Here is a 134,392-nt window from a genome sequence, read left to right as displayed (position 1 = left end):
ATAGTCCATGTCAAGGTTATTTGCAATCTTCCAGTCTGATAAGGTAATTGGAAGTTGATACTCATATCATGATATGACTGCCTTTATCATAATTATATTGTGTTTTTTTTGATATTCTAAAAGCAATTGACTAATTATGAGCAAATGAAGGGTACATTGACCTTGGGTTGTAGATCCAGTCTGTTAAAATGACTAAGATGATAAGTAGTAGATAAGCAATTAAATCTTTAGTTAATTATAGCCATTTTGTATAAATGCTGTAAAACTGTATACAATAAGATGTGCTTTATATTGTATATCTGTTTCGATATATTTGCACATATATCTTTCAACAGCTAAATTTAACTAATGTAGTGTCCCAAATCCAAACTAATGTTTGCAGTAGGAAGCATAATACTGTATGTTTGTCTCAGTGGGACTTTTGTCTCACAGATAATAATGATAAGAGAGTCTAGTTTGAGTACTGATTAACAGAGTAGGATAAGGTTGCCCATGGCCAAATTAGATTGTAGTCACTTGAAGAGGAATGACTCATCTTGGACAGCTTTCATTCACCTTTTATAATATTCATCCTGTGAAATATGATCCGTGTTTTTTGTTATTACATTACAACCCCGATTCCAAAAAAGTTGGGACAAAGTACAAATTATAAATAAAAATGGAATGCAATGATGTGGAAGTTTCAAAATTCCATATTTATTCAGAATAGAACATAGATGACATATCAAATGTTGAAACTGAGAAAATGTATCATTTAAAGAGAAAAATTAGGTGATTTTTAAATTTCATGACAACACCACATCTCAAAGTTGGGACAAGGCCATGTTTACCACTGTGAGACATCCCCTTTTCTCTTTACAACAGTCTGTAAACGTCTGGGGACTGAGGAGACAAGTTGCTCAAGTTTAGGGATAGGAATGTTAACCCATTCTTGTCTAATGTAGGATTCTAGTTGCTCAACTGTCTTAGGTCTTTTTTGTCGTATCTTCCGTTTTATGATGCGCCAAATGTTTTCTATGGGTGAAAGATCTGGACTGCAGGCTGGCCAGTTCAGTACCCGGACCCTCCTTCTACGCAGCCATGATGCTGTAATTGATGCAGTATGTGGTTTGGCATTGTCATGTTGGAAAATGCAAGGTCTTCCCTGAAGGAGACGTCGTCTGGATGGGAGCATATGTTGCTCTAGAACCTGGATATACCTTTCAGCATTGATGGTGTCTTTCTAGATGTGTAAGCTGCCCATGCCACACGCACTAATGCAACCCCATACCATCAGAGATGCAGGCTTCTGAACTGAGCGCTGATAACAACTTGGGTCGTCCTTCTCCTCTTTAGTCCAAATGACACGGCGTCCCTGATTTCCATAAAGAACTTCAAATTTTGCTTCGTCTGACCACAGAACAGTTTTCCACTTTGCCACAGTCCATTTTAAATGAGCCTTGGCCCAGAGAAGACGTCTGCGCTTCTGGATCATGTTTAGATACGGCTTCTTCTTTGAACTATAGAGTTTTAGCTGGTGAATGTGTTCACAGATAATGTTCTCCGGAATGTTCCTGAGCCCATTTTTGTGATTTCCAATACAGAAGCATGCCTGTATGTGATGCAGTGCCATCTAAGGGCCCGAAGATCACGGGCACCCAGTATGTTTTTCCGGCCTTGACCCTTGCGCACAGAGATTCTTCCAGATTCTCTGAATCTTTTGATGATATTATGCACTGTAGATGATATGTTCAAACTCTTTGCAATTTTACACTGTCGAACTCCTTTCTGATATTGCTCCACTATTTGTCGGCGCAGAATTTAGGGGATTGGTGATCTTCTTCCCATCTTTACTTTTGAGAGCCGCTGCCACTCCAGATGCTCTTTTTATACCAGTCATGTTAATGACCTATTGCCAGTTGACCTAATGAGTTGCAATTTGGTCTCCAGCTGTTCCTTTTTTGTACCTTTAACTTTTCCAGCCTCTTATTGCCCCTGTCCCAACTTTTTTGAGATGTGTTGCTGTCATGAAATTTCAAATGAGCCAATATTTGGCATGACATTTCAAAATGTCTCACTTTCGACATTTGATATGTTGTCTATGTTCTATTGTGAACGCAATATCAGTTTTTGAGATTTGTAAATGATTGCATTCCGTTTTTATTTACAATTTGTACTTTGTCCCAACTTTTTTGGAATCGGGGTTGTACATGCCTTACGTACATAGGGCTTTAAAATGAATTAATAAATCTTTGCACAAACTTTACAGTAGTAATCTGAAAAGGGTGCTAAAACATGCCAAAGGACAAGAGCTGTGCAAGTGTTACCAGACTGGTGAGCAATCCAATCCCTAGATCTAAAATAAAGTAGTCTAAAAAAAGAGTTTTTTTTTTTTTTTTTTTTAAATAAACTCTGCAAATGCTATGTTGTCCCAGTTACACTTGCTGTGTATTGTAAAACACACGCTAAAGGGCCAAAAGTATGTGGACACCCAATCATCACACCCTTATGTGCCCATTCCAAAACCATAGGCATTAACAGTGAGTTGGTCCCCCTGTTGCTGCTGTAACAGTCTCCACTTTTCTGGGAAGACTTTCCATTAGATTTTGGAGAGTGGTTGTTGGGGTTTGTGCTCATTCAGCCACAAACCCATTCATGAGGTCGGGCATTGATATCGAGTGAGAAGGCCTAGTGCATAGCCAGCATTCCAGTTCCACTTTAAACATGTCCCAGTGGGGTTGAGGTCAGGGCTCTGGCTACTCAGGTTCTTCCACATCAACCTTGGCAAACTATGGTATTTTTTTTAAGGACCTCGATTTACGCACAAGCACATTGCCATGATGAAACAGGTTTAGGGCCTTTAATTCCAGTGAAGGGAAATCCTAATACATACGAAGACATTCTACACAATTTTATTTGTTCGTACAAAGCTGTCAGAACACCTCTCACCTAAGCTTGTGGGGTGGGTTGTCAGGTCTCTACAAAATGCCCAGCATGACTACAGCTCAAAAAATACCCTAAGCCTTGAATCCAGCCTAAAATATTCTGCCAGAGGAAAAGATGGACAGATTGGTCTTCCTTTCCTGCCCCCCCCCTTTTTTTTCCATATTTTTCCCCACTTCTATGTGGGGTCAAGGTGGATAGGTTGAGCTGATGAGGCTGAGGGCCTTGCTAAGTGGTGGGAGCTTGAACCCCTGACCCTCCAGTCAGTAACCCAGAGCCTTAACATTGTACATGAAATCTGACAACCCTGCTTGCATCATGAAACTAACATAAATATTATTTAAATTAATCTGAGTTTGCTGTATTCATTTTTATGAAAAACTATATTTCTGTACAAACAATAGAAATTATTTTATTTAGAGAGGGCTGCTGCCCATATAGCCCATGAAGACTACATCCTTGGTTTCCAGTTTTTCTAGTGCATAGTGATAAGGCTCACAATAATAAATAAATAAACTACTTTCCAGTTTGGGATTTTGCGATATTACATAACAACCATTTCTCAAATGATACAAATAAATTATATTTATTTATATGACCCTATAGTTAGTGAATGCAGCAAATTGGCCCAAAAAGAATACAAGAGAAGGCATAATAACATAGCCCGTATTGTCCACTGGAAGCTTTGCAGAAAATCTGGATTAGAAAGGTGTGAGAAATGGTATGAACATAAACCAGAAGGAGTGACAGAAAATGAAGAGGTGAAGTTGTGGGATTTCAGTGTGCAATGTGACAATGTAATAGAGGCAAGGAGGCGTCATCTGATCATTTACAAAAAAAAAAGATAAAATTGGCATGCCCGAGTGACAGCAGGGTGGCTGCTAAAGAGCATGAAAAGATAGAGAAGTACCAAGACTTGGGGGGGGGGAAGGTAGTGCTGCTTTGGAGTAGGTGGAAATAGTTCCAATTGTTGTTGGTGCCTTTGGCGCGGTGACAAAGAAATTTTAATCACTGGTTGGAAAAGTTGGAAATAGAGATTAGAATGGATTTGCTGCAGAAGACGGCACTCTTGGAGACAGCCAGAATTTTGAGAAAAATATTGGAAATGTGAAGGTAGAAGATTTGAGAGGAACCTTTTGGTCATTTGGTATGACTCGCTTTCTTTCAAGAAAAACAGCACAACACCTGCTTGTAAATCATGGAAATAATGAACAAAAACAAATACAGTCACCTCCAAATGTTTTGGAATAACAAGGCCAATTTATTTTTGTCTTTGCCATATGCTCAAAACAAGGTTTGAGATCAAAACATGAATGAGACGGTGGATCAGAATTTCAGCTTATGGCTTAAAACATGGCACCTTTTGTTTGATCCCACCCATTTTTGAAGTGATCAAAAATACTGGCACATATGACTAACGAACATTTCTTATTGCTCAGCTGTGCTCTGTTTTATTGTTTAAACCAGGGGTCTTTAATCCCTTTTTAATCTGCTAAGGGCTATTGTGGCTACAGGCTTTCATGATGGCCAAATTGAAGTTATCTACTTAAAAGTTGATTGGAGTTGACGGTGAACTGAGTTCACTTGTTTATTCAAGATAAGATTGAAGAAACCTGTTTTAAACAATTAATTGCTCTGAATGTTTGAGCCCTGGGTTTTGCCTGCGAATACCGCATTTGTTGTTAAAAAGGATAAACCAACATGAAAACCAGAGAGCTGTCTGTGAGAGAAAAGCAAGCCATTTTGAAGCTGAAAAAAAGGAAAAATCAATCGAAGCCATTGCACAAGCATTGGTCATAGCCAATACAACAACTGTTTGTGTGTGTGTGACACAGAGAGAATGTGTGTGTGTTACTGTTCCAAGTAACTCCTGTGCCAATGTTTTACAGGACACTGGAATACCTATGAACGTGTCCATCAAGCTGCAACTTAACCTGTTAATGAAGCAGGTATCAGGAATAACGTAAGTATAATATCACTGTGTTCCTGGATGTATTTAATTTGTCTCTGTTTTTGGATGCATTTATTTCAAAATGTGGTGGGGTTTTTTCTGAGGTAAACTACGCTTTTGCTCCTTTGTAGACAAACAGGTAAAATCGCTGAAGTAGTGATGCCCTTGATTTGGTTTGGCGAGGTATGTGTTATGTTTCTGATTATCAAGATAATGAATTTGGATGTTTTGAATGCCACTTCTATTGTGTATGTGTGTGAATAAGTGAATAACATTTGACTCTCTCGCACCTGTCAAGGGGTGGGATATATTAGGCAGCAGGAGAACAGTCAGTTATTGAAGTTGATGTGTTGGAAGCAGGAAAAATGGGCAAGCATAAGGATCTAAGTGACTTTGGGTGGCACAGTGGTGTAGTGGGTTAAGATGGGTTAAATGCAGAGGAGGAGTTTCACTGTGTGCTTAAGTCTGTGCTTGAGTGTACGTGTGACACAAAGGTTTCTTGACCTGGCTCGACAAGGGCCAAATTGCGATGGCTGGATGACCGGGCTTGAGCATCTCCAAAATGGCACATCTTCTGGGGTGTTCCCAGTATGCAGTGGTTAGTATCTACCAAAAGTGAAGACCAAGGGAGGACAACTGGTAACTGGTGACAGAACCAACTGTAGCACAAACTGCTGAAAAAGTTAATGCTGGCTAAAACAGAAAGGTGTCAGCATTAACTTTTTCAGCAGTTTTAGCTACAGTAGCTCTTGTATGGGATTGGACCATATGGGATTGGACCTTCATGCCCCATGTGAATCAATTTGCCTTCGACACCCATGACCCTGTCGCTGGTTCACCTGATCGTAAAAGTTATGGCTGATCTGTGTGTGCGTGAGTGCATGTGTGTGCGCATATGTATATGTGTGTGATGATGTATCAAGAAAATCAAACCCATAGTTTTTTTTATTTTCAGACCCAGGAGATAATGAGTCCATCTTAGTGAAGCACTTTTTGACTCTTTATTTCCAATAATGAGACTTCTCTGGGGGAAAAAATGTTGAAATGAAGACCTTATCTGCTTATGTAATGCAGCCTTATCTCTTTCAGAGTGGCTACATTGATGGCCCTGTCCTCAACATGTTTCGTATGAACCTTGTAATTTTACCTATGGTAATGGAGTATATGCAGTACATCTTCATTGCACTTGGAGTGGGATGTATCATAGGAGCAGTGGCTCTGCAGCTTAGTAAGAAGGTATGTCTCCATGACAAATTATACATACAATCACAGACATTTTTATTATACAACTTCATACTTGTGCCTGACCGTTTTTTTTTTTGGGGGGGGGGGGGGGGGGGGCATGTCGTCTTTCAAATAGAAATGTATTAAAATATTGCAAACAAAAATAATCAAACAGGCCTAAATATAAACAATAAATAAATAAAATTTTGCTGTTCAGAAATGAACAATTACATTTGAACTCTGGACATAGTAGCACACTTTATAGGCCTATATACATAACTATACATCTGGAAACGTGCATATTTACTGGTTGTTTCTTCAAGATGTAGATTACTTAATTCGAAAGAACACATTTAATCCAGGGCGGCATGGTGGTGTAGTGGTTAGCACTGTCGCCTCACAGAAAGAAGGTCCTGGGTTCGAGCCAAGCGGCTGGCGAGGGCCTTTCTGCGTGGAGTTTGCATGTTCTCCCCGTGTCCCCCACAATCCAAAGACATGCAGGTTAGGTTAATTGGTGAGACTAAATCGACCGTAAATGTGAATGTGAACAGCCCTATGATGACCTGGCGACTTGTCCAGGGTGTACCTCGCCTCTCGCCCATAGTCAGCTGGGATAGGCTCCAGCTTGCCTGCGACCCTGTAGAATAGGACAAGTGGCTACAGATAATGGATGGACGGACATTTAATCCATCTTCATCACTCAAATATAGCATTTATGCCATGCTAATATAACTATGAAATATACTGGGATACATTTATTTGTTTTTTTTTTTTTATATATAGAAACGGTACAAAAACTCTGAACACCATCTGTTTGACACACCATCGCTACCCAATTCTGCTTGTCAGGTTATTTGTGGCATTTCAAACCAGGGCTTTGAACCGGAATTTTTTTCCTATTGGTTCGTTCCGAACAGAAACGGAATTTTAACGTTTCCGGTTTTGGGTTCCACCATTAAATAGACGTTCCCGAACCGGTTAGAACAAAAAAATTTCGTTCCCGGAACGGTTAATTACGTTCCCTGTCAGCTGTTTAACAAATGGCTATAAAATTATGTCTCTGTCTCATCCAGCTTAAGCCAAATGTAGGCTAATTCTATTACAACCTTCATTAAATAAGACAAGAAATAATTCAAAACAATTATTATTTCAAATGTTGGTGATTTGGATTCTCAGTATGTCTTCCCAGCTACACAAACAGAAAAAGTGCCAAAAATGAAAGATAATTCGTTTAGTGTGTTACCAAAGGCTAGTCAGGCCCTATAGAGGGCTACCGCATGACGTCACCGCGCCGCGAGATTTTGTTAGGCGCCATATTGGAAGACCAAGTACACATCTATACAAGTACATACATACATAAAACAAACTACACCTGAAATGTAGCCAGGGCCGGTTCTGCCCTAATCTGGACCCGGGTGCAACATCGCGCACCCCCCCCCCCCCCCCCCCCCCCCCCCCCCCCAAAAAAAAAACCCACCAGTCTAAATCAGGACAACCATCACATAACTATAACTATAAACATTTTATATCAACTATTTTAACTAAATGGTCTATAATAAATAAGCCTGCAGGCAGCCACGGCGGGCTGCCTCAGAAAAGTAACCATTCAATGACAACTGAAAGCCTGCAGCCACGGCGGGCTGCCTCAGAAAAGTAACCATTTGTCCTATCTTAAAACTCGTTTTGCATTTTCTGCCTCCTTTTTTGTATTTTCGACCCTCCGTTTATTTTCTTTCCTTTCCTGAAAACCCAATTTGTGTCCAGACATTTTGTTCTGCTACCAACGAACTAACTCGTCAGGTCTCGTCTCTCGAGCCCGCGATGATTCCCGTGGGAGGGGCAACAATTGATACATTTTTACAAACAGCCAATAGGGAGGTTGCATCGTTCAGACTCTTCTTTGCTCAGACACTCAGTAATTCACCTAGTATTCACTAGCAGTCCACCCTCCCGCTCTCTCCATTCAATCAGCGAACGTCACACAGGAAGTGAACCCCAGCGGGTCATAGAAACTTCCGCAGGAGAAGAATGACTATTTGTAGGCTACAGAAACTTTGAGGAACGAAATAAAAACCGGTATTAACCGGTTACCATTATTTTTAATAAGCGTTTCTGTTCCGGAACATAAAAAATAATAAAGTTTCTGGTTTCGTTTCTGTTCCATGTGAAATAGAAAAAGTTCCCGGTTTTCGTTTTCGTTCCTTGAACCGGTTCAAAGCCCTGTTTCAAACACAAGTAGATATCAGTCGAGTTGTTGTGTTCTCTGGTGGATAAACACGTCAATGACAACACTCCATAACATGGTTAAAGGATCCACTTCCCTCTCCCGGTTTCATTTTTAATTGTCATTTATCGGCTGTTTTAAATGCTGATACTAATTTATTAGCTCATATCAGCTGATTAATATCGACAGGGCCGTTGACAGCTTTGGCTGGGCCCGGGACAAAATAATCTGAGTGGGCCCCCCCCACCACCACCACCACACACACACACACGCACGCGTGCACGCACATCGCCACACAGCAACCACCCACACCCAACCCCTCTTTTCACAGTCTCCATTCACTCCAACCCTTAAATAACAGGTATTCCAAGCCCATTAAAACAGTCAACCATTTTATTTCAACATTTCAACATATTTACAGTTTGAACATTTCCTTAGTCTGTAACTATTCAGGTGCGAAATGCAATGCGCCGGACTTTTGCTGTGGCAAAGTCGTCAATAAGGTCATTGAAGTCCAGCTTCTTTGCAAGTTCGCGCTCTATAGAGAGCATAGCCAGCCCATTGAGCCTCTCCTGTGACATGTTTGAGCGCAGGTAGTTGATAAACCAAAATGATTGTTTACGGGATGGAACTGGGCCTCAATGAGAACGGAGTTATGGCTTTCCCAAAATCTGAACATAGAAGCATCACCACTAGTCACACACGGACTGGCCATTGGGAGTAGCGGGAGTGGTGGGCCGGTGGTTCAGCGTGGGCGGAGAAAAAAAAAAAAAACAGTTGCGCGCTGGCCTTTAATATGATAAGCAATGTTAACAGTTTACTGTTAACATTGCTTATCATATTAAAGGCCAGTGCGCAACTGTAATAAGCAATGTTAACAGTTTCTTAAAGAAACTGTTAACATTGCTTATCATATTAAAGGCCAGCGCGCAACTGTTTTTTTTTTTTTTTTCTCCGCCGGCCCACCGGGAAAACTCCCGCTACTCCCGATGGCCAGTCCGTGTGTGCCACTAGTGATGTGTACAGTGAGTTTTTCAGTGTATTTTTTTGTCTTGTTTTTCATAAACGTCCTTTCCGTACTCGATTTAGAATGTTACAAAAAACATTGACACCCTCCCAACCACGTAACATTAGCCTATCTGACCTGGGGGCTGACACGTTTATTACGGATAAACCGAAAGGATTACAACGTTCCCTGGATATAGAACTGGACCGAGAAGATTTCAAAATCTTAACGTGTAAGCAACAACAATAAAACAGAGGTTGTTTTATTCATTTAGGGCTTATTAGGTTACTTTCATTAATTGCGCTTTTCATACAGGCCTATCATTTTTCACTTGAGCAAGGGAATTGTTTGAAGAGTATCCAGTCTAAGCGAAAGTTTAATGTTTTGCAACAGACTAACCTCAAAACACCCCATTTATAGCCCATTCGTTACATTAAACTCTATCTAGCTGGCAATTTCACATGCCGTCGTATCTACACGGGATGATTTCCAACAAAATAAGGTTTAATTAACAAGAGGCAGCGTTCCACGGGCTTTCAGCTAACCGGAGTCCAGCTCAGCGCAGCTCAGCAAGCGTGCCTAAAACATTTGGATATGATTGCGGGCCAATGTGCTATTCTTTGCTTCATTGAGATATATGCAACACAGTGTTATTAAACCGATATGTTTATGAAATAATTCAATGCCCTGTGCATTTCAGTGTTCACTCAGTGTACCCTGCTATCCCCTACTTTATAATTATGAATGGCGCGTCACGCGTGCTGGGGTTACATTACGGGGCTGGAAAAAAGTTATCTGTGTCTTACCTGGCTCAGCTGCCCCACTGCCTTCACCACCTGCTGCATCATCAAATCAAATCAAGTTTATTTGTATAGCGCTTTTAACAATAAACATTGTAGCAAAGCAGCTTTACAGAATTTGAACGACTTAAAACATGAGCTAATTTTATCCCTAATCTATCCCCATCATCTGAATCTTTTCTAAAATATCTATGCAGTGAGCCCCTGAGGCTCTTGGCTTCTTAATCTCTTTTTCTCTTTTCTTTTCTTTGCTCCTGACTTGTGCATGTTGGCAAACGGGCTCGCGCACGCTTATTGTCGAAGCGTTATGATGGAATAGTGCCGTGTTATTTGGCGCCTTAATCAAAGACCAAACCATTTCTGCATTAGGGGTGGTAGGTGGGTTCTTGAATCTATTTTCGAAGACAATAAAGGCAAAAGAACCAGAAATCATTAATTGAATGCAAATATAGCACATTTTTCTCCCCCAAATCAACACATTTTGAAATGAAACAGAATGATTAATGGCATCTTCATGAGGGACCAGTTCTGGGCCCCCCTCATGCCTGGGCCCGGGACAAAATACCCGGTTGTCCCCCCCCTGTCGACGGCCCTGAATATCGACACACTGATTTCAGTCAGGCCCTACTTCATACTGTGGGTTTGTATTTACATCTAAAAAAAAAAATGCATGTTTTCAAATAGGGTCTGTCAGTCCACAATACTGTTTTAGTCATGGCCTTTGGACATAAGCATTCATGGCATTCCTATGTTAGTTTGCATTTCACAGATTGACTGCGTCACTATACTATTAACTTTTATTTTATACCTAACTTGCCATAATCTGGATGGACATAGCTCTGGGAGTGTTTTGCAATTACAGATACAAATTTCACTCATTTTGAAATGAGACCCTCTACATAATGTGTTTTGTAGATGGACAAGAAACGAAGGTCATTTGGAGTCACAGAAGACAAGGGGGTTAGCCTTAATGCAACATCTTTTTATTCATAAGCTTACTAGTGAATCGTGTGTGTGTTTTTGTTTGTTTGTTTTTTGCCACAAATATTACTATAAACTGAGTCTCTTTTGATTACAAGCTATTTTGGCACTGAAAATTTTTGTGATTGTTTCTTCTCCAACCCCAAATCAGAAAAAGTTGGGACAGTATGTTGAAATTTGAAAATAACTGTCTTCAGTTTTAAATAATCTTCCACCTGTATTGCACTCAAAACAATACAACAGTACATTGTTTTACCTCATGAATTTTATGTTGTGGGGTGTCCCCCCCAAAAAAAAATTAAACTCTTATTTAAGTTGTGATTCTTGCAGTGCATTAAAAAAAAAAAAAGCTAGGACTGTAAAACATTTATCACTTTGAAATGTTGCTATTACTTCTCACAACACTTAAAAGATGTTTAGGGGACTGAAGACACCAAGTAATGAAGCGTTTCAGATGTTATTTTGTCCCATTCTTCCTGCAAACAGGTCTTCAGGTGTGCAAGACTACAGGGTTGTCGTCATTTTTCCTTTCGAAATTTCGCCACACATTCTCTGTTGCAGACAGAAGGGACAGGCACCCTCTTCTTCTGCAGCCATGCCTTTGTAATGTGTGAAAAATGTGGTTTTGTATTGTCTTTGTTGAAATATCCCTGGCAAAGATGTCTTGAAGGCAGCATGTGTTGCTCCAGAATCTCAGCGTACTTTTCTCTATTAATGCTGCCAAGGACACTGACACAACCCCATACCATGACAGACCCTGGCTTTTGAACAGCTATAGATGAATGATGTTTCTTGATTCAATGCCATCTGAGGGATCTGAGATCATGGATGTTAAACTTAGGCTTGCACCCTTGCTCTTTACCCACTGAAATTCCTCAAAATCTCTCAAATTGTTTAATGATGTACATCGTAGAGGGTGAAATATCCAAATCTCTTCCTATCTTTCTTTGAGGAACATTGTTTTTCAAACATACTTCAATAATTTTCTCATGCATTTGTTGACAAACTGGAGATCCTTGGCCCTCCTCAAAGACTAGGCCTTTTCTGGAGACTGGTTTTGTACCAAATCATGATTAGTCACCTGTTTCAAATCACATAATTGTTTAATCATTTTACCTCATTAGTAGCTCTAAATTACCCCCCATCCCAACTTTTTTGGAACCTGTTACAGACCTGAAATTAACAGGTGTGCCTTGTCAGAAGTTTCTCGTCTCGTCGTCTTCCGCTTATCCAGGGCCGGGTCGCGGAGGCAGCAGTCTGAACATGGAAGCCCAAACTTCCCTTTCCCCAGACACCTCAGCCAGCTCCTCGGGAAGAACACCGAGGCGTTCCCAGGCTAGCCGAGAGACATAGTCCCTCCAGCGTGTCCTGGGTCTTCCCCGGGGCCTCCTCCTGGGGGGACATGCCTGGAACACCTCCCCAGGGAGGCGTCCAGGAGGCATCCGAAAGAGATGCCCGAGCCACCTCGGCTGATTCCTCTCGATGTGGAGGAGCAGCGGCTCTACTCCGAGCTCCTCCCGAGTGACTGTACTTCTCACCCTATCTCTAAGGGAGCGCCCAGCCACCCTGCGAAGGAAACTCATTTTGGCCGCTTGTATCCGTGATCTTGTTCTTTTGGTCATTACCCAAAGCTCATGACCATAGGTGAGAGTCGGAATGTAGATCGACCGGTAAATCGAAAGCTTTGCCTTTTGGCTCAGCTCCTTCTTCACCACGATGGCCCGGTAAAGCGACCACATCACTGCGGAGGCCACACCGATCCGCCTGTCGATCTCATGCTCTATCCTTCCCTCACTCGTGAACAAGATCCCAAGATACTTAAACTCCTCCACTTGAGGCAGGACTTCTCCACCAACCTGAAGAGGGCAAGCCACCCTTTTCTGGTCGAGAACCATGGCCTCAGACTTGGAGGTGCTGATTCTCATCCCAGCCGCTTCTCACTCAACTGCAAACCGCCCCAGTGCATGCCTGAAGGTCCTGGTTTGCAGAAGCCAACAGGACAACATCATCTGCAAAAAGCAGAGATGAAATCCTGTGGTTCCCAAACAGGATTCCTTCCGGCCCCTGGCTGCACCTAGAAATTCTGTCCATAAAAATTATGAACAGAACCGGTGACAAAGGGCAGCCCTGCCAGAGTCCAACATACACTGGGAACAGGTCTGACTTACTGCCGGCAATGCGAACCAGACTCCTGCTCCGTTCGTACAGGGACCGGACAACCCTTGGCAAAGAGCCCCGAACCCCATACTCCCGAAGCACCCCCCACAGAATACCATGAGGGACACGGTCGAATGCCTTCTCCAGATCCACAAAGCACATGTGGACTAGTTGGGCAAACTCCCATGAACCCTCGAGCACCCTATGAAGGGTATAGAGCTGGTCCAATGTTCCGCGACCAGGACGAAAACCGCATTGTTCCTCCTGGATCCGAGGTTCGACTATCAGCCGAATTCTCCTCTCCAGTACCCTGGAGTAAACCTTCCCTGGGAGGCTGAGAAGTGTGATTCCCCTATAATTGGAGCACACTCTCCGGTCCCCTTTCTTAAAAAGAGGGACCACCACCCCAGTCTGCCACTCCAGAGGCACTGTCCCCAACCGCCATGCGATGTTGCAGAGGCATGTCAGCCAAGACAGCCCCACAACATCCAGAGAATTGAGATACTCGGGGCGGATCTCATCCACCCCCGGTGCCTTCGGCTAACCACCTCAGTGACTTCGGCTTGGGTAATGGACAAGTCCGCCCCTGAGTCATCAGCCTCCACTTCCTCAATGGAAGACGTGACTGTGGGATTGAGGAGTTCCTCGAAGTATTCCTTCGACCGCCCGACAATGTCCCCAGTCGAGGTCAACAGCTCCCCACCCGCACTGTAAACAGTGTTGGCAGAGTACTGCTTCCCCCTCCTGAGGCGCCGGACGGTTTGCCAGAATTTCTTCGAGGCTGACCGATAGTCCTCCTCCATGGCCTCACCGAACTCCTCCCAGTTCCGAGTTTTTGCCTCTGCAACTGCCCGAGCTGCGGCACGCCTGGTCTGCCAATACCTGTCAGCTGCCTCAGGAGTCCCGGAGGCCAACATGGCCCAATAGGACTCCTTCTTCAGCTTGACGGCATCCCTTACTTTCGGTGTCCACCACCGGGTTCGGGGATTGCTGCCACGACAGGCACTAGAGATCTTGCGGCCACAGCTCCGAACAGCCGCGTCTACAATAGAGGTAGAGAACATGGTCTACTCAGACTCGATGTCCCCCGCCTCCCTCAGAAGCTGGGAGAAGCTCTCCCGGAGGTGGGAGTTAAAGACCTCCCCAACAGAGTGCTCGGCCAGACGTTCCCAGCAGACCCTCACCATACATTTGGGCCTGCCAGGTCTGTCTGGCTTCCTCCTCCGCCAGCGGATCCAGCTCACCACTAGGTGGTGATCAGTTGACAGCTCAGCCCCTCTCTTCACCCAAGTGTCCAAGACATAGGGCTGGAGATCTGATGAAACGACAACAAAGTCGATCATCAACCTCCGACCTAAGGTGTCCTGGTGCCACGTGCACTTATGGACACCCCTATGCTCGAACATGGTGTTCGTTATGGACAAACTGTGACTAGCACAGAAGTCCAATAACAAAACCCCACTCGGGTTCAAATCGGGGAGGCCGGTTCTCCCAATCACGCCCCTCCAGGTGTCACGGTCATCGCCCACGTGAGCGTTGAAGTCCCCCAGTAGAACAATGGAGTCCCCAGTCTGAGCACCTCTCAGTACCTCTCCCAGGGACTCCAAGAAGGACGAATACTCTATACTGCTATTCGGCCCGTAGGCACAAACAGCAGCAAGAGCCCTCTCCCCAATCCGAAGGCGCAGAGAGGCGACCCTCTCGTTCACTGGGGTAAACTCCAACACATGGCGGCTGAGCTGGGGAGCTATAAGCAAGCCCACACCAGCCCGCCGCCGTTCACCATGGGCGACTCCAGAGAAGTGGAGAGTCCAGCCCCTCTCAAGGAGCTGGGTTCCGGAGCCCAAGCTGTGCGTGGAGGTGAGCCCGACTATCTCTCGCCAGTACCTCTCAACCTCCTGCACAAGCTCAGGCTCTTTCCCCCCCAGCGAAGTGACATTCCATGTCCCAACAGCTAGCCGCTGTGTCCAGGGATCGGGTCGTCAAGGCCCCTGCCTTCGACTGCCGCCCAATCCACACTGCACCAGCCCCTTACGGCTACCTCTGTGGGTGGTGAACCCACAGGAGATCGGGCCCACGTCACCACTTCGGGCTGAGCCTGGCCGGGCCTCGTGGGCAAAGGCCCGGCCACCAAGCGCTCGCATACGAGCCCCAACCCCAGGCCTGGCTCCAGGGTGGGGCCCCAGCTGCGCCATACCGGGCGACGTCACGGTCCTTGATTGATTATTCTTCATAAGGGGTTTTGGTGAACTGCTCTTGGTCTGGCCTGTCACCTAGGACCTGTCTGCCTTGGGAGACCCTAACAGGGGCGTAATGCCCCCAACAACATAGCTCCTAGGATCATTCAAGCACACAAACCCCTCTACCACAATAAGGTGGCAGTTCTAGGAGGGGCTTGTCAGAAGTTAATTAGTGGAATTGCTAGCTTTCTTAATGCATTTGAAACAATTAAACAGTAAATGATAAATAATAAAAATACAGTTAATAGCCCTATTTGACAACTGCACTAATCCATATTATATCAAGAATCACTCAACTAAGTAAACAGTACATTAGTTTAAGATATGAAGTGTCTTTTAATTCATAAAAAGAAATGGAAAACTCATTGAATTAGAAGGGGTGTCCAAACTTTTGTCTGGTACTGTATATTAAGAAATGGAATTAAACTAATCAAACAAAACATGAAATATCTTGGGTTCATACCTTCTGCAGTGAAATACAAGTTGAAGTAAATTTAGAAATCACTGCTTTTTTGTCCATCCATACTGTCCCAACTTTTCCTGATTTGGAGTTGTAGTTCAATAATATGCAAATTAATGACCAGATCAAGTAACTCTCCTGTTTGGCACTGCACATTCCATAATGACCTGCATGCTTTCATTCTTTGGTTGTATACACTTTGTGGAAGAATCTTACATCTCCTGTATTAAAATCTAATTCAACAAACGGCTTAACAAAAGTGAAATGCACTCTATCTATAATCAAATATCATATTTCATACGGAGTTGGAGTCAAGATCGGAGCCTCCAAAGTACAGACTTTGACCAAGACTACATGTCCCCAAGAACAAACATAAGACCCAGAGCAATTGACATTTTTTAAACTTTGAAATGGATAGGAAACATTCATGTCCACCACTGTGGTTCAGGGCACTTTAACTACAGCTGTATGAACCCAAGATAACCAACTGAGGTGGTGGGAATCATCTGGAGACCTTTTTGTCTGAAGATGTGGACATTTGCCAAGACCTCTCAGCAAAGTCATAAAGCGATTGTATTATGCAGTACTTGCAATAAATATTCCTGGCATCTTTACTTTTGTCTGGAACCAGCATGTCAAGTTGTCAGGTTGGAGCTGGACAAGGAACCTAGATTAAACCACAGTCACCTCAAATGCATGGTTGCAAATAAACAATGCCCAAATGGACCATTTGGTTATTCTACAGGAAGCTGATTAAAAAAAAAAAAAAAACCTCAGTATTTTGAGGGGGCTACTTTTAAGGTATTATATTGTAATATCCTAGCAATTTAATAATGTTAGCTGAGTGCACATATGCTATTTTGTTTCACTCTTCTGAATATGTAACACTGTTGCAATGATGTTATGTCCAACTCATTTAGCCAAAAAATTCTTAATTTGTGAATTCTCTCTCTGGTGGCATGGAGACTTCTTGTATTAAGAGGTTATCTACTTAAGAGAGCTAAAAAGAGCTGCAAACTTCTCTGAGACAAACTAAGACCCAGATGCAGACTAAGACTGGTTATTCATGTTCAAACCAAGGTTGTGTTCATGTAGTCTCAAGGCTGGGATATCAAGACTCCAACTCTGGTTTAACAGGAATGATGAATGAAGTCTGTTTATTCTTTTAGGGGAGCAGTACAGACACAAATCATGACCCAGCTCACAACGAAAAGTATAATGTAAAAGATCCAGGTGGGTTTTGTCCTCTTTAAAGTCTGTCTCTTCTTCTCAAGCTGTTGAAAAGCCTTAAGAGTACACAACAAAGAGAAAACATCCATGCTTTCTCTTTTTTTGCTATTTGACTTTTATACCCCTTCATTCTTTCTCATCTCTCCAACTGATGTTACTTACAGAAGTTCACAGTAGAAGCTGACAATCCTGATGAAGTATCATGACATTACCAACATGGCTAACTGTCCAGCTGTTTACCACTGTATATTGGCGTTATTTAATTTTATGTCCTCAAAGTGCAAAATTTCAGTTTTAATTTAAATGGGTATTTATATCCATATTGGGAAAATGGTGTAGGAATTGCAGCACTTTTTATATGCAGCAGAAGACCTCAGCTTACGTTGCTGCCCGCCAAGAACAAACAAGAATCTGAGGCTATTGCGGGCCCAGACTCACTGTGGACAGTTGAAAAATGGAAAAAGGACCAGGTGATTTCCCCCCCCCCCAAAAAAAAAAAAAAAAGAAAAGAAAAAAATTCAGCTGTCCAATTTGGGTGGGCCTGTGCCAGTGATGGCCTCAGATTCCTGTTCTTGTAAGGTATGGAATCCAGTGTGGTCTTCTGTTGTTGTAGCCCATCCACCTCAAGGTTTGATGGTTGTGCATTCTTAGATGTTTTTTCTGCTCCCCACAGTTGTAAAAAGTTACTATATCCTTCCAGAAATACCAATCTGCCCGTTTTCCTCTGATCTCTCTTATCACATTGAAAGCCAACATCCCATGTTTCTGAACCTTTTATAGACATAACTCTGACTTGTATCAAATGCAGCAGGTAATAGGTGTGGAATGCAGGTAGTTGCAATGCTACAGGTCTTGTATGAATTCTAGTTAGTGTGAAAAGGTTGGGTAGTAGGTACTACAAGCAATTACAAGTTTACATGAGCAGAATAACACAAGGTAGCAAGCTATGGTTGGCCTGCAGCCCTTGAGTTTGGCACCTGCATTATAGCTGTACCTAAAGAGGCACAATAATCAGTGTACATTTGTGGGGCACCATATTAGGCACTGCAGTTATAGCCAGTTGTGAAATGACTAACAGTTATCAGTTATGTTGTCCATCTTTCACAAACCATTTAGTGATGATGAGCATTTGATTATGTTCGGTCTATGAAAAGTCGGTAAACTCAAACTGCAAAACATGTCATTTAATTAGGGAAACATACTGTAATGAGTGCGATTGCATACTGTCTTGGTTTACTTTAGTCTCATCCCTTTTATTTTTATGTTCACAGATAAAAATTAGGATTTTCCAGGTCTGTGCTGATGTGAAACCAAGATCTTTGGACAATGAAAAAAGTCCATTGGTGCAGAACAAGTACTGTAGTGCTTCCTCTGCGTTCACAGCACTGACTTTTTCTTCAATTCTAAGACTCGCAGGAAACTGATGGTGGTGGTTGTATTTGGGTGACCTGGCAAAAGCACAACTTAACCGTGGACTTATAAAAATTCTAATTTGTTTCTAACTTGGTGTTTTTCTTCAATTTCCATGGTTGGCTAAATCTGTGTTGGGTGTTTTACGAACTGTTTATTTGATGGGATGCAGTCTTTTTTGTGATAGGATTATCTCTGGGTAGGATTTAAACTGGCTAGAATGCAACTGTCATTTTGTCAGTTTTTAGCTATCCAGGTCCGCAAATGGTTGCAGGTTTTTTGGATGCATTTTATAGATTCTTCTAACACTTCAGAAGTTATATATAGCATTTCATTTTGAAGTGGACTTACAAAAGAGCTCTGTTTTTATATTTACTGAACGCACAAATGTGTTTCCTCTACTGAAAGATGTATAATAAAATGTTTCTTAAACAATAAAAATGTTTTCATAAAAAAATGAAATCATATTTGCCACAAAACTGTAACGTCTTCATTTTCTTGAAACATTTTGTTTCTTGGTTACTCTTAGTGGTTTATACCAATATTGGAGTTCTCGTTTGCCAAACCAAATCAAAGGATGAAATAATATGTACCATGAATACAGTTTGGATAGGACACCAGTTCATCACAGGCATATAATTAAAATTTCAAAATTCATATTCAAATACTTCTAAAATCCACAGCTTCCCTGTCAGGGAGAAAAAATAGTGCAACGCCTTGTCTCACTTTAGTTCTTGTACTGGTTAATTTGAGAATGACTTTCAAATTAAGTTGCCTAAACCCTTTTTTCATTTACAAATCACAAAACTCTGTTGCACTGGTTTTAATTTGCAAATTACAAGCCCATGTTGGATTTTTTTTTTTTCTGATTTTCCTGTCGGATTTCCTTATGTCATATATAAATTGTCTGTGAAATTAACAGATTAGTTACGGTCATGATTATCTATCTCAGGACAGATAAGTAAAAGAACATCTCAAAATGTTTATTTAGTACAAAGGCGACAAAGTACATTAAGGCGAATAGGCATCTGAATATAACACAGCCTATGTATAGTTTTTGCAGTTATCACTCTGAAATCAAACTAAAAGTCCAGTATATACTGTGTGTGTGTATATATATATATATATATATATATATATATATATATATATATATATGTGTGTGTATATATATATATATATATATATAATATACACACGAGTGTTGTATTCAGAAATATGGCACTTGTATTTTTCATATGAACTACAGCTCCGACATATTTTTCAATATCTTCACTCGTGCAGATATCAATGAATTGTTTTGATAAATTTGGGTCCTTTTTGTTTGTGAATGTGTCTATATAATAAAAAGAAAATCACATGTTGGCCTGAAGATATGAAGTTTATCTTCTTGTGTTGAAAAACTCACATTTTTCATACAAAATGCATCATGGATCTGTGAGACATATATTTAAATAATATTGGCTGGCTTTTTTCGTGGTATATCAGATATATTCCATTCAGCTAGCATGATATTGAACTCGTCTTCGACTCATTCAATATCATGCTAGCTGAATGGAATATATCTGATATACCATGAAAAAAGTCATTATTATTATTATATATACACACACTTTCTTTATATCAGCATTCTTGAAGGCCAACGCTAGCTTAACTCGTCTTTGACTCATTGGATATCATGCTAGCTGAATGGAATATATCTGATATACCACAAAAAAGCCATTATTATTATTATTCATTCTTTGTATCAGCATTCTCGAAGGCCAACGCTAGCTTAGCCGCGACTCGGTGCTGTTCGCGCAGCAGTCCAGTTACCTTCCAGCCGGTTTAACATTCAACAGTAGCGTTAGCAAATGCCAACACTAGTGCAGTTAAACCAATGCTATCCAGAGCTAGTAGCACAGGCTAACAACCAAGAAACTAAGATTTCTGTCTCCAGACCCTTCTTCCATGCACACTCGCCACGGTATTTTTCACTCGTACTTAAGTATTCATTTCCTTGTGTAATTTACTTAGTTACTTTTTAAAGCAACATCAACAACTGCACACAACGGAGCTACCTGGCAGCCAAAATTTTCTCAAAATCTTCCACTTTTAACAAAGCAAACCTCACGGCCATATTTGTTTACAAATATATATAAAATTCCCCACTTGCTCCCATGTAAGCACTAGGGTTGGACAAGTCAGTGCATGCTTAGTGCTGGTTCCAAGCCTGGAAAGATTCGGGAGGGTTGTGTCAGGAATGGCATCTGGTATAAAATTTATGCCAAATCAAATATACGGATCATAAATCGGATTTCCATACCGGATCTGTTGAGGCCCAGGTTACCAACGACCAGCACCAGGACTGTGGGCCAGCAGGGTGCAAGTGAAAACTATGTTACTGCTTAAGGAGAAGGGGAAGACATGTCCAGAGGCAGCAGGAGAGAAGGAACGGTAGGAGTTAGAGGTGAGAGTTGGAACTTTGAATGTTGGCACTATTACTGGTAAAGGGCAAGCGCTGGTGGATATGATGGAGAGAATGAAGGTGGATATACTGTGTTGGTGATTATACTACATGTTGAAAATTAACATGAAAGGAACTGAAGTGGTGAGGTGGTGATTGGTAGGTATGGTGTCGAGGAGAGGATTGTGGAAGGACAGATGGTAGTGGATTTTGCAAAAAAGATGGAATTGTCTCTGGTGAATGCATATTTCGAGAAGAGGGAGAAACACAAGATGACAAAAGATTGGAAGAAGGTGCACACAGGTGGACTATATCCTATGCAAGAGGTCCAATTTGAAAGATACTGGAAACTGCAAGGTGGTGGCAGGGGAGAACATAGCAAGGCAGCATTGGATGGTGGTCTGTAGGATGACATTGGAGACTAAGAAGAAGGAGGTTGTGAAGGCTGAGCCAAGGATTAAATGGTGGAAGTTGAAGAAAGAAGACTGTAGGGTGGAGTTCAACAAGCACTGAGTGATAGAGAAGAGTTACCAGATGACTGTGCATCTACTGCAGAAGTGGTGGGGGAGACAACCAGAATGGTACTTGATGTTTCATCTGGACAGAGGAAAGAAGACAAGGAGACTTCATGGTGGAATGAGGAAGTACAGGAAAGTATATGGAGGAAGAGTTTGGCAATGAAGAAGTGGGATAGTCAGAGATATGAAGAAAGTAGACAGGAGTAAAAAGAGATGTGGTGGAAGGTGAAGAGAGAGGTGGCAAAGGACAAGGTATACTAGTGCATCTAAAAAAATTAGAATACCATGAAAAAGTTCCTTTTTTCATAATTTAATTCAAAAAGGAAAACTTTCATATTTTCTATATTCATTACATGTAAAGTGAAATATTTAAAGTCTTTTTTGTTTTAATTTTGATGATTATGGCTTATAGCTCATGAAAATCAGAAATCCAGTATCTCAAATTATTAGAATATTCCCTAAGATCAATCAAAAAAAGGATTTACAATACAGAAATGTCCAACTTCTGAAAAGTATATTCATTTATACACTCAATACTTGGTTGGGGCTCCTTTACCATGAATTACTGTATCAATGCGGTGTGGCATGGAGGTGATTAGTCTGTGGCACTGCTGAGGTGTTACTGAAGCCTAGGTTGCTTTGATAGTGGCCTTCAGCATATCTGTATTTTTGGGTCGGGTGTTTATCATCTTCCTCTTGACAATACCCCATAGATTCTCTATGGGGTTCAGGTCAGGCAAGTTGGCTGGCCAGTCAAACACAGTAAAATCATGGTCAGCAAACCATTTGGTAGTAGTTTTGGCACTGTGGGTAGGTGCTAAGTCCTGCTGGAAAAGGAAATCAGCATCTCCAAAAAGCTCGTCAGCAGATGGAAGCATGAAGTGCTCTAAAATCTCCTGGTAGATGGCTGTGTTGACTTTGGACTTGATAAAATATAGTGGACCAACACCAGCAGATGGCATGGCACCCCAAATCATCACAGACTGTGGAAACTTCACACTGGGCTTCAAACACCATGGATTCTGTGCCTCTCCACTTTTCCTCCAGACTCTAGAACCGTAATTTCCAAATTAAATGCAAAATGTACTTTCATCTGAAAAGAGGACTTTGGACAGTCCATTTCTTTCTCTCCTTAGCCCAGATAAGACACTTCTGACATTGTCTCTGGCTCAGGAGTAGCTTGATATTAGGAATGCGAAAGTTGTATCCCCTTTCTTGAAGATGTCTGTTCGTGATGGGTCTTGATACACTGACACCAGCCTCAGTCCACTCCTTGTGAAGCTCTCCCAAGTTCTTGAATCAACTTTTCTTGACAATCCTCTCAAGACTGCGGCCATCCCTGTTGCTTGTGCACCTTTTCCAGCCACCCTTTTCAGCAATGACCTCCTTGTGGAGGGCATCAGTGGTCATCTTCTGGACAACAGTCAAGTCAGCAGTCTTCCCCATGATTGTGGTTGTGTGTACTGAACTAGACCGAGAGATACACTGTGTTCATACTGTTTTACTCAAACTCGAAATGAAATATTCTAATATTTTGAGATGGTTTTTTTTAATGTTTTTGTACTGTATGCCATACTGATTAAAATTAAAATAGAAAAATGCTTGAAACATTTTAGTTTGTGTAATGAGTCTATAATATCTAACATTTTCACTTTCTTAAATAACTGATGGAAAATATTGAACTTTTTCACAATATTCTAATTTTTTGAGATGCACTAGTATACTGAGTTGTATGAGAGGTTGGCCTCTAAGGAAGGAGAAAAGTACCGGTTGAACAGACAGTGGGACCAAGCTGGGAAGGATGTGCAGCAGGTTAGGATGGTGATGAATAAAGATGGAAATGTATTGACAAGTGGGGAGAGTGTGTTGGGAAAATGGAAGGAGTACTTTGAGGGACTGAAGAATGAAGAAAATGTGACAGAGAAAATTGGTGGTGTGGGGATTGTGAATCAGAATTTAGGGATTGTGAATCAGGAAGTGCAGTGGATTAGCAAGGATAAACTGAGGACAGCTGTGAAGAAGATGAAAAATGGAAAGGCTGGTCCTGATGATGTACTTATGGAGGCATGGAAATGTTTGGGAGAGGTGGTAGTAGAGTTTTTAATGAGATTGTTTAACACAGTCTTGGAAAGTGAGAGGATGCCTGAGGAGTGGAGAAGCAGTGTACTGGTAGCGATTTTCAAGAATAAGGGTGACGTGCAGAGCTGTGGTAACTACAGAGGGGTAAAGTTGATCAGCCACACCATGAAGCTATGGGAAAGAGTAGTAGAATCTCGGTTAAGGAGGGAGGTGGTGATTAGCCAGCAGCAGTATAGTTTCATGCCAGGAATGAGCACTATAGACGCAATGTTTGCTTTGAGAATGTTGGTGGAAAAGTATAGTGAAGGTCAGGCGTTGCATTACGTCTTTGTGAACTTAGAGAAAGCATATGACAGGGTGCCAAGAAAGGAGGTGTGGTATTGTGTGAGGAAGTCAGGAGTGGCAGAGAAGTATGTAAGAGTGGTGCAGGATATGTAGGAGGGCAGTGTGATATTGGTGAGGTAGGAGTGATCGATGGGTTCAAGGTGGAGGTGGGATTACATCAAAGATCAGCTCTGAGCCCTTTCTTGTTTGTAAAAGTGATGGATCAGTTGATGGACAAGATCAGGCAGGAGTCTCTGTGGACTATGATGTTCACAGATGACATTGTGATCTGTAATGAGAGTAGGGAGCATGTTGAGGAGAGCCTGGAGAGATGTAGGTATGTACTGGAGAGAAGAGGAATGAAAGTCAATCAGAGCAAGATGAAGTACGTGTGTGAGGCAGAGCTGGAGACAGCAGAGTTGAATATGCTAAGATTTGCATTTGGAGTGAGGAAGATGGACGTGACTAGGAACAAGTATATTAGAGGGCCATCCCAGGTTGGACAGTTTGGAGAGAAAGCAAGAGAGATGAGTTGATTTGGACATGTGTGGAGGAGAGATGCTGAAGGCAAGCAGAAAAGAAGAAGGCCAAAGAGAAGGTTTATGGATGTACTGAGAGAGGACATGCAGGATGAGAATAAATGATCCGCTGTGGCAACCCCTAATAGCAGCAGCCGAAAGAAGGTGTGTGTGTGTGTGTACAAAGAGAGACAACGTGTGTCAAGTCACCAGGAAAATATTGGGAGTGACGCCACTGGAGTGAAGATATCAGTAAATTTCACTCAGATCCACAATGTATTTTGTATGAAAAATGTGAGTTTTTCAATATGAGAAGATAAACTTCATATCTTCAAGGCCACATGTGCTTTTTTATTATATAGGGACATTCACAAACAAAAAATACCCAAATTTAACAAAGCTGTCACACCCACGTGCAGACTTTCACTCATATGTGCTTTGTACAATGCATGCCTAAGGACTAGCACCTATCCTGGATTAAGGTGCATATTATGCTAACATACTATGGTGAACATATTAACTGTTAGCATGCTAACATGTTAATGTGAACATGTTAACAGTTAACATTCTAACATGCTAAGCCTAACAGGCTAACACCTAGCATGGTAATATGTTAATGCTTTACATCTTAACTGTTAACATGCGAACACGTTGAGGTTAATATGCTAATGGTTAACATGCTAACAGTTAGCATGCTCACATTCTAAGTTTAACGTTAACATACTCTGGCTAATGTTAACTTTTAGCATGTTAGCATGCTAACATGCTAATGTTAATGGTAACATGCTAATCGTGAGGATGCTAACATGCTAATGACTGAAATATTAACTGTTGGCATGCTAACACAGGTTAATATACTAATAGATAACATGCTAATATCTTAGTGGTTAACATGTTAGAGCTACCATGCTGACATGCTAAGGTTAACATACTAACATAATATGGCCAACATGTTAACAGCTAACATGCAAACAGTTAGCATGCTAACAAACTAATGGCTAACATGTCAATTGTTAGCATGCTAACACTCTAAGGCTAATATACTAACAGCTAACATGCTAACGATTAACATGGTAACGTTTAACGTGCTAACAGCAAGGATGTTAACATGCTAATGACTAAAATGTTAACATGTTGAAATGCTGAGCCTAATATGCTAACATACTATGGCCAACGGGCGGCACGGTGGTGTAGTGGTTAGCGCTGTCGCCTCACAGCAAGAAGGTCCGGGTTCCATCCCCGTGGCCGGCGAGGGCCTTTCTGTGTGGAGTTTGCATGTTCTCCCCGTGTCCGCGTGGGTTTCCTCCGGGTGCTCCGGTTTCCCCCACAGTCCAAAGACATGCAGGTTAGGTTAACTGGTGACTCTAAATTGACCGTAGGTGTGAATGTGAGTGTGAATGGTTGTCTGTGTCTATGTGTCATCCCTGTGATGACCTGGCGACTTGTCCAGGGTGTACCCCGCCTTTCGCCCGTAGTCAGCTGGGATAGGCTCCAGCTTGCCTGGAGCCTATTCTAACATGCTAAGCCTAACAGGCTAACACCTAGCATGGTAATATGTTAATGCTTTACATCTTAACTGTTAACATGCGAACACGTTGAGGTTAATATGCTAATGGTTAACATGCTAACAGTTAGCATGCTCACATTCTAAGTTTAACGTTAACATACTCTGGCTAATGTTAACTTTTAGCATGTTAGCATGCTAACATGCTAATGTTAATGGTAACATGCTAATCGTGAGGATGCTAACATGCTAATGACTGAAATATTAACTGTTGGCATGCTAACACAGGTTAATATACTAATAGATAACATGCTAATATCTTAGTGGTTAACATGTTAGAGCTACCATGCTGACATGCTAAGGTTAACATACTAACATAATATGGCCAACATGTTAACAGCTAACATGCAAACAGTTAGCATGCTAACAAACTAATGGCTAACATGTCAATTGTTAGCATGCTAACACTCTAAGGCTAATATACTAACAGCTAACATGCTAACGATTAACATGGTAACGTTTAACGTGCTAACAGCAAGGATGCTAACATGCTAATGACTAAAATGTTAACATGTTGAAATGCTGAGCCTAATATGCTAACATACTATGGCCAACGGGCGGCACGGTGGTGTAGTGGTTAGCGCTGTCGCCTCACAGCAAGAAGGTCCGGGTTCAAGCCCCGTGGCCGGCGAGGGCCTTTCTGTGTGGAGTTTGCATGTTCTCCCCGTGTCCGCGTGGGTTTCCTCCGGGTGCTCCGGTTTCCCCCACAGTCCAAAGACATGCAGGTTAGGTTAACTGGTGACTCTAAATTGACCGTAGGTGTGAATGTGAGTGTGAATGGTTGTCTGTGTCTATGTGTCATCCCTGTGATGACCTGGCGACTTGTCCAGGGTGTACCCCGCCTTTCGCCCGTAGTCAGCTGGGATAGGCTCCAGCTTGCCTGCAACCCTGTAGAACAGGATAAAGCGGCTAGAGATAATGAGATGAGATGAGACTATGGCCAACATGCTAACAGCTACCATGCTAACAATTAGCATACTAATGGCTAACATGTTAACTTTTAACATGTTAATGCTAATATGTTAATAGTGAGGATGCTAACATGCTAATTACTGAAATGTTAACTGTTAGCATGCTAACACAAGTTAATATGTTAACAGCTAGCATGCTAATATGTTAGTGGCTAACATGTTAAAGCTAGCATGCTGACATGCTAAGGTTAACATACTATGGCCAACATATTAAAAGTTAGCATGCTAACATACTAATGGCTAACATGTTAATTGCTAGCATGCTAACACCCTAAGGCTAATATGATAACAGCAAGCATGCTAACATGGTAATGACTAACATGTTAACTTTTAACATGTTAATGCTAACATGCTAACAGTGAGGATGCTAACATGCTAATGATTAAAATGTTAATTGTTAGCCTCAGCATGTCAGCATGTTAACATTCTAGCAGCTAGCATGCTAATATGCTAGCAGCTAACATGCTACAGCTAGCATGCTGTCATGTTATGGCCACCATATTAACATACTATGGCCACCATTCTAACAGCTACCATGTTAACAATTAGAATGCTAACATGCTAATGGCTACCATGTTAACTTTTAACATGCTAATGTTAACATGTTAAAAGCGAGGATGGGAACATGCTAATGATTAAAATCTTAACTGTTAACATGCTAACATTGAGGCTAAAATGCTAACAGCTATCATGCTAATATGCTAGTGGCTAACATGCTACAGCTAGCATGCCGGACATGATAAGGCTAACATACTAACATACTATGGCCAACATGCTAACAGCTACCATGCTAACATGCTAAAAATTAGTATGCTAACATGCTAATGGATAATATGTTAATTGTTAGCATGGTAACACTCTAAGGCTAATATGTTAACAGCTAACATGCAATCATGTTAATGGCTAACGTTAATTGTTAACATGCTAACATGCTTTTAATGGCACATTTGTTAACTGCTAACATATTAAGAGCTAGAATGCTAACATGCTAAGGTTAACATGCTAACATTATATGGTTAACATGCTAACTCAGCATGCTAACATGCTAATGCTAACAGCTAGCATGCTAACATGCTAAGGTTTATATGCTAACAGCTAGCATGCTAACATGCTAATGGCTAACCTGTTAACTGTTACCATGCTAACATACTGAGGTTATTTGTTAACTGTTAACAGATAATATGTTAACGGTTAACATGCTAATAGATAGCATGCTATGCTAAGGCTAATATGCTAACTGCTAGCATGAGAAGATGCAAATGGCTAACATGCTAGCAGCCAGCATGCTAACATGCTAAGGGCTAATATGTGTTGCATGTGCGTGTGCGCATGCAAGTATTCCTAATAAAGTGGCCATTGAGTTGAAGATGATTTGTTGTCAGTGTCTCAAATTAGCAAATCTTTGCCAAATGCATTATCTCCTATGGGGGAATGGAAGGATGACTCAGTCAAGCTTCCAATAATTGGTGGCAATGGGGAGGAAAAAGGGATGAATGAAAGGCAAGACAAAGACGAGTGCGGGTCAGAACCGATATCATGTGTGTGATGGGTGATTTGGCCTGAGGTGCCGTATGAAGTTTGGTAGATGTGTGGTGAAGTGTTACTGAGCAAAACTCCATTCATTTGAATGGGGCCAAAAATCAATGAAAGCCTAAGGAGGGAAAAAGGGACGTGTGAAACGCAAGGAAAAGACAAGTGCAGGTCTCAGATGAGGGGATGGATCTGTGCAGGTACTTGGCCTTAGGCATCATGTGAATTTTCATGACGTTTGGTCACTCGGTTCAAAAAACTGACGGAGAGTGAAAGTTTTTCTCCTGAAACTCCATTCATTTTTAATGGGGCCAAAAATGAATGGAAGTGAAAGGAGGAAAAAAGAGATGAGCAAAAAGAAGGGAAAAGTTGAGTGCAGGTCAGAACCGATTCCATGGATGTGTCTGGGAAGTTGGCATGAGGTATGTATCACATGAAGTTTGGTTTATCTGCAATGGAGCGTGTCCACGCAGGACGATTTGATTCATGAGCCCTATTCATTCTCTATGGGAAGAAAACGACAGATAAACGACAAGAATGAGAAAATGGGTGCGTCGATCCAAAAGCTATATATAAGCACACTACACTGGTTCGGGCTGGACGTGTCAGTTGGAACAGTGTTGCTATCTCAAAAGCTGTAGGAGTAGCGGCTCCAAAAAAATGAGTACGCTGTAATAAATAAATACTCACACAACAAAACTTAACAACAGGGTGCTTGCTGCTTCCTTATATAGTGAATAGGGAGTAGTGAATGAGTACATGATTTTGGACATAGCCTTTACTGTAGGATGGGTGTAAAGTGTTTTGTTATCATTCAAAAATATTCCAAATTAAAAGGAACATGTGACATGAGGGGTGGCATGGTAGTGTAGTGGTTAGCGCTGTCACCTCACAGCAAGAAGGTCCGGGTTCGAGCCCTGTGGCCGGCGAGGGCCTTTCTGTGTGGAGTTTGCATGTTCTCCCTGTGTCTGCGTGGGTTTCCTCTGGGTGCTCCGGTTTCCCCCACAGTCCAAAGACATGCAGGTTAGGTTAACTGGTGACTCTAAATTGACCGTAGGTGTGAATGTGAGTGTGAATGGTTGTCTGTGTCTATGTGTCAGCCCTGTGATGACCTGGCAACTTGTCCAGGGTGTACCCCGCCTTTCGCCCGTAGTCAGCTGGGATAGGCTCCAGCTTGCCTGCGACCCTGTAGAACAGGATAAAGCGGCTAGAGATAATGAGATGAGATGAGATGAGATGAGATGAGATGTGGCATGAGGTAACATTCAAACCAAACACAAACACGACAACCGATCAAAAATCAAAATCCGGCAAGCAAACTTTACAACAACAAGCAAATTTAAGCAGAGCAAGCGACTTTAACAAGAGCAAGAGACTAGTTCACAATTTAACAACTTCAACTTTACATTTTGGGCTTCAACAGGAGACGTCACAGCATCTGCACTACACTTTACACCATCCTCTGGAAAATGGTAAGTTTTAACCACATACCTTTCTGAATATGGTGATGTTCATCTCATCTCGTCTCATCTCATTATCTCTAGCCGCTTTATCCTGTTCTACAGGGTCGCAGGCAAGCTGGAACCTATCCCAGCTGACTACGGGCGAAAGGCGGGGTACACCCTGGACAAGTCGCCAGGTCATCACAGGGCTGACACATAGACACAGACAACCATTCACACTCACATTCACACCTACGGTCAATTTAGAGTCACCAGTTAACCTAACCTGCATGTCTTTGGACTGTGGGGGAAACCGGAGCACCCGGAGGAAATCCACACGGACACGGGGAGAACATGCAAACTCCGCACAGAAAGGCCCTCACCGGTCACGGGGCTCGAACCCGGACCTTCTTGCTGTGAGGCGACAGCGCTAACCACTACACCACCATGCCGCCCTATGGTGATGTTAATTAGCAAAATTGATAGTCAGGATTCACAATACAGAACCACTGGTAGTTTTTTATATTTATGGTATTTGTCACACACCCTGATCAACTCATTTTTATCTCATTTATCTAAGTAAGCTGGTGGTTAAGGGTCTTGCTCAAAGGCCCAGCCATAGCAACACTGGGATTTAAACTCAGGACTTTTTGAGTAGTAGTCTGACAGCTTAACTACTGAGCTCATTTGTAGTTTAATAGTCAACAAGTAGCTTATTGTGCTCAGGAGTGCTAAAGCCTTGGACATGCTGATTTAACAGAGAACTAGAAGATACAGTACAAGAAGTAATATGAGGCAGATCAGATGCTCACTGGCCGTGCTGTGAAAATTGTGCATGCAGACGCTCATCTAAGTTTCCAAATCTGTCACTGCTCAATTCTTGAATATTTTCCATCGTGAAGAGTATCATTAAAAAGCTTATAATCTCTGCTTTCCAAATAAATTTATCTCGTTAAGATCTGTTCAGTACTGAGACTAACGGCAGGTTGAAGTTGGTACAACAGAGTTCACTCTCTGCTCGCGGGACATTGGGAACCTGCCAGTGCTTTTTGCGTCACGGGAAAGCAGTCAGGCGCTCTCTCTCTGTCTTCTGATCGGTTTCCGATTGGATTACTCATTAATATCAATCAGATAACTTTTATAGAGATGTTCTCTCACTCTCACTGTTTCTGGTGAAGTATTCAACAAAATTTTCCCTCTGCTAGTTTTGATCTTGTGCTTCAGAGGAGACTTTGAAGTGAGTTTTCATAGCTTTACCTACTTTTTTTCCCAAATCAAACTGATTCATGTAAATACATTTTAGAATATAACTGTGGTTGTTTTAATGAAAAATACTGAGATCTTTGTGATCGGAATGATGAGCCTAAAAGCGGAGCTCCCATCTGTTTCTGGGTTGTAGAATTTTCTTATATCATAGCCCCTCTTTTGTTTTATTTCTTTACCGGCTAACACTGGCCACTAGGCGGTGTGTATGACTGGTAATTACTAACACTGGCCACTAGGCGGTGTGTATGACTGGTAATTACTAACACTGGCCACTAGGCGGTGTGTATGACTTGTAATTACTAACACTGGCCATTAGGCGGTGTGTATGACTGGTAATTACTAACACTGGCCACTAGGCGGTGTGTATGACTGGTAATTACTAGCACTGGCCACTAGGCGGTGTGTATGACTGGTAATTACTAACACTGGCCACTAGGCGGTGTGTATGACTGGTAATTACTAACACTGGCCACTAGGCGGTGCGTATGACTGGTAATTACTAGCACTGGCCACTAGGCGGTGTGTATGACTGGTAATTACTAACACTGGCCACTAGGCGGTGTGTATGACTGGTAATTACTAACACTGGCCACTAGGTGGTGTATATGACTGGTAATTACTAGCACTGGCCACTAGGCGGTGTATATGACTGGTAATTACTAACACTGGCCACTAGGTGGTGTATATGACTGGTAATTACTAGCATTGGCCACTAGGCGGTGTGTAGGATCCGCGAGCGAGGGTCAATTTCAATTCAATTAAGTTGAATTGTTTATCGGATGTGGCTTACACAGTTTTTTCGAGGTTCGCCTTGAAAGCTGTGAATATTAATCGAAATAATCATTTGTAATCTTTCATATAAACACTAGTGGGCCTTACTTTTAAGTAATACAAAGCCCTACAGAGCACAAAGAGGGAGTTAGAAATAATCTTCCATTACTTTTCTACACTCTTAAAACGAATGTGTTGGAAATCAACACATCTTTTGTGCAAGTTTAATTTCAACAAGAGTTGTGTTATATTTCAGAAATGTTTAACACCAAAATTGCACAAATAACAAATAATGTGTTAAAATGAACAAAAGTTCTGTTGTCCCAATCTGGACATAGAGATGTGTTAAAAAACAACGCAAGTTGTGTTATTTTCAACACGTGTTTTAAGAGTGTATTTTGATAGAGAATGGTGGACGTGAATGATATTCACTGCTTATTTATGCATATTTTATCATTGTACTTGTAATTTGTCATTGTAATTAACATTGATTTCTGCTTCTTTGTAATATATAAAGGAGTGTTAAGATCAGCTTTATAGTGCACAAGTAAAGCCATTTGGTGAAACTTTGCAGAAGATTGTACTGATTTAACGTTTTTACCTAATTAGCAAAATTAATACGAATTAAATACTAATTTTCATGATTGGTTTTTACCAAATTTTTATACTTTGTATCTAGTATACAACCATCTATGTGCCTCCCAATTTCCATGTAAATATCTTGAAAAATAAAAAAGTTATTAAGAAAAAACATTTGATCTCATTGGTTAATGAGGCCCATTTTGGACCATGTTATCCTAATACATAATATTACAGCAGTTTTCTAAAAATTAAGCCGTTTTTTAAATCTTTGATTTGTAATATCTCAAGAATAGATAAACATATATTAATTCTGTAAAAAGTATGTTGTTCTGCAATCATTTCTGAATTCAACGAGACCAGTTTTAAGCAATTTGGACTGAATTTTAATTTTCACCCGATATGTCTAATAATATATCTAGACCTATTTATTCAGAGAAATGTAATTATTTCATCAGTAGGCTTCAGTATATATCTGTTCATTTCTTCACCTGGTCACTAAATACTTGTTCATGATGATTAAACAAAACACAGCAGCTGTATTACCCAATAAGGAAAGTGTCATGTTTAGGTCTTAAGCAGCTCTCAGATATTAAAAGTGTCTTTAAGTGCCCCAAGAGGCAAGTGTCTTTAAAGCCAACTCTGTTTCTTTCTTCACTTTCAGGATCAACAACTTTCCAACTTTCTTCAGAGTCCAAGCCTGTCCCACCCCATCCTTCCACCCCATATGTCATGAAGTGACATCATGGACACTCTGGATAATGGGTTCGAGGGTGTAGAGCCCTTCATGTTACATGTGAGACACTAAGCTTGTGAATAAGTTGAACATATATATATGTGGCAGTTTGTGTAAATGGGTGGAGCACAGAAGGACGGCAGGACAGAACTGAGTTCACAAAAACTCTCTTTATTCAGCTTTTCAGCTGCAAACACACAGACACACGCACACACATCAGCTGTCTGGTTGTGGAGAGAGTCCCTCTGCTCTTACTCTCTCTCCTTTTAAGAAGGGCGCGGTCACTGGGAAGACACACAAACACATCAATTAACAACAGGTGTAGTGATTCTGCCACTTAACTTCCCCGACTCCGCCCTCCTGTCACAGACCGATGCTAGACCACGCCCCCGCTGCCACATACCCTCACCGCCCAACTCAGGCCGGGCAGCCGTCCGGCTCGCAGCCGACTCCCCCCCCCCCCCCCCCCCCCCCGACGGGAGAGGAAGTCCGCCACGACCATCTGCGCCCCCGGCCTGTGGATCACCTTGAAGTTAAAGGGTTGGAGTGCCAGATACCAACGGGTGATCCGCGCATTGGCATCCTTCATGCGGTGGAGCCACTGGAGGGGCGCGTGGTCCGAACAGAGGGTGAAAGGGCGTCCCAGCAGGTAGTACCGGAGGGCGAGGACCGCCCACTTGATCGCCAGGCACTCCTTCTCGATGGTACTGTAGCGCCCCTCATGCACCGACAGCTTGCGGCTAATGTACAAGACAGGGCGATCCTCCCCCTCCACCTGCTGGGACAAAACGGCCCCCAGCCCTCTGTCCGACGCATCCGTCTGCAACATAAAGGAGAGAGAAAAGTCAGGGGAGTGTAAAAGTGGCCCCCCCACACAGTGCAGCCTTAACCTTAGAAAAAGCCCGCTGGCATTGCTCCGTCCACTGGACCGGATCTGGTGCCCCCTTTTTAGTCAGATCAGTCAGCGGGCTGGTGACATCCGAATAATTAGGTATAAACCTACGATAATAGCCAGCCAGCCCCAGGAACTGTCTCACCCCCTTTTTGGTCTTGGGCCTCGGGCAGGCCGCAATCGCTGCAGTCTTGTTAATTTGGGGACGCACCTGCCCGTTGCCCAAGTGGAAGCCCAGATACCGTACTTCCACCCGCCCAATCGCACACTTCTTTGGGTTGGCCGTGAGACCCGTCCGCCTCAGTGACCTAAGGACGGCCCTCAGGTGTTGTAGGTGCCGCGGCCAGTCATTACTATAAATAATGATATCATCTAAGTACGCGGCCGCAGAGGTGGCGTGGGGGCGGAGGACCCTGTCCATTAGCCGCTGAAACGTAGCAGGCGCCCCAAACAGCCCAAAAGGAAGTGTGACGAATTGGTGTAAGCCGAACGGTGTGGAAAAGGCCGTTTTTTCTCGGGATAATGGAGTCAAGGGGATCTGCCAATAACCCTTTGTTAAATCCAGTGTCGAGTAAAAACGAGCCGTGCCTAGCCGATCGAGCAACTCATCAATACGAGGCATTGGGTACGCATCGAATTTAGACACCACGTTTACTTTTCTATAGTCCACACAGAACCGGACCGACCTGTCGGCCTTGGGTACCAAGACCACCGGGCTGCTCCAGTCACTGTGGGACTCCTCGATGATGCCCATTTCGAGCATGGCCTCGAGTTCTTCCCAAACCACCTTTTTCTTGTGTTCGGGTAATCTGTAAGGGCGGCTACGCACTACCACCCCCGGGGGCGTCTCAATGTGGTGCTCTATGAGGTTAGTGCGGCCGGGCAGGGGTGAGAACATGTCCGAAAACTCGGTCTGCAATTGGGCAACCTCCGCGAGTTGGGTCGGGGAGAGGTGGTCTCCACAGGGGACTGGAGAGGGACGTGATGCTAATGTTCCTTTTTGAACCTCCGGCCCCAGCTCCTCCTTCTCCGGAACCACCGACACCAACGCCACAGGGACCTCCTCATTGCAGAGTTTGAGTAGGTTGAGGTGGTAAATCTGTAGCGCCCCACCCCTGTCCGTTCGCTTCACCTCATAGTCGACGTCCCCGACTCGCCGTGTGACCTCAAAGGGCCCTTGCCACTTGGCGACTAATTTAGAGCTCGATGTGGGCAACAGTAGGAGTACTTTCTCTCCCGGTGCAAACTCTCTAAGGCGCGTACCCTTGTCGTACAGGCGGGTTTGCCGTTCTTGGGCCTGCCGCAAATTCTCCTGGGTTAGTTGTGTGAGTGTGTGGAGTTTTGTACGCAGGTCAATAACGTATTGAATTTCATTTTTGCTTGATGAAGGTCCCTCCTCCCAATTTTCTCGCAGCATGTCTAAAATGCAGCGCGGCTTACGCCCATATAATAATTAAAACGGGGAGAACCCCGTGGAGGCTTGGGGGACCTCTCGCACTGCAAAGAGCAAGGGTTTGAGCCATTTATCCCAGTTACGCGCGTCCTCACTTACAAATTTCTTAATTATGTTTTTAAGGGTGCGATTAAACCGTTCCACTAAGCCGTCCGTTTGTGGGTGATAAACGCTGGTGTGGATCGGCTTAATACCTAATAACCCATACAGTTCATTCAGTGTTCGTGACATAAACGAGGTGCCTTGATCAGTCAGAATCTCTTTCGGGATTCCAACTCGGGAGATGACGCGGAAGAGCGCCTCCGCAATACTGCGTGCTGAGATATTGCGAAGAGGCACTGCTTCCGGGTATCGCGTTGCATAGTCCACCAGAACTAATATAAAGCGGTACCCTCGTGTTGACCGATCTAATGGCCCGACGAGATCCATCCCAATTCTTTCAAACGGGGTCTCGATTAACGGTAGAGGGTGCAAAGGCGCTTTTGGAATGGCCGCTGGATTTACTAACTGGTATTCACGACATGCCATACACCACCTACGGACATCGCCGTGAATCCCCGGCCAGTAGAATCGGGCCATTATTCGGGCTAGTGTTTTATCCTGTCCTAAGTGTCCAGCCATGGGATTAAAGTGAGCCGCCTGGAATACCAATTCCCGGTGGCTCTTCGGAATTAAAAGCTGCGTGACTCGCTCTTTAGTTTGAGTGTCCTGCGTCACTCGGTATAATCTATCCTTCATAATCGCGAAGTAGGGGAAGGACGGGGTGGCGTTCAGCTGGAGCGTTTGACCATCGATTACTCTCACTTGGTCAAAAGCATGCCGCAGAGTCTCGTCTCGCGATTGCTCTAACGGGAAATCCGCGAGGGATTCCCCAACAGAGAGAGGAGGAGCCGGCGGCTCCTCACTCTGGCGCGGAGATGACGTAGACGGCTCTGTGACAGCTGCTCCCGCCAAAGCGACACCGGGACCTCCCCCTGTCAAATGGCAGGACCCACTCTTGACCAAGTGTGTCATTAAACCCCGAAATCCTGGCCAATCAGTCCCCAAAATTAAAGAGTGGGTAAGGCGAGGATTAACCGCCATCTTCACTATAAATTTTTCCCCTCTGAAAATAATGTGGACCGACACCAAAGGGTAGTTGTGAACATCCCCGTGCACACATAACACCTTCACCAATTGTGCTCCCCCAATGCCTCGTCTTGCACCAGGTTTTGGTGGATTGAGGTCTGATTACAGCCCGAATCCACCAACGCCTGATATGTATCCCCTTGGATCCTCACCGGTATGCGATACGCTCCGGCCCGATCGAGGGCGGCTCCTGGTGCGTTGGGGATCTGAACCACCGTGCCCACCTCCATTATCAAGCACTGCTGTTGGAGGTGGCCCGGTTCCCCGCAGCGCCAGCAAACCGGCCCGGGCTTCCTCTCTGCACTAGTGCTCTGGGGCTCACTCACCTGAGGGGGGGGGGAGAGACAGACACAGAAGGGAGACACGGAAGGGCACCGCGGGTGCGGCGGGCCGGCTGAGGTGGTGCCGGCCCCCGTCTCTGCGGTGGGGGAATGGGGCGAGGAGAAGACACAGGAGGAGGGGAGAGAGAGAGAGAGAGAGAGGAGAGAAGAGAAGAGGTTGTCTGCTGTCCTGCCGTCGGGACAGCTGCCAGATGATCCTCCGCCAGCTCGATTGCCTGGTCCAGTGATGCCGGGCGGTGGCACTGGACCCACTCTGCGGTTCCCGCTGGTAGACGCGTGACGAACTGTTCCAGTACCACCTGGTCGATGAGTCCCTCGGCATCGCAGCTGTCGGCCCTCAACCACTGCCAGCAGGCGTCCCGGAGTTGCTGGCCAAACGCGAACGGCCGGCCGACTTCCTCCAAGCGCAGAGCGCGGAAACGCTGATGATGTTGCTCCGGGGTGCGTCCCACCCGCTGGAGGACGGCCCGGCGAAGGTCCGCGTAGGCCAGCCGGCGGTCGGCGGGGAGCTGTAGCGCGGCCAGCTGCGCCTCTCCCGTTAGCAGGGGGAGGAGGCGCACCGCGCGCTGTTCCACCGGCCACCCCGAGGTCTCTGCTACCTGCTCAAAGAGCGTGAAGAATGCCTCGGGGTCGTCCTGCGGGCCCATCTTCGTGAGGGTGAGGGGGGAAGGGCCCGCGGCGGTGGAGATGGTGGACCCCGCCGACGCGAGGAGGTGCCGGATCGCCCGACGATCTTCCTGTTGCGCCAGCACCAGGGCCTCGAACCGTTGTTCTTGCTCCTTTCGGAGGGCGAGCAGCACCTGGTGCTGGGTCTGTTGGGCCGTGGCGAGGGCATGGATCAGATCGGCGAAGGTGGAGGACTCCATGGGGCTGTTGTCTTCTGTGCTCATTCCCGGGTTTCGGCATCACTGTGGCAGTTCGTGTAAATGGGTGGAGCACAGAAGGACGGCAGGACAGAACTGAGTTCACAAAAACTCTCTTTATTCAGCTTTTCAGCTGCAAACACACACTCAGACACACGCGCACACATCAGCTGTCTGGTTGTGGAGAGAGTCCCTCTGCTCTCACTCTCTCTCCTTAAGAAGGGCGCGGTCACTGGGAAGACACACAAACACATCAATTAACAACAGGTGTAGTGATTCTGCCACTTAACTTCCCCGACTCCGCCCTCCTGTCACAGACCGATGCTAGACCACGCCCCCGCTGCCACAATATATAACATAAATGTTTTATTTTTCTGTGGTTTCTATACTGCTCTAATTCTCTCTTTTTCTGTCTAAACCAGAAGGTGCAAGAAATGACTTGATATCCAACAAAAGCAAACTCCAATATTTAACATCAATCTCTGAAATATGTAATATTATTAGGGCCCGAGCCCTATAGGGCGAAGGCCCTATTGTTCTTGTAAGAGTTCACTATTATTTATTCTTCCGTCTTCTTCTTCTTCTTCTTCTTCTTCTTCTTTATTTTTCTCCGCTGTTGGGCCATTTTCGGGGCGCTTGCCATGGGCGAAAACGCACGAAATTTGGCACCAGTTCCGAGAATTGCCACCGCTACTCAGAACCTAAAGCCCAAACTTGGCCGGGGCTCAGGGCCTCTATAGCGCCCCCTAAGTCGTTGTGATTTTGGCCTCCCGCATTAAGGTGCCTGGTTGCCATATAGTTTGTAGTAGTGGCATGCCATTTGGTATGCATATGTATCTCACTAAGCCGGACAAAAATGTAATGCCAATGCATTAGCCACGCCCAACAGGAAGTGAGGTAATTTCACTTTTGTGCGAAATGCATGGCCACGAAGACGGCGCAACTCCTCCTAGACCGTTCATGGGAATGTCACCAAAATTGATACACATCATCTACAGACATGGCTGACAAAAGTTACTAAATACGTTTCACGTAGGATAAACCGTTCAGAAGTTATACGTCAATCAATTTTCACTTCAAAATTTTACATGCTAAAAAATTCATAACAAATCTTCTAATTGCTCAAAACTGCTCATACTTCACACGCACATCACTCATTGGGCTTCTGACATGTTACCCAATTTCTGTGATATTTCGCCACTGGGGGCGCTATTTTTGGGCAAAAAATCCAATCTTTCCTCAAATTTGGTCAAACTTCACGGCCACCCTCTTACTACCTCCCATGTCATGTATACCGCATTTTGGGAATTTTCGTCCATGGGGGGCGCTGTTTTTGGCCGACGCAATTGCTCCAAAACGGGTTTTTGGTAAATAATTCCATAATGCTTTTCCTTCACACCACTACCTTGTGATAGTGCGTTCCTGTTGTAGACACTTATTTTTCCAACTCATAATCGCACTTGTACAGCATAGCGCCACCTTCTGACATGGGAAAAACCAAAAAATTTATTCTTCAAAAATCTATATCTCATCTTCTATTTACTCAATTGTCATCAAACTTCATACGCAAACTCTTCATAGCTCACCTGACATGTACGCCAAATTTTGTGCACTTTCGCCCCTGGGGGTGCTGGTTATGGCGGTAATGATATTGCAGCTTCTGATTTGTCAAACTTGGCAAGCAAACTCTTTTCAAGACCCTTATTGGGGCGCTTGCCATGGTCGACAATGCACGAAATTTGGCTCCTTTTTCTTAGACAGCCACCGCTACTGAGAACCAAAAGCCCAGATCCAGGCGGGCCTCAGGGCCTCTATAGCGCCCCCTAACTCGTTGTGATTTTGGCCTCCCGCTTTAAGGTGCCTGGTTGCCATGGAGTTTGTAGTAGTGGCATGCCATTTGGTACGCATACGTATCTCACTAAGCCGGACAAAAATGTAATGCCAATGCATTAGCCACGCCCAACAGGAAGTGAGGTAATTTCACTTTTGTGCGAAATGCATGGCCACGAAGACGGCGCAACTCCTCCTAGACCGTTCATAGGAATGTCACCAAAATTGATACACATCATCTACAGACAAGGCTGACAAAAGTTTCTAAATAAGTTTCACGTAGCGTAAACCGTTCAGAAGTTATACGTCAATCAATTTTCAATGCAAAATTTTACATGCTTAAAAATTCATAACAAATCTTGTAATTGCTCAAAACTGCTCATACTTCACATGCAAATCCCTCATTGGGCTTCTGACATGTTACCCAATTTCTGTGATATTTCGCCACTGGGGGCGCTATTTTTGGGCAAAAAATCCAATCTTTCCGCAAATTTGGTCAAACTTCACGGCCACCCTCTTACTACCTCCCATGTCATGTATACCACATTTTGGGAATTTTCGTCCATGGGGGGCGCTGTTTTTGGCCGACGCAATTGCTCCAAAACGGGTTTTTGGTAAATAATTCCATAATGCTTTTCCTTCACACCACTACCTTGTGATAGTGCGTTGCTGTTGTAGACACTTATTTCTCCAACTCATTATTGCTCATGTACAGCATAGCGCCACCTACTGACATGGGAAAAACCAAAAAATTTATTCTTCAAAAATCTATATCTCATCTTCTATTTACTCAATTGTCATCAAACTTCATACGCAAACTCTTCATAGGTCACCTGACATATACGCCAAATTTTGTGCACTTTCGCCCCTGGGGGTGCTGGTTATGGCGCAAATGATTTTGCAGCTTCTGATTTGTCAAACTTGGCAAGCAAACTCTTTACGGTATTTCGCGGGGACGCATGCCCCCGCCCCCCCTGGCCGCTGGCGCGAGGGCCCGTCGAGGCCGCTTGCGGCTTTAATTATTATTATTATTATTATTATTATTATTATTATTTTATTATTTTATTATTATTATTATTATTATATTTCCTTTTCTCTCTCAATGGGAAGATGTTCAGGCTGACTGTACAAATGCTCCTCTGGCTCCACCTGTAACATCACAACCAGTGTCAGAGCCTGAGCCTGGATCTGCCACTCATGTCCAGCCTCAGCCATCTCTGCAAAGGCAAGACAGTTCCGAAGTTCCAACATCCATACTGCCAACTCCTCTTTCGTGGGGTGACATCATGGACACACTGGACAATGGGCTAGAGGACGTAGAGCTTTTCACTTTACATGTGAGACACTAAGCTTGTGAATAAGTTGGACATACATAACATAAATAATTTTTTCTGTGGTGTCTCTATTCCTCTAATTCTGTCTCTTTTTCTGTCTAAAATAGAATCCCTGGAGTATGAATAGCATCACTGAGGCAGAAGAGCAGAAGGGAGAAGAGCAGAAGGAGCAGGATAAGATCCAGCAGCGGCCTGTTCAGGACCAGACGCTCCCTGAGGAACCCGTCAGCAAGAACAGCAAGGTAGAGGAGTAAAATCTTTTTGCAGATCATAGATCTTTTTCAAAGAGGACTTGCTTTAAATCCATGTATGGATATGTGGGTGTGTCCCTGACTTCATGTCTGAGTGCAAGTCTGTGCTCACGTTTACATTTGTGCATTCGCTTCATTAACATGCTGGATGTTGACTCTGCCCTGTTCTGTAGACTTTCAAGCTCCTGCTAAGGAATTTGGATCACAGGGTGGATGGCCGGCGCCTACAGGAGGAGTTCAAGCGATATGGCACTCTTGTCAATGCAAAGGTCACTAACAATTACTAATCCCTAGATCAGTGTTTCCCAACCTTTCTTGAGCCATGGCACATATTTTACATTTGAAAAATCCCATAGCACACCACCAGACAAAAATATCACAAAAATGTATATAAAATGATAATATAGTCTCAATTCACTCACAATTTCCTTAGTGGGAAACCTGGGCCTGTTTAGTTGAACACAAAGCTGATATACTCGTAGGAATTGAAGAAAGACACACATGAAGATCTTCAACAGCTCTGAGTCACTCTCCTTTTTTAGTTTTTATAGCAGTCATGCTTGAAAAGCTCAGCTCGCATAGATAGGTTGTGGAAAATCACCTTTTTTGCTTTCTTCTGACCTCTACTCATACTAGGGCCTTCATCTGGGTCAGAATTTTCTCCAGGGCCCAGTTTGGATTGTGTACTTTTTCTTTTCAAATATTTATCTATCGCTATCACCGCTGTCACACCTGAAGCATTACTAATTCTATTGTTTGAATGGCAACAGGTAGATACACAGGTTAATTAGCTACCTGCTGCCATCTATTGGAAAAGTATTTAATTGTTCTGCCGGTCACTATACTTCGCTGGCATAGATGAACGAAGACAAAATTATTTGCAGTAAATAAATAATTTTCGGAACAATTAAGTGAAATTGGATAAATGTCCCACGGTACACCTGATAATCTCTCACGGCACACTAATGTGCCGTGGCACAGTGGTTGGGAATCATTGCCCTAGATTTCATTCCTTTCCCAAGAACCTGTGTTCACCTCCCCTTACTTGCTGTATTACATCAAAAGCAGTGTGTACTTGCGGCACAAGGAGATGAGTGTGTAGTGGGGTGGGGTTTTTTTCTCAAATGGTGAATTTTCTGAACGTGAATGAGCTAAGAATGTTTTTACATTGTATGTATAATGCATGTAATGCTCATTCTTTGCTTTCTGTATCTTCTCACTGTCCTCTACAGGTCATGAGGGAGAATAGCCGTTCAAGTGGCAAGAAATGTGTCACTTTTTCATCTTGCGATGAAGCAAGAAAGTTCATCATCAACATGAACGGCAGGCTGTTGGGCAGTAGGCCTGTGTATGCGAGTCCATCTCAGAGTAGCCGGACTACGGAACCACACAAGCCTGTACTGACCATCCAGCCACAGCGTGAGTCACAGCCGTGTGATTAGTTTTGTGTTATGTTTAACAACACTGGTGTTGAAAGAGTGCAGTTTGGGTCTCAGTATGCTTGGGGGTGGTCAGGGTGTAACTATAAAACCAGTGGTGGACTGAGAATTTATACATGAGTGAATGCAATGTGTCAAAATCTGACGCAATTTAAAACATTGAAAGTAGATGTATATTATTAAAGTAAGTAAATTAGTGGAACTTACTGATTTGTATTCTAAAGTGAAATGATCGGATGTACCTATAGATGCCACCCCAGAGAGAAACCAAACACCTCGGAGAGAGAAGAAGATGCTTGAGAAGATGAGCAGCAGAGTACAAGCACAGGTACTATTATGACTATATTTTGAGTGCCTTTTATCGGGACTATTATGATTTGGATCAGCTTTTGATCACAGCTGTGTTTAGTCACATTTTTAGCTTAAGAATTTGTTTAATACTGAGTGATTGATGAGTATGTATTATTAAATCCCACAGTACAAACACCCACATGCATGCACACACACACACTAGATGTTGACTCTGCTGTCTGTTCTGTAGACTGGCGAAATCTTCATGAGGAACATTGACTACAGCGTGGATGATGAGTTCCTGCTTGAGTACTTCCAACCCTTTGGAAGCGTCATCAGAGCAAAGGTCACTTTCAACTACTAATCCCTATATTTTAATCCTTTCCTCACTCTGTTAGGTCAAAACCTATGTGCACTTGCAACACAAGGATATAAGTGTGTAGCAGGGAGCTTTTTTCTATAGCTGCTACCAGAAATTACCTTTAACATAAAAGAGATTCATATCGGCTATGGGGAGGTGCAATACCAGAACCATGACACAGCACAGCTGTTCATAGTTTATATTTTGCTGGACAGACATTACTCAGTTTTCCTTATGATTAGCCACATGGGAGTGTGTAACACTCACTTTTTACTTTCTATATCTCCCTGACAGGTGATAATGGAAAATGAAAGCTCAAGAGGCAGAGGATTTGTAGAGTATTCCACTCCAGATGAAGCCAGAAATGCGATAGAAGTGCTGAACGGAAAGATCCTGGGCGGGAGACCATTGCATATGATGCTGACCAAAACCAACGAGCAACACAAGGCTTCCTTTGCCTGGACTCAGAGGGTGCAACCATATCGTGAGTCACAACTGTCCTGAAAATGTCTTACAGAATGTATCTTCCCATTATGTAGTTAGCTACCAACTGAACAAAGCATATGTGGAGTGACAAAAATTTTGAATACAGTAGTACAATTATGTTAAATACTGCAATGGTAAAACAAGATTGTCATAATATTGTAAACCATGATAAAAGGTTTCACAATTATTGTGATGTACGTATGTGTGTGTCCACACACAGTGTATGCTAACACAGCTCTGCTTTTCTCTTTCAGGTCGTCCCTGTGTCGCACCAGCAACCAGATAAATTAATAAGCATTGTCAAAAATGTAACAAAACATTGTCTGAGTCTTTATTATAGTCAATAAATGTTGGTGTAATCAACTTGCACAGTAACAGCAGTAACATCTGTGCTGTTAAATAATCAATCATAAAATTTTACCCGAATAAATTGGAATTTTCATAAGAAATGAGGCACCAAAATGAAGAGAGAATAGTGATAATAGAATGTTGTTCATAAAAACACTGAAATCAGATCATGATTGTAACAGTACGCTTGCTCAAAGAACATGGCAGACTCGGCTAACAACAAACATGAGGCTCAATTAATTGGTGCTCATGCCTTTTGGTCCAATCAGTGGGCAGTAGCATAAAACTTCAACAAAAGTGCAGCTCTTCTGGTTGGTCACCACTTATCCTGCTCAGCTTCAACATTTACTGAGAGAGAAAGTATAAATAAAGCTTTGCAAGCACTACCAAAGTGAATCGAACAATTACAAACTGCCACCATTATCATCCTCAGTCTTAATCAAATAACTCAGAAATTATTTGTGAATGTTTACGCTTAACGTTGTCATTATGCCAAGAACCCACATTCCTGTCATCACATTGTGGCAGTGGAGACGTAGTAGAGTGTCTGCTGTGGCCAGAAAGGATGTGGGTTCATTGTTGCTACCTTTAACCCCACTAATGACAACCCTGGTTTGATTATAGTAGGATGAATTCAGGTACACTGGGATATGAGTTAAACACATAAAATTTCATCATCATCGCATCGAGCTTGCTCGGATTCTTTTCACAATATCACACCAAGCATTTCTGTCCATCATCACAGTAGGTAATTCATCAAGGTTGAGTCCAGAATCACGGATGAGTTGGTCTATGTAAGTCTTTGAAGGCCTTCCAGCACTTCCATGACCATGAGATGGATTCCAGAGAATTAGGTCACTGATCAACTCACCTTTACTTCGGAAACTATGCCCAGCTAATCTGAGTCTTCTTTCTCGTATAACTTCTGAGATGGGGGCAAGATTGCTATAAAGTTGGGTTTTTGTAGGATGTTCCTGCCATGAGATATTGAGAATGGCTCTGAGCATCCGAGTATAGTTGCCATTTAGTGTCTTCTCCAATTTTTTTTGTGAGGGTCCAGGTTGAGGAACCATAGAGCAAGACAGATTCAACTACAGCACGGAAAAAGTTTTTCTTAACTTTGTTGGGAAGATTTGATTTCCAAATGATTGAGAGCCGTTTAAGAGCTGACCATGCTTTAGCAATTCGGATGTCAATGTCTTTTTCTGAGGATATGATGTTGCTACCAAGGTATGAAAAAGTTTCCACTGAGTTAATTGGAGTACCTGATAATGACTTGATGATTCCGTGACAGTTGATGTTTATATATTCAGTCTTCTTTGCATTTACATACAGTCCTACGCTAGATGCTGCTTGCTCGAGAGAGTGTAGGAGTTTGGTTGCTCCTTCAATTGTGTTTGACATTAGGATGAGATCATCTGCATAGTTTGCATCAGTGATGTTTAAGGTAGGATGTCTTTGACTTTTTCTTTTTCTGAGGGTAAATCCAAGCTCATTTAAGTCGTCCAGTGAGGGATGTGATGGATACATGAATAGATGCACGAAACAGCCCACTACTAAGGTTACATGATGTATTAATGAATTTTCTGTGCAATAAATATCTTCAGAAGCAGAGCAATAAAGCAGACAGGTAAATACTGGTTACTTAGGCCTACTACTGTGTAGATTAAAGAGAAGTCTATACATTATTACTACGACTAAATAGAGCTGCTACTGCAGAGATTTTTAGTTAGTGCTTTGTGTTCATATAATTTCAAGGCTGCTGATGAGATTGATGTTTTGTTTCCTGCGTTCTGCTGCTGCTGAAAGAAATCAACTGTAAAAGATTATTTAGCACAAACACAGTATTTTCTTTCAGTGAAGAGAAGGTGAGGAAATCTGTCATAAAAATAAATTGATAATGTTATATGTAATTGTTGTGTAATATTACAGTGGATATAAAAGTCTACACACCCCTTAATAAATAAATAAAATAAACCATACAATAGGCTTGTTGCATAAGTGTGCACATTCTTAAACTAATACTTTGTTGAATCACTTTTTGAGAGTCTCATGGTATTATGTTCAGATGAAAGCTGTGCATCAGGATCCCATGAGATGCCAAAAAAAAGCCCACACAAGCAAGAGATTTTTCCTTTCATGTGAGTTTACAGGACACGAGGATGAAGTTTGGAAGAAAAAAGACAATGTTTGTTAAAATGAGAGAGGAGGTGCACTGTTAATTTTATGTTCTTATTTAATTTATTCATTATATACTTGTTTTATTTTTTGCCAGTGATTTGCTCCAGTGACCTCACCTAAACTTCCAAAAATAGTTACTTAATTCGGGCCTGAGCACTGGAGTTAAAGGTCCTAGAATTTTTCAAAGGATTACTGTTTGACTTCAAGATTTGGCCATTTTTGAGAGAGTTCCCGTGGACAAAAACTCATGAAATTTGGTGCACACACACTTTACATTTAACCTAATTGCATGTCTTTGGACTGTGGAGGAAACTGGAGCACCCAGAGGAAACCCATGCAGACACAGGGAGAACAAACAAACTCCACACAGAAGGGCCCCCGTTGGCCACTGGGCTCGAACCCAGAACCTTCTTACTGTGAGGCGACAGTGCTAACCACTGCACCATGTGTGTGTGTATATACACACATTAATGTCTGAACTTAGGATGAGTTCAGAGCTCAATATTTGGTGGAATATATGAAAACATGAAAATATGAAACAGGCTTTCATCTTGCTCCTGGGTGACTTTATGCCACTCCTCAGATCTGGGGAACATTTTTGGTATGATGAATAGATATTTTTGTATTTCTATTAAATTTAAGGTACTACTAGCACTGTTTTTGCCATCCAAACTAGTTCTATTGCAAGAGGATAGTGATGACCACAGCAGTGGTTTTTATACTGTTCCTCACTGAATAAGATTTGGTTCAGGTGATCACCTAATCAATCAATTAAATGACTATCACACATAGATATAGATAGATAGGGGTGGCACGGGGCGGCACAGTGGTGTAGTGGTTAGCGCTGTCGCCTCACAGCAAGAAGGTCCGGGTTCAAGCCCCGTGGCCAACGAGGGCCTTTCTGTGCGGAGTTTGAATGTTCTCCCTGTGTCCGCGTGGGTTTCCTCCGGGTGCTCCGGTTTCCCCCACAGTCCAAAGACATGCAGGTTAGGTTAACTGGTGACTCTAAATTGACCGTAGGTGTGAATGTGAGTGTGAATGGTTGTCTGTGTCTATGTGTCAGCCCTGTGATGACCTGGCGACTTGTCCAGGGTGTACCCTGCCTTTCGCCCATAGTCAGCTGGGATAGGCTCCAGCTTACCTGCGACCCTGTAGAAGGATAAAGCGGCTAGAGATAATGAGATGAGATGAGATGAGATGAGATGAGATGAGATGAGGGGTGGCACGGTGGTGTAGTGGTTAGCACTGTTGCCTCACAGCAAGAAGGTCCTGGGTTTGAGCCCAGCAGCCAACGAGGGCCTTTCTGTGTAGAGTTTGCATATTCTCTGTGTGGGTTTCCTCTGGTTTCTCCCACCGTCTAAAGACATGCAGGTTAGGCTAATTGGTGGCTCTAAATTGAGTGTGAATGGTTGTTTGTCTCTATGTGTTAGTCCTGTGACGACCTGACAACTTGTCCAGGGTGTACCCTGCCTCTTGCCCATAGTTAGCTGAGATAGGCTCCAACTTGCCTGTGACCCTGCACAGGATAAGCGGCTACAGATAATGGATGGATGGATATGTCTATAATCTATAAATTCTATAATCATCCAATCACTGTTGGCATCCTGTTTTCTACAGTGGAAATGGATTCTGTATCCTCATCTTGCCCTAATCCAACATGCCTAAACCAAATGATTAGGTCCACTGATCAGTTTGAGTGAGTGAGAGAAATTACACCAGCAGAAGAAAGATGTATGTCTGTAGAAATCTGTTCAACACCTCCTGCCACAAGCTATTATATGCAATAGTTTCTAGAGACTAGACGTTTTTCAAATGGTTGGGACAAAATCAAGGGTAGTGACATGCCCCCAATATCCTAATAGCAATTTGCTCCTGTGAACAGAATTATATTTCGTTTATACATTGCTTTGTTAACATTTGAATAATATATTGATATTTTCATTATCATTGTTTTTCACAATATTTTCAATAAACTATCCTCACAAATTCAGTGGTACAAAAGCAAGTAAAAGCATCACTGTCACAAGGTTGCGCAGTGTGCATGCCATTTGCTGTGCCTCGTATAGACCATCTGCCCCAATCATCTTTTGTGTACTCGTATCCAGACCTCAGGCATTCGACCATCCACACAGTGCTAGTGCTAAAAGTAAGATAGTGACGAGTATTTGTTTTTAGCCAGGCTTTACAGTAGTGCATAGTTCATTTTCTTGTTTTTCTTTTATAGATATAAACTGTCACACTGCTTATGTGTCCCACGTCAGCTCTCCTCCACCTGTGAGTTAATACTTCTTGGTTTATAAGGTAAGGGTTTCTCTTATAAAATGTAAATATTATATCATGGTTATTGTATTCCCCCTAGACATCCAAATAGATGTTATTGTTGAAATTTGTTTGATATCACTGAATGATTGATCTAGCTCCAATCAATCTCAGCAACTTTTCTTAGAGCTATAAAATCCTATGTTTTACTGACACCCAAGGAATGATTATTCAATAAGTAGTCAAAATAAGTAAATAAGTAGTCAAAAACAGAATCTCCAAATCATGTATTTATAGATTTATAGTCCTACAGTGTTCAGCTCTACATGAGTGAACACTGTAAGAGTTAAATGAAATAGAAGATTTTATTTGTCACATATACATTACATCCACCCACTTATCCATCAGGATTGTGGGGGGAAGCTGGAGCCAACCCCAGCTGACTTCGGGCATGAGACGGAGCACACTCTGAGTCAAGTCAAGTTTATTTGTATAGCACTTTTAACAACAGACATTGTTGCAAAGCAGCTTTACAGAAAATTAAATACTTTTTAAACACGAGCTAATTTTAGTCCTAATTTATCCCCGAATTGAATAGGCATAGTATCCAGAGTGAAAAGCAAAAACTATACCTTTTTGAAAATATCAGGTACTTAGTAAAATAGCACTTATTCATCTTTGAATAGCCAAAAAGGTTGCTACTACTTAAATCTCTCAGGGGTAGGTGTGACGTCTCTTCGGAGGCTTCAGTTGCACCATGTGCAGTTCAATGGTGTGGCTAATGTACTGTCCTTAATGTAGTTTACAGTTGAAAAACAGGGTCCTGCGGTACATTCTTTATCGCAATTAAATTTCAGAGATAGAGAGAGATATAAAGATGAAGTGTGAAACTGTCTACATTTCCTAGTGGTTTGCAGGTTAATCGATAATACTGTCAATGCTGATTATTGGCTTCCCCAAGAGCTGCTGTTCATTTAGCATGAAGGACGGTGATCTGATGATATTGAGTATACACATGGTATATTGTCTCATAGGAGAGCCTGCAAGCAAGTACTCTTTTTATAGAAAATCTCTGCATTGTTTACTTTATTTGTTTTCGGTTTCATTATTTTAAGGCGATTGTATTATTATTTAGTTAATTTACATTTCATTGTCTGAATGAGTTATAATGATTTTTTGTTATGTGACATCCAATGACACAATAATTATATATGTGCTGACGATCAGTGTGGGGGGTTTTATGACAGTTGGAGCCCTATTTTAATTACATCTTCATTGGCTTTTCCTCATATTGATCTGGTGACGCTACATGTCCACATGCTGCTCTATGTGCTCAGAAGGCAGTTATTTCTGAGCCTGTGTAAGACTTTACATCATAGAAGCAGATTTGCCATGACATTTCTCATTTAAATTTCTTAAAATGGGAATTCCTGACATTCCTGCTTGCAGAACCTCCAGTTAACCACAGGTATCACTTAAGGCCCTTAGGTCAATAATGTGCCTCTGCCTCATTTCACTCACCACAAAGACATCAGATGACATTGGCCCATTGGGATTACAAGAAAGATGACATGAAAGCTTTCTAAAACATCGATGTATAGGAAGCACCTAAGCTGGAAAGAATTTCCTTGTGTGTGTGAGCATCCTTGGACATTAAAGCTGTTTCTGATTCTCATATAGCTCCAAGATAAAGAAATAGGAACAGCAGATGAGAAATCAGGAGCAATTTGGCAAAAGGAATCATATCTCAGCACAGCATTAAACAGCAACTCATCAGACAGCAGAAGTTTATGTCCAGCTTTACAGAAACAGAGAACATGCAGTGTAATGCATTGGATCAAAAATTCTGCAAATTTACAGTATTTATTTTACAGCAAAATACTTAAATATTTCACAGGATTGTACTGTAAATGATAGGGCAATTAGAACAGTACACTGATTTAACAGAAAACACAATACATAGTGGGATATGTAACATTTTAGGCAGGCGTGAGAATGGTAACTATTCTTGGTGTCGACATCCAAAAATTAGCAGATAGTTTGTTGTGCCTTTTTTTAAAAAAAGTGAATAGTCTGAGTGAATACAAAACTTGCTTTGATGCAAGTTTATATGTTGGTAAAAACTGTGGTTTAGTAAAGGTTGGTTTCCCCCAGGAGGGAGGAATGAACCACAATGGCACATCCATCCATCCATTATTCATAACCGCTTATCTTGTGCAGGGTCACGGGCAAGAGAGAGAAAGAAACACAGGTTGTTAGGTATGCCCAACGTCACCTAATGAGTAAGAACAGTATACTGTACATTTCGCACTGAGTGCAAGCAGGGACTCCAGCAAGACTAACTATGATAACACAACTAAACGGGAGAGCCAGAAGGTAACACAGTCATGAAGGAGCCCTGGGATATAAAGCAGCCAGCTACTACACCATCAACAAACCTGATTGAATGTGTGGGGGTGGGGGGACAACAGACAGCATCCAGTTTACCAAAACACTCTATGCCTGAGGACTCTCCAGATCTACTCCTTTACCTAGTAAAAACCTATTAACAAAAGGCTTGACTAAAAAAATATGTTTTCATCCTATACATAAACACGAAGACTGTGTCTGACTCCCAAACACTACTTGGAAGGTTATTCCATAACTATGAGGATTTGTAAGAAAAGGCTCTGCCCCCTGATGTAGCCTTCACTATATGAGGTACCAACAGATAGCCTGCACCTTTTGGTCTAAGTAGGCGTGGCAGGTCATAAAGGGCCAAAAGTTCGTTCAGGTACTATGACCATTCAGTGCTTTTAAAGGTCAATAGTAGTATTTTATAATTAATGCGAAATTTGATTGGGAGCCTATGTGGGTAAGATGGGGTGATGTGGTCATATCTTCTAGTTCTAATAAGGACTCTTGATGCTGCATTTTGAACTAACTGGAGCTTGTTTATGCATTCATTGGAACATCTAGACAGTAAAGCATTACAATAATCCAACCTAGACATAAAACAAAAGCATGAAGTAGTTTTTCTGCATCATGTAGTGACATTATATTTTTTATCTTAGCAATATTTCTGAGATGAAAGAAAGCTATCCAGGTAATGTTATCGATATGAGCTTCAAATGAAAGACCGGAGTCAATGAGTACGCTGAGGTCTTTGACTGCTGCACGTGAAGAAACAGAAAGGCCATCCAGAGTTACTACGTAATCAGAAGGCCTACTTCTAGCTGCATGTGGTCGTAGTACAAGTACTTCTGTCTTGCCAAAGTTAAGTAGAAAGAAGTTAATAAGCATCCAGTGTTGAAAGTCCTAAACACATTCCTCAATTTTATTAAGCTGGTGTCTCTTATCTGACTTTGCAGATATATATAACTGTGTGTCATCAGCATAACAGTGGAAGCTAATACCATGCTTACAAATAATATTAACCAGAAGTATAAAGGAAAAAAAAAGCAGTGGGACTAATACATAACCTTGTGGAACACCAAGCTTTATTTCAGTATGTATAGAAAAATCACCATTTACATCAACAAACTGATAGTGAAATAAGACCTGAGCCAGGAGAGGGCCGTTCCCTTAAATCCTAAAACATTTTCTAGTCAATCCAGGAGAATAGAATGATCAATTCATAGCGGAGCAGAATGAAGCTCCATACTTAATGAAATATGGTAATGCATTCACCTGAATTTTGGTGACCACAGGGTCCCTGACTGTAAATGCAAGGGAACGTATCTCATAAACAGTTGACCACCAGACAAGGAAATTTGTATCTTTATTTACATAAGATAGATGGGTTTTTTTAATCTTCTCTTTAATTGGCTTGCATGGCCTGAATGCCTCTTCCATGGACAGTGTTGGAATAATGTTGGCACAGCATCAGGTTTGAGTCTAACGTGATCTGTACAACCCAAGAGTTCAGCCTGTAGGTTCCTTTGAAAATAACTGGGCTCAAAATGGTCCTCGCAAACAACAGAATTTCTACCAAAGGAGAGTTTTTCTCAAGTGTGACCTGTTCCCAAGTTGCATAGACACTGTTTAGCAAGTTGTTTATGTTGCTCAGTTGTCGGCAATGGAACACTGAAAAAAAAAATGCTTTCCCTTATTATCACGTTTTATTATTTTTGCAACCATAGGCTTTGCACTCCGCCATTTTTTCAACAGTGTCTTGTATATCTGGTTACATTGCATTGTCAAGAGCAGCAACCCAATCAAGATACAGGAAACCTATCAACAATTCTACATCATGCTGACCTTTGACACCACCCACAAAATGACAATATGGCTGCGCCCTGAAGTGGAACTTTAAAAATTTAAGAACTTTAAAGCACTGCTTTATGTGACAGTGTGACAATACAGATAGTACAAAAGTGATATGTGCATTTTTGCAATGAATTCAGGAATTCCTCAATATGAAAGCAAGCTTGGAATTAAGAGCCTCTCCACCAAACAAGCCAGCAGTGGTCCTGGGTATGAACTCGAGTAGTAGGGCCAAGTGTAAAAATGCCCTAAGTATTCCTCATTTGTTCCTGCTTAGTTCCTGTATTAGTTACAGTGGGGCAAAAAAGTATTTAATCAGCCACCAATTGTGCAAGTTCTCCCACTTAAAAAGATGAGAGAGGCCTGTAATTTTCATCATAGGTACACTTCAACTATGAGAGGCAGAATGGGGGGAAAGAATCCAGGAAATCACATTGTAGGATTTTTAATGAATTAATTGGTAAATTCCTCTGTAAAATAAGTATTTGGTCACCTACAAACAAGCAAGATTTCTGGCTCTCACAGACCTGTAACAACTTCTTTAAGAGGCTCCTCTGTCCTCCACTCGTTACCTGTATTAATGGCACCTGTTTGAACTCGTTATCAGTATAAAAGACACCTGTCCACAATCTCAAACAGTCACACTCCAAACTCCACTATGGCCAAGACCAAAGAGCTGTCAAAGGACACCAGAAACAAACTTGTAGACCTGCACCAGGCTGGGAAGACTGAATCTGCAATAGGTAAGCAGCTTGGTGTGAAGAAATCAACTGTGGGAGCAATTATTAGAAAATGGAAGACATACAAGACCACTGATAATCTCCCTCGATCTGGGGCTCCACACAAGATCTCACCCCGTGGGGTCAAAATGATCACAAGAACGGTGAGCAAAAATCCCAGAACCACACGGGGGGACCTAGTGAATGACCTGCAGAGAGCTGGGACCAAAGTAACAAAGGCTACCATCAGTAACACACTACGCCGCCAGGGACTCAAATCCTGCAGTGCCAGACGTGTCCCCCTGCTTAAGCCAGTACATGTCCAGGCCCGTCTGAAGTTTGTTAGAGAGCATTTGGATGATCCAGAAGAGGATTGGGAGAATGTCATATGGTCAGATGAAACCAAAATAGAACTTTTTGGTAAAAACTCAACTTGTCGTGTTTGGAAGAGAAAGAATGCTGAGTTGCATCCAAAGAACACCATATCGACTGTGAGGCATGGGGGTGGAAACATCATGCTTTGGGGCTGTTTTTCTGCAAAGGGACCAGGACGACTGATCCGTGTAAAGGAAAGAATGAATGGAGCCATGTATCGTGAGATTTTGAGTGAAAACCTCCTTCCATCAGCAAGGGCATTGAAGATGAAACGTGGCTGGGTCTTTCAGCATGACAGTGATCCCAAACACACCGCCCGGGCAATGAAGGAGTGGCTTCATAAGAAGCATTTCAAGGTCCTGGAGTGGCCTAGCCAGTCTCCAGATCTTAACCCCATAGAAAATCTTTGGAGGGAGTTGAAAGTCCGTGTTGCCCAGCGACAGCCCCAAAACATCACTGCTCTAGAGGAGATCTGCATGGAGGAATGGGCCAAAATACCAGCAACAGTGTGTGAAAACCTTGTGAAGACTTACAGAAAACGTTTGACCTCTGTCATTGCCAACAAAGGGTATATAACAAAGTATTGAGATGAACTTTTGTTATTGACCAAATACTTATTTTCCACCATAATTTGCAAATAAATTCTTTAAAAATCAGACAATGTGATTTTCTGGATTTTTTTTCTCATTTTGTCTCTCATAGTTGAGGTATACCTATGATGAAAATTACAGGCCTCTCTCATCTTTTTAAGTGGGAGAACTTGCACAATTGGTGACTGACTAAATACTTTTTTGCCCCACTGTACCTATGAAACAGTATTATAAAGTGTTACTGTTAGTAACTGTGCACATTGTTACTGCAGTTTGTTTTGATACTTAACTTCATCTTTTAAAACAAAAAATTATGTTGTAAGCATATAAAACGGTGTGCTTGAACTGTTATATTCAATTCATTTTTCATACTGTTCCATCCCAAATTGTCATTGGTACACACACACACACACACACACACACACACACACACACACACACACACACACACACACAGTCTACTTTATTAGGAACACCTGTACAACTGCTCATTTATGCAGTTATCCAAACAGCCAGTCATGTGGCAGCAGCACAATGTATAAAATCATGCAGAGCCAGGCCAAGAGTTTCAGTTAATGTTCATATCAAACATCAGAATGGGGAAAATGTGTGATGTCTGTTTCTTTGACCGTGGCATGGTTGCTGATGACAACTGGGCTGATTTAAGTATGGCAGAAACTTCTGATCTCCTGGGATTTTCACACAACAGTCAGCAGTGTAGAGTTTTGTCATGGTTGGACTACAGTTCCCATCAGCCACTGCACTTCACCTGACCATATCACAAGGCTGTTTACTGTTTACCTGAATCACATTATAGTATAATGAGAAGTTACACTTACCGGGCGCTTTAATAGGAACTTGTTCTTGATTCTAAGTTTCCTGTTCTTGGCTGGCAGGAGTGGAACCCAATGTGGTCTTCTGCTGTTCCATGCTGAGAAGTGTTTCTGCTCACCATGGTTGTAAAGAATGATTATATGAGTTACTATATCCTTCCTGACAGCTCAAACCAATCTGGCCATTTTCCTCTGATCTGGAAGGTGTTTGTCCACCCACAGAACTGTCAACTGCTCACTCAATGTTTTTTGTTTTTTGCACCGTTCTGTGTAAACTGTAGAGGCTGTTGTGTGTGAAAACACCAGGAGTTCAGTAGTTTATGAAATACTCACACCAGTCCATCTGGCACCAACACCCATGCCACAATGAAAGTCACAGAGATCACAATTTTTCCCATTCCTACGTTTGAAGTGAGCGTTAACTGAAGCTCTTGATTTGTATCTGCATGGTTTTATGCATTGTGCTGTTGTCAACGGATTGGCTGATTAGATAACTGCATAAAACAGCAGGTCGATGGGTGTACCTAATAAAGTGGCTGGTGAGTGTATATTGAAGTTGTGTATTGTCGAGCATACCATGTTAGTCTTTAGTTACTGTATGTCTTGCTATTTGTATTGTTTGTCATTGTATAGCCTTACTTTTTCATGTTCATGAGCCATAGTTGTTGTGTTTCTTTTTTATCACTGTAAATAAGCCACACTTGCATCTGCCTTCACCTCCAATACATGAATATTTTACACAGAATGGTGTGAAAAACAAAAATGTTTCATGAACAAAAAATCATTTTTATTAAAGTGGATTGTGAATATAGGTCAAATAATAATCAAGATAATGATTCTAGACTGTTGTTATTATTATTATTATTGTTGACAATGTGAAAATTAGTTTAAGGGATGGTATAATTACCATTGTATAAGCCAGTTTATGAGGATTATCATTTATATCTCTGTCTTTTTTTGTCTCTCTTTGTCTCCATCTTGACAGAATGGACTATGACGATTATCACAGTAGCAAAAGAAGCAGACGCTATGAAGACGATGATGGTGGGATGTCCTGTTGCACGTTTTACTGTTGTGCAATATATTAAGATATATTGAATATACGTTGTATTCCGGGTGGCACGGTGGTGTAGTGGTTAGCACTGTCACCTCACAGCAAGAAGGTTCTGGGTTCGAGCCCAGCAGCCGGCAAGGGCCTTTCTGTGTGGAGTTTGCATGTTCTCCCCGTGTCTGTGTGGGTTTCCTACGGGTGCTCCGGTTTCCCCCACAGTCCAAAGACATGCAGGTTAGGCTAATTGGTGGCTCTAAATTGACCGTAGGTGTGAATGTGAGTGTGAATGGTTGTCTGTGTCTATGTGTTAGCCCTGCGATGACCTGGCGACTTGTCCAGGGTGTACCCCGCCTCTCGCCCATGGTCAGTTGGGATAGGCTCCAGCTTGCCTGCGACCCTGTAGGACAGGATAAGCGGCTACAGATAATGGATGGATGGATGGATGGATGGATGGACGTTGTATTCCAGGGTAACAGCACTGACTAAATTGGCTGTGAAGTGCAATAATTATACAGTGATGGTACAAGTAGAGGATTAAAGTTGATCAATCCATTGGCATGAGTAGATGAAAATATTTTTCCAATTCACTGTACAAACCATGAGACCGCCCAAGAAACTTTGACTTACGTTTTCTGAAGTGAAAATGGTTGATGTGGTGATGGAGCTGATGTAGTAAATTACGCAAGAAAGGCTATTACTGACTGACTGCTTCATCACATTAAATAAACCAATATTGAATTAGGGCAGCACGGTGGTGTAGTGGTTAGCGCTGTCGCCTCACAGCAAGAAGGTCCGGGTTCGAGCCCCGTGGCCGGCGAGGGCCTTTCTGTGCGGAGTTTGCATGTTCTCCCCGTGTCCGCATGGGTCTCCTCCGGGTGCTCCGGTTTCCCCCACAGTCCAAAGACATGCAGGTTAGGTTAACTGGTGACTCTAAATTGACCGTAGGTGTGAATGTGAGTGTGAATGGTTGTCTGTGTCTATGTGTCAGCCCTGTGATGACCTGGCGACTTGTCCAGAGTGTACCCCGCCTTTCGCCTGTAGTCAGCTGGGATAGGCTCCAGCTTGCCTGCGACCCTGTAGAACAGGATAAAGCGGCTAGAGATAATGAGATGAATATTGTATTAGTTTTCGAGGTGACAATGACACCTCATATATGTCAAACTGAGAAATAAAATGATAACCGGACACCTTTTTTGTAATATAATAAGCAAGTAAATATTGCTGGAATTCTCATATTATATAATTTCCATATGCAGGTGGTAATCTGAGTTAATCAAAAGATGATTAAATTTAGGTGAAGGTGTGAAGAAAAAAGCAAATTGAATTTGCATATACAGGAATCCCCAGAATATGAAAGGAGTTTGTGTATTTAAAAATATTGCCTAGATTTCTAATAATTTAGCTGTTATTGGATGTTGTTTTTTGTTTGTTTGTTTGTTTTTCTTTTTAATCCAAAGTAATACACTGGATCAACAGGACATTTATTGTTAGGGTTTTTGTTTGTTTGTTTGTTTGTTTGTTTGTTTGACATGCTGTTATATTCTTTGTTTCCTTCCACTCTCTTGTCTCAGAACACCAGTCTGTTTACATTAGTGTTCCAGTGTCCAGAGGTTGCAGAAAGAAGCGACGTCAACGCAGACACATGTCACGACATGACCATAGAAGCCATGAAAGACATCATCATGAGTGCCAAGAGGAAGTGGAGCAGTATGATCGATACAATGAAGGACATGATTCAAATGAACAGCTCTCAGACATGAATTCTAACAGTAAGTTTAATGCTTGATTTTTCAGAAATGCTCTCCTTAATTTAATGATTATTAAATATCAAGATTTTGATGCTTTGTGTTGTCACTTGATGTAAGATCATAATAAATGTCCTAGTGGGTGTCAGTCCAGTGAGGCATACTGTCACCGAGGCAAAGTATACTGGGATGCAGGTTGAAGGGAATGGAGACAGATGTATGAGCAGAAGAGAGTCTTTATTAAAAAGAAACAATAGGCACATAATCGAAAAAGCAGGCTGCCATCATAACGCGGAACAGGCAAAGGGTCAGACAAGGAACAAACAAGCTAAACAGGGTTAGACAATATCAAAATCGGGACACAGAACTAGAATCAGGAAACAAGGAAGACAGACACAACAACTAAGGCTCGGTAAAGGTGACCAGCAATGCAATACTTCACCAAGTGAATGAGTCCTCAGTGTCCTTATATGAGTGCACTGATTGCCTTAATCCAAGGCAGATGTCAGAAATTAGAGGCACGCACTGTTCAGAGCACACATGAGTCAGTTCGATGTTCAGAATGCATGTGAGAGAAAGTCTGTTGTGCGTGGCAATGCACGCAGGTGTGACAGTGGGGTGACAAGACTTCCAACCAATGGCATTTCTAGCTATCGAAAAGACCAGGGGCAAATTCAAGTTTTCCTCCCATTTTTTTTTTTAAGGGAGATTGGCATAGATGGGTTGGCAAGGTTATATCTAACTTTACAAGAAATATCATCACCCACACACATTCAAAGGTCATGACATCGTTATTACTGATTTTTGCACTGCTCATTTTAAATTTATGTAATTCACTTCAGTTTCTGTCTTATTATTATTATCAATGCTGATAATGTCTCAGGAAACTGATGTATGTGTCAATTGACTATTAAATATCATAAGTAAAATTTATCATCAGTTTAATAACATTATATCATTTCTCACCCACATATTTCTCCTTTAGGATCACAAAGATAAATTTTAAGCTAGATTATTATATTACAACATTCAAAATCCCAGATGACGTCCCATCTCACAAGGCTATGATCATATAAATACAGTTAGGTCCATATATATTTGGACACTGACACAATTTTTTTTTTACCTGTTTACTGAAACATATTCAAGTTATAGTTACATAATGGGCATGGACATAAAGTCCAGACTTTCAGCTTTCATTTGAGGGTATCCACATTAAAATTGGATGAAGGGTTTAGGAGTTTTAGCTCCTTAACATGTGCCACCCTGTTTTTAAAGGGACCAAAAGTAATTGGACAGTTGACTCAAAGGCTATTTCATGGGCAGATGTGGGCAATTCCTTTGTTATGTCATTCTCAATTAAGCAGATAAAAGGCCTGGAGTTGATTTGAGGTGTGGTGCTTGCATTTGGAAGATTTTGCTGTGAAGAAAACATGCGGTCAAAGGAGCTCTCCATGCAGGTGAAACAAGCCATCCTTAAGCTGTGAAAACAGAAAAAAACCCATCCGAGAAATTGCTACAATATTAGGAGTGGCAAAATCTACAGTTTGATACATCCTGAGAAAGAAAGAAAGCACTGGTGAACTCATCAATGCAAAAAGACCTGGACACCAACAGAAGTCAACAGTGGTGGATGATCGCAGAATAATTTCCATGGTGAAGAGAAACCCCTTCACAACAGCAAACCAAGTGAACAACACTCTCCAGGAGGTAGGCGTATCAATATCCAAATCTACCATAAAAAGAAGACTGCATGAAAGTAAATACAGAGGGTTCACTTCACAGTACAAGCCACTCATAAGCCTCAAGAATAAAAAGGCTAGATTGGACTTTGCTAAAAAACATCTAAACAAGCCAGCACAGTTCTGGAAGAACATTCTTTGGACAGATGAAACCAAGATCAACCTCTACCAGAATGATGGAAAGAAAAAAGTATGGCAAAGGCGTGGAACAGCTCATGATCCAAAGCATACCACATCATCTGTAAAACACGGTGGAGGCAGTGTGATGGCTTGGGCATGCATGGCTGCCAGTGGCACTGGGTCACTAGTGTTTATTGATGATGTGACGCAGGACAGAAGCAGCCGGATGAATTCTGAGGTATTCAGAGACATGCTGTACTGTGTGCTCAAATCCAGCCAAATGCAGCCAAACTGATTGGTCGGCGTTTCATAATACAGATCGACAGTGACCCAGAACATAAAGCCAAAGCAACCCAGGAGTTTATTAAAGCAAAGAAGTGGAATATTCTTGAATGGCCAAGTCAGTCACCTGATCTCAACCCAATTGAGCATGCATTTCACTTGTTAAAGACTAAACTTCAGACAGAAAGGCCCACAAACAAACAGCAACTGAAAACCACTGCAGTAAAGGCCTGGCACAGCATTAAAAAGGAGGAAACACAGCGTCTGGTGATGTCCATGAGTTCAAGACTTCAGGCAGTCATTGCCAACAAAGGGTTTTCAACCAAGTATTAGAAATGAACATTTTATTTACAATTATTCAATTTGTCCAATTACTTTTGAACCCCTGAAATGAAGGGATTGTGTTTAAAAAATGCTTTAGTTCCTCACATTTTTATGCAATCATTTTGTTCAACCCACTGAATGAAAGCTGAAAGTCTGAACTTCAACTGCATCTGAATTGTTTTGTTCAAAATTCATTGTGGTAATGTACAGAATCAAAATTAGAAAAATGTTGCCTCTGTCCAAATATTTATGGACCTAACTGTATGTCTTCCAAATTTCTCTCATACACGCACACACATAAATACCATTTTCTGCAATGCATCCAGGCTCAGTTGACTGCAGCAGCTCATTTATGGTGTCTGGACAACAAATTTATGTTGACATTAATATTGTGTGGCAGAACAAAAAAAAAAAATCCCTATATGTGACTAATATGCCAAACGCTGGCTATGGCACGGTAGGCTGGCTGGTTCTGTGTAGGCTACATGTAGCAATAAAACATATGATTAAATTATGTCAGGGCAATTATTGGTGTGTACATGAACATAAATTGTTGTTGACCTGTTATATAAACTTATTTGAGGCAAATAGAGCACCATTGTAGAGATTAATTTAACCACTCAAACTTTTGAGCTAGTCTGGCACGCTAATCATACAGATCCTATGCTATAAATTCAAGATAACCAAGCTACACAGAGTGGGTTTTGTGCATCAACATAATTCAATTGGTTACACTGTTGATATATTCTATATATACTCACACGGTCAGTGACTTATTAACTGTTTTCATCTTGAAGACTCCAACACTAGTGGATTGTTTTTCTGAAGTTGTCTTCCAACCAGTTCTGAATGTTCTTCTGTTGACAGTTGCCAAAATTTTGAATGTGTACTGTGCAGCGCTCAATTATCCCCCCCACCACCACAAAATCTCCTGTGACAAATCCAAATTGACTTAACTATTAAAAATGCAAGTACAGTTTAACACAATAATTGAGAGAATTATGCTGACACAAGCTACAACCCCATTTCCAAGAAAGCTGGGATATTTTCCAGAATGCAATAAAAACAAAAATGTGTGATTTGTTAATTCCTGTGAACCTTTATTTAACTGACAAAAGTACAAAGAAAAGATTTTCAATAGTTTTACTGACCAACTTAATTGTATTTTGTGAATACAAACAAAGTTAAAATTTGATGCCTGCGACACACTCAAAAAAAAAGTTGGGACAGAGGCATTATTACCATTGTATTACACCACCTTTTTTTAAATAACATTTTTTAATCGTATGGGAACTGAGGATATTAATTGTTGCAGTTTTACAATTGGAATTTTTGTCCATTCTTACTTGATACAAGACTTCAGCTGCTCAACAGTCTGTGATCACAGTTGTCCGATTCTCTTCTTCATGATGCCACATACATTCTCAGTATGAGACAGATCTGGACTGCCAGCAAGCCAGTCAAGCACATGCACTCTGTGTTTACGAAGCCATGCTGTTGTAGCCCATGCAGAATGAAGCCTGGCATTGTCTTGCTCAAATAAGCATGGACTTCCCCGGAAGAGACATTGCCTTGATGAATATGTCTCTCTAAAATCCAAATATATGCCCCAATATATCAATGGTACCTTCATACACATGCAACTCACCCATGCCGTAGGCACTGATGCCCTCATACCATCACAGATGCTGGCTTTTGCACCTTTCTCTGATAACAAACTGGATGGTCGTGTTTACCTTTGGCATGAACTCAGTGTCTGGTTGTCCCAAAAACAAGCTGAAATGTGGACTCATCTGACCACAGCACACATTTCCACTGTCTTTCGGTTAATCTGAGATGAGTTTGGGCCCAGAGAAATTGGCGTTGTGTCTGCATAGAATTGACGAATGGTCTTCTCCTTGCATAATACAGTTTCATATTGTGTTTCTGGATGCAGCGGCAGACTGTATTAAGTGACAGAGGTTTTCTGAAGTACTCCCAAGGCTATATTTGTCAGATTAGCATGGCGGTTTCTCAGGCAGTGCTGCCTGAGGGCTCGAAGGTCATGCCAATTCAACAGTGGTTTCCAACCTTGCCCTTTACACACTGAGATGTCTCCGAATTCCCTGAATCTTTTCACAATATTATGTACTGCAGATTTGAAAGACCTAAAATATTGCACTGAGAAATGTTCTTTTTGAATTGATTAACAATTCTCTCATGAATTTTGGCACAAAGGAATGAGCCACAACCCACACTCTTGGATGGAATTTCCTGGTTGGTTGCCACTTAATTAAAACCACTCCATCCTGGTACAGTTTGCAGAGCATTTGGATCGTCTCCGATTGAATTAGGTAGATGTGATAAAAACCATGCAAAGTCTTTAAAATCTTAGATTTATCACCATTTTTGAAAGCAAAAGCCACCAAAAGTGGAACATCTAATGCCATCAAACCACTGGAATCATTTCAGGGACTAGCTGCTTCATTTCAATTTGAATTATTTATGTTGTGGACAAAATATTGCCAAAAAACCCCAACAAACAGAAGTCATAATTTCTCTCATATCTGGTTTCATCCAATTACTGAAAAATTGAACTTTCCATTTATACTAGTGCAAAATTTGCGTTTTCTTTTACCAAGAAAGATTCAAAGACTATGTAAGAGAATGAAACTGTTCACTCTTTCATGGTTAACATAGCCATAATAAACCATTTTTAAAATAAATATTGGCTAATTTCATTTTAATTCATTAAAAAAATTGAAAAAGAATATCAAATTGAGTAATTTTATTCCTTGTTTCATGTAAATGACAGGAAAAGGTTAGTCTTGCAGAAATAATCAGATTTTGATGTTATTCTCATGTAAAACCAAGAGAACATTGCAAAAAAAAATGCAGCATGTTTGAATTTTGGCACAAGTGAGTATGGGTATTTTGGCCAGGTTATCAAGGCTTTTGGACACTTTTATCATGTGTTAACAAGTGGATTTGTCATCAGGAGAGTCTGAGCTTTAAAATGATACCAAGAACAGCTTGCCACCCCTGGGGTGCAGCCAACTCAAAACTCATACATACAAATGTGATGTTAGCTGCTAGACTATAATGTTATGGCTGATCGGTGTGTGTATATGTATAAACTGAAATATCAAATATATGATAGTTATTAACAAACCAGTTTTACTGGTAAATTACTTAATAATTTCCACTTTCCCATTTTTTTTGTGGGGAATGAGAAAAACCAAGAGGAGGGCTCACTGGAGGTGGAGGAGGAGAACACTTGTTAGGTTTTTCATGCGTAAGGCACTTTATTTTGCTGTCTGGCTTATACGAAAGTATTGGAACAGAAAGCAACCAGCAAGATGTGTATAAATGGTGCAGAAAGAGGCACTGAGAACTGAACTGGAAGAGAAAGAAGAAAAAGTGAAAAGTAACAGTCAAGACGGACAAAGGAGTTGAAGACACCATAGGTTTATGGGAGACAGTTCTCTGCACACCTGGTATTTCCTTAAAAATTGGTGAGATAACTTGAAGATGGATAAGAGAAGTTCAGATATACCACTAGCATCATGCTCCGTTCAGGTTTCAGTTCAGTCTTTTTCCTCTGGTCTGGGCTCCTGCACTTCTCTGCCAGGTAAAGCCACTACTTTACACTACACACCATCTTGAGTTCTCAGTGACTTCATTTCAATCCCCTACACTGTTCTTCAAACACAGTAACAGGAATTGTCAAAGTAATATGTGAAGATGAGGCATGCTTTGTTTTATGCTTGTGATATTTTTGTTGGCCATTATTTTACTTTGCTCTATTGTTTTAGGTCACAGAGTCTCAATGCTTTTTTTAAAGTTCTTTTCTAGTCATATAGTGGTTCATGTAAGGTTCCTTACCCACAGAACCTAATGGAAGCTTGAGTGTAGTACAATCAAAATGAAATATGTCTCATAATTTTGTTTAATTTAAGAATGTAATAAATTCAAGGATGCTGCTACCATGTGAGCAAGAATAATTTAGTCAAATTGCTGCAACTAATGACTTTTATCCCATTCAGGAGAAAAGCACAGCAACACTTAAAGATAAGCTGTAATTTTCCATTCTGAAAACAGCATTCCACTTGCTTTGGTTGAGCCACTTGATCAGTAGGATTACACAGTGGTTAAAAACTAGAGAAAAAACAACCACGTGCTAATAATCCTCTGGGCCATGATGGCAATGAGCCAAGGTGTGAAAAAATAAGAAACTTGTGCTTACCAAAAGTTCTGAGGATTTTTATGGTGTACATTGATATGCTATATTTTGCCATGTCATTAGAATTATTTTAGACATTATTTTATTAATGATGGATGTTTCACTGATATGGTTGAAAGATAAACTGTAAAATATATAAACTGTAGTTCAGTGCCCAGGTTCATATATTCAAACCATGTATGTAATTTAAGGCTTATATAAGACTGATAGAAGGATTTAGGTCTTTGGGGCCCCCTGGTATTGGAATGGCTCAGCTGAATAGTCCAGCCCTCTAGTTATAAGTTCTAAATGGTCACAGGACACATTCAGACAATACACATATTTTTAAAAAAATGTATGAAGAGCATCCATGTTAACTAGGATTATAATTATATTTCACCCAAATTCTTCTTTTTGTTTTTGGCATAAAATTATGTTACTTGCTGTTGAATATAAATTATGGGTGTGTCAGAATGAATTCCACTTTTCAAATAATTCGAATATACTGAATAATATTTATGTTTGGGGTGGCTAATCATCCATTCTTGTAGCTAAATTACAAAGGATGCAGCTCAACATGGCCGAATCAAAGGCATACAAAGGCACTGCTGTCTGACCACAGAACACAACTCAGATATTCATACCTATGGACAATTTAGAGTAGGCAATTAACTTAACTGCATGTTTTTGGACTGTGGGGAAACCGGAGCGCCCGGAGGAAACCCACTGGGCTTGAACCCAGAACCTTCTTGCTGTGAAGCAACAGTGATAACCACTGCATCATCATACCCCCAATGCTGATGCATTCCTATCTCTATTTGAGGTCCTGTTTTCTACTTTTATTTGCCTCACATATCAGACTTTTTGTGTTAATGAGCCTTGTCCCATTAGGTAGGTAGGGCTCTGAATTAATGAGCCGGTCTTATTAAATTATATTGTCTTCTCATAATGTTCATACAGTTCTTTACTTCAGTAAGGTTCTTAGCTAGCTAAACCACCTCTGGTGACATGCCATCTGTGTGTGTGTGTGTGTGTGTGTGTGTGTGTGTGTGTGTGTGTGTGTGTGTGTGTGTGTGTGTCAGTGTCACCAGCTGCAGAGAGACTGCGTTGCATCCTTGGGGAGAAAGATGACACCACACCAACACTTTTCACAGAGATGGACACACTGCACCATGAAGGTGGAGAACTGGAGTGGAAGGAATCAGCAAGGTACCTCACACACATCATTTTCATAGACGCTTTTTATGATTATTCTGTTTTTAGTTCTTATTTGTTTTGTTTGTTGTATTGTTAACTATTTGAACTTTGCTTTTACATTGTCACTTTCATTTCTTAAGTGCACCTTTGGGGTTGTCACAAAAGTCATTTTGTTGTGATATACAATGACAATAAAGTGCTTGAACGTGAATTCGACCTCAAACTTGAGCAAAGAGCAAACATCAAATTCTATGTCAAATGCAGGAAATTGGCAACAGAGACCCTTGAAATGCTTCACAAGCACAGTCCTGCATTGTGCATCATTATTGTTGGATCACCTTGACTTCTCTCCTTTTGAAGTGCGAATGCAATTCAAAACACCTGGCTTATTGCTTCATTGCCGTAGGTTTGCTGAAGCATTTCAAAGGTCTCAGTTGCTGATCTACTCTCTGCTCTGTCATGACCCGGAGGCCATGGGAGCAGATTGGACCCAATGAGCAACTACTAGGAATGAACTGAGGCATACCTGATGAGTAGGTTCATGAGGAGAACAGGCAAGAAGCAGGCACAGCAACACAGTCTGAAAATCTCTTAGTTAAATCCAAGGAAGAAAGAGCGGCGGCAGAGTCACAGGTGACAATAATCCCAGGAGGAAAACAGAGCTGGAAAAAAACAGAGTCCTGAGTCAAAGTCCCAGTCAAAAATCCCAAAAATCAGCAGGCACCTCTCCTCCAGGCCACAGCCCTCCCAGTCAACCAGATACTATAGCCCCCAACCTCTTCGATGGACCTTTAGTAGTTTCCTGACTGTGTAGGCCTTTCCTCCATCAACAATCCCAGGAAGGGGAAGAGCCTTGGAAAGAGAGGAGAAGGGACTGGAGACCAGGGGTCTCAGTTGGGAAACATGAAAGGATGGGTGGAGGTGCTGCATAGACTTGGGCAATGCCAATCTCACAGTCGTGGGGTTAATGACCTTAGAAATAGGAAAGGGGCCAACAAACTTGGGGGCCAGCTTACATGAGGGAAACCTGAGAGGGAAATTGGCCATGGACAACATGACCGTTTGTCCCAGGCAGTAGACAGGAGCCGTCCTATGATGTCAATCTGCCATCCTTTTGTATGTGTGATTGGCATGCAACAGATGACATCTGGCACATGCCCAAATTCTGCAACAGCATTAGATAAAGGCTTGGGCCAAAGGAACAGACACCTCCTCCTCCTGTTTGGGGAAAAGAGGGGGCTGGTACTCGAGGCAACACTGGAAGGGAGTCAGCCCAGTGAATGATGAGGGAAGGCTGTTGTGGGCGTATTCAATCCAAGGAACTTCCTGGCTCCAGGAGGAAGAATCACCAGACATTAAGCATCATAGAGTGACCTCTAGCTTCTGATTGGTATGCTCTGTCTGCCCATTAGTCTGGGGTAACCTGTAACTCCTGGTAACCCGAGGAGAGGCTGGGAGCAGCCCCAATGAGCTTGCAGAACTCCTTCCAGAAGTGAGCAGAGAACTGAGGACAGCTGTCAAACACAATGTCCATAGGCAGACTGTGAATCCAGAATACCTGGGTGATAAACAGTTTTGCCATCTCTTTAGCTGAAGGCAGCTTAGGGAGGGGAACAAAGTGAGCAGCCTTAGAGAAGCAATTGATGATCATCATGATGCAAGTGTGACCCTTGGAGCTGGGGAGACCAGTGACAAAATCCCCCGCAATGTGGGACCAAGGATGGCCAGGTACAGGTAAGGGTCTTAATAGTCTGGTAGCAGGTTGGTTGGTTGTCTTGTTTCTGAAGCAGACATCACAGGCCGCCACAAAGGTCCTAATGTCTTTTGCCACATGGTTGGCCACCAGAAGTGTTGTCTGAGGATGGCAAGGGTCCAGGCTGTCCCAGGGTGACAGGCTAGGATACAGCTGTGTCCCCACTGAAGTACCTGGGAGTGCATAAAAGAAGGCACATAAAGACAGTTGGGTGGGCCATTACCTGGTCCTAGATCACTGTGCAGGGCATTTTGAACAGCAGTTTCTATGTTGAGCCAGGCAGCAGCCATGAGACAATGGGCAGGGAGGATGGGCTCAGCGGTACCTTGCTGAGAGTCCAGAGAAAACTGCCTGGAAAGAGCATCTGGCTTGATGTTCTTAGAGCCTGGTCTCAAGGAAAGCACAGAGTTGAAGCGGGAGAAAAACAATGACCACCTGGCTTGACGCGTGTTGAGGTGTTTAGGAGACCTGAGGTACTCAAGGTTCTTATGATTTGTCCATATGATGAAAAGAATCTTGGTCCCCTCCAACCAATGTCTCCACTCTTCCAGGGCTAACTTGATAGCTAGTAGTTCTCGATCACCAATGCCATAGTTGCGTTCCACTAGAGTTATGCAATGAGAAAAAAATGTGCAGGTGTGCACCTTGTTATTCTTGGCTGACCTCTGGGTCAGGACAGCTCCAACGCCCATGTCTGAGGCATCCACTTTGAGGATGAACTGAATGGCAAGGCCAGGAATGATGAGAACTGGTGCCATGGTGAATCTGCTCTTAAGAGAATGCACTCTCAGCATGGTTGGTCCATGAGAAGGGGTGCTTGAAAGATGTGAGTTCAGTTAGGGGAGCAGCGATGGTGCTATAATTCCTGATAAACCTCTGATAATAGTTAGCAAACCCCAAAAAGTGCTGCAGTTCCTTATGGGAAGAGGGAACAGGCCACTCAGAGACCACCTTGACCCTGTCAGAGTCCATTTGGACCACCCCAGGGGAAATCACAAAGCCCAAGAATGACATGTTGTGCTTGTGAAACTCGCACTTCTCTGCTTTGATGAGGAGTTGGTTCTCTAGGCGTCATTGCAGGACCTGTCTGACATGGAACCAATGGACCTCCAATGTGGGGGAGAAGATGAGTATATCGTTGAGATAAACAAAGATGAACTGGTTAATGAAATATCGTAAAACATCGCTGATCAGGGCTTGAAAGACAGAGGGGTGTTAGTGAGCCCAAATGGAAGAACTAGATATTCATAGTGGCCCGTAGGGGTGTTAAATGCCATTTTCCACTCATCTCCTTCTCTTATTCGCACAAGGTGGTAGGCATTGTGGATTCCAGCTTGGTAAAAAACTGAGCCCCCTGAAGTAACTCGAAGGCAGTGGACATGAGTGGTAGGGGATAGCAGTTCTTGACAGTGATAGCATTAAGTCCCCTATAGTCAATGCAGGGCCTGAGGGACTTGTCTTTCTTTTCCACAAAGAAGAACCCTACTCCAGCTGGAGAGGATGATGGATGAACAATGCCAGCTGCTAGACTCTGAGATGTATTTGTCCATGGCCTCCCACTCCAGGGGGGAAAGAGAATAGATATGACCCCTGGGAGGTGTGGTTCCAGGTAACAGCTCTATGGTGCAATCGTAGGGCTGGTGTGGAGGAAGAGAGGTGGTGCGAGCCTTACTGAACACCAAACAAAGGTCCAGATATTCGGGGGGTACATTGGAAAGATTTCTTGTCTCATCAGGACTAGTGACAAGAGGGGCCAGAGGAGACTGAGCAGAAAATAGGCAGGAGGCCAGGCAGCAAGTACTCCAAGAGAGAATGGTCCCGTTGCTCCAGTTAATGTGGGGGTTGTGGAGGTGTAACCAGGGAAGGCCAAGGATAGTAAACTCAAGGGAGTCATCCATGGCACAGAACGAAATTGATTTGACATGATTACCTGAAACCTTCAGGGTAACTGGGTCAGAGATACCGGAAATGGGACTGAGTTCATCCCTGTTCACAGCTCTGGTCACAAGGGGGCAATCTAGCTGACGCAATGGGGTGCCCAATTCTTCCACCCAGGAAGTTCTGATAAAGTTCTGGTCTGCACTGGAATCAATGAGGGCTTGAACAGACTGGGCCTTGTTTTGGAATGAACTCTCAATGGTCAACATTGACCTAGCAGCAGGGGATTTGTATATAGAGATGCCCACCAATATACCAATATACATCTACTGGTGGGCAGACCCTTTTATTGGGCAGTGGGAGATGAAATGTCCAAACTGTCTACAGTAAAAACAGGAGCTAGTTTCTCAACGGTGTCTTCTTTCATCTGTGTTTACCTGGGTCCTGCCTAATTGCATGGGCTCTGACTCACTGGGGGGTGGCACCCTCCGATGGAGAGGTGACAGGCCTGGGTTCAACCCTTTGGCTTCACCTCCAATCCCTTCTCTGATTAAGCAGCAGAAGGCGCGCGTCCACCCAACTGGCCAGGTCTACCAAGCCATCCAGGCTGTCAGGAAGGTCATGAGGTGCAATCTCATCCAAGATGACATGATTTAGCCCATGAAAAAGGCATCACACAAGGCACTCATGTTCCAGTCAACTGCTGCAGCAAGAGTCCGGAATTCGATGGAGTAATCATGAACTGAACATGCACCTTGCTTCAGGCCCATCAGTTGTCTCGCTGCTTCCCTGCCTTTGGGGGAATGGTCAAACTCCCTGAAATTCCCTCAGTGAACTCCCTGAAACTCAAACAGCAGGGCATCCTAGCATCCCAAACAGCTATTCCCCACTCTTGTGCCTTTCCTGTTAAGAGCATGATGATATAAGCTACACGGTTGCTCTCAGATGGGAAGGCAAACCCCTGAAGTTCCATGGCTATGGAGCACTGTGAGAGGAACGAACGGCAGATCCCAGGTGCACCATCATACAGCTGTGGAGCAGGTAGTCGAGGCTCACGGGGGGTTAAGGCCAGAGCAACCGGTTGACATGATCAAGTTTGTTTCATAATAAAATTTTTCTACAATGAGTTTGTTTTTCATAATGGCCATCAAAATAGAATGTTTGATTTCATATCATAATTTTAATTTATATTTACTTTCAAGAAAGGTTAAAGTGACACAGGTCGATGTGCTGGTTCAGGAATCATTTAATCCACATTTAATCCACGTTACAGGCACCAAAACAAATTTAAAATTGTATAAGCAGATATTCTGAGTTCAGTCTCTGTTGAATCAGTGCTGTGTGTGTGTCTTGCCACTATATTGTGCTTCAGGTTTGAGTTTTTGTTCCCTTTAAATTGGAGTAAGTAGGCTCCTACGGAAGTGTACTGTCCACTATAGACACATGCACACCTGTAGTATGTAGTAGCAACTACTTCATGAATTTTTTTAATGACAAAATTGAGAATATCTCATCTCATTATCTCTAGCCGCTTTATCCTGTTCTACAGGGTCGCAGGCAAGCTGGAGCCTATCCCAGCTGACTATGGGCGAAAGGCGGGGTACACCCTGGACAAGTCGCTAGGTCATCACAGGGCTAAAATTGAGAATATCCGACAAAAAATTCAAACTACTAATTTAAGGTCAGACAATGTAAGTGACCCTGTAGTTAACAATATACGGTAACTGTATCAGATCAGCAATTAGAATGTTTTACTCCCCTTAGAGAAACTGAATTACTTTCATTAATTTCAGCATCAAAAGCCTCAACTTGTGTACTAGATCCCTTACCTATACGTCTATTCAAACAGATAATACCTGAAGTAATTGAACAAATAATAAATTCTTCTCTTACGATTGGCTATGTACCCAAATCCTTTAAACTAGCAGTTATCAAACCCCTGATTAAAAAAAACCTGACCTTGATCCCTGTCAGCTGTCTAATTATTGGCCAATATCAAACCTCCTCTTTATCTCCAAGATCCTTGAAAAAGCTGTGGCACAGCAGTTATGCTTATATTTACATAGGAATAACATCCATGAAATTTATCAGTCAGGATTTAGACCTCATCATAGCACAGAGACAGCTCTGGTTAAAGTAGTAAATGACCTACTGTTGGTGTCTGATCAGGGCTGTGTCTCGCTGCTTGTGTTGCTTGACCTTAATGCAGCATTTGATACCACTGATCATTTCATTCTTCTGGATAGACTAGAAAATGTTGTGGGAGTTAAGGGAACTGCCCTCTCCTGGCTCAGGTCTTATTTAACTGATTGCTATCAGTATGTTGATGTAAATGGTGATTTTTCTAGACATACTGAGGTAAAGTTTGGTGTTCCACAAGGTTCTGTCTTGGGTCCACTGCATTTTTCTTTATATATGTTACCTCTGGGTGATATTATTTGTAAACATTGTATTAGTTTCCACTGTTATGCTGATGACACACAGTTGGATGTTTCTGCAAAACCTGATGAGAGACACCAGCTTAATAGAATTGAGGAATGTGTGAAGGACATTAGACACTGGATGCTTATTAACTTCCTTCTGCTTAACTCTGACAAGACTGAAGTATTTGTACTAGGACCACATGCAGCTAGAAGTAAGTTTTCTGATGACACAGTAACTCTGGATGGCCTTTCTGTTTCTTCATGTGCAGCAGTAAAAGACCTCGGAGTGATTATTGACCACAGGCTTTCATTTGAAACTCACATTGATAACATCAGCCGGATAGCTTTCTTTCATCTCAGAAATATTGCTAAGATAAGAAATTTAATGTCACTACATGACGCGGAAAAACTAGTTCATGCTTTCGTTACCTCCAGGTTGGATTATTGTAATGCCTTACTGTCTGGATGTTCCAATAAGTGCATAAACAAGCTCCAGTTAGTTCAAAATGCAGCAGCAAGAGTCCTTACTAGAACTAGAAAATATGACCACATCACCCCTGTCTTATCCACACTTCTTTGGCTCCCAATCAAATTTCGTATTGATTATAAAATACTACTATTGACCTTTAAAGCACTGAATGGTCTCGCACCACAGTACCTGAGTGAACTTCTGGTCCTCTATGACCCACCACGCCTGCTTAGATCAAAAGGTGCAGGCTATCTGCTGGTACTTCGTATAGTGAAGGCTACATCAGGGGGCAGAGCCTTTTCTTACAAAGCCCCACGGTTATGGAACAGCCTTCCAAGTAATGTTCAGGAATCAGACACAGTCTCCGCATTTAAGTCTAGGCTGAAAACATATCTGTTGAGTCAAACCTTTTGTTAATGGTGTTTATGAGGTAAAGGTGTAGATCTGGAGGGTCCTCAGACATAGAGTGTTTTGGTAAACTGGGATGTATGGATGCTGTCAGTCCCCCACTTGCTTGCTCACTCGAGTTTGTTGACAGTGTAGTGGCTGGCTGCTTTATGTCCCGGGGCTCCCTCATGCCTGTGTTACCTTCTGGCTCTCCCCTTTTAGTTATGCTGTCATAGTTAGTTGCTGGAGTCCCTGCTTGTACTCACTGCAATATGTATACTGTTCCTACTTATTCAGGTGACATTGGGCATACCTAACAACCTGTGTTCTCTCTCTCTCTCTCTCTCTCTCTCTCTCTCCCCACACACACACACACACACACAAATCTGTCCCTCTGAGTTACATGTCGGTCCTGGGATCGAGATGCTGACCTCTTCTGCTCCTCGGACCTGCCTGATCCATCCTGGTGCCGTGTCTGGTTGGAGTCTCATCGCATCGCTCCTGTGGAGGACGGCCCCATGTGGACAGTTGAAAGTCACACCTGGAGGATGCTCTGGACACTTACAGTAATGCTTTTATGGCTGAGGACTGCAGTTGACTTGCTAACTTTAGGACTGCAGTTGTCATGAACAGTTTTGCACTCAAGTTTCCATCAATGAAGAGTTTATAACATCAACGAAACTGACTTCATGTTAAAACTGTTAATGTTATAGTCATGTTGTCTGTTGTTGCCCAAATGAGGATGGGTTCTCTTTTGAGTCTGGTTCCTCTCGAGGTTTCTTCCTCATGTCATCTGAGGGAGTTTTTCCTTGCCACCGTCATCACAGGCTTGCTCATTGGGGATAGATTAGGGATAAAATTAGCTCATGTTTTAAGTCGTTCAAATTCTGTAAAGCTGTTTTGCAACAATGTTTATTGTTAAAAGAGCTATACAAATAAACTTGACTTGACTATTGCTGCCATACCAGAAAAAAAGAAAAAAAAATTCAGTATTACGTAATAACATGAAAAGCTTATTGTTATAACTTATTTTTCATTTTTACTTATTTTTCTTTTTTTCATTTTTCATTGTTATAACTTATTTTTCATGTTGTAACAATATATTTTCATGTTATGTGAAACATTTCAGAACATGATAATTTGGTTTCACATTCATTATAACATGATCATTTATATTGTTGAAATGTGAAACTTCATGTTATGATTATTTTAAACTCATTTGAATACTTGAAAACTCAGGTTTGAATGAGGTATGCAAAGAACAAACTGGGTAATATGTCTCATTTACTGTACATGATTTGATCAAGTTCTATTTCATGCTTGGGTTGAGTCATGGTGAGATTTCTATTGTTATTGAACTCGATGGATAACATTGTAATAAGTGTGCACACTCGAAGAAGGGTTTTAAAATACATGGGGCTATACAGAAGGAAGAATATGTCTGACCCGCTGGAGGTAGCTTGTAACCATGGAGCCATCCGTGCTCCTCCAGCTGATCAATGAGAAATTATGCTACAGTACCTCCAGTGTGTGTAATTGTGTGTTTTCTCAGGTGGGTGAAGTTTGAGGAGAAAGTGGAGGAAGGTGGAGAACGATGGAGCAAGCCACATGTTTCTACACTGTCACTGCACAGTCTATTTGAGCTGCGTACATGTTTACAGACTGGAAGCATTCTGTTGGGCCTGGAGGGCTACTCTCTGCCTCAAATAGTTGGTGAGTTTAATTGAGAAATGTGTAAGAATTGGCCAAAAACAGGAAGAAAATCACCAGAAAGTTGATGTCTATCTTAAACAAGGAAATGCACAATCCCTTGGACTTAATTCATTTTGATCTGTGATTCCAAACATACTGTTGAAAGCAATCAGATAGATGTGCATATTTATATGTCCCAAGTGTACGATCGGAATAGAATTTTCGCCACAAGCACAGTCCAGCATAGCTGGCTGTAAATGTCTCTGAAAGTGGGTGGAACACTGAAGCACAGGTAAGAAGGGAATGATGGTAACTTCTGCTTGTTTTATTTCTAAACAGCTTTTCAGCCACAAATACTGTGTGTCACACACTACACACACACACAAAACACGATAATGCTCCGTTTGGGGAAAGAAACTCCTCTCCACTCTTTCCCTCCTTATCAGTCCTCAGCCATCACTGCAAAACACACACACATACAGTATCAATTAAACACAAGTGTGATTGTTTTGCCATTCACCTTCCCTGGCCTCACCCTCCATTCACAAATTGGCACACTCGTACTGCCACACTGGCTTACTCTGCTCCGACGTTACAACATCATGACATCACAACATCAAAACCTGGTTTTATTCACTTTTTTATGGACTTGTTTGAAGAGTTCATTTTTTTTTTACATTTCTTCCATCTAGTCATCCAATAATGTTAAGTTCATTCAGAGGGTGTATTAAAAACGAGCTCTCCACAGAGCTTGGAAGCCACCATTTTGAGAAACGTATGTCACCACCCATTTATGGCAAGATGGAGGACATGCGAAGAAAGCACACAGCCAGGAAGTAATCAGGTTAAATTGTTTACATTGTACAATTTTTCTTTCGATCATCTCATCTCATCTTATTATCTCTAGCTGCTTTATCCTGTTCTACAGGGTTGCAGGCAAGCTGGAGCCTATCCCAGCTGACTACGGGCGAAAGGCGGGGTACACCCTGGACAAGTCACCAGGTCATCACAGAGCTGACACATAGACACAGACAACCATTCACACTCACATTCACACCTATGGTCAATTTAGAGCCACCAGTTAGCCTAACCTGCATGTCTTTGGACTGTGGGGGAAACTGGAGCACCCGGAAGAAACCCACGCAGACACGGGGAGAACATGCAAACTCCACACAGAAAACCCATGGGGCTTGAACCCGGACTTTCTTGCTGTGAGGCAACAGCGCTAACCACTACACCACCGTGCCGCCCTTCTTTTGATCAGTTTATGAAAATGTTTAAACTACCTCTCTGCAACCAGTTGAAATTTCAATGGGTTTGGGCCTTTTAATTCTGATTGAGGTGTTTATATGAAGCATTTCTATTCAGTTTGGACTTTTAAACCATTTATAATAAGAATATAAGGCTCCATGTAAACCCAGCCAAAGTTTGTCACAGGTCTGAAATATACTTTCGGGGGGTGGGGGGGTTTCATGTAGAGGTTTCAGAAAAACTGACTCTTTGTATTTCATTTACAGTTTTATTCTTTGACTTACAAAGAAGGAAAATAAACACATTTTACTTTTAAATGCAAATAAAACAAATAAAAACAAAAATGGCCTTATGGTCAAGTCAGTTTATTTGTATATGCTTTTAATGGATATTGTCGCAAAGCAGCTTTACAGAAGGAGACTTTAAACATAACTGCTTTAAACTTATGAATTTTGTCAGCGGGTGTGGGCACTTACAGACACAGTTGCAAGGGAGAGCGGATGTGTCGCAAACTGGTAGCCAAATCCAAATCATGAGACGAGAATCAGAGTCAGGTTCAGGCAAAGGGTCGGTTGATGTGCAAACAGAGTATAAGAGGAATATAACTTGCTCAGAGTCCGAATGTAAAAAACAGCAGGGTCAAAGTCAACTAAAGTCAGCACAAGTAGCAAACGGCTTGGTATGAGCAGGTACAAGGACACAAAATGATACTTTGCACTGAGTGTTTGTGATTATGGTCCTTAAGTAGAGTGCAAAGTATCGTTTTGTGTACCTGTACCTGCTCATACCAAGCCGTTTGCTACTTGTGCTGACTTTAGTTGAATTTGACCCTGCTGTTTTTTACATTGATTAGATTAGATTAGATTAGATTAGATTAGATTAGATTAGATTAGATTAGATTAGATTAGATTAGATTAGATAAAGCTTTATTGATCCCTTTGGGAGGGTTCCCTCAGGGAAATTAAGATTCCAGCAGCATCATTACAGATAAACAGAGAAAAGAAATAGAGAAAACTTCTAGATAAATTAAAATAAATTAAGTATTTATATATACAAATATAAAAGAATAAAATATGGGGAAGAGAGAAAGGGGGGGAGAAGTGGGGTTAGGGTAAGTGTGTGTGGGGGGGCAGGAAAGATATTGCACTTTATATTGCACATTATATTGCACATTGTCCGGTATTGCTTATTGTTAGGCTAGGCTACTGCTCCTTCCCGTCCTCTGTCCTCCTGTTACCCCTCCCCCCCCAGGGAGGAGTTGTACAGTCTGATGGCATGAGGGACAAAGGAGTTTTTGAGTCTGTTCATCCTGCACTTGGGAGGGAGCATTCTGTCACTGAACAGGCGCCTCTGGTTGCTGATGACGGTGTGCAGAGGGTGACTGGCATCGTCCATGATGTTCAATAGTTTGTCCATAGACTTCTTCTCTGCCACCGTCACCAGAGTCCAGCTTCGTGCCAACCACAGAGCCGGCCCGCCTGATCAGTTTGTCCAGCCTGGATGTGTCCTTCTTGGATGTGCTACCCCCCCAGCACACCACTGTGTAAAACAGGACACTGGCGACCACAGACTGATAGAACATCCACAGGAGTTTCCTACAGATGTTAAAGGACCGCAGCCTCCTAAGGAAGTATAGCCTGCTCTGTCCCTTCCGGTATAAGTGATTGGTGTTGCAAGTCCAGTCCAGCTTGCTGTCCAGCCACAGCCCAAGGTACTTGTAGGAATCCACGGCCTCCACCTCGACTCCCTCAATCAGAACTGGTCATGACCTTGGTCTGGACCTCCCAAAGTCAATGACCAGCTCCTTGGTCTTCGAGGTGTTGAGCTGCAGATGGTTCCTGTTGCACCACACAGCAAAGTCCCTGACCAGACTCCTATACTCCTCCTCTCTGTTGTCACTGATACACCCAACGATGGCTGTGTCATTGGCAAACTTCTGAATGTGACAGCTCCGAGTTGTAGCAGAAGTCTGCGGTGTACAGGGTGAAGAGAAGAGGGGCCAGCACCATGCCCTGGGGTGCTCCAGTGCTGCTAATTACAGTGTCAGACGTGATGTCCTTCAGCCTGACGTACTGCGGCCTGTCAGTGAGGTAGCTGGAGATCCAGGTGACCAGGCAGGGGTCCACTCGCATCCTGTTCAGTTTGTCCTGAAGCAGTAGGGGCTGGATGGTGTTGAAGGCACTCGAGAAGTCCAAGAAGAGGATCCTCACTGTGCCATTTCCCTTATCCAGATGCGAGTGGGCTCGGTGTAGCAGGTAGAGGATGGCGTCTTCCACAACAACACCTGCCCGGTATGTAAACTGCAGAGAGTCCTGGGCATGTTGTACCTGGGGTCTGAGGAGGCTGAGGAAGAGCCGTTCCAATGTCTTCATCAGATGTGAAGTGAGTGCCACTGTTTGGAAGTCGTTCAGCTTACTGGGCCGATTCTTTTTGGGAACTGGAACGATACATGATGTCTTCCAGAGGGCTGGCACTCTCCCCAGCTGCAGGTTGAGGTTGAAGATGCATTGGAGTGGTTCACCCAGTTCAGCAGCACAGGTCTTCAGTAGTCGTGGACACACCTTTTCCGGGCCTGCTGCTTTCCTGGGGTGAAGCTTCCTCAGTTGACCTCTGACCTGGTCTGCAGTAATGCATAGAGGCGTCCATGTTGAGGTGGGGGAGGAGGGGGCTGCTGTGATGACTGGGGGGAGGTGTGTTGAGGGAAGAAGGAGAGATGGCTGCAGTGAGGGAAAGGGTGGGGGGGACATGGGCTGGTTGAACTGATTGAAGAAGTCATTCAACTCATTCGCCCTCTCCACTGTCCCCTCAACGACTCTGGTCTTTGTATTGTGGCCTGTGATGGTTTTCACACCTTCCCAGACCTCCCTCACGCTGTTCTCCTTCAGCTTCTGCTCCACCTTTCTCCTGTAGCTGTCCTTAGCTTCCCTCATGCAGCGTTTCACCTCCTGCTGTGCTGCTTTCATCGCCTTCCTATCCCTGCTCCTGAAGGCGGCCTTCTTCCTGTTGAGGACAGCTTTGACTTCCTGTGTTACCCATGGCTTGTTATTAGGGTAACACTGTACAGTCTTAGCGGGGGAGACCACGTCTGTGCAGAAGTTGAGGTAATCTGTTAGACAGTGTGTCAGCCCCTCTATTGCCCCTTTTCCACCAAATCAGTTTCAGGGCTGGTTCGGGGCCAGTGCTTAGTTTGGAACCGGGTTTTCTGTTTCCACTGACAAAGAACTGGCTCTGGGGCCAGAACAACTGGTTCCAGGCTAACACCAGCTCTTTACTGGGCCAGAGGAAAGAACCGCTTATGTCACCGGGGAGGCGGAGTTGAGACCAACAACAATAGCAAGACCGCCAAAGCCGACATAACACCGGCTAAAGTTAGCTCATAACAAAGGCTAACATAACCATCTCACATTCAGTGTAAGTAAGACTCAAAACGTTATTAGGTTATTACCTGTCTCCTAGAACGTAATCGTCGTCCACTCAAAATCTGTCGATCAACACAAACATATTGGATCTGCCGTTTTCTGATCCCAATGAAGCACCGTAAAGCCAGAAGCAGCAGCTGTACAAATGCGAAGTCATCCATTATTGTTGTTGTTGCTTCGATGTTCGCGACAAGGCTTATGCAAATGCAGCGATGTAACTGACATATACAGTGACGTAATGACATGGCTCCCCTTAGCAACCCGAGCTATGGAAAAGCAAACTGGTTCTCAGCTGGCTCGCAAGTTGAACGAGTTGTGAACCAGCACCAGCACTGGCCCCAAACCAGCCCTGGAACTGATTTGGTGGAAAAGGGGTATATGTCCTCACAGTGTGGGCTAAGCAGCACATCCCAGTCCGTGATATCATAGCAGTCTCTGAGGGCATCTTCTATTTCAGGGGACCACCTCCTGATGGAGCTAGTTGTTGCAGGCTGCCTTTGAACCAGTGGGGTGTACTTCAGCTATAGAAGAACCAGGTTGTGGTCAGACTTCCCTAGTGGGGGGAGGGGTGTGACACTGTATGCATCCCTCATATTAGCATACAGCAAGTCAATTGTCCTGTTGTTCCTTGTTGGAAAATCCACAGCCTGGTAAAAAGCAGCCAAAGTAGAGTCCAAAGTAGCATGATTAAAGTCCCCAGAAATGATCATAAATGCCTCAGGGTGCTGTGTCTGCAGCCTTGCTGTGACAGAGTGAATCCTCTCACATGCAGTGGCTGTGTCTGCCCTCAGAGAGATGTAAACACAGATGGTGATCACGTGACTGAACTCCCTCGGCAGATAATATGGCCACAGGCTAATGGCTAGCAGCTCCAAGTCCGGGCAACATAAAGCTGTCTTTACGGAGATATGTCCCGGGTTACACCAGCGGTTGTTAACATAAATGATGTGTCCCCCACCTTTGCTTTTCCCGCATGTGTTAGTGTCTCTGTCGGCTCTCACAACAGGGAATCCCCGCAGGTCCACGTTAGCATCCGGTACAAGGTGTGTTAGCCATTGTGATGCAGAACAGGTGTGACGGTGATCAGAATTCAGGAGAGAGGACGCTGTGGCGCTTGTAGTCCGTGGTGGCCATGTTCGAAGGCTGCAATGAATTGAGATTACTAGTGCTATTAGTAACAAATTTCAGTTACTGATACAAACATAGAAAGATAAAATGTCCATGGACTGTCAATGCCCTTTTTCATAATTTGTCAAATAGACTAGAATAGACTAGGGTGGCACGGTGGTGTAGTGGTTAGCGCTGTCGCCTCACAGCAAGAAGGTTCTGGGTTCGAGCCCCGTGGCCGGCAAGGGCCTTTCTGTGCGGAGTTTGCATGTTCTCCCCGTGTCCGTGTGGGTTTCCTCCGGGTGCTCTGGTTTCCCCCACAGTCCAAAGACATGCAGGTTAGGTTAACTGGTGACTCTAAATTGACCGTAGATGTGAGTGTGAATGGTTGTCTGTGTCTATGTGTCAGCCCTGTAATGACCTGGCGACTTGTCCAGTGTGTACCCCGCCTTTTGCCCGTAGTCAGCTGGGATAGGCTCCAGCTTGCCTGTGACCCTGTAGGACAGGATAAAGTGGCTAGAGATAATGAGATGAGATGAGACTAGAAAAAATCTATGTCTCAAAAATGTCTCAAATCGAAAACAGCATTTGTGTACTTACATCACCCTCCATAATATCTGCTGACTTTTTTTTTGCTCACCTCTTAAAAATCAGCATGTTTTTAACTTCCTCGCTTGTGTTTTCCCACTGTTTCACGTGACGTGGAAATTGCGCAGTCATTGGTTTAGACAGTCTGCCTGTTAGGTTTGATCCTCAACTAGAGATACAGGCTCAAGTAACCAGTCTGCTATAGAGTTGTCTGTTGCTGCATCAGGACAAGTGCTTGGTCCTGCAAGAAGCAAGAACCAGACACTGAGTTAGATATCAAAGTTCTATTTACTGTAATTTATTTATAAAATGTAATGGTTATTTATACACAAAACATGGGGATAGGGGATGGGGAAAGGTTTGAGATAGATAAAGAATTAGCACACAAGCAAAACATGTCTATGTCTTATCATTAAATATGCTGATGTGGGCGCTTCATGCAGCCTTGATTCTTGGTACAGAAGATACCGGTATATTGGTACAGAAGGTATTTGTTCTATTAGTTTGACCATTATGTAAATATTAGTTTGACCTTATGTAAATTCCAGGCAGCACAGAGGCCTCACAATGCTTGCTAAATTAGGATTACATGAATTTTATCCTTACAGTGCCTTCCTCCAAATGGCTGAAAATAGGATAGTGGTTCCTTGCCTTCTGCTACAGTGCCTTGCAAAAGTATTCATACCCCTTGAACTTTTTCACAATTTCCACCTTACAACCACAAACTTAAAAGTTTTTTATTGAGATTTTATGTGATAGACCAACACAGAGTAGCGCATAATTGTGAAGTGAAATGAAAATGATAAATGGTCTTCAAAATTTTAAACAAATAAAAATCTGAAAAATGTGGTGTGCATTAGTGTTCAGCCCCCTGTACTCTGATACCTCTAAATACAGTCCAGTGCAATCAATTGCCTTCAGAAGTCATCTAATTAGTTAATAGAGTCCTACTGTGTGTAATTTACTCTCAGCATAAATCCACTTGTTCTGTGAAGGCCTCAGTGGTTTGTTAGAGAACACTGAAGAACAAACAGCATCATGAAGACCAAAGAACTCACCAGACAGGTCAGGGATAAAGTTCTGGAGAAGTTTAAAGCAGGGTTAGGCTATAAAAAAATATCCCAAGCTCTGAACATCTCAAGAAGCACTGTTCAATCCATCATTCAAAAATGGAAACAGTATGGCACAACTGCAAACCTACCAAGACATGGCCATCCACCTAAACCGACAGAGCGAGCAAGGAGAGCACTGGTCAGAGAAGCAGCCAAGAGGCCCATGATCACTCTGGAGGAGCTGCAGAAATCCACAGCTCAGGTGGGAGAATCTGTGCACAGGACAACTATAAGTCGTACACTCCACAAATCTGGCCTTTTTGGAAAAGTGGCAAGAAGAAAGCCATTGTTGAAAGACAAGCATAAGAAGCCATGTAGGGGACACAGCAAAAATGTGGAAGAAGGTGCTTTGGTCAGATGAGACCAAAGTTGAACTTTTTGGCCTAAATGCAAAGCGCTATGTGTGGCGGAAAACTAACACTGCTCATCACCCTGCACACACCATCCCCACTGTGAAACATGGTGGTGGCAGCATCATGCTATGCGGATGCTTTTCTTCAGCAGGGACAGGGAAGCTGGTCAGAGTTGATGGGAAGATGGATGGAGCTAAATACAGGGCAATCCTGGAAGAAAACCTGTTGGAGGCTGCAAAAGACTTGAGACTGGGAAGGAGATTCACCTTCCAGCAAGACAATGACCCTAAACATACAGCCAGAGCTACAATGGAATGGTTTAGATCAAAGAATATTCATGTGTTAGAATGGCCCAGTCAAAGTCCAGACCTAAATCCCATTGAGCATCTGTGGCAAGACTTGAAAATTGCTGTTCACAGACGCTCTCCATCCAATCTGGCTGAGCTTGAGCTATTTTGCAAAGAAGAATGGGCAAAAATTTCAGTGTTTAGATGTGCAAAGCTGGTAGAGACATACCACAAAAGACTTGCAGCTGTAATTGCAGCAAAAGGTGGCTCTACAAAGTATTGACGCAGAGGGACTGAATACTAATGCTCATCACATTTTCCAGATTTTTATTTGTTTAAATTTTTGAAGACCATTTATCATTTTCATTTCACTTCACAATTATGTGCTACTCTGTGTTGGTCTATCACATAAAATCTCAATAAAAAACTTTTAAGTTCGTGGTTGTAAGGTGGAAAAATGTGAAAAAGTTCAAGGGGTATGAATACTTTTGCAAGGCACTGTACATAACCAAGATGGCAACCATTGAGGGTGAGAAGTGTCCAGCATTTCACACTCAAATTTTTGACCATAATAAGTACAGCATCCAGATATTGTTTGGTTTAATAATTGGGCCAAAATGAGGAGTGCCACCTTACCTTTCGAATATGATAGTGTTCTCCCAGTTTGCCAGCTTGTACAGTTGTGCTTGAAAGTTTGTGAACCCTTTAGAATTTTCTATATTTCTGCATAAATATGACCTAAAACATCATCAGATTTTCACACAAGTCCTAAAAGTAGATAAAGAGAACCCAGTTAAACAAATGAGACAAAAATATTATACTTGGCCATTTATTTATTAAGGAAAATGATCCAGTATTACATATCTGTGAGTGGCAAAAGTATGTGAACCTCTAGGATTAGTAGTTAATTTGAAGGTGAAATTAGAGTCAGGTGTTTTCAATCAATGGGATGACAATCAGGTGTGAGTGGGCACCCTGTTTTATTTAAAGAACAGGGATCTATCAAAGTCTGATCTTCACAACACATGTTTGTGGAAGTGTATCATGGCATGAACAAAGGAGATTTCTGAGGACCTCAGAAAACGCATCATTGATGCTTATCAGGCTGGAAAAGGTTACAAAACCATCTCTAAAGAGTTTGGACTCCACCAATCCACAGTCAGACAGATTGTGTACAAATGGAGGAAATTAAAGACCATTGTTACCCTCCCCAGGAGTGGTCAACCAACAAAGATCACTCCAAGAGCAAGGCGTGTAATAGTCAGCGAGGTCACAAAGGACCCCAGGGTAGCTTCTAAGCAACTGAAGGCCTCTCTCACATTGGCTAATGTTAATGTTCATGAGTCCACCATCAGGAGAACACTGAACATCAATGGTGTGCATGGCAGGGTTGCAAGGAGAAAGCCACTGCTCTCCAAAAAGAACATTGCTGCTCGTCTGCAGTTTGCTAAAGATCACATGGACAAGCCGGAAGGCTATTGGAAAAATGTTTTGTGGACGGATGAGACCAAAATAGAACTTTTTGGTTTAAATGAGAAGCATTATGTTTGGAGAAAGGAAAATGCTGCATTCCAGCATATGAACCTTATCCCATCTGTGAAACATGGTGGTGGTAGTATCATGGTTTGGGCCTGTTTTGCTGCATCTGGACCAGGACAGCTTGCCATCATTGATGGAACAATGAATTCTGAACTATACCAGCAAATTCTAAAGGAAAATGTCAGGACATCTGTCCATGAACTGAATCTCAAGAAAAGGTGGGTCATGCAGCAAGACAATGACCCTAAGCACACAAGTTGTTCTACCAAAGAATGGTTAAAGAAGAAGAAAGTTAATGTTTTGGAATGGCCAAGTCAAAGTCCTGACCTTAATCCAATCGAAATGTTGTGGAAGGACTTGAAACAAACAGTTCATGTGAGGAAACCCACCAACATCCCAGAGTTGAAGTTGTTCTGTACAGAGGAATGGGCTAAAATTCCTCCAAGCCGGTGTGCAGGACTGATCAACAGTTACCGGAAATGTTTAGTTGCAGTTATTGCTGCACAAGGGGGTCACACCAGATGTTGAAAGCAAAGGTTCACATACTTTTGCTACTCACAGATATGTAATATTGGACCATTTTCCTCAATAAATAAATGACCAAGTATAATATTTTTGTCTCATTTGTTTAACTGGGTTCTCTTTATCTGCTTTTAGGACTTGTGTGAAAATCTGATGATGTTTTAGGTCATATTTATGCAGAAATATAGAAAATTCTAAAGGGTTCACAAACTTTCAAGCACCACTGTACAGATCTTGTGCCCAGCCACTCAAAAACTGTTCATGAGGTTCTAGGAATTTGTAACTTTTTAATTCATACAAAGTTCATGCACTCAGTCCAAAAATTTGATTGTTGACCATGTTTGGGTAAGTGAGTAGAGGCACTGCATCCGGGTCTGTAATCCAGTCTTTGGCTGTTTATTATTCTTAGCTTGTCCAGATGTAATCCAGATGCAATCTATAAAATGATCGCTCTGATTTATTGTTGAATCCATTTGTACAGCCAATCGAACAACAGCTCTCTCCCATTTAAATGTGGAGGGTTTTTTATGTGTTTTTGTGGCATTCGATCTTAATCCTAAAACAAAAGTAAGCTACAATATTTCTAACACATTACTTTAGCTCTAACTGCAGTCACTTCTACGTATGGTGGCGTCTTGTGCATTCCATGACTTCTCCCTTCATTTTGGACCGAGGGCAGACTGGACACTACAGTGACTCACTATCGCCTCTTGAAGGACAAAGTGGTATGATGAACCAGACAGGGGTGGCTTTCCCAAAAGCCCCTTAACACTAAGAGCATTTTAACTAGGAGAGAGAGTGTTCATTGTGCTGCTCGTTCTACTGTTTAACAATGATCTTTGTGTTACGATGCTTTTGGGAAACTCGGCATGGGCCGTTCTGTCTCAGGGCTAGCTGGTTAGCATGCTAACTTCAGTAGATATCTCTGCAACACAATACATAGACACCTTTGAAATGTTTTAAACTTGCTTCAAAAATTTTTTAAATGTTTTAAAAATTCTTACACTGTCACTTTAAGCTGTGTGTGTGTGTGTGTTTCACTCAAATGTGTAGTAGTAGTGATATCTATACCGTCAAACTTCATGTAGTTGACTTACGTCTAAGCATTCAATATGATTTGGATGAGTAAGCCACTTCATATACTTGTTTCCCTTAAGTGTTATAACTGGGTATCTGTGTCTTCCTTGTGTTCAGATGAAATAGTGGACAGGCATGTACAGGATGGCCTGATAGACTCTGAGCTCAGAGAGAAGATCAGCTTCATCTTGCTGAGGAAGCATCGACACCAGACTAAGAAGTCCATCCATCGCTCACTGGCTGACATTGGAAAACCCAGTCCTTCAACTAAAGGTCTTGAACACAAGTTTGTCTGTGAATTGTGTTACTGTTTTCCTGATGTGGGTGTGGGAGGATCTCAGTGTGGAATAAAAAATTATTGGCACCCTTGGGGGGGGGGGGGGGAATGCTACAGAACCAATGTTTAGTTTATTCAGTCGGCAGGCATTTTTGGCTAAAGTGTCTTGCTGGTAGGGCAAAATTCAATCCAGTAATATGCTAAAATCAAAAGACCCTAAAATCAAAGATACATGTACATTGGTATTTAACCACTGAGCTCCCATTACCCATTTTTGTTTTTCAGCTTGATGATACATGCTGCAATATGAGAGTAAACTTTCAGTGATGATACATTATTAAAAAAAATCCTTATAAGATACCCATTCTAATCCATAAAAAATGATGTGCCAAAATTGTTGGTCATAAGTTACTTGATACAGTCTCCCTTAGTCAATCCTGGATGCACATAAAGGGAACATAAAGGGATCTGAGACATTTTCCCATGCGAGATCTCTCTAGATCCTTCAGAGTTCATGATCCTTACACTTCTTCAGCCCCTTCTCACAGGTTTGAGAAGGGATTCAGGTCAAGATACTAGGAAAACCTGCAGAAGTTTTTTTCATACCCTTTTAACCCATCTTTACTAAGAGTGCAAAAAATTCTGGAGGGCAGAATATCCACGTTGTGTTACAAATAATATAGTTTGATCTGTATTTTCTAAAAGTCTGATTCTTCCACGCTAGCTTATGTGCACTTTTGTGCAATATGATGCCTTCTCATTTCACCCTTCTCATCTTGTCTGCAGCGTCCTTTCCAGTTTCCAAAAAACCCTACACTCTGCAACCTCTCAATATGTCTCTTGAGATCTCTTTCTCTTTTCTTTTTCCCCCTCTTCCCTCTTACATTGGGTCTGTCAGAGCGGAGTCCAAGTCATAGCCATAGCTTCATGTATAACTTGCATCACTCCAGTGAGGACTTGCGAGGTCGCCAGAGTGGAAGTCTGGGAAAACTATGTGAGTCTAGGATTCTCATCCCAATGTAGTCTACTTCCTGACTAAAAAGATATCTAAGGTTATAAAAGTTATGAATATCAATTGTGTATGACTATATCTGCTTTACCACTTCTATCGTAGTCCTTATAGCAACATATCACACTTATGCATCTTATCTTGATGTGTATAACATTTAGAAATGTATGGAATTTAATACATTTTTTCTACTACTTGCTTAGCTGTTCTTCTACTTCTAAGACCCTCATTTATCAACGCTGCACAAAAATAGTTCTAAATTTTTTCTTACACGTACAGTTGTAGTCAGAAGTTTATATACACAGACAAAATTGTCATCAAAGACATGAATGTCATGGCAATATTTTGCTTTTGATTTCTTTGAACTGTTCTTTTTTCATGGCAGAATGATTGTATTATTTTGAAACATAACAACAACAACAATAAATAATAATAGAAAAAAATTACCAAAAAATTGGTCCACAAGTTTCAATTTATTTTGGGATTTCTGAAATCAACACAGGGTCAAAATTATACCTACAGGGTGAAAAATTTATATGTGCCCTCTTAGATTATTAATTCAGTGGTGCTGAAAGTTCCAAAATGTCTTATCTTGCCAAGGCCAAGGCCTCTTAACTCTCTGTTCACAATCAAGCTGGTAGCTTCTCTGTGCCAGCATAAACACAGTTTGTTTGACACTCATTGGATCGCCCATCACACAGTGCAATGGTAAATTCCTGGGGGCTCAGTGTAGATATGAGAAAGATCATACTAATGCATCTTAAAATATTGGAAATATTGTGAAAAAGTACTTTTTTCATAATTTAATTCAAAAAGGTAACCTTCCATATATTCTATAGTCATTACATGTCAAATGGAATATTTCAAGGCTTTTTTGTTTGTTTTGTTTTCATTTTGATGATTATGGCTTATAGCTCATGAAAATCAGAAATCCAGTATCTCAAAATGTTAGAATATTTCATCTCGAGTTTGAGTAAAACAGTATAAATACCGTGTATCTCTCAGTCTAGTTCAGTACATGCAATCAATCATGGGGAAGACTACTGACTTGAAAGATGTCCGGAAGACAATCATCGACACCCTCCACAAGGAGGGTAAGTCACAGAAGGTTATTGCTGAAAAGGCTGGCTGGAAAAGGTGCAGAAGCAACAGGGATGACCACAGCCTTGAGAGGATTGTCAAGAAAAGTTGATTCAAGAACTTGGGAGAGCTTCACAAGGAGTGGACTGAGGCTGGTATCAGTCCATTAAGAGCCACCATGGACAGATGTCTTCAGGAAAGGGGCTACAATTGTCACATTCCTAATATCAAACCACCATTGAACCAGAGGCAATGTCAGAAGCATCTTACCTGGGCTAAGAAGAGAAAGAACTGGACTGCTGCTCAGTGGACTTGATAAAACAGTGGACCAAGAGCAGCAGATGATGTGGCACCCCAAATCATCACAGATTGCAAAAATTTCACACTGGACTTCAAATACTTTGGATGCTGTGCCTCTCCACTCTTCCTCCAGGACCTTGATTTCCAAATGAAATGCAAAATTTACTTTCATCTGAAAAGACTTTGGACCACTTGTTAGGGTTTTGAACCTGGTTCGCTGGTGTGATAATCCAGCAATCCCCCACTAGGCCACCAGGGGGATGACTCAAGTGCAGAGGCGTGAGGCGAAAGTAGAGTATCAAAAACAGTTTATTTACACAATATACACTATTTACAATCCAGGGCAAAAACAAAAAATATAATCCAGAGGTTCTGGGGCAAAAAACGAAAAGTATAATCCAAAATGCAAAACACTCAGAAGATCGATCAAAAAAGAAAATCCAAAAGTTCAAAGACCAAATAAGAAAAAGGCAAAAATGTAAATGCTCAGAAGATACCAAAGGTTAAGTGAAAAATCCAACAAGAAAACAAAAGGCCAAAAACACAAGGGCAAAAGCAAGGACACGGGACAGAGGTTCTAACGAAAAGCATTACAGCACAAAGACTCCATGACTAGGGACCAAACAGAAGAGGTATTTATACACAAACTAAAATAGGACACAGGTGACACTAATGAGGACTAGGCGGGGCACAAGACACATGGAAAACACCAAACATAAAACAGAAACAGTGGCGGGCTCTAGAGGCCAAAACAAACATGACAAGAAAAGCAATAACAGCGGCCTCTAGAGGCCAAGACAGTCCCCAGTCCTAACAGGACCCCCCCCCCCCCCCCCCCCCCCCAAGGAGCGTCTCCTGACGTTCCCAGGGCGGTCTGGATGGGCCGAATGGAAGTCCCGACACAGTTCTTTATCTAAGACGTCCCGAGCGGGAACCCAGCAGCGCTCCTCAGGGCCATAGCCCTCCCAGTCCACTAGATATTGAAGGCCCCCGCGGATCCAGCGGGAGTCCAGCAGGTGGCGCACGGTGAAAACAGTCTGACCCTGGAAGATGCGGGGGGGCGGGGGATTCCTAGGGGCAGGGGCATACGTGGACGTCAGTACGGGCCGCAACAGGGAAACATGGAATGTGGGGTTGATCCTTAGAGTCCGGGGCAACTGGAGCCGGTAGGCGACAGGGTTCACCCTGCGCACCACCTTGAAGGGGCCAATGTAGCGAGGAGCAAGTTTGCGGTTCTCCACCCGCAGCGGAAGGTCCTTGGCGGACAGCCAAACCCGCTGCCCAGGGCAGAAAATGTGGGCAGGCCTTCTATGGCGGTTGGCCTGAGTCTGGTTGGTTCTGGAAGTCTGAATGAGAGTCCTCCTGACCTTGTTCCAGGTCTTGCGACACCGTCTGACGTACTGGTTGACCGAGGGCACCCCAGCGTCCTCCTCCTGTTCTGGAAACAAAGGTGGCTGGAACCCGAATTGGCACTGGAACGGCGACAACCTGGTGGCTGATGACTGCAGGGTGTTGTGGGCGTACTCCGCCCATGGCAGCTAGGTGCTCCATGATGTCGGGTTATCCTTCACCAGGCCTCGCAGGATGGTTTCCAGGTCCTGGTTGAGCCTCTCTGTCTGACCATTGGACTGGGGATGGAACCCAGAGGAGAGGCTGGCAGTGGCCCTGATGAGCTTGCAGAACCCGTGCCATACTCGGGAGGAGAACTGGGGTCCCCGGTCTGAAACGATGTCCTGTGGGAGACCAAAAACTCAGAAGACATGAGTGAACATGAGTTTGGCAGTTTCCAGGGCAGAACGGAGCTTGCACAGTGGTATGAAGCAGCAGGCCTTAGAGAATCTGTCTACTATGACCAAAATGACAGTATTACCTTGTGAGTCTGGAAGGCCAGTGATGAAGTCGACCGCCACATGGGACCAGGGACGCCGGGGAATAGGCAGAGGATGCAGGAGACCCTGGGGATGCTGTCGAGGGTTCTTGGTTCTGGTGCATAGATCACAGGACAGGACGAATGACCTTACTTCCTTCTCCATGCTCGGCCACCAGAAGCGTCTTTTCAAGAAGTCCAGGGTCCTCTGAGCTCCCGGGTGGGCGGTGAGAGGGGAGGAGTGACCCCACTGGAGAACCTTGGCCCGGGCTTGTCGAGGGATGTACAAGAGGCCCGGTGGCCCCGTCCCAGGACCGGGGTCCTGGCGTTGAGCTAGTCGGACGGCCTCCTCGACACCCCAGCGGACAGGGGCCACAATCCGGGACACAGGGATAATAGGTCCAACCTCACTCTCTCTGTTGGTGGCAGAGAACAGCCTGGAAAGTGCGTCAGGTTTGGTGTTCTTAGAGCCGGGGTGGTACGATAGGGTGAAGTCGAATCGACTGAAAAACAAGGCCCACCTAGCCTGTCGTGGGTTCAGTCTCTTCGTTTGCTGGAGGTACTCCAGGTTCTTATGGTCCGTCCACACCAGGAATGGATGTTGTGCTCCCTCCAGCCAGTGCCTCCATTCCTCAAGGGCCAGTTTGACCGCTAGTAGTTCTCGATCCCCCACATCATACCGGGACTCCGTAGAGCTCAGGCGGTGGGAGAAGTATGCGCAGGGGTGCAGCTTCCCTTCCGAGCGTTGAGAGAGCACTGCGCCGACACCATTGTCCGAGGCGTCCACCTCCACGATGAATGGTTGGGAAGTGTCCGGGAGAACCAGAATGGGTGCCGTGCAAAAGCGGTGCTTAAGGTCCTTGAATGCCTTTTCCGCCTGAGGGGACCAGACATAAGATCCACCGGTACTTTTGGTGAGATCCGATATGGGTGCAGCTACGGAACTGAAGTTCCTGACAAATTTGCGATAGAAGTTCGCGAATCCTAAGAACCACTGGACCTCTTTAATGGACTTGGGAGTTAGCCAGTCCCGGACGGCCAGGGTCTTGGCTGGGTCCATTTGGAGTTGTCCCGTCTGCACAATAAAACCCAGGAAGGAGACCTCGGGGACCTGAAACTCGCATTTCTGGGCTTTAGCAAACAGATTATTCTGTAGAAGTGTCTGGAGGACTTGGCGGACATGGTGGCGGTGCTCCTGTAAGGTCTTAGAAAATATCAGGATGTCGTTGAGGTAGACGAAAACGTATTGATTGATCATATCCCTCAAGACGTCATTGATAAGGGCCTGAAAAACAGCTGGTGCATTGGTGAGTCCGAAGGGCATCACCTGGTACTCGTAGTGCTCTGACGGGGTGTTAAAGGCGGTCTTCCACTCATCTCCCTGTTGGATACAGACGAGGTGGTATGCGTTCCGTAAGTCCAACTTGGTGAAGACGGTGGTGCCTTGGAGCAGGTCGAATGCTGTGGACATCAGCGGAAGGGGATAGCGGTTGCGCACGGTGATCTTGTTCAGGCCCCTATAGTCAATACACGGTCGGAGCCCCCCATCCTTCTTGCCGACAAAGAAGAAGCCGGCACCAGCAGGTGAAGTGGAGGGTCGAATGAACCCAGAGACCAGGGCTTCCTTGATGTATTCCTCCATGGCCTTGCGTTCTGGCTGAGAGAGGGAGAACAGTCAGCCCCGAGGAGGAGTAGTCCCAGGGAGCAAGTCAATGGCACAGTCGTAGGCGTGGTGCAGAGGAAGAACGGCGGCCCTGCTCTTGCTAAAAACCTCTTTCAGATCCCAGTACTCTGTGGGAACTTGAGATAACTCGGTGAGATCAGGAGGCTCGGCAGGAGACACAGGAGAGCTAGACAGCAGACAAGAGGCATGGCATGCAGGACCCCATTCCACAACCTGGCTTGTTACCCAGTCTATGCGAGGGTTGTGGCGAGTAAGCCAAGGAAAGCCTAGAATAACTGGGAACTCAGGTGAATGAATAAGGTGCAGGGATATTTCTTCTTTGTGACCTTGAGACTGGAGAAAGACTGGAGAAGTAACTTGGGTGATTCTTCCATCACCTAAAGCTTGGCCATCCAGGGCAGACACAGACAGTGGGACTTCAAGAGGCACAGTCGGGACATTGATACTTTGGGCGAAGTGGATATCCATAAAGTTTCCAGCAGCCCCTGAGTCTAACAAGGCCTGGCAAGAGTGGACGGACTCAGCCCAGGAGATGGAAACCGGGATGTAGATTCCTTGGCCAGGAAGTCCAGGAGAGAGAGTAGGCCTCGTCACAACCCTCCCTCGGCTGGATGGGGCGGTCTTTTTCCCGAGAGCTCGGGACATGATGCTCGGAAGTGACCAGGCTTGCCACAGTAGATGCAGCACTTGTCCCTCCTTCTTCGATCCCTCTCGGCTGCGGAGAGACGAGTACGGCCAACCTGCATGGGCTCTGGACAGTCACTGGAAGAGGTGGACGGACTCCAGGTTGAGGCAGGGAGGCCAGGGAGGCTCAGGACTTGGCGGCGCTCTCTAATCCTGTTGTCAGGACGAATGGCATGAGAAATCAGTGTTTCGAGGTCACTTGGGCATTCGATAGAGGCCAGACCGTCTTTGATGAGGTCAGACAGACCATGGTGAAAGGCTGAAACCATGTTCCATCCACTTACTGCTGCGAGCATCCAGAACGAGATGGCGTAGTCTGCGATGCTTCCTCCTTGCCGGATGGACATGAGCTTTCTGGCTGCGTCTTTACTGATGTCTGCTTGATCGAAGACACAAAGCATCTCCTCCGTAAACAGCTGGAAATCAGAGCACTCGGGTCCCTGTCTCTGCCAGATGGCTGTTGCCTAAGCTCGTGCCTTACCAGCTAACAAGGTTATCACAAAGGCAATCTTGGGCGATCCATAGTGTAGATGGTAGGCTGGAGCTCAAAGGTGAGTTGGCACTGGGTAAGGAACTCCCGACACTCACTGTGCTTGCCGTCATACCTCTGTGATGCAGGAAGGCTGGGTTCGCGAGGTGAAGGAGGCAGCATGGCAGGAGGCACTGGAGCAGGAGCGGATGGTGGAGCAGGAGCAGAATCAGGCGCAGAAGATGGGGGCAGAGAAGTCAGCTGTGCCAGGGTTTTCCCAATTTGCTGAAGCAATACCTTGTGGCGAGCAAGGGTCTCACGTTGGCTTGTAAGAGTCCGTCCATGAGTGTCCATGGTGAATCCGAGGTGTGTTAACACAGCCATCATTCCCTGAAGGTTAGCCGGGTAGACAGTTGAAGAAGCCTCTGCTGAGTTGGTCATGATGGAGTCTTTCTGTTAGGGTTTTGCTGGGATTCGAACCTGGTTCGCTGGTGTGATAATCCAGCAATCCCCCACTAGGCCACCAGGGGGATGACTCAAGTGCAGAGGCGTGAGGCGAAAGTAGAGTATCAAAAACAGTTTATTTACACAATATACACTATTTACAATCCAGGGCAAAAACAAAAAGTATAATCCAGAGGTTCTGGGGCAAAAAACGAAAAGTATAATCCAAAATGCAAAACACTCAGAAGATCGATCAAAAAAGAAAATCCAAAAGTTCAAAGACCAAATAAGAAAAAGGCAAAAATGTAAATGCTCAGAAGATACCAAAGGTTAAGTGAAAAATCCAACAAGAAAACAAAAGGCCAAAAACACAAGGGCAAAAGCAAGGACACGGGACAGAGGTTCAAAGAGTCCGTGACTAGGGACCAAACAGAAGAGGTATTTATACACAAACTAAAATAGGACACAGGTGACACTAATGAGGACTAGGCGGGGCACAAGACACATGGAAAACACCAAACATAAAACACAGAAACAGTGGCGGCCTCTAGAGGCCAAAACAAACATGACAAGAAAAGCAATAACAGCGGCCTCTAGAGGCCAAGACAGTCCCCAGTCTTAACACCACTGAGAAACAGTCCACTTCTTTCTTTCCATTCCTTGATACCAGTGGTGTATTGAGAAACTCTTATTAGTGCAGTACGCAAGTTAGAGTAGCTAATTTGGGTTTGAGAACCCAATACTTGGACCATACTATTCATGAATCTATGGACATAATATTCTGCATATGCATCCTCAGTATTAAAGCATTGTGAGGCCACAACACAGTTGAATTCTCAAATCTGATTGTCACATCAGCTCCCGTTCTCACGTAAGACTCCAATTCCCAGAATGCGCAGTGGTCTTCCAACATGGCCGCCTTGCGCACTGCTCCGGATCTCCAGAATACTAAACACCTGTTTCTCCTTACACTTAGAGCAAAGTATCACTCAGTACATAGTGTCTGTTCATACCAAGCCATTTGTCTATCTTGCTGCCCTGGGTTTTGACTCTGTTTTTGTATTTTGCCCTTTGTATCAGCCTTGGATAACATGTTTGTGCCTTGTATGACCCTTGCCTATTTTTGACCCTGCTTTTGCTTCATGGATTGGATTTATTCATCAGCCTGTCTTTATTAAACTCTCTCTTGCAGTTGCATCCTACTGTCACCTGCTTTACACTGCCGTGCAAAGGCAAACTGCAGTATCTGCATATTGTGTCAGTGGCAAAAGACAGTCCAATAGCGAATAGGTGATGCTATTGGACCGTCTTTTGCCACCGACACAATATGCCAGGGAGCAGAGAGCTAACTCATATACACTTATCACAAATAAATCTATTACTAACAGTGGAGGAAGAATGACTAAACATTCTGTACTCAACACATTGAACAAGCTGAATGTGTGCCTTAATCATGGTTTATGTACCCTTAATCATAGATCTGTTGATATTAAGCCAGATCCGATGTGGATTGCTGTCTTTGCACAAGAAGGAAAATACTTCCGGTCTTTAGCGTTCTCTGAAAAAAATAAAAATGCAGAAAAAGGGAAAATGAAAATACAAACAAAATGAAAATGATAGCGGAAAACTATTTGTAGAAAAGATGAAAAAGATTGTAGATTAAACGCTGACACTGAAAGAAAAGACTCAGGGCAAACAACTTGAAAGAACTCAGAAGAAACTGTCCTTTTTTTAAAATTCTGACTACTGTGTTTGGATTTGTTCACCACTCTCCCTTCAGTAATAAATGTTTGCTAAATTGCATCCTACTGTTACCTGCATACTCACAGATTACTTCACCTGAACTTGGATGTAGTAGAAGAGTGCAGGAACGCTGCACAACACCACGCCAGGATTTCCACTCCTCTGCCTTCTTCAGTATGTTTTCTGCAGTGGCTAGGATTGAACATACCAACAGCCTATAATCATCTCATTCTCATTATCTCTAGCCACTTTATCCTGTTCTGCAGGGTCGCAGGCAAGCTGGAGCCTATCCCAGCCGACTATGGGCGAAAGGTGGGGTACACCCTGGACAAGTCGCCAGGTCATCACAGGGCTGACACATAGACACAGACAACCATTCACACTCACATTCACACCTACGGTCAATTTAGAGTCACCAGTTAGCCTAACCTGCATGTCTTTGGACTGTGGGGGAAACCGGAGCACCCGGAGGAAACCCACGCGGACACGGGGAGAACATGCAAACTCCACACAGAAAGGCCCTTGCCGGCCACGGGGCTCGAACCCGGACCTTCTTGCTGTGAGGCGACAGCGCTAACCACTACACCACCGTGCCGCCCAGCCTATAATCAAGTCAAGTCAATTCAAGTTTATTTGTATAGCGCTTATAACAACAGACATTGTCACAGAGCAGCTTTACAGAAAATTAAAGACTTTAAACATGAACTAATTTTATAGCTAATGTATCCCTGATGAGTAAGCCTGTGGCGCCGGTGGCAAGGAAAAACTCCCTCAGACAACATGAGGAAGAAACCTTGAAAGGAACCAGACTCAAAAGGAAACCCATCCTTGTTTGGGTGGTAACAGATAGCATGATTATAAATATCTTGCTTCTATAACTGTGTCCTGTATAATCTCAAAGTACAACTGTGCAACCAGGAAATTCATTATAGTATTATTCATTATAGTTTTAGCATGAAGTCTATTTTGTTGAAGTTATCAACTGTTATCAAAATACAAAAGAGAGTCGATAAACCAGAATAACATTGTAAACAAATGGCTTGGTATGAATAAATACTTGGTACTGAGCAATACTTCGCACTGAGTGTGTGTGGACAGAGTTCTTATATACTGTGCGGTGATGAGGCAATGTTATGGTGTGAAAATCAGTATTCCGGAGACTGAGAGTGGTGCACGGTGGCCATGTTTGAAGGCCGCTGAGAACTCTAGTAAGTGGAGTGTTGACTGTGAGCACTCAGGAATTGCCTGTTAGAGAGTATTTTTGTCTCCTAACACAATAAACATTTTGAACAAAAATACCCTACATACTAACAAATAACTTTATTGAAGTACATTCATTTCAGATTGATTTCAGTCATGGTGTGCTTGCCTGTTACTACTTCTTTTTGTTATTTACTGTTTATGTATTTCAAATACTAATATACATCACAAGTCATGGATAATCTCACCTGGGATTAGCATAATTGTATTATTAGTATTATAAAATAATCTATTATTCAATGGGTATTGTTTTCAGCTGTAGGCCAAATAACAGTTTCTTGAATTGGGAAAGGCATTGTGGTTTTGAAACATAGTTAGCTTACTTTGTCACATTAGCTAGAAAATAGAAAGCTTACCAGAAGGTTACAGAGAGCGTCTGGTTCTGGAGACACATAAATAATGTAATGTTCTGCAAATTGTTGTTTGTTTGTTATTTAAGACAAATGATTAAAGACAATTAAAGACAACAACTAATTTAAGAAACATCATAAGTGAGTGATATTTGTCTTTCTTTCAGATAATGCTCAGAGTCATAGTATGAATGACATCTCAATTACTCCAAGTTCTGACCAGGTATGTTTCTGTTGTTGTTGTTTTCCCTGTTTTGGAGGAACATTCTTGCTTTCAAGGTGTCTGCATTGATTAAGCTGTGTAAATGATTTAATTAATTATCTAGAAGGAATTTGAGAAGTGTACCAAGCTGCGCAATGTCTTTGCCAGTATGATAGATATTTTAGATATTTTTGTAATGAAGCACTCTAACAGTAAGACTTAACAATAGGCACTTCTGTGGGCCTGAACAGTCTTGAGTAACATACCATGTCTGAGGTGGAATGTTCTGGAATGAGGGGGACAAATTATAAAGTCTTTCTCTACTACACAGCCTTTCTAATCCTCACTCAGACCACACCAACAACTAGAAGATAGGTAGATAGGTAAATTAATATTGTGTTTTCCCCTTAGACTGATCACTTAAAAGATATACCAATAATTAAATGTGATTAAAAAGAAATAGGCCGCATGGCATTTCTGTGAAGTACTGCCAATGTGTTTTGAGAAGATAGGGTGATTAGTTAGTGGGAACAGAAGCTCAAGCACTTTAATATATTTTCAAATCTCTTATTAATTCCATCCATCCATCATCTGTAGTCGCAGGCAAGCTGGAGCCTATCCCAGCTGACTATGGGCAAGAGGTGGGGTACACCCTGGACAAGTCCAGACAAACAATCATTCACACTCACATTCACACCTACGGGCAATTTAGAGCCACCAATTAGCCTAACTTGCATGTCTTTGGACTGTGGGGGAAACCGGAGCACCCGGAGGAAACCCACACAGACATAGGGAGAACATGCAAACTCCACACAGAAAGGTCCCCGTCGGCCGCTGGGCTCAAACCTAGAACCTTCTTGCTGTGAGGTGACCGTGCTAACCATTACACCACCATGCCACCAGAGAAACTCCAGTTTTCAATTTTAATCCTCATATTCTTAGCTGTGTGCTATAGTCATTGAAGCAAGCAAATATACTAGACAGACTGAGATGTGGGTTATGCAGTCTGTAAGTCCATCTATGTCCTCCCCATGTGCATTACAGAGAACGTTCCAGTCAGTCACCTCAAAACAGCCCTGTAGAATCACCTCAGCTTCATGTGACCACCTCCGGACAGTTCTAGTTCACTGATTGCCTTTGGACTTCAGGTATATAAAAGGGCTTGAGATAGACCAGGTAGTGATCTGATCTGCCCAGGGGAGGGAGAGCTTCAGAGCTGTATGCTTCTTTAACATTAGTATACAGCAGGTCTAGTGTTTTGTTTTCTCTGGTCTTATACTCCACAAACAGTTTAAAAGTGGGCAGGGATGTTGTCAGGGTTACATGGTTAAAATCTCCTGAGATCGCTATAAAGGCACTGGGTGTAGCATCTGAAGTCTCACAGTCACGGTGTTGATGACGTCAACAGCCCCTGACCCATTGGATGTGGGAGGAATGTGAACAACCATAATAATGGCCTGGGTTAACTCTCTTGGCAAGTAATATGGATGGAGACTTAATGCTAACAGTTCAGTGTCCGGGCTACACACACAATCTTTCAATGTAATGTGTCCAGGGTTGCACCACTTGTTGTTCATGTAGATAGCGACTCCCCCTCCTTTCTTCTTGCCGTTCTGGCTGCAACTCCTGTCCGCCCGCAACAACTGAAAGCCAGCTAAACTCATGATAGAGTCCAGTATGTTCTCATGCAGCCATGTCTCAGTGAAGCACATAACAGAGCTCTCACAAAACACACTCTGACTCTTTGTGAGCGATGTTAACTCATCCATTCTATTCACCAGTGATCTTACATTCCCCATAAAGATAGAGGGAAGATACCATCGGTATCTCCTCTTCCTTAGCCATTGTCTCCTCCTGGCTCTGCAGCCCCAGTATTTCTTCCTCAGCTCCTTGGGGATTTCAGGTCTCTCACCGGCCATGCTGCTTTTCTGAAGGCTCATCAGCTGATCCCTGGTGTAAACAATAGAGGCCTGGTGCGTCTCTGCCAGGACGGGGATCCGACATGGTAAAAGTACTCCATGAGCAATGAAAACGAAAAAGAACGTGCGAAACCACATCGTACCACTAAAACCAAAAATGTATTGACAGCTATAAGTAATAAAATACTTAAATCTAAGGAAAAGTTTAAAAAAAAAAGTAAGTTAAAAAGACAGTGAAGAGTGACTCTGGTAGGTTGCCACCTGGGACGGCGCCAGATTTGGCTGCTTGCATATCATATCATGCAGAACCATCAGTCACTGATAATGAAGTAATTTATAATATGCTCAATGACCTTCATGAGCACTATAGCTACAACTCTGTTTTCTGAAGATGAGAATAGGTATAACTACTGCACATGTGAGAAATTTTATATATATTATTCTTGTTTACTAGGATACTAATAAACTGAAAAATGCAGATTATGTGCTTCATGATCTCACTTTTAACCCAATAAATGATCACTATGCTGAAATGTTACTCACCAGCTCAAGAACAAGTTTATGAAGAAAATTCCTAGAGATGCTGAGGCATCCAATGTGCTGATTGGAGAGGTGGACTTCCTAGACAAGCCTTTCGTGGCCTTTGTCCGTCTTGCTCAAGCCACAATGTTGGGTGGACTGACTGAAGTCCCTGTACCAACTAGGTAATTTTATATATACAGGGTGTCCCCAAAAAATGTACTCACTCAGGATCGTTTTCATTTAGAGCTTGGATTAATGTTGGAATGTAACATTTCCAATGAACTTGCTTCAAAATGCAATGGGCGCTTGATTTTGGGATTCCTGTCTCACAAGCCATTTGTTGTACATATTTCTGTGGGGATCGGTTGAGGGTTTCCAGCAATTGATTTTCCTTTGTGAAAATTGATTTTTTTCCCCCTATTTGAACTTCTACTTCATTTTATTATTTTATTTCTACTATTGTTTAATTCTTATTATATTTCTTCCCATTTATTTTATGTAATTTTATTCTCTATTGTTTACTGTTTTGCTTTTACTTCTGTAAAGCACATTGAACTGCCACTGTGTATGAAATGTGCTATATAAATAAACTTGCCTTGCCTTGCCTTTGTGGGGCTGGTTGATGACCGTGGTCTTCCTGAACACTCCTTATGGACGTCATGCACAGTTCCATCTGATTCAAACTTATCTCAGATGCAAGCAATGGTGCATCGAGTTGGTGGATCTTTGTGAAAATGTCTTCTAGTAGCACTTTATGATAAATTTTCTTCAAAACTTAGTCATACTTCTGCCATTATCAGGGTTAATTTGGTCTGAAAAGAAATGAAAAATCCAATGAGTTATAAGGAGTCAAAATGTAAGGTTTTTTGGGACACCCTATATATATATATATATATATATATATATATATATATATATATATATATATATATATATATGTGTGTGTGTGTGTGTGTGTTTCTCTTTTTTCAATCTGGAGTACTGAAAATTCTTTGTATTTCCTCAGCAATTTTATTGTTTTTTTTTTCTAGGTTTCTCTTCATTTTGCTTGGCCCTCATAGCAAAGTGAAGTCCTACAATGAAATTGGCCGTGCCATTGCCACCCTCATGGTTGATGATGTAAGAATCAATGGATAAATACAACCCCGTTTCCAAAAAAAAAAGTTGGGACACTGTGTAAAATGTAAATCCTGGAAACCCTATATTTAATTGAAAATAATAAAAAGACAACATATCAAATGCTGAAACTGAGAAATTTTATTGGTTTTTGTAAAATATATGCTAATTTTGCATTTAATGTCAGCAACACATTTCAAAAAAAGTTGGGACAGGTGCGATAAAAGACTGGAAAAGTTGTGTATTGCTTAAATACTTCAATGCACTGTGTGGTAGCGGGGGCGTGATCAAATGTCAGTTTGTGAATGGAGGGTGAGACCTGGGAAGGTGAGTGACAAAGTGATCACACCTGTCATTAATTGTGTGTGTGTGTGTGTGTGTAGTGTTGTGCATGAACGCGTTCAAAAGAACGCGTTCATTGAACACGCTCGTTTTTCCATGAACTTTGAACTGAACGCAACAACTTTGTAATGAAAGAACTTGAACGTGAATTTGTTCAAATTATGCGACATGAACGACAAACATGAAGATGAACGAAACATGAAACCTGATGAATCGAGTGGCACGTCTACTTGCAAGATATTTTACGTTCTACTACTTCACTGTCAGTCTGATGTTGTTGTCACTCACTGCCCTGAGGTGCCGCGTGTGTGCAATGCATCATGGATAACGTAGTGTGAAGCCGGAGATAGTGGATGGCTCTATGATTTGGCTCCATACTACGTTACCCATGATGCAGCAGAGCAGAGTAGGCGTAACCCAGCGTTCCCTAGCTACAGGCAGCAGACAGCGTGCACACCACAGCCGGCGCACACTCACAGCAACATGGCCAGTGAAAGTTCAAGTAGCGGCACGGAGAACACAGATGAGACGGATTCTCCTCATGGTTATTTACAGCAATTTTACACAATTTCACACAAAGACTCAGACGGTAAAAGCCTTACCTTTCTGTGTAAGCTCTGTCCACCTTTCCTGAAAAAAACAAGTAAGAACATCGACAACGTCGTTCTCAAATTTGAAACGACACATTGAGTTGAAGCATCTGTCCAGTTTCAAAGCATATATGCAAGTCCTCGAGGATCAGAAGGGAAAGGGCAAGAAGATCCCCTGCCAAAATCCCAAAATCCAAGTCACACTGCCTGCAGCCTTCAAGAGTACCACTGTCTCCCAGCAGCAGGTAGATAAACTGATTATTGACTACATTGTGGAAGATTTACAACCACTAAGCAAAGTTGAGAAATCCTCGTTCATCAGACTAGTTTATTAGAAGTTACTGTTAGTTGAAACTGAAAGCATTTGTTTGAAGTCACGTGTAACGTTTTGGTGCAGTGGTTGAGTCAGTGAAGAAATCAAAATATTTTGTCCTTTTTCCATATACAGTATGTACAATAACTTCCATTTTGTGTGATAGAATATCTATAATATGTGAGTAGTTTTGAGCTAGAATGTAGCATATGATTTTAGTCTTTATTTTCATATTCCGCCAAAAAGTAAAATGAACTGAACTTTGAACTAGTTCAGAATTAAAACTGTGAACTATGAACGTGACCAGTTCACTTTTAACATGTTTGAACTGAACTTGAACTAGTTCAAAAAAAGTGTGAACTTGCACAACACTGTGTGTGTGTGTGTGTGTGTGTGTGTGTGTGTGTGTGTGTGTGTGTGTGTTAAGATGTAACTTAAAGCTGAAAAGCTATTGTAAAAATAAACAAGACTGAGTTTACCATCATTACCCACCTGTCTATGCTTCAGTGTTCCAGGCACTCTCAGGTTGTACACTGCTGCCGAAATGGCTGTTGATCCTCCTGCTGCAGCAAGGCCTTGGAGCACTGCTCCTGTTCCTTGTGCAGGGCAATCAGTGCTTGGTGCTGGCTTTGTTGGGTGGTGGTGAGGGCATGGACAAGGTCTTTGAAGAGGGAGGACTCCATGAAAGCAGTTCCCTTCAGTGTTCCTGGGTTTCGGCACCAGTGTAGAACGTCTCTGAGAGTGGATGGAACACTGAAGCACAGACAGGTGTGTAGTGATGATAAACTCAGTCTCTTTTATTTTCACAATAGCTTTTCAGCTTTAAGTTACATCTTAACTTGCATATGAGCACGCGCGCGCACACACGCTCCAGTCGGGAGACGAACCACCTCTCCGCTTTCTCCTTCCTTATTAGCACTCTGCCATTACTGCAAAACACACACACACAAATTAATGACAGGTGTGATCACTTTGCCACTCACCTTCCCCGGCCTCGTGCTCTATTCATAAACCAACACTTGACCGCAACCCTTCTGCCACACACTGCATTAAAAACAGATATGATTCTGTAGTATAAATCACTGTACTGGCTCAGGAACACCTCTGAAAACCATCATTGTGTGAACACAGTTCGTCACTGCATCCACAAATGCAAATTATAATCATATATAAACAATATCCAGAAACAACACTGCCTTCTCTGGGCCCGAGCTCATTTACGATGGACTGAGGTGATGTGGAAAAGTGTCCTGTGGTCTGACAAATTTAAATTTGAAATTCTTTTTGGAAATCATGGATGCTGCTTCCTCTAGGCTAAAGAGAAGATGGACCATCCATCTTGTTATCAGCACACAGTTCAAAAGCCAGCATCCATGATGGTATGAGGGTGCACTGGTATACATGGCATGGGTAGCTTGCACAACTGGGAATGCACTATTAATGCTAAATAATATATACAGGTTTTGAATCAACATGCTTCTATTCAGACAAGGTCTTTTTCAGGCAAGACAATGCAAAACCACATTCTGCATAGCTCCATAGTAAAAGAGTCCAGGTGCTAAACTGGCCTGCCATCCAGACCTGTTGCCCATTTAAAACTTTTTTCAACTAATGAAAAGAAAACACAACAAAAGAGACCTCAAACTGTTGAGCAGCTGAAATCTTTATATCAACCAAGAATGGGACAATATTTTATTTTCAAGACTACAGCAATTGGTCTCATCAGTTCCCAAAGGTTTCCAGAGTGTTGTTAAAAGAAGAGGTGATACAACACAGTGCTAAACATGCCCCTATCCCAACTTTTTTTGAAACATGTTGCTGACATCAAATTCTAAATGAAGATGTATTTTTCAAACAAAAATAAACATTCTCAGTTTCAACATTTGGTATGTTGTCTCTACTATTTTCAACTATTTTACCAGGGTTTCCACAATTTGCAAATCATCACATTCTGTTTTTCTTTATATTTTACATAACATCCCAACCTTTTTTTTTCTTTTTTTGGGGGGTGGGGTGGGGTGGGGGCGGGGATTGTATTTTTATAGTTCTAAATGATTTTGTGCCTCAATTTTTTGTGTAATGAGCTACACATGGGGAAAAAAACCCCAAAACATTTACACACATTATGCCATTGTTTATTTAATTCTCTCACCAGCTCTTCAGCAGTGTGGCCTATAAAGCCAGACACCGTGAAGACTTAATTGCAGGACTGGATGAGTTTTTGAATGAGGTGACTGTTCTCCCACCAGGAGGGTGGGACCCAAAGATTCGTATTGAGCCACCGAAGAAAGTTCCTTCAGCAGAGATGAGGTTTGAGGATGCGAATTGTGGGAAATGGACATGATGTAATCTGGTTTTGAATATCTGTATTAATAAAAATGAACCAAAAAGTGCAAAAGAGGTGAGTAAAATATATTTGCTCTCTATTTTGCTGCAGAAAGTCAGTGTTTTCATTAAATGAGCTGGGGCAAACAAATGGAACTGCAGGAGGAGGAGGAACAGCTGATGATGAAGAGATGCCAGCTGCTCATGAGCTAGGAGAGGAACTGGCCTTCACTGGGAGGTAATGTTACCCAGTACACTCTGAACCCTAACATTTTTCTACCTTCTTGTAGATTTAGGGGTGGCACGGTGGTGTAGTGGTTAGCGCTGTCGCCTCACAGCAAGAAGGTCCGGGTTTGAGCCCCGTGGCCGGTGAGGGCCTTTCTGTGTGGAGTTTGCATGTTCTCCGCGTGGGTTTCCTCCGGGTGCTCCGGTTTCCCCCACAGTCCAAAGACATGCAGGTTAGGTTAACTGGTGACTCTAAATTGACCGTAGGTGTGAATGTGAGTGTGAATGGTTGTGTGTCTATGTGTCAGCCCTGTGATGACCTGGCGACTTGTCCAGGGTGTACCCCGCCTTTCGCCCGTAGTCAGCTGGGATAGGCTCCAGCTTGCCTGCGACCCTGTAGAACAGGATAAAGTGGCTAGAGATAATGAGATGAGATGAGATGAGATGAGATGAGATGAGATGGTACATGGGGTGGCACGGTGGTGTAGTGGTTAGCGCTGTCACCTCACAGCAAGAAGGTCCGGGTTCGAGCCCCGTGGCCGGCGAGGGCCTTTCTGTGCGTAGTTTGCATGTTCTCCCCGTGTCCGCGTGGGTTTCCTCCGGGTGCTCCGGTTTCCCCCACAGTCCAAAGACATGCAGGTTAGGTTAACTGTTGACTCTAAAATGACCGTGAGTGTGAATGGTTGTCTGTGTCTGTGTGTCAGCCCTGTGATGACCTGGCGACTTGTCCAGGGTGTACCCTGCCTTTCGCCCGTAGTCAGCTGGGATCGGCTCCAGCTTGCCTGCAACCCTGTAGAATAGGATAAAGTGGCTAGAGATGATGAGATGAGATATTATGAGATGGCAGACTTTGATGATTTCTCCAGCATGTTTGCTTTGACTCTGTGTATTGTGTATGTAATATAGATTTTGTGGAGGCCTTTGGCTTGATATCAAACGGAAACTCCCATGGTTGCTGAGTGATTTCTATGAGGGCTTTCACATCCAGTCTATCTCAGCTGTGCTCTTCATATACCTGGGATGCATCACTAATGCCATCACATTTGGAGGACTCTTAGGAGATGCCACCGACAACTACCAAGTAAGTACCATTATTTATTACAAAGCAGTACTAAGCTCAGTCTAGTTCTTCCCATACTCTGTATGTTATTTTTACCTTTACTTATTTAAAAATTTACCCTTTTATTGGACCTTAAGCAGGAGCTCCCAAATAGTTCAGTTGGCTGTGGCTTTTTATATGCATTGACTGTTACTGGTGCCACATTCAAATATCAGCAGTGCCTTAGCCATATTTATTTTGTAAAAGATGGCTTTGGGAGAACCTCTCTCTCTCTATCTCTCTCTCAGTATGGAATGATTCTAGAGTTTTTGGTAACATACACAAGAAGCACAGTTTTTTTCTATCACAGCATATGAAAAGCAGTAAAGGTTATAGTCTTGGCATCATGATAGGACATACTCTGTTCTTCTTTGTCCCATAGCCAGCAAGGGCCGTAGGGGCACCACTGATGACATTTTAACAGTCCATCATTGGTGTGTCTAGGCCAGGGCATTTAGGTGGGGTTTACATTAGACCGTATCAGCGGATCATCAGATTAACGTTTTTAAAACGATTAGTGTGCACACAGCAATGCCAATACACGATTCGCGTGCACATAGCAACACCAATACACGGATACGCTCGGCTCCGCAGGCATCCTGCGCTCCAAATCACTCCGCCCTGAACAGCGAGTGCCCTCTGGAGGGTGCACACTCCGGCCCTGCGCAGCCCAGAGCGCGCGAGTGAAGCGCACGAGCAGTGATTCGGGACTGAGCCGCTGTGTGTGTGATCTCAGTGCATGTCGGGCATGCGCGTCACTTACCACTTGCAAGTGGAAGGATGGCAAGCCTAAAGACAATCATAACTACACAATGGGTAGTATTTGCATCAGTATTTGCAGTATTTTCATACTTTTATACTCTTTAATGAAAGGTGATACAAGGCGGAAGTCCGCGCCGTTTTTCAGCAGTCGCATCACATGACCAACACCAGCGAATCAGGAAGGTGGATGCCACAGTGACGTTGTCCAATGACGACGCCAGCTAGAGCTCAGCACAGCATATTCGCGTATCCGCGTATTCTCAATGTTTACACAGCACCGGACCAGACACGATCTGGATTGAATACGTGGACCCTGGTGGATTCCCGTTTCCCGGCGTTTCCAGGCGTTTTAATGTAAACGGACAGTGCATCCGCGAAGAAAACGAGACAGATACGGTCTAATGTAAACTTGGCCTTAAACTTGGTGGGGCCCATCCCTCTCCAAGCTTGATCACTGGGCAATTTAGAGTAACCAGTTAACAGATGCATGTCTTTGGACTGTGGGAGAAACCAGAGCACCTGGAGGAAACCCATGCAGACACAGGGAGAACATGCAAACTCCACACAGAAACGCCCCTGTCAGCTGCTGGGCTCGAACCCAGAACCTTCTTGCTGTGAGGCGACAGTACTAACCACTACACCACCCATACTCTCTTAGATGAGTGCAAACATTAGGAGAAAATTTAGGTCTTAAGGTTCTTTTAAAGAAATGCCTGGAATAACCTGATTTATAAGTTCTGAATTATTATTCTGTGCTCTAGGGTGTGATGGAGAGCTTCCTTGGCACAGCTCTCGCAGGAACGGTCTTCTGCGTTTTTGGTGGCCAACCCCTCATTATCCTGAGTTCCACAGGACCTATATTGGTCTTTGAAAAACTGCTCTATGAGTTTTGCAAGTGAGTGCGATGGACTGTGGGAAATACCACTACTTCATGTTTGTTTTTTATTCAAGTATTTCTACTGATTAATATGGATTGCCTTTTTCCGTTCTTCTGTAAATAGGATATCAGCCATTAAAACCAGGAATTGTGTCCCTATAAGTGATAGAGGTTTACAGTTTTTCTGAGTTCAGTTATATGACTTCATTGTTTTCTACAATCAGGACTAATGACATTGACTACATGGAGCTGCGCTTGTGGATTGGACTGCACTCCTGCCTTCAGTGTCTCATCCTGGTGGCCTCAGATGCCAGCTACATCATTAAGTACATGACACGTTTCACTGAGGAGGGCTTCTCCAGCCTCATCTCCTTTATCTTCATCTCTGATGCTATAAAGAAGATGGTGGGAGCATTTCAGTACTACCCTATTAACATGAACTTCAAGCCTGACTACATCACTACATACAAGTGTGAATGTCTGGCTCCAGACCAAGGTGAACATCACTGAAGTGTAAATGAGCCTTACAGTTTATGACTTTTTTGTTGCAGGAAAGGCTGGTTCTTGAAGTTCATCACCTTATTTGTCAATGGTTTTGTTGCATACATTACATACACCTATCTGATTGTCATATGAGCTGATAGAACCACATAAGCTTTGTTTTCCTGATTGTCATGTACATTCCATGTAGTGATTTACATGGGCAATGAAGACACTGTTTTAACTTGCATTCTTGACTTCTTTTTATACTGTTTTTTTTTTTTTTTTGTAATAGGAACTTCAGTGGTTTTCAATTCATCTACTCTATTTGGTCCAGACAACTTTACTGATTATTCCTTGGTAAGAGCAGGCTGTAAAGCCATCAGGACTGTAATTTTCCTTTTTTCTGCAAAGTTATGCTTTTAAAAATATCAGCTATTGATGAGGTAGAATTACATAATGTGCTTTGATTAATGGCTATACATTACCAATTGTTTTTTAATTTGGCACATTTATGGTATACTTATTCTTTTAATCTCTTTTTTTAATTACTGTATATGCTCTTTCTTCCACATAGTACAACTTCACAGTCCTGGACTGGAGTCAGCTGAGTAAAAATGAGTGTCTAAAGTATGGTGGATCTCTAGTGGGCAAATCCTGCAAGTTTGTTCCTGACTTGGCTCTCATGTCCTTCGTCCTGTTTTTCGGCACCTATTCCATGACCATTTCACTCAAGAAGTTTAAGTCCAGCCGCTACTTCCCTACCAAGGTTTGAATGACCCAGCAAGAATATTTTAAGACTATGACCTGAAAAACCAAGGTGAAATAATAGTTAAAAATAACTGATATTTGTAGACTTAAATCAAAAAAGTTAGTTTGTGCCACTTGGCCTCTTTCTCCTATTTGTACACACACACCTGCTAACAGAAGGATGCCTAAGTATGTGAAAGATTTTGTGTACCTAGCATTATTGAAATAAAGATAAACTATATTGCAGATTTCAAAATCAGTATTACAATTGAATTAATGTACAACTTTTAAAATGGGCTAAGCCAATGGAACATCCATTGCTACAACCCCGATTCCAAAAAAGTTGGGACAAAGTACAAATTGTAAATAAAAATGGAATGCAATGATGTGGAAGTTTCAAAATTCCATATTTTATACAGAATAGAACATAGATGACATATCAAATGTTTAAACTGAGAAAATGTATCATTTAAAGAGAAAAATTAGGTGATTTTTAAATTTCATGACAACAACACATCTCAAAAAAGTTGGGACAAGGCCATGTTTACCACTGTGAGGCATCCCATTTTCTCTTTACAACAGTCTGTAAACGTCTGGGGACTGAGGAGACAAGTTGCTCAAGTTTAGGGATAGGAATGTTAACCCATTCTTGTCTAATGTAGGATTCTAGTTGCTCAACTGTCTTAGGTCTTTTTTGTCATATCTTCTGTTTTATGATGCGCCAAATGTTTTCTATGGGTGAAAGATCTGGACTGCAGGCTGGCCAGTTCAGTACCCGGACCCTTCTTCTACGCAGCCATGATGCTGTAATTGATGCAGTATGTGGTTTGGCATTGTCACGTTGGAAAATGCAAGGTCTTCCTGAAAGAGACGTCATCTGGATGGGAGCATATGTTGCTCTAGAACCTGGATATACCTTTCAGCATTGATGGTGTCTTTCCAGATGTGTAAGCTGCCCATGCCACATGCACTAATGCAACCCCATATCATCAGAGATGCAGGCTTCTGAACCGAGCGCTGATAACAACTTGGGTCGTCCTTCTCCTCTTTAGTCCGAATGACACGGCGTCCCTGATTTCCATAAAGAACTTCAAATTTTGATTCGTCTGACCACAGAACAGTTTTCCACTTTGCCACAGTCCATTTTAAATGAGCCTTGGCCCAGAGAAGACGTCTGCGCTTCTGGATCATGTTTAGATACAGCTTCTTCTTTGAACTATAGAGTTTTAGCTGGCAACGGCGGATGGCACGGTGAATTGTGTTCACAGATAATGTTCTCTGGAAATATTCCTGAGCCCAATTTGTGATTTCCAATACAGAGGCATGCCTGTATGTGATGCAGTGCCGTCTAAGGGCCCGAAGATCACGGGCACCCAGTATGGTTTTCCGGCCTTTACCCTTACGCACAGAGATTCTTCCAGATTCTCTGAATCTTTTGATGATATTATGCACTGTAGATGATGATATGTTCAAACTCTTTGCAATTTTACACTGTCTAACTCCTTTCTGATGTTGCTCCACTATTTGTCGGTGCAGAATTAGGGGGATTGGTGATCCTCTTCCCATCTTTACTTCTGAGAGCCGCTGCCACTCCAAGATGCTCTTTTTATACCCAGTCATGTTAATGACCTATTGCCAATTGACCTAATGAGTTGCAATTTGGTCCTCCAGCTGTTCCTTTTTTGTACCTTTAACTTTTCCACCCTCTTATTGCCCCTGTCCCAACTTTTATGAGATGTGTTGCTGTCATGAAATTTCAAATGAGCCAATATTTGGCATGAAATTTCAAAATGTCTCACTTTCGACATTTGATATGTTGTCTATGTTCTATTGTGAATACAATATCAGTTTTTGAGATTTGTAAATTATTGCATTCCGTTTTTATTTACAATTTGTACTTTGTCCCAACTTCTTTGGAATCGGGGTTGTAAATTACAAATGAAAGATGTGGGTTATTAATGAATGAACTTTGAAACTGTATTTGGATGTTAATGATACTAGGTGATGTTTACTGTAAAAACCATGAGACCTTTTCCTTTTCCTGCCTATCATGTTTATATCATTTTTTTTATGTTTACCTGTTTTGACTCCTTAACTCCCAACCTCATCCCTCAGTGGCGTACATTGATTGCAGATTTTGCCATTATTATATCCATTATGGTCTTCTGTGCCCTGGATCACCTGATGTCCCTGGAAACTCCCAAACTGCATGTGCCCACTGAGATCAAGGTCACACAACTGCCCTTCTGTGTCATAATCATACCCTTAAAGAAATGATTTTCTTGAATCATATTTCCTCTTTTAGAATGGATTTGAAATCATAAAGTACATAATTGACTACTGCAGTGTTGTAGTGTTGTGTGTTCTAAATGCTTTTTTCCCCCTTCTCTTACTTTAACTCCTTGTGTATGATTGTATGTCTGCTCTTTATATTTCTTTCTTATTCCTCTCTGTAAATGTGTAGCTTCGGAAACTCATCAGTGATTTTGCCATCTTCACATCAATCATGACTTTTGTTGGTCTTGATATTTTAATGGGGCTTGAAACACCTAAACTTATTGTGCCTACAGAGTTTAAGGTATGATCCTGATTAGCTAACTGTACTAAGTCATGCATTTTGGTCAAAGACTATTATTGATGTACAATTTTGATTATATTTAATGCACACGATTTTCATTTATATGAATCTATAAAGAGTGGTTTCTGATTGCAGTTTAAAATAGTCCGAACTAAATCACATGTCTGAAAGCATGGGATAGCTTTAATCTCAGGGGCAAAAAAACAAAACAAAAACAGACTAGTCTTTCTTAACTATCTTTTTAAAACCCAACTTACCCTTTTTCTCACTTGCATCTATCTTTGTCACGACAGCCCACTCGGCCAGATCGTGGTTGGGTTGTCATGCCCATTGGAAAGAACCCCTGGTGGATGTATTTGGCTAGTTTTGTGCCTGCTCTTCTTGTTACCATCCTTATTTTCATGGATCAGCAGATCACTGCTGTTATTGTCAACCGCAAGGAGAACAAACTCAAGGTACATTATAGTAAAAGTCATTCTCTTGAACAAACTGATGAAGTGTTATACTGTATTTGTCGATAAAATATTAACTAAAACCTGTGTTTTTGTATTTAATGCAACAGATCATCAATTTTGTACATATATAATTTTTTGGCCTTAACCACTGCATTTCATGCAACAGTTTATACCAAAGCTTAGTGTATCCTAACTCAGTGTAAATTAGAGAGTGGCATATTTTTAATTTATAACAGATTTTACCCATTTTTTTCCCATGCTGAACTTGAGCAGAAAGGATGTGGCTACCATTTAGACATGTTTTGGGTGGGAATCCTCATGGCTGTCTGCTCTTTCCTGTGCTTGCCATGGTATGTAGCAGCTACAGTCATCTCCATTGCTCACATAGAGTCCCTTAAGATGGAGAGTGAATGTAGTGCTCCCGGGGAGCAGCCACAGTTCCTGGGAGTGCGGTAAGTGAACATTAAATTATTAAAAGTAATATATTCTGTCTGCGATGACCTGGCGACTTGTCCAGGGTGTACCACGCCTCTCGCCCATAGTCAGCTGGGATAGGCTCCAGCTTGCCTGCGACCCTGTACAGGATAAGCAGCTACAGATAATGGATGGATGGAATATATTCTGTTTAATTTATTATTTATTTACAGTTTAATTTACTTCTTTTTTGTTCTGTTTAAATAATTAAATTGCATCTCTTCTTCCCTGATTTTCCACAGAGAGCAGAGGCTGACGGGTATCCTGGTTTTTGTACTCACTGGAGTTTCCATTTTTCTTGCTCCCATACTGCAGGTGAGTCTTGAGTTAGTCTACCTCAGGAAGGACTACTCTGATGATGTTCTATGCTTCTGATTCATCATGCTGTAACATGAAAGTTGTATTTTCATGTACAGTAGGGTCCCAAGATTTGGACAGTGACATAATTTTAATAGCTTTGCCTCTATAGAGGCCTTTCACATGACATCATCATAACTGTGGATTTGTTTATCCGGCCATAATGCTGGGCAAGCTTTGTGTTTGACAACAACTGGCACAAGTCTATGCAAGTGATTGTAAGCCCAATTCAGGAAACATCTGCAGATAAACTTATACAACCCCGATTCCAAAAAAGTTGGGACAAAGTACAAATTGTAAATAAAAACGGAATGCAATAATTTACAAATCTCAAAAACTGATATTGTATTCACAGTAGAACATAGGCAACATATCAAATGTTAAAAGTGAGACATTTTGAAATTTCATGCCAAATATTGGCTCATTTGAAATTTCATGACAGCAACACATCTCAAAAAAGTTGGGACAGGGGCAATAAGAGGCTGGAAAAGTTAAAGGTACAAAAAAGGAACAGCTGGAGGACCAAATTGCAACTCATTAGGTCAATTGGCAATAGGTCATTAACATGACTGGGTATAAAAAGAGCATCTTGGAGTGGCAGCGGCTCTCAGAAGTAAAGATGGGAAGAGGATCACCAATCCCCCTAATTCTGCGCCAACAAGTAGTGGAGCAATATCAGAAAGGAGTTTGACAGTGTAAAATTGCAAAGGGTTTGAACATATCATCATCTACAGTGCATAATATCATCAAAAGATTCAGAGAATCTGGAAGAATCTCTGTGCGTAAGGGTCAAGGCTGGAAAACCATACTGGGTGCCCGTGATCTTCGGGCCCTTAGACGGCACTGCATCACATACAGGCATGCTTCTGTGTTGGAAATCACAAAATGGGCTCAGGAATATTTCCAGAGAAAATTATCTGTGAACACAATTCACCGTGCCATCCACCGTTGCCAGCTAAAACTCTATAGTTCAAAGAAGAAGCCGTATCTAAACATGATCCAGAAGCGCAGACGTCTTCTCTGGGCCAAGGCTCATTTAAAATGGACTGTGGCAAAATGGAAAACTGTTCTGTGGTCAGACGAATCAAAATTTGAAGTTCTTTATGGAAATCAGGGACGCCGTGTCATTCGGACTAAAGAGGAGAAGGACGACCCAAGTTGTTATCAGCGCTCAGTTCAGAAACCTGCATCTCTGATGGTATGGGGTTGCATTAGTGCATGTGGCATGGGCAGCTTACACATCTGGAAAGACACCATCAATGCTGAAAGGTATATCCAGGTTCTAGAGCAACATATGCTCCCATCCAGACGACGTCTCTTTCAGGGAAGACCTTGCATTTTCCAACATGACAATGCCAAACCACATACTGCATCAATTACAGCATCATGGCTGCGTAGAAGAAGGGTCCGGGTACTGAACTGGCCAGCCTGCAGTACAGATCTTTCACCCATAGAAAACATTTGGCGCATCATAAAATGGAAGATATGACAAAAAAGACCTAAGACAGTTGAGCAACTAGAATCCTACATTAGACAAGAATGGGTTAACATTCCTATCCCTAAACTTGAGCAACTTGTCTCCTCAGTCCCCAGACGTTTACAGACTGTTGTAAAGAGAAAAGGGGATGTCTCACAGTGGTAAACATGGCCTTGTCCCAACTTTTTTGAGATGTGTTGTCATGAAATTTAAAAATCACCTAATTTTTCTCTTTAAATGATACATTTTCTCAGTTTAAACATTTGATATGTCATCTATGTTCTATTCTGAATAAAATATAGAATTTTGAAACTTCCACATCATTGCATTGCGTTTTTATTTACAATTTGTACTTTGTCCCAACTTTTTTGGAATCGGGGTTGTAGAAGTTATATCTAAAAGAACAATGCCAGAGACCTGTAGTGCTTTTGGATGCAATAACAGACGTGGATATAAGCCTGGTTTAACTTTTCACCGCTTCCCGGCAAACCCAGAAAAATGACAAAAATGGCAAACTGCAGTTAAATGGGAACACTGGATGCCAAAAAAGCATTCCCGTGAGTGGGGAGAACATTTTATATCAGGTTAGTATGAAAGCTCTGTGCAACGTTAAAATGTATATCTGGATGTGGGCTTTGGATGCGATACATTTTATTAGACCTAATGCTTGCCTAGACAAGCAGCATGTTTGTTACGTACTGATAATGTAGACTTGGCTAAACACCATAAAAATATGCTAGATCTAGGCCCCAGCTTGTTTATTACTATTAGAAGCCCACGTTTGAGCTTACCTTTGTCATAATAAGGAATTTTTTCCTTATCAGAAATTTCCCATAACATTCTGGCATGCACGAAACCTGCCTCGAAATATTGGTAGGCATCTGTAATTTTGTATACCTTTAGCATTTCTTCCGTGTATCTAAAAGTGCCAAATACTAAATAGTTCAGGTTGTCGTAGTATGCCAAATCTGGTAGCTGGTTTGCCGTACACTTTTCAAGTGGAATAAATACATTTGTGGGTAAATTAAGATGAAGTCTTTATTTTTGTCATATGTACACTCCATTTATACATTCCTCTTGGTACAACATGGTACATAAAATCATTAAAAGATTCAGAGAATCTGGAGAAATCTCTGTATGCAAGAGACAAGGCTGAAAACTGACATTGGATGCCTGTGATCTTTAGGCCCTCAGGAGACACTGCATTAAAAACAGACATGTCTGTAGTGGAAATCACTGTATGGGCTCAGGAACACTTCAGAAAACCATCGTCTGTGAAAACAGTTAATTACTGCATCCGTAAATGCAAGTTAAAACCAGACATAAACAATATCCAGAAATGCCACCACCTTCTCTGGGCCCGAGCTCTTTTACAATGGACTGAGGCGAAGTGGAAAATTGTCCCGAGGTCTGACAAATCAAAGTAGAAATTATTTTTAGAAATCATGGACACCACATCCTTCAGGCTAAAGAGGAGACCCATACGAAAAAGAACAGTAAAGAACTTATAAGAATTTACCACTGTCTTAGTAGTAAATCCTTATAAATATAAGGATAAATCCTTATAAGGATTTATAAATAAATATATATGCCATGTATGATTTACTCCTGAAAGTGGCCCATTTTGCATTTTCCTCATACTAGATTTTCATAAAAAATTTGTATGTATGAAGTGAACATTGTGCATGGTTTTTACAGATAATGTGTATGATGAATTACACCGTCTTTGTATGCTTCATGTAATGTTTGTAGTTTTAAATTATATTTTACAGTTTAAAATGTACATGCCTTTTATATGTAAATCCAACACAAACATATGTGGATTTACATATAAAAGGCATATACATTTTAAACTGTAAAATATAATTTAAAACTACAAACATTACATGAAGCATACAAAGACGGTGTAATTCATCATACACATTATCGGTAAAAACCATGCACAATGTTCACTTCATACATACTAGATTTTCATAAAAAATTTGTATGAGGAAAATGCAAAATGGGCCACTTTCAGGAGTAAATCATACATGGCATATATATTTATTTATAAATCCTTATAAGGATTTATCCTTATATTTATAAGGATTTACTACTAAGACAGTGGTAAACTCTTATAAGTTCTTTACTGTTCTTTTTCGTATGGGGAGGGACCATCCGGTTTGTTATCAGTGCACAGTTCAAAAGCCAGCATCTGTGATGGTATGAGGGTGCATTAGTGCACATGACATGGGCAGCTTGTACATCTGGGAAGGCATCATTAATTGTACATCAGGCAGGAATGGGACAACATTTCTCTTTCAAAACTACAGCAATTGGTCTCCTCAGTTCTCAAATGTTTACAGAGTGGTGTTAAAAGTAGAGGTGATGCAGCACAGTGGTAAACATGCTCCTGTCCCAACTTTTTTGGAATTGAGGTTGTGTGTATGTGTATATATAAATGTCCCATTCCCATTATATATATATATGGGAATGGGACAACACTGAAATTTCTCACTGAAATCTTTACTATGGTAATATTTTAACCAATCTGCTTTTTTTTTGTAGTATATTCCCATGCCAGTACTTTATGGTGTGTTCCTTTACATGGGTGTAGCCTCTCTCAGTGGCATTCAGGTGCGTGCACGCGCGCGCACACACACACATCTTCCTATTGACATTGACATAATTATTAATGCAGCTAATTAATGTCATGCCATCTTTTTAAATAAAAGATGCATTTAAAAGCATTTTCCTCATGGGGACCAGCCAAATGTCCCCAAAAATTCTAAAGTATCAGATATTCCTATCTTTGTAGGGACATTGGCAATATATAAAAACATAACAATCCTATACCCTGACCACACATACACATTGCGTTTAAATTACAGTTCTTCAGTCTTAATGTAAAGGATCTTAATCATATTGTTTAGTTTTGGGAGAGGATCAAGCTTATCCTGATGCCTGCCAAGCACCAGCCGGACTTCGTTTTCCTTCGCCATGTACCTCTGCGTCGGGTACATCTTTTCACCTTAGTCCAGATAACTTGTCTGGCTGTGCTCTGGATCCTCAAGTCCACTGTGGCAGCTATTATTTTCCCTGTTATGGTAAGATCTATGGTTTTTTTTTCTGTCCTCCAGATTCCTGTACATGTAAAAAAAAAAAAACATAAATAATTAAAAAAATAATAATAATAATTTAAAAAAAATAATAATAATAATAATGGCTGCACGGTGGTGTAGTGGTTAGTGCTGTCGCCTCACAGCAAGAAGGTCCGGGTGTGAGCCCCGTGGCTGACAAGGGCCTTTCTGTGCGGAGTTTGCATGTTCTCCCCATGTCCGCGTGGGTTTCCTCCGGGTGCTCCGGTTTCCCCCACAGTCCAAAGACATGCAGGTTAGGTTAACTGGTGACTCTAAATTGACCATAGGTGTGAATGTGAGTGTGAATGGTTGTCTGTGTCTATGTGTCAGCCCTGTGATGACCTGGCGACTTGTCCAGGGTGTACCCCGCCTTTCGCCCGTAGTCAGCTGGGATAGGCTCCAGCTTGCCTGCAACCCTGTAGAAGAGGATAAAGCAGCTAGAGATAATGAGATGAGATAATAATAATAATAATAATAATAATAATAATAATAATAATCACACACACACACACACATCACATTATCTCTAGCCGCTTTATCCTTCTACAGGGTCGCAGGCAAGCTGGAGCCTATCCCAGCTGACTACGGGCGAAAGGCGGGGTACACCCTGGACAAGTCGCCAGGTCATCACAGGGCTGACACACAGACAACCATTCACACTCACATTCACACCTACGGTCAATTTAGAGTCACCAGTTAACCTAACCTGCATGTCTTTGGACTGTGGGGGAAACCGGAGCACCCGGAGGAAACCCATGCGGACACGGGGAGAACATGCAAACTCCACACAGAAAGGCCCTCGCCGGCTCCGGGGCTCGAACCCAGGACCTTCTTGCTGTGAGGCGACAGCGCTAACCACTACACCACCGTGCCGCCCAATAATAATAATAATAATAATAATAAATTGGTATTGTATTTGATGTCAAGTAGTAATCATCCAACGGGCATCATTTTCTATCCTTTCATATTACTCCACTTGTCATAGGTAGTTCATGTTTACATTCAGCCATTTTGCAGAATACAATCCAAGCATATAAGTTCCATGTTCAAGGTGCCAATGATAAGACTAAATTTCCAAAGTTGCCCAGATAATTGCAATATGTTTAAACTAAACATACAAGTTTTTGGAACAAATGGCAGTGTGGCAGACACTGGTCAAGCAGTCAGTCAAACCAATTAATGATGCAATCATAAAAGGTGACAATAACAAACCTGCAGAGTGAAATCACACATGTAACGACAAATATCAAGAGTCATCAAACATATCAACAGATAAAAGAGCAGCAAAACCACAATTAGATTTACACACACCTTGACAAAAGTCAGGGTGACTGGATTTCAGATGAAAGGCAAACATCTGCAACATTTTGCCATAAGTCCAACTAGACATCAAACATGACCTAGATAATGGAAAAAATCCATCCATCCATTATCTGTAGCCGCTTATCCTGTTCTACAGGGTCGCAGGCAAGCTGGAGCCTATCCCAGCTGACTACGGGCGAAAGGCAGGGTACACCCTGGACAAGTCACCAGGTTATCGCAGGGCTGACACAGAGACAAACAACCATTCACACTCACATTCACACCTACAGTCAATTTGGAGCCACCAATTAGCCTAACCTGCATGTCTTTGGACTGTGGAGGAAACCGGAGCACCCGGAGGAAACCCACACAGACATGGGGAGAACATGCAAACTCCACACAGAAAGGCCCTCGCCAGCAGCTGGGCTTGAACCCAGGACCTTCTTGCTGTGAGGCGACAGTGCTAACCACTACACCACCTTGCTGCCCCTGGAAAAAAAATCAAATGAAAATATTTTGGAGATACTATTTTTGCATTTTCAGCTTGTTGCTCTGTTTGATATGTGTCATGAAAATGCCAGGCTGAATCTCATTGAGGTCATTTATTAATAACTCAACCACACACAACGTACATAACACATCCTTCTAACCTAGCATCTTCCTGAACATAACTGACTAAATTCCCAGAAGCCTTAGCTTCACGTAATGACGTCACCAATATGCGTATGATAACTGATAAACATTACATCGCATCACATCTCCCCCCTTAGTTAAGTAAATCATTACCACAAAATCAATCCCCTGTTTATAACTAAAACCTTCACTGCCAAATTTACTTTCAAATAAACCTGTAATAATGCATAACATGAACGGCTGGTAATTACTTCAAATCTTTGTTACTGTTATTCTTACTTGCTTCATTTAGGTACCATTAAACAAATGAACTCATTAATGAACTGTTTAACTCATTAACTCAGGTATCACTACCTGTTAAGCATCCACAACATAAAAATTCAACATTTCAAATCATTTTACATTCTTGTTACATTTCTCTTCTTTTTTTTTTTCTTACCACCTTCAGTTCTATTTAGGAACATAGTCCTTGAACCAGATAGGAGGGTTAATAACTCTCCCAGATGATCTTTTGGGGGTGGTAGGTGGTAGGCTTTGGGGACACAGTGGGACTGGGAGTGACAGGCCCCACCGAAGGAAGGGAAGGGGAGCCCGGGTCACAGGAACTGGCATGGCTCTGGTCACTAGTCTCTGATGCAGTGACCTGTTCTGATGACCCCGGCACTTCCTGGATGTGTCTCCGGTTCCGACGGGTGAGTGTCCCTTGGTCTGTTTGGACGTAGTAGGACCTGGGCTCAGGTGCCTGCGCGATGACTTTTGCTGGAGTCTTCCAGCCTTTCTCTCCATCCAACTTGACGTTGACGTGTTGACCCGACTGCAGTACAGGTAAGGGCCATGCTGAGTGTCGTCTGTTGTAAAAGAAACGGTAGGCACTTTTGGTTTGTTGGTCTTTGCTCCTCACAGCATCGTAGTCCACGGGACTCGGAGCCAGCTGCGCAGGTAGGACGGGAACCGTCGTCCTGATCTGTCGTCCGATGGCGAGTCGTGCTGGACTCAGACCTGTTGCAGTGATTGGAGTAGCCCTGTAGCTCATAAGGGCTAGGTGAGGATCTGGCTGCCGCAGGATGCGCTTTGCTGTGGCAACGCTCCGCTCTGCTGCCCCATTGGCTTATGGATAATGGGGACTGGACATTGTGTGTTTGAAGTTGTACTGTTCACTGAATGCTTGAAACTCAGCTGAAGTGAACTGGGTACCATTATCTGATACCAGCTCCAGGGGGATGCCCCACCTGACGAACATGCTTTTCAGGCGAGCAATCACTTGCTGACTGGTGGTGGTAGTCAGCTGTGCGATTTCAATGTCACGTGAGTAATAGTCCACAACAATGAGGTACTGTTTACCGTCTTGTTCACAGAGGTCAGCGGCAATTCTTTGCCACGGACCACCGGGCAGGGGCGTGGTCATCAGTGGCTCACGCCTCTGAGTAGGCTTGTTCTTCAGGCAAAATCCACATGCTCTCACCATTTCAGTGATGGTGCGGCCAATCCCTGGCCACCACACCGACATGCTGGCCCTTCTGCGACACTTAGTGAGCCCCTGATGGTCTTCATGTAGCTAGGACAGTACGTCTGCTTGCATTGAGCGAGGAATGACGATTCTGTCGTCATACAAGAGAAGTCCTTCTGCTTCTGACAAGTGTGCCTTGGCAGCATGGAACCCGTGTAGTGTGTATGGAATGCGTGCTAGCTCACCTGGCCAGCCGGCTCTGGTGTAGCGGATGACAGTCTGGAGATCAGTGTCCTGGCCAGTGGCTGCCCTAATCACGTCCAGTCTGTCACCTGTTATTGGTCTTGTTCCAATCACAGCTTGTACGTAGGCCTTTACCTCGTGCTCCGTGTCAGATGCGTCTCTGTCTGGCAGAGGATTGCGTGACAATGTATCCGCCACAACAAGTTGCTTTCCTGGGACGTGCACGGCGTCTGCATTGAATTTCATGAGACGCATCAGCAATCGCTGACATCTCACAGGTGCCTTGTCGAGGTCGTATGAGTTTATGAGAGGGATGAGTGGCTTGTGATCAGTTTGCAAACAGAATTTCTCCATGCCCTGCAGATACCTGGTAAACCGCTCACATGCCCATATGCTGGCGAGACACTCTTTCTCGATCTGGGAATACCGTCGCTCGGCTTCCGTCAACGTTCTGGAACAGAAGGCCACTGGTCGGAGTCCGTTCCCCTGCTCCTGTAACAACGCAGCCCCCAGACCAAAGCTACTGGCATCGGCACTGACTACAGTTGGTCTGGTTGTGTCGCAGTACGCCAGCACTGGCACGGAGGTCAGCATTTGCTTTACCCTCTTGAACGCTTGCTCCTGCGCCTCTCCCCAAACCCACACCGTGTCCTTTTTCAGCAGGCTGTTGACGGGGTGCATGACAGATGAGAGGTCAGGGAGGAATTTCCCCAAATAGTTGATCATTCCGATGGTCTGCCATAACTCTGTCATGTTGGTGGGACTCGGTAGCTCTGTTATTGCTCTGACTTTGCTCGCGTCCGGCCTGATGCCGTCTTTCCCTATCACATGGCCAAAGTACTGGATCTCAGATTTTCCAAACTGGCACTTACTCCGGTTGAGCTTTAGTCCAGACGCTCTGATGGTCTCCAGCACCTTTTGAAGATTCTCGTCGTGGTCCTTTCTGTCCTTGCCGAAGATCAGAATGTCATCCATGACCACCATGGTGCCTTCATGGTCTCTCAGGAGGGCACTCATTTTCTGCTGGAAAATTTCCGGGGCCGAGGTTATGCCAAACGGCAGCCTCCGGAAACAGAAACGACCCACCGGCGTGATGAACGTCGTCAGCCTCCTGCTACTGGCATCAAGTGGTATTTGCCAAAATCCACTGGAAGCGTCGACAGTGGAGAACACAGTAGCGCCTGAGAGCTTTGGTGCAATGTCTTCAAGCGTGGGCAGGATGAATCGCTCACGTTTCACTGCCTTGTTTAGTTTTGTCAAATTAACACAGATTCTGGGCTTTTTGTTCTTTTTGATCACCGGCACCATGGGGGCGCACCAATCAGTGGCTTCATGCACCTCTTCTATGATGCCCAAGGACTGCATGCGTTTCAGCTCCTCTTCCACTTGAGGCAGGATCGGGAAGGGAATGCGGCGAGGTGTGGGGATGCTATAAGGAGTGGCATTGGGCTGGAGCTCAATTTTCACAGGCTCACATTTCAAAAGTCCAATATCTCCAAAAACATCCTTGAAAGTTTCAATTCCATCCACTCTGTGAATTAGCCCCATTTCGGTAGCTATTCTCCTACCCAGCAGGTTGGTGGTGAATGGGCCCCTCATCACATAAATCCAGAATTGGTGATTCACACCACGTTTCTCAGGCTCTACTAAGAATTTGCCTTTGCAATCGAGCTTTCCACCAGGACTAGTGAAAACTGCATTTGTTTCTTTCAAAACAGGGCGCTGGGGCAGGCTGAGGAATGTCTGCTCTGATTTCACTGTAATATCTGCGCCTGTGTCAATTCTAAATTGCACAGTGGTCCCTTTAATTTGCAGATCTGTAAGCCACTTGTCTTCGTCGACTTCGGTGTTCTCAGTAACTGCTCTTAAGAACCAAGAGCTGCCCTCGTCACTATCGCTGTTAGCTGCTGCCACTGCTCTTACTGCCTTCGTTTTGCACATCACTTCAAAGTGTCCCTTTTTACTGCATTTACGGCACTGTTTGCCATTTGCTGGACATGCTCTGAACTCATGCACTCTGCCACATCTCGAATATCCATCTTCCTGTTTCAGTTGCCCTCTTTTAGCTTTAGCATTACTTTGTTTTTTCTCTGTCTGTTTGAATTGCTTTGGTTTACGTGTGATTGCACTTACTTCACTCTCTGGGGATCTGGCAGTGAGGCTTTGTGCCTTGATGAGCTCTGACTGTCGCGCGATGTTGATGGCTTTTTCTAAAGTCAAATCCGGGTCAAGCTGCAGTTTCTGAGACACCTCCATGTCCACTAATCCAATGACAATACGATCCCGTATCTGTTCATCTTTCATAGCACCGAAATCGCAGTACTCCGCCAGTTCATACAAATGTCTCACAAACGCCTCTATGCTCTCCCCTTGCCGTTGCGAGCGCCTGTGGAAGCATGCATGCTCGTGAATGACATTCCACTTGGGAACAAAGTGTTCGTCAAACTTTTTCATCGTTTCCCCATAATAATCCTCAACATCCTCAGGAAAAGTGAATGTGCTGAATATGGGCTCTGCTTCCTTACCCATGGCGTAGAGCAGTGTGTTGACTTGGATTTCCCCGTCCTCCTTGTCGAGTTTTGTAGCAACTCGGTAGCAAGAGAAGCGCTGTCTCCATACCGGTCATGTTGACGGTTGGGTGAAGTCAAACGACTCCGGCGCATGAAACTTGGCCATCTCGTTGCTTCAGTCGAACTTCTTCTCCTCACAGTCGATCACTCAGTCACTGGGCCACTTCTGACACCATGTCATGAAAATACCAGGCTGAATCTCGTTGAGGTCTTTTATTAATAACTCAAGCACACACGACGTACATAACACATGCTTCTAACCTAGCATCTTCCTGAACATAACTGACTAAATTCCCAGAAGCCTTAGCTTCACGTAATGACGTCACCAATATGCGTATGATAACTGATAAACATTACATCGCATCACAATATGTAAACCTCATATCACACTGAAAAAGTTTAAGATGAACATGGAGACGTTTGTGTCCTATTTCCAGATCCTCGGACTGATGGTGGTGAGAAAGTTGCTCGACTTTGTCTTCTCCCAGCATGACCTGGCCTGGTTGGATGACATCCTCCCTGAGAAAGACAAGAAGAAAAAGGATGATGAGAAAAAGAAGAAAGAAGAGAGAAAGAAAGCCAAATGCAGAGATCATGACAGTGATGAAGAGGTTAGTAGACAAATAAATCCTACTGAATACACACATAAATATGCTAACATGCTTGAAACCAATCATGTGCTCTGATCTGGGTCAATCTTTTGTGATTAATTATTGCATTGTTATTCTCCTTCTTTTCACAGTTCTGCTAAACAGGCACTGTGTAACTTTTGCTGCAATCTGTATGTGTCATTTATCAAAACTCCAGTTCCTATGTACCAGTCCTAGCATGATGTTTGATTTCGTTGGTGTGTCCTGCAAATGTACTCTGCTGAATGTTGTGTGTTTACATGAGCATATAAATTTAGTTGCATGGCAGTAGATTTTGGTTTCTGTGTCTCTCCCAGTTGAAATGTCCCAGTGACAGCCTTTCCTCAGTGAAGATACCAAAGGAACTGTCAGAATGTCCATCATCCTCCCCTGACCCTCCTCACACACCCTTTTGACATACACCCTACTGTATCTGACTGTGAGTGAACCTTAAAGTTCCTTCCTCTCGTGTCATATATGTCTACAGTATATCTAATATGGTGTATAAGTGTTTGAGCATTAGCATTGAAACTTAAATTTCCTGAATTAACACTGGAACATTAAATTTCTATTAATTGGATAAATTTGTTTGGACTGATTTTTAGATATGAAGACTCTGACCTAAATAGCATAGTGCATCTGTCTACTTTTGGACAATAGCCATTAATGTTGTATTTTATGATATTTATTGATCCCAAGAGAGTAAAATGACTAAACACAAAATATCAGCACAAGAATTAACTCGTGAGATACTAAAAATGACTAGAGAAGTAGAGCTTTAAAATATAAATGTGATTTGGTGATTTCTGACACTCAATTGGCTTATCCTTACTGTTTTTTTTAAACTGATTTTATTTTACTAGTGCACTTTAATTTGATTCTGATTAAAAAGCAAAAATACATTTAAACATCATTTGTCTGCATTTACAGTGATCACGATTGGCAACCCTTGTAAACGTTCGTCAGAAGGGTTAGAAAAAAATTAACTAAATGAACATAACATTTTAAATCAAAATCTGGCCACCTCTACTACGAAACTAAAACTTTCACTTTTCTGTAAACTCTACATCATGTCTGACTGCCAAATGCTGCTACATTACTGGTGGATTAGTATCATGTTACAGTGCCTTGCAAAAGTATTCATCCCCCTTAGTGTTTGTCCTGTTTTGTCGCATTACAAGCTGGTATTAAAATGGATTTTGGGGGGGTTAGCACCATTTGATTTACACAACATGCCTACCACTTTAAAGGTGCACATTGTTTTTGTATTATAACACAAACAATAATTAAGATGGAAAAACAGAAATCTGGAGTGTGCATAGGTGTTCACCCCCCCCTCATAGTCAATACTTTGTAGAGCCACCTTTTGCTCCAATTACAGCTGCAAGTCTCTTGGGGTATGTCTCTATTAGCTTAGCACATCTAGCCACTGGGATTTTTGCCCATTCCTCAAGACAAAACTGCTCCAACTCCTTCAAGTTAGATGGGCTGCATTGGTATACAGCAATATTCAAGTTATGCCACAGATTCTCATTTGGATTGAGGGCTGGGCTTTGATTAGGCCATTCCAAGAAATTTAAATGTTTCCCTTTCAGGCGCAGTTTTAAGAGGTGGCAAAAGGTGGCAGTTGCCACTGTAAAAATATGTCTTGCCACCACAGTTGCCCCCTATTTTAAAAATAATTATTTATTAAAACACATTTTTGAAATTCAATTATCTATCTACAGAGATACTAAGCCCTCATCTCATCTCTACCTACCGTTATTTACGTTATTTCACACCCCACCCCACCCCCGGAATTTTGAAATGGTTTCACCCAGAGAGAGACGTTCTTCTGTTATGATTCTTCTGAATACTCGACTTCTGATGAGGCAACGTGCTGGAGCAAAGCGGTTGGTCAAATTGTTTTCACCTGATAGAACACAGTCTTGTCCTTTCTATGTTAAATGCATTTTGGTACTCAATTATTCTTTTAGCCCAGCTCTCTTTATTATCAATATTTTTATATTGGTCGGTCAGCTAGCATAGAAGCTTTAGTTATGTCTGTGAATATTCTCAGTCATCCAGGTCATAGTAACTATGGGTGGTAAAAGAGAGCAACTGGACTTGCTTGAAAATTCTTGAAGACGTTTCACCTCTCATCCGAAAGGCTTCTTCAGTTCTGTCTGACTGGTAGGGAGTATCAGGTATTTATCCTCTCATGGATGAATATAATATGAGTATATTGGTGAAACCAAGCAACCGCTTCACAGGCGTATGGCTCAACACAGGAGAGCCAGTTCCTCAGGCCAGGACTCTGCTGTCTACCTTCATCTTAACAACAAAGGACACTCATTTCAGGATTCCAACGTACGCATTTTAGCCAGAGAGGATCGTTGGTATGAGCGAGGAGTTAAAGAAGCCATTTTTGTCAACCTGGAACGGCCATCACTGAACAGAGGTGGGGGTCTAAGACATAATTTATCAGCCACCTACAATGCAGTCCTTGGCACACTTCCCAGACAACTGAATGCACACCAAAACCCAGCTGTTTTCAGTGGCTCACAGGAGGACAGAGAGAATCAGCATTCCATTGATCACCTTAACGGGCAATCCATTGATCACCCTAACGACTCTCGAGGCCATTCACATTCAGCCCCCAGTGACCCACGCCAACAGGATGACTCAACGACACCTTAGATGAGCTTTTCATCCATGAGAGGATAAATACCTGATACTCCCTACCAGTCAGACAGAACTGAAGAAGCCTTTCGGATGAGAGGTGAAACGTCTTCAAGAATTTTCAAGCAAGTCCAGTTGCTCTCTTTTACCACCCAAGCTTTAGTTATCAATCAGAGACGTTAGTTTTTCTAAAACGTTAGTTTTTTGTTGGATGCAGTAGGCTATACAGTCATTGGTTGGATGTATGGAGTGCTGTCTCGCTAGGTTCCGGTAGTAGCTATACCTGTAAGTTATGTTTTACTTTCTGTGTATGCTAGGCAACGAAATGAAAGCTAATAGTTTTGTAAAATGAGAGGCTTTAGAAAGTAAACAACTTGTGTGTTGTGCGTTAGCATTACTAGCAGGTCAGCCTAGCTCACGTTTTCGCCTGTGTGCTATTCAGTTTAGTGATATACTTAATTTGTTTCTTTTAGTTTTACAGAAATCGAGGATGAACACATCTGTATAAGTTTGAAGTCTTCAGTAAAGATCCACAATCTAAACCGTTCGCTATCTGTCTATTTTTTGATACATTGCTAGGGCAGAATAGTTCCATTCATTGCTCGGGAATATACTTTCAGAAAAGATGGTTTAGATGGTTGAATCTGTTTTCCTTGATGGTACAATAGCTCAATACATATTTGACAAGATGACTTGATTGTGAGTCTTTCTTAAGCGTAAGTAAAAATGATTTCTACGATTTGCATAAACTGCTGCATTGACAACCTATGCCCCCCTCCTGGAACCTATGCCCCTCCTTTGCCACCCTAAGGAAAAATCTCTGGAGCCACCACTGTTCCCTTTAAACCACTCTGGTGTAGCTTTAGCAGTATGTTTAGGGTCATTATTCTGCTGGAACATGAACCTTCATCCCAGTCTCAAACCTCTGGCCGACTCGAACAGGTTTTCCTCCAGAATTGCCCTGCATTTAGTGCCATCCATCTTTCCTTCAGTCCTGACCAGGTTTCCTGTCCCTGCAGATGAAAAATATCCCCACAGCGTGATGCTGCCACCACCATGCTTCACTATAGGAATGGTGTTCTCAGGGTGTTGGGTTTGCGCCACACATGGCATTTCCCATGATGGCCAAAAAGTTCAATTTTTGTCTCATTTGACCAGAGAATCTTCTTCCATGTGTTTGGGGAGTCTGCCACATGCTGTTGGGCAAACTCCAAACGTGTTTCCTTAAGCAATGACTTTTTTCTAGCCACTCTTCCATAAAGTCCCGCTTTGTGGGGTGTACGGCTTAAAGTGGTCCTATGGACAGATACTCCCATCTCCGCTGTAGATCTTTGCAGCTCCTTCAGTGTTATCTTTGGTGTCATTGTTGCATCTCTGATTAATACCCTACTTGCCCAGTCTGTGAGTTTTGGTGGGTAGCCTTCTCTTGTCAGGTTTGTAGTGGTGCCATGTTCTTTCCATTTTGCTATAATGGATTTAATGGTGTTCTGTGGGATATTCAAAGTTTGGGATATTTTTTATAACCCAACCCTGATCTATACTTCTCCACAACTTTGTCTCTGACCTGTTTGGAGTGCTCCTTGGTTTTCATGTTGCTTGCTTAGTAGTGTTGCAGAGTCAGGGTCCTTCCAGAACAGGTTGATTTATTCAGGCATCATATGACAGATCATGTGACACTTTGATTGCACACAGGTGGATCTTAATCAACTAATTATGTGACTTATGAAGTGAATTGGTTGAACCAGCTCTTATTTAGGGGTTTCATATGAAAGGGGGTGAACACCTATGCACACTCCAGATTTCTGTTATTCCAACTTAATTATTGTTTGTGTCACAATAAAAAAACAATGTGCACCTTTAAAGTGGTAAACATGTGTAAATCAAATGGTGCTAACCCCCCAACAATCCATTTTAATTCCAGCTTGTAATGCAACAAAACAGGACAAACACCAAGGGGGATGAATACTTTTGCAAGGCACTGTATATGCTGGTTTATTGCTCCCTCTTGGATTTACAGATTGATTGTAACAGATGTCCTTCTTGCTTCACACTGGTCAAAAGACAATATTAACTTGCAGAAAATCGAATACAGCTGATGAAATGTCAAGGTGGCACTGAAAATTAACATTTGGTCTTTTTCAAAGTTCCTGTTTGACTTAAATGAAACTAGTTCCCATGTTTAATTGTCGTACTAGGCCAATTTTTATTTCCTATACTTTTTTGCAAACTTTTTTGCAAATCACAAACTTATTTTTATTTATTTGGTGTGCTTTACTACAACCCCAATTCCAAAAAAGTTGGGACAAAGTACAAATTGTAAATAAAAACGGAATGCAATGATGTGGAAGTTTCAAAATTCCATATTTTATTCAGAATAGAACATAGATGACATATCAAATGTTTAAACTGAGAAAATGTATCATTTAAAGAGAAAAATTAGGTGATTTTAAATTTCATGACAACAACACATCTCAAAAAAGTTGGGACAAGGCCATGTTTCCCACTGTGAGACATCCCCTTTTCTCTTTACAACAGTCTGTAAACGTCTGGGGACTGAGGAGACAAGTTGCTCAAGTTTAGGGATAGGAATGTTAACCCATTCTTGTCTAATGTAGGATTCTAGTTGCTCAACTGTCTTAGTTCTTTTTTGTCGTATCTTCCGTTTTATGATGCACCAAATGTTTTCTATGGGTGAAAGATCTGGACTGCAGGCTGGCCAGTTCAGTACCCGGACCCTTCTTCTACGCAGCCATGATGCTGTAATTGATGCAGTATGTGGTTTGGCATTGTCATGTTGGAAAATGCAAGGTCTTCCCTGAAGGAGGTGTCGTCTGGATGGGAGCATATGTTGCTCTAGAACCTGGATATACCTTTCAGCATTGATGGTGTCTTTCCAGATGTGTAAGCTGCCCATGCCACATGCACTAGTGCAACCCCATACCATCAGAGATGCAGGCTTCTGAACTGAGCGCTGATAACAACTTGGGTCGTCCTTCTCCTCTTTAGTCCGAATGACACGGCGTCCCTGATTTCCATAAAGAACTTCAAATTTTGATTCGTCTGACCACAGAACAGTTTTCCACTTTGCCACAGTCCATTTTAAATGAGCCTTGGCCCAGAGAAGACGTCTGCGCTTCTGGATCATGTTTAGATACGGCTTCTTCTTTGAACTATAGAGTTTTAGCTGGCAACGGCGGATGGCACGGTGAATTGTGTTCACAGATAATATTCTCTGGAAATATTCCTGAGCCCATTTTGTGATTTCCAATACAGAAGCATGCCTGTATGTGATGCAGTGCCGTCTAAGGGCCCGAAGATCACGGGCACCCAGTATGGTTTTCCGGCCTTGACCCTTACGCACAGAGATTCTTCCAGATTCTCTGAATCTTTTGATGATATTATGCACTGTAGATGATATGTTCAAACTCTTTGCAATTTTACACTGTCGAACTCCTTTCTGATATTGCTCCACTATTTGTCGGCGCAGAATTAGGGGGATTGGTGATCCTCTTCCCATCTTTACTTCTGAGAGCCACTGCCACTCCAAGATGCTCTTTTTATACCCAGTCATGTTAATGACCTATTGCCAATTGACCTAATGAGTTGCAATTTGGTCCTCCAGCTGTTCCTTTTTTGTACCTTTAACTTTTCCAGCCTCTTATTGCCCCTGTCCCAACTTTTTTGAGATGTGTTGCTGTCATGAAATTTCAAATGAGCCAATATTTGGCATGAAATTTTAAAATGTCTCACTTTTGACATTTGATATGTTGTCTATGTTCTATTGTGAATACAATATCAGTTTTTGAGATTTGTAAATTATTGCATTCCGTTTTTATTTACAATTTGTACTTTGTCCCAACTTTTTTGGAATCGGGGTTGTATTATTATTATTATTATTATTATCATTTTTTTTTAAATCAATGTTACTTGTCAGAGCAAGCCCGGCCTGTTGAATGCATTATAATTCCTTTTCATTTTTCCTCAGCATCATTCTGCACATGAATATCTCCTGCCCTTCGGACTGAGTTTTACTAGCAGCAGCGTGAGACTGGCAGTGAAACCACATTGTGGTTAAATGAGAATCTTTTTGTTGTTTGGGTAAAAATGTTTATTCAAAGGTAGAATAATACAGGTGAAAAATTTCTAACCTAAAACGTCATGTGCTTTGCCTTTGTTTGTCTGATGAATAAAAAAAAATGTTCATTTCTAGTGAACATGTAAAATTTGATTTAAAAAAAACCCAAACAGCTGCATTATGTCAGCAAACAGCAGTCTTTAAATCACATACCACACGCACAAATTAACTTCCGAACTCTCTGCTAGTAGAACAGCTACTACACAGCACAATAATCAGTACAGTAATTTATTAAATAATATTCAACCTCAGGCTTTGGTGTTGCTTTATGTGTAACAAAACCAAGTAATTGATACATCCCTAAATAATATAGTTCTACTGTAGACCCTGGATTTAATTAAAAAGTAACTATAGATTGAATGTTGATTCATAATCTGTACTTGAAGTTTAATAGAATACAAAATCAACTGATGTTACAATATGAGCATATGTTTGAAATTGTTAGTTATTGTTAGTTGTTGACAGTAGTTCCTCGATTCGAATGAATGTACTTTGTGTGAATGTGCAGTCAATTTGTTCAGTCCTGTAATGTATGCTTGAAATAAAGACATTTTAAAAATAAAAAGAAAATACTCTAATCTTGGAATCTTCAAATCAAATCGGGGGCTTCTGCACAAAACAAATTAACATTAGAGGTGGACAAAGTACCCAACTTTATTACTTAAGTCAAAGTACAGATCCCACTGGTCAAATGTTACTCTGATACAAATAAAAGTTGTAGAGTCAAATTTTTACTTAAGTTAAAGTACTGAAGTGCTCGCTTTTAAAAATACTTAAGTATTAAAAGTACATTTTGTGTCAATGCATCATTGTATTATTGCCACAACGCTTACAAAACCTAATGCTGTTACCAAAGACAGAAATGTGAATTCACAAAATGAACACATGCTGTGCGTCATGGTGGTTTAACGTTAAGCTTGCTAGTCAGTGAGGCTCCACCAGACATGCTAGCAAACTCTTTTCAAACTCGAAATCATATTGGGTAGCTAACGCTACTAGAAAATAAATATTTCTACATTCTGTTTATTTGGCAAGATTATGCTAAAACATATTTCTGAAAGGACTTCAGATAAGTTAATGTTATTCATGTTAGTGTAACTCCATTTTTACATGCTAACTAACAGTGTCAAAGTTAACTAGCTATGTGTAAACGTTAGTCGTGGACAAGGCTATGGCAACTTGGCGGGCAAATCCATAGAATGTCATTTGACTAACCAGACTGCATACAGTAGCTATTGCAACATTATCGCTAGTTCTAAAAGCACAGACAACTTCATTGCAAGCTTTCTATTGGAATAAAACGTTTATATACCTCAATATGCTTCTGCAGGTTGGATGGCGAGTTTTTGTAGGCCATGATGTGGTTCGTTTTCAGCAAACAAAAGCAAACATTTAAAACAAAACGAATCTTTAATCCTTTCAGAAAACTGAAACATGGGTTCATGGGCCATGGGTGCATGCATTCCCCCAGAAGAACCACCTCCTTCCATTCTGCCATCGACTGATTGTGTTCAAATAACGCTGCTGAGAAATCATTGAACTTGATTTTATCTAGTCTATGGATGGGACGTGACCCTAGTGATTACTGATAGGCTGTCTCAGTGTCACCTGCGAAAAACCAATCACGTTTTCAAAAAGAAAAGGAAAAAAACCATCCATTTTCAAAGCTGCTTCATAGTAATGAGTAACGAGGACCTTGACAGAAATGTAGTGGAGTGAAAAATACAATTTGCCTTTCAAATGTAGTGAAGTTAAAGTCTCATCTTGTTATCTGTAGCTGCTTTATCCTGTTCTACAGGGTCGCAAGCAAGCTGGAGCCTATCCCAGCTGACTACGGGCGAAAGGCAGGGTACACCCTGGACAAGTCGCCAGGTCATCACAGGGCTGACACATAGACACGGACAACCATTCACACTCACATTCACACTCCTCATCTTGCTTTAGCCTAGATTGTCTTGCAATCCCAGGTCTGTATTCGGAGCTGGTGATTTAAGTACAAATGTTATGGCAATATTTATATATGGAAAGTTTCACATATTCAACCGCTTGAAGTCAGTTTTAGACTGGTTACAGTAGAATTTGAAGATTATTACTTGTCACACATCTTAAGATGACTGTAATAAAGATTTTGGCTGATTTTTATAATACACCATGAAAACATAATATTCATGACAGGTTGTATGAAGATACTCTCATAGATCCATCCATTATCTCATCTCATCTCGTTATCTCTAGCCGCTTTATCCTGTTCTACAGGGTCGCAGGCAAGCTGGAGCCTATCCCAGCTGACTACGGGCAAAAGGCGGGGTACACCCTGGACAAGTCGCCAGGTCATCACAGGGCTGACACATAGACACAGACAACCATTCACACTCACATTCACACCTACGGTCAATTTAGAGTCACCAGTTAACCTAACCTGCATGTCTTTGGACTGTGGGGGAAAACGGAGCACCCGGAGGAAACCCACGCGTACACGGGGAGAACATGCAAACTCCGCACAGAAAGGCCCTCGCTGGCCACGGGGCTCGAACCCGGACCTTCTTGCTGTGAGGCGACAGCACTAACCACTACACCACCGTGCCGCCCCATCCATTATCTGTAACCACTTATCCTGTGCAGGGTCACAGGCAAGTTGGAGCCTATCCCGGCTGACTATGGGTGAGAGGCGGAGTACACCCTGGACAAGTCACCAGGTCATCGCAGGGCTGACACATAGAGACAAACAACCATTCACACTCACATTCACACCTACGGTCAATTTAGAGTCACCAATTAGCCTAACCTGCATGTCTTTGATCTTGTCGTCTGATGACACAGCTCGTTACCGGAGATGGAGTTTTTTTAGCACGATCAGCAATTTGAGTAAAACCTGGACGTTCTCATCGCAGGTAAGCATGGTGGAAAGATCATGGACATGTTTTTACTTATCAAATTCACCAATATTTCATGATCTCCTTGTCAAAACCTACTTTATTGCTTACTTTCATTTGACAGCCGCCGTTTTTGTATCTAAATGCGTGTTTGAGAAGTCACGTGAGGTGTCGATAATAGTGATCACTTTCACCAGTGTCCACCATTATCGACACCCTGTGGAATTAAGTGACATTTACAACTGTTATGGATCGATCTTTGTGTAACATTGTTGAAATAGATGAAGTACTTAAAAAAATTAAACTGCTATGATTTAGATTTTTTTCTGATTCATAACAGAATGAAATGTTTATAGAGTATTTGGAATCCTACTGCAATAAATAAAATTAGACCAGAATTAAATTCCTAGCATATGTAAAAAAAAATTACATGCTTGAAATATATTCAGATTTTTCTATTCCATATTTTTTTTTTTTTTTGCAGTTTGTTCTAAATATCTACCACATATTACAATATCAGTAGACATTTTACATCTAAAAATATAAAGTTTTGGTTCGAGGAATGACATGCGACCTTTAACCTGGATTTTCATGTGGTTACAATCTCAACTGCCTGTTGACATTTACTGGTAAACTACAGAATTAGAAATTAATACAAACAAC

General features: G+C 42.4%; 2 protein-coding genes across 5 annotated transcripts in view; both read left to right on the top strand.

Annotated features, from left to right (window-relative positions):
- Positions 1-19,043, top strand: part of scarb1 (scavenger receptor class B, member 1) — a 39,326-nt gene extending 20,283 nt beyond the window's left edge. For 2 of the 4 annotated variants that reach the window (XM_060909418.1, XM_060909415.1), the window contains 4 exons: positions 4,812-4,885; positions 5,005-5,056; positions 5,963-6,109; positions 18,467-19,043. In XM_060909418.1, the coding sequence (XP_060765401.1) occupies positions 4,812-4,885; positions 5,005-5,056; positions 5,963-6,109; positions 18,467-18,619 (426 nt within the window). In that variant the 3' untranslated portion in view covers positions 18,620-19,043. Of the gene's footprint in view, positions 1-4,811; positions 4,886-5,004; positions 5,057-5,962; positions 6,110-11,042; positions 11,088-17,134; positions 17,199-18,466 lie in introns of all 4 variants that reach the window. The other 2 variants (XM_060909416.1, XM_060909417.1) reach the window with 2 other exon arrangements.
- A 24,393-nt stretch (positions 19,044-43,436) lies between these two features.
- On the top strand, positions 43,437-124,476 carry slc4a5b (solute carrier family 4 member 5b). The gene is made up of 28 exons (XM_060909615.1): positions 43,437-43,517; positions 43,827-44,016; positions 53,192-53,261; positions 56,554-56,612; positions 58,191-58,388; positions 66,116-66,242; positions 74,693-74,853; positions 86,205-86,360; positions 87,263-87,358; positions 97,422-97,477; positions 99,922-100,079; positions 100,929-101,016; positions 104,414-104,568; positions 104,696-104,821; positions 105,715-105,889; positions 107,431-107,564; positions 107,771-108,042; positions 108,322-108,386; positions 108,604-108,795; positions 110,892-111,005; positions 111,241-111,354; positions 111,648-111,809; positions 112,083-112,261; positions 112,526-112,598; positions 116,665-116,733; positions 117,030-117,203; positions 123,869-124,042; positions 124,378-124,476. The coding sequence occupies exons 1-28, from the start codon at positions 43,437-43,439 to the stop codon at positions 124,474-124,476; spliced, it is 3,717 nt and encodes a 1,238-aa protein (XP_060765598.1).
- The last annotated feature ends 9,916 nt before the right edge of the window (positions 124,477-134,392 follow it).

The sequence above is a fragment of the Neoarius graeffei genome, chromosome 25 (assembly GCF_027579695.1).
Source record: "Neoarius graeffei isolate fNeoGra1 chromosome 25, fNeoGra1.pri, whole genome shotgun sequence".
Lineage (NCBI taxonomy): Eukaryota > Metazoa > Chordata > Actinopteri > Siluriformes > Ariidae > Neoarius > Neoarius graeffei.
Note: the sequence above shows the minus strand (reverse complement) of the source record. Positions and strands in the feature narration are given on the sequence as shown.

Bases quoted from the DNA above. Each gene is read 5' to 3' on its own strand.
- slc4a5b (XM_060909615.1), top strand. From the start codon at position 43,437: ATGAGGAACATTGACTACAGCGTGGATGATGAGTTCCTGCTTGAGTAC. The intron at 53,262-56,553 runs GTATGAACTCGA...CCATCTTGACAG, and splicing joins CAAGCCAGCAGTGGTCCTGG to AATGGACTATGACGATTATC. The intron at 117,204-123,868 runs GTAAGATCTATG...TCCTATTTCCAG, and splicing joins CTATTATTTTCCCTGTTATG to ATCCTCGGACTGATGGTGGT.